The sequence below is a fragment of the Heteronotia binoei genome, chromosome 10 (assembly GCF_032191835.1).
Source record: "Heteronotia binoei isolate CCM8104 ecotype False Entrance Well chromosome 10, APGP_CSIRO_Hbin_v1, whole genome shotgun sequence".
NCBI lineage: Eukaryota > Metazoa > Chordata > Lepidosauria > Squamata > Gekkonidae > Heteronotia > Heteronotia binoei.
This window is the reverse complement of record NC_083232.1, coordinates 104,588,242-104,732,112: the sequence shown is the minus strand read 5'-3', so window position 1 is coordinate 104,732,112 and position 143,871 is coordinate 104,588,242. Positions and strand designations below refer to the sequence as shown.

General features: G+C 47.6%; 2 protein-coding genes across 4 annotated transcripts; both read right to left on the bottom strand.

Annotated features, from left to right (window-relative positions):
- Positions 1-74,854: 74,854 nt before the first annotated feature.
- Positions 74,855-102,595, bottom strand: THNSL2 (threonine synthase like 2). Of its 2 annotated transcripts, XM_060247864.1 has the most exons (10): positions 102,506-102,595; positions 102,050-102,209; positions 100,454-100,692; positions 95,754-95,948; positions 92,143-92,295; positions 90,141-90,371; positions 80,120-80,268; positions 78,401-78,526; positions 77,386-77,540; positions 74,855-75,382 (listed from the first exon to the last, which is right to left on the bottom strand). In XM_060247864.1, the coding sequence occupies exons 3-10, from the start codon at positions 100,674-100,676 to the stop codon at positions 75,178-75,180; spliced, it is 1,437 nt and encodes a 478-aa protein (XP_060103847.1). In that variant the 5' UTR covers positions 100,677-100,692; positions 102,050-102,209; positions 102,506-102,595; the 3' UTR covers positions 74,855-75,177. The 2 variants fall into 2 exon arrangements, with proteins under 2 accessions (XP_060103847.1, XP_060103846.1); XM_060247863.1 differs by lacking the exon at positions 102,050-102,209 and having other exon boundaries at positions 102,506-102,575.
- Positions 102,596-102,881: 286 nt separating this feature from the next.
- SMYD1 (SET and MYND domain containing 1) lies at positions 102,882-141,668 on the bottom strand. Of its 2 annotated transcripts, XM_060247861.1 has the most exons (10): positions 141,544-141,668; positions 121,875-122,051; positions 120,411-120,624; positions 119,161-119,291; positions 118,052-118,090; positions 112,144-112,336; positions 107,873-107,965; positions 105,376-105,539; positions 104,067-104,235; positions 102,882-103,040 (listed from the first exon to the last, which is right to left on the bottom strand). In XM_060247861.1, the coding sequence occupies exons 1-10, from the start codon at positions 141,663-141,665 to the stop codon at positions 102,882-102,884; spliced, it is 1,461 nt and encodes a 486-aa protein (XP_060103844.1). In that variant the 5' UTR covers positions 141,666-141,668. The 2 variants fall into 2 exon arrangements, with proteins under 2 accessions (XP_060103844.1, XP_060103845.1); XM_060247862.1 differs by lacking the exon at positions 118,052-118,090.
- Positions 141,669-143,871: the final 2,203 nt, after the last annotated feature.

The following is a 143,871-nucleotide window of genomic DNA, read 5'->3' as shown; positions in this document are numbered from 1 at the left end:
TTCTAATATTGTCTCTTATTTGTCATTTGGGAAGAAACCCTGCTTGATCTTCCTTTATAAAGTTTATCAAATGTTGTTTAAGCCGTTCTGCCAAGATTCTTGTAAATATTTTATAGTCATTATTTAATAGCAAAATTGGTCTATAATTTTTTACGTTCGTGACATCTCTATCTTCCTTAGGTATCAACGAAATAACAGCTTCTTTCCATGTGTTTGGTACTTTCCCTTTTATTCTTATCGTATTCATCAACTTCTGCAAGATCAATGCTAATCCAATCTGGACTGCCAGATTATATGTGGGGTAAAGTCGTAAATACTGCAGTTTATTTGCATAACAGAATTCCATCCAAAGTGACTAATAAATTGCCGTTTGAGATTTGGTATGGCAAATGACCCGGTTTGAAACATTTAAGACCTTTTGGTTGCAAAGCATATGAGTTTGTACCTAAGAAGAAAAAGGGAAAACTAGACCCCAGAGCAAAACTTGGTATACTTGTGGGCTATACTAATGGTGGAAGAGAATGCAGAATCCTAGACCCTAATGCACTACTGTAAAAGAATGCAATGTGGTATATATAGATGGCAACAGTGTTTTGCAAGCTCCTAAGCAAGCTGAATCCACAGTACAGAATCCTATAGAGGATGTTACTTTCAGTGAATATGCTATTTGGCAACCTGCAGAGACCACCTGTGAGCAGGCAGGTCCACCTTCACAAGAAAGCAATGAATCAGAAGGAGAAGCAGCGAGATCAAGAGAAGCAGAGACAACTACAGTTACTGTGAGAAAGTCAGCAAGGAGCAACAAATGTGTACTACCACCAAGACTTGGAATTTGTGCAACAGTACAACCTGTCAAAGAACCCTCAACTTGCAAAGAAATAAGTCAGCTACCTGATCCAGAAAGAAAGAAATGGATGGATGCAATGAATGATGAAATGAAGTCTTTACATGACAAGCAAGCTTGGATACATGCAAACTTACCTCCTGAAAGAACAGCCATTGGTTGTAAATGGATACTCAAAGTAAAATACAATCCTGATGGAAGTGTGCACGTTTAGTAGCAAAAGGATACAAGCAAGAACAAGGAATTGACTATACAGAGACTTTTGCACCTGTCATAAGTCATGTTGCATTCAGAATACTTCTAACAATTGCAGTCTCCAAACGCATGCAAGTTGAACATGTGGACATTAAAACAGCTTTCCTCAATGGAGACTTAACAGAGGAAATCTACATGGAACAACCTGAAGGATTCGAAGAAGTTGGAAAGGAAAAACTTGTGTGCAAACTTCAAAAAGGAATTTATGGATTAAAACAAGCCACAAGAGGTTGGTCAGATAAGCTGACAGAACTACTAAAAAAGCAAGGATTTCAACAAGGGAAATCAGAACCCTGTTTGTTTATAAGACTCAAAATTGGACAATACCAGTACATATTGACTTACATTGACGATCTGATTTTATGTTGCTACAACAAGAAGGACATCAAAGAAATTGCTGATGAGCTGAATAAAGATGTGAAAGTCAAACAACTGGGAGGCATAAAACATTACCTTGGAATACAAATTGAAAGAGCTGAAGATGGAAGTTTTCTGCTGAACCAAAAACACAAAATTATGGACTTTGTTGAATCCATGGGAATAAAGAAACATGGAAACATTAGTACACCACTTGATCCAGAATACTTAACTTTGAAAGAAGGAAAATTGCTTGAAAACAATCGTGAGTATAGAGAAGCAATTGGAAAACTACTGTACTTAAGCAGAATCTCGAGACCAGATATTTCTACTGCTGTTGAAATCTTGAGTAGAAAGACAAGTTTACCATATTATCATGATTAGAACACCATAAAGAGACTGGCAAGATACTTATCTAAAACTGCTGATTACAAATTACTAATTTCAGCATGTGACAACCCAAGACTAGTAGTCTACATGGACGCCAACTTTGGGAGAAATGAAGGAGATGGAAAATCAACAAGTGGAAATGTATTCTTCCATGGAGATAGTGTGATTGACTGGAATACTAAGGAACAAAAGATTGTAGCTCAGTCTACTGCTGAAGCTGAATAAGTTGCCAGACTTATTTCTCACAGGCATGCAATGAACTGGAATGGATTATTTTTCTTCTAAAGGAATTTGGAATAGAGGAACCTAAACCAGTACTTATGTATGAAGACAACCAAGCATGCATAAACATATGCAAAGCTGAGAACATAAAACTAGAGAACAAACATATTGTCAGCAAGTGTTTACTTGTGCAAAAGATGATTAAAGGACTGATTGAATTACAATATTGCCCTACTGAAGAAATGATCGCTGACATCATGACGAAGCCACTTGACAGACTGAAGTTTGAATGATTACGTGAAAGTATGAACTTGATTGAAATTGCTAATGACTGAAATGTTACATAACTTGAGAAGGGGTTTGTTGGAATACAAGCTATGCACATTTCGAACATTATAGAGTTAACTGTTTACCTGAAAGAGGAAATTATGTATTGTAACCTAAACCCAATTGTAAACCGAGTCTTCTAAACCCAGAAAGCATACAAACACAACATTGGTCAGAAAGGATGCTAGGTGTGAAATGCTTTGATCTTATATGCAAGCTGAATAGCCCGTCTTCCTGTTTGCAACTGCTTTCTGGGAACAAGAAGCTAGACAAAGGGTTGTATAATGTAGCCATGGAAAGGACAGACATAGTTAGACTAGCTGGTATGCTAAATTGTTTTTTTTTTAATCCCAAGTAGCCTATCCTGATGTTTTCTAGTAAACTTTATTTCTTTTGATAAGCTTAAGCCTCAACTCATTATTGCCACTCCACACCTCTGAATTTAATGTATATTTTCTAACAATAATTGAACTCCAAAGGGAGTTCTGGCCATCACATTTAAAGCGACTGCAAGCCTTTTAAATGCAAGCCTTCCATTTTGAAATAATGAAGGATAGGGGCACCTTCTTTTGGGGATCATAGAATTGGGCCCCCTGGTCCAAACTTTTTGAAACTTGGAAGGTCTTTTGAGGAGAGGTGTTGGATACTATGCTAAAAATTTGGTACCTCTACCTCAAAAAACAGCCCCCCCTCCCCCAGAGCCTGTGGATCAATTCTCCATTATTCCCTGTGGGAATCGGTCTCCATAGGGAATAATGAGTGCTCAGCAGACATCCCCCCACCCTTTCTGATGACCCTGAAGTGAGGGGGGAGGGCCTCCAAACTGGGGGATCCCCTGCCCCCCACCTGGGAATTGGCAACGCTAGGATGCCTTTAAAATTCAGGTGTGCATTCTGGTCGATGTGGATTTCAAAATATAATTGCTGGCAAACCTGGTTTCATTGGCCCTTTCTGCATTCAGTCTTTACTCTCAATTTTTCCAGAATGTGATCCAAATCATTTCCTTTCATTCTGCAGATGTAATTATTCTTTGACACTTTTGTGCGGGAAACTCAAGTTTGTGCGGATCATGCTTTCTGCACCCTTATGGAAGAAAATGTGTTTTGAGCCCCAGCTGCTCTTGTCCCTTGGAGAAGAAGGAGTAACCGGAGGGGGGGGGGCAGCAGGAGACCTCTCCCTTCACAGGGCAACGTTTGCAAACCGTTAGGTGATAGGAATAACCCAGGGATAATATACAGTTGTCAGCAGTTAGTATCAAATCAGAATGCAAACCATCAGTCCAGGCATCCATTTTTGTGTTGAGGGAAATGTTTGTGAGCAAAGTCTGTTGGGCTGACAAGTGCTTCTTTGGAGCTGTCCAGTTGCTCTCTCAGCCTCCAAACTGCTGCTGACTCTAAATGTCCAGCAACTGCTCAATGAGGAAACCTGTTATCATGTCAACTGGCAAACAAACAAGCCCTTCAACCCTGGAGTAATTCTGTCAGACGATTGAGCACACACTAGACTAGAGACCAGGAAAGCAAAGATCATTTCAATATTACTGTCTATTGCTAAGCCCCTTTTGGCTTATAACTGGAAAAATACTAAGACTCCTTTCATTGGAGGACAAAAAATTGGGATGACTTAATTCTCAGTAAATTATTCCACTCTTATTCCACTCTTAATGTTTCACCTCAATCATATGAAAAAAGTAATAGAATTATGGTATCCTGTAATTGTATATTTAACTGAACAAGCAATCATACCTACTAATCCTACATACTATAATTTGGCATACTTTTGAGACTATGTTGATAGATTTTATTTTAATTGTTATGTAAATGGTAATGTATCTTGATATAATCATAAACCTCTCATAATAAAAAAAAATATTTGGAAAAAAAACATGTAAATTGGCCACCTAACATAGACCAAAGAGAAAGAGGCTGAAACAGGGGAGGGCAGTGGGTGGCACTTAAATATTTGCAGAAACAATTCGACTTTGATGAGTGGTATTGATTTCAAAGCAGAGCAAAACAAAGGTTTGCGGTTAAAGCCCTGTTGGGAAGTGCTGGAAGGGCAGCAGTGTGCTGGAAGCGGTCTGAGTGCTGATCCCCCTAAAATAAATGCAGAACCAAGAAGCCCCAACACAAAGCATCAGTGAAATTGGGAGGGAATGCAACAACAACAACAAAATTTTATTTGTATCCCGCCCTCCCCGCCGGAGCAGGCTCAGGGCGGCTAACAGCATAATTCAAGTTTAGTTATACAGAAATAAAAAAAATTACATTTAAACATTATGAACATTTAATTAAAATACTGATTAAGTTTTTAAATTAAATTAAATTAGTAAAAGTGCTAATGCTATGTTTGCTTTTTATGATGGCGGTTTTCCTTAGCAGTTTCCTTTTTCATCAGCGAAAGCCAGTCGGAAGGTCTTGCAGGCCCTGCGGAACTGTTCAAGGTCCCGCAGGGCCGCATTTCCTCTGGAAGTTGGTTCCATAGGCTCGGGGCTATAGAGGAGAAGGCCCGGTTATGGGTACTTTGCAGCTTTACCTCTCTCGGTCCGGGAATAGTCAACAAATTTTTCCCGGCTGACCTCAGTGCTCTCTGGGGTTCATATGGGGTTCATATGCAGAATGGAAGATGGAGATGGGCTCAAAAACTGAGGGGAAAGACTGGTGTCCACCCCTCTCTCTCTCTCAGCTGTATCCTAAGGCTACCTGGACAGGTGTGGAGGGATCAGGAGACCTTTCCTACATATACTAGAATTATACCTGTCTTTACATTTCACAGACCAAGCATGGGCAGTTTCCTAAAAGACACTTCCAATGTTCTCTTTGCTCCCAACTTAAATGGCCCAAAGTTAACAACAAAGTTAACCGGACAAAGTTAATGACAACCCAGAAAGTGGGATGCTGTAAATTTCTAATCAAGCCAGTCTGACAGTCAGATTTCCACATTCAAATGTGACGATCAGACATGAGCTGACATCCAACGACTCACGGGCCAGCCATCATTTTTTTGATGAGTCTGCATCATTTTTTTCAAAACTATGCATGTGCCAAATGTTGCCAAAGCAAACAGATCAGCAGCCATTCATGGCATCAAGAAATACTCTCCCCCCACCCCCGTGCCACCAGAGGAGTTTTTGAAGGTTTTTTTTCTAATGGAAATTGCTATCATGGCTCTAGATTATCAGAATACTTGTGTAAAATAGCACAGTAGCAATTTCTATCTTTAAAAGATCTTCAAAAAGCCATTTGGGGGCTCTGCAAGTAAAATCACAGTCACAGCTGCATTAAAAGCCAATTGCCATGTTAGGGAGCAAAAAGTGAAACACTCTAACAGCCACAAAGTTGGAGACTCCTGGAAACCCTGGAAAGGAGGAAAAGGCTGTGGAGGGCTTCAAAGGGATTTCAGTCCAGGTGGATGGACTTTTGCTCTTCGCCTCTGCCATCCTGCGCAATCTCATGATGTTCACTTCAGAGCACAAACCTCTAACCTGCCAGGTGCTAGTAAACCTGGCAATTAATCCTCTGGTTATGGAATGTTTTTGATGTTAAAGCATGTTTAAAGCATGATTATTCTTATGCTTCTACATAAATGTGTATCAACGTTTTAACTGTGCTATTCTGCAAATGCGTAACATGTAGAGGCGGCCCAACAATTTGTGTTAATATACAGTGGGATACAGGCAAAGATTAAAAAGATCTGAAGCTGCCGTCTTCGGCAGGGGAAATTTCTCTTTTTAATTTGGGATTTTCCCTCCCAGGACTAGATCCAAAGCTCTGATCCAGCCAGCATCCCACAGCAAGGAGTTCTCATCGACCCAAAGGGCCTTTCCGTGGGAACTTCTCTCTGTGGAAATCCATACGGTTGAGGGCAGACTGTTCTCAGACAACTCGATTCAGGAAATCCTTTCTCACCTGGATGTAGTCATAAAGGAGCCCATCACCTTCTGCCACAGAGCTCTGCAATTTGTGGCAAATCCTGACGCATGATTGAGAGTACGCATGCTCTTTATGCAGGGACTGGCCAGGTTTGTGGCAAAGGACTGAACTAGGATCAAATTCCTATTTTTGCCATGACTTTTGGGGCTTTTTGTGAATATAAAAGATGGAAGGGAGCAGGGTTGGCTCTAGGGTGCATGGTGCCCTAGGCAAAGCCCCGCCCTGCCACCCTCCTCCATGGTGCCTGCCCCGCTGCCCACACCCTTCCCCCCGCCCCACACAGGCCATGGGCAAAGCTGGAGGAGGGCGGGGAAGGTGCCCAGCTAGCAGACCCCTGGATTGCACCCCTGAACTAAGGGACATCAGAGGCCACGTATTCCATCGTGGCAGTCACTAGCCACGATGGACACAGACTCAAGAGGCACCTGGTTGGCCGAACAGCAATAAGGTTCTTTTCAACATCAGCCTGAGGGAGCTGGCGAGGCAAGGTCATAGAATCATAGAGTTGGAAGGGACCTCTAGGGTCATCTAGTCCAAACCCCGGCACAATGCAGGAAATTCACAAACATTTCCCCCTAAATTCACAAGATCTTCATTGCTGTCAGATGGCCATCTAGTCTCTGTTTAAAAACCTCCAAGGAAGAAGAGCCCACCACTTAATGTTGAGCTGGAAACTCTTTTGATTTAATTTCAACCCATTGGTTCTGGTCCTACCTTCTGGGGCCACAGAAAACAATTCCGCACCATCCTCTATATGACAGCCCTTCAAGTACTTGAAGATGGTGATCATATCACCTCTCAGCCACCGCCTCTCCAGGCTAAACATCCCCAGCTCCTTAAACCTTTCCTCATAGGACTTGCTCTCCAGACCCCTCACCATCTTCGTCACCCTCCTCAGGACTCGTTCCAGCTTTTCTATATCCTTCTTGAACATATGAACATATGAAGCTGTCTTATACTGAATCAGACCTTTGGTCCATCAAAGTCAGTATTATCTTCTCAGACTGGCAGAGGCTCTCCAAAGTCTCAAGCTGAGGTTTTTCACACCTATTTGCCTGGACCGTTTTTTGGAGATGCCAGGGATTGAACCTGAGACCTTCAGCTTCCCAAGCAGATGCTCTACCACTGAGCCACCGTCCCTCCCCAAAATGTGGTGCCCAAAACTGAACACAATACTCCAGGTGAGGTCTTACTAGAGCAGAGTAAAGTGATACCATCACATCACATGATCAGGACACTATACTTCTGTTGATACAGTCCAAAATTGCATTTGCCTTTTTAGCCACTGCATCACACTGTTGACTCATGTTCAGCGTATAATCCACTAAGACCCCTAGACCCTTTTCACACATACTACTGCTAAGACAAGTCTCTCCCATTCTATAACCATGCATTGGATTTTTCCTACCTAAATGCAGAACTTTACATTTCTCCCTGTTAAATTTCATTTTATTGGTTTTAGCCCAGTTTTTCAGCCAGTCAAGGTCATCCTGTATCCTGTATGGCCGAGGACCAGCCTACCTAAGGGACCGTCTCTCCCCATATGAACCCCAGAGGGCACTGAGGTCAACGGGCAAAAATAAAATGACGATCCCTGGGCCGAGAGAGGTCAAACTCCAAAACACCAGAGTACGGGCCTTTTCAGTTGCGGCACCTGCACTGTGGAACCAGCTTACGGAGGAAGTGCGGGCCCTGCGGAACCTCGACCAGTTCCGCAGGGCCTGCAAGACCGCCCTTTTTAGACAAGCTTATAACGATATCGACTGCTGAGTTGCTAGGAACAAAGAACCGCCATCTTTAATATTATCTTAACTGGCAGAATCAGCGCCAGAACAGTTTTATTGCTGCCAGATATATATATAATATAACTAAATTATGTATTTTTAACTTAATTAACTGGTTTTTATATGTTTAATTTTAATTGTTAAATCTAATGTTTTATCATTTATGTTAATGTATGAATTGTTGTGAGCCGCCCTGAGCCGCCTAGGCGGGGAGGGCGGGGTAGAAATAAAATCTATTATTATTATTATTATTATTATTATTATTATTATTATTATTATTATTATTATTATTATTATTATTATTATTATTATTATTATTATTATTATTATTATTATTATCCTGTTTCTGTTTTCTTCTGTGTTTGCAACCCCTCCCAATTTCATATCATCTGCAAATTTAAAAAGCATTCCCTCTATTCCTTCATCCAAATAATTGATAAAGATGTTGAACAAAACAGGTCCCTGGACAGATCCTTGGGGCACTCCACTTGTCACTTCTCTCCAAGAGGATGAGAAACCATTCACAAGCACTCTTTGGGTGTGATCTGTCAACCAATTACAGATCCACCTAACAGTAACAGGATCCAAACCACATTTTACCAACTTCTCAACAAGGATAGTATGTGGAATAAACGATGTCTACAGCATTCCCCTGATCCAGCAAGGTAGTCACTTTCTCAAATAAAGAGATCAGGTTAGTCTAACATGACTTGTTCTTGAGAAAACCATGCTGACTCTTAGTAATCACATCCATTCTTTCTAAATGTTCCAGGACCAACTGTTTGAGGATTTCTTCTAAAACTTTTCCAGGTATAGATGTCAAGCTGACGTGTCGGTAGTTACCCGGATCATCTTTTTTCCCCTTCTTGAAGATGGGGACAACATTCGCCCGCCTCCAATCTTCCAGCACCTCTCCTGTTCTCCAAGAATTATCAAAAATAATAGCCAGAGGCTCAGAAATTACATTGACAAGCTCTTTCAGAACCCTTGGATGCAGTTCATCTGGCCCTGAGGACTTAGTTTCATTTTTAAAAACTAGTTGTTTATGTACTACCCCTATGCTGATCCTAGGTTGGAACTTCATACCCTCCTTATATGTTTTGTTTTTGCCATGTTGAGCACTATTTCCCTCAGAAAAGAAGACTGAGGAAAAGTAGGAATTGAGTAGTTCCGCCCTCTCTGCATTACCTGCTACAATTTCACTTTATTGCCCTTGCAATGGGCCTACCATGTCCTTGCTCTTTTTCTTACTCTGAACATAAGAAAAGAACCCTTTTTTGTTGTTTTTAGCATCTTTGGCCAGCCTAAGCTCATACTGAGCTTTAGCTTTTCTAACTTTTTCTCTACAAGCACTGGTGATTTGTTTATATTCATCCTTGGTTATAAGGCCCTCCTTCCAATTCCTAAAGGAGTCTTTTCTATTTCTCAAGTCTTTAGAGAGCTGTTTATGGAGCCACTTTAGGCTTTTTCCATTTTTTCTTCTCAAAGGAATCGTCTGTGATTACGCTTTCAGTATTTCGCTTTTAAGAAACGCCCACCCCTCCTGAACCCCCTTCCTCCTAAGTATTTCTGACCATGGGATTTTACCCAGCATAGTTTTAAGTTTATCGAAGTTTACCTTTCTGAAGTGCCCAGAGTGCCCACTATTTCCACTTCTTCAATCAATTCTTCCTTGTTGGTGAGAATCAAATCCAAGATAGCAGATCCCCTTGTTTCCTTCTTCACTTTCTGGAAAAGGAAGTTGTCAGCAAGACAAGTCAGGAATCTATTTGACTTTTCATTTTTAGCAGAGTTGGACTTCCGACAGATGTCTGGGTAACTGAAATCTCCCATGATCACTGTATCCCTTCTCTTGGAGAACTTTGCAAGCTGCTGTAGAAGTATCTCATCCAAGTCCTCTGACTGACTTGGTGGTCTATAGCAGACCCCCACAATAATATCACTGTTTTCTTACTCCTTTTATTTTACCCAGAGTCTCTCAGCTGCACTGCCATGCTCAGATTCACATATTTCCTCACAAATATATACCTCCTTCACATATACTGCTACGCCTTCGCCTTTTCTCATTTGCCTGTCCCTTTTAAATAAGTTGTACCCCTGAATCCTAATATTCCAATTGTGAGTGTCATCCCACCAAATTTTAGTAAGGCCTATTATGTCCTAGTCTCCTTCCTTTATTAGTGTCAAGTCAGCTGGATTCAATAACGAGTCTTTGGTTGAAACAAAGTTGCTAGTTTATTGAAAGCAGAACTGAAGACCATGATAGAGATTGAAGGACTGAGGTACATAGACATTAACCAAGCATTTAAGGTATAGATCAAAGGATTCCTACGGGGGGGGGGCAGAGCATCGCGATACTATGGCGGACGCAATTTGAGCTAGCTCCGATCGCCTCCTTCCCCAGGCCCTTCAAAAGCCAACATACTGAACTCTGATGTCCACAAAAACTAAAGGGAAAGCTGCCCGAACAAAGAAGCAGCAAGACTCTAAAAGAAAAAACGCGGTATCGGCATTCTTCACGCCAGAAAGAGCAACAAAGGTGGGTGACCCGATTTCCCGCTCTCCGAGTAACTCAAAAATGGCGCCCAGCCCAACTTCTCCTCAGTCCACTGAAGCTACCCACCTAGATAATGAAGCGGCGAGACCACTTAACATAAAAGACTTAGAGCTTTTAAAACTAGAAATACGCAACTATTTTGATGAGGCCATTAAAGACTATGTAAAACCCCTGAAGGAAAAGATCAGCGAGCTGTCAGAAGACATTAACACAACGGCGGGTATAGCCGAGCGTTCAGCGGAGTTAAGCTTAGCTCTTAAAGGGGAAGTAACCATTTTAAAAGAAAATGAGAGCAGGCTGCAAAACAGATTGACAATTCTAGAAAATAAATGGCGTGCCCTGAATATTAAATTACGCGGTTTTGAAGAGGGGGCGGAGGAAAAGAAAGAACTTTTGCCTTTTATTGCAGACTGGCTGCAAGAAACATTTTCACTGCCTGAAAACGTGGCTGCTAGCATAATCAAAGTTCAGAGATTGGGCGCCATTTCATTGCAGCGTCGCAATTTCACCAGGGATATACTAGTTCAGTTTTCCAATCCCCGAATAAAGGACCTCATACTTCAAAAAGCAAGACAACATAATGGGGTTACACACAATGGGAAGAAAATCCTGTTTCTGCTAGATCTCTCACCAGAAACGCTTGAAAAAAGAAAGAAACTAAAGATCGTCTCCAGTAAGCTCCATGAGAGCAATTTAAGATTCAGGTGGAGTCCGACTTCAGATCTCCTATTGTTTAAAAATGGTGCCTTTTATAAAATCCACGATGCGCAGTCAGGAATTACAGCGTTGAACACTCTTGCCATTAAGTATACAGAGGAAGAAGAGAAAGAGCTACGAAGAAACTTCAAGACCGTTGAAGACAACTTGCCACCTGAAGAAACGGTCTAAACTCTCACAATTGTGCACAAGCACTACTTTGGACAACTAAAGTTCAACTACTGGCAACAGCCCCGTTGGGTCTTCATCTTTAAGGAATTGTTAGGAAACTGTTAACCTGCAGGATTCAGCTTTGTATATCTTAATGGAAGTGCTTGCTATTAGGGAAAAGGATTTATATATACACCTCAGATACTCCAGGCTTACCTGCAATGTCTTTTTTGTTCAACTTAAGGAATTTCTGATTTATAATGTTTATAATTTTTCTTTATCAAATCCATAGACACTATTTATAATCTTACTCTTTTCAATGAAATTATTACAAATTTAAAAAGGATAATACTAATAATGACAACTTAATGAAATCATTTGCAAGGCTCCAATGTTGTTAATTTAATGGTATTCTGAGGAATTAATTATGTTTATGTTCAGAACTAATGAATTCTTTCTTTGAGTGCATTGATATAGTCTTTAGATCCATATAGGTTAAATGAAAGGGAGTGTGTTGCAAAAGGAGGGTTTACCCAACAGAGAAATAACTGGCAAGCAACTCCATTTGAGAAATTAATTTGAGTGACTTTGCAAGGAAAGTCTTATTACTATAACTTTGCATGACTATAAAAACATCCTTACTTCCTTATGTATATACTTGTGTATACTTGTGTAATGAAGTTTGTCCCACAGCAGGCTGTATTACTTTAATGGGATACCACTGCAATGCAAAAGCAGAATTCTTAGCTACTAGCTTCTTGCTTCTAAATTTTGCAGTAAGGAACTTGCTGTTGATAACTTTGCAGCAATTAGATGTATAAAGCATCAATAGCAGGTTGCAGGTTATTTTTTATAAAGTTTTAAAGTTATTACCTATAAGAAACCAAATGTTGGAGTTCTAAATGTTAAAATAGAATGGGGAAGGGGGGGTATTAGAGTTTATGTGTTCTAACTGAAGCTTTTGCCCTCCAAAGAGAGATACTAGTTTCAGTTAAGGGGAACCTAAGGTTTTTTCCCTAGTTTCCCAACTATTGGGAAGCTGTGAAACTTCACCCTAGGATTGGGTGTTAGCAAATAGTGTTTATTTGTCTATAAATAAATTACAGTAAATTATAAATAAATTGCAGTAAATTACAACACCCAATATTGGGATTGATCTAGTTTTTATTGAAAAAGCAGGTTGGGTTCTGTGGAACGTATTAAGTCTTATATTTAGTGATTGCAATGTCTAAAAGCCTAAAATTTTTGACTTGGAACTGCAGAGGGTTTCAACATCCAATTAAACGTGCTCGCATCTCTAATTTTCTAGTAAAGCAGCGCCCACATGTGGTTTGCCTACAGGAAACTCATGTGAAAAAACAATCCTCTTTTGGGCTACGCTCTAAATGGTTCAACCAGGTTTATCACGCACCAGGATCGTCTAAAGCAAGAGGGGTGGCAATCCTATTTTCTAAAACTACTGCCTTCAATTTGCAAGACGTTAAATCAGACCCTAGAGGAAGGTATATATTTGTTAAAGGTTCTTTGAATGGTAAACCTATAACGATTGTTTCTGTTTATACACCCAACAGCGGCCAACTATCTTTTTTGAAGGAGACATTCACTGAGCTAATGGACTTCAAGCACGGTGATCTCATTATTGGAGGCGACCTTAACTGCATTGCAGACCTGAATCTTGATAGGTCAGGGGGTAAGAGGCTTAAACCTCGACGTATGGAAAAGACAGGCCTAAGCGATCTTTTGCATTCTCTAAATTTAGCAGACACCTGGAGGGTATTGAATCAGAATGTGCATGATTACACATATTTCTCACACGTTCACAATTCATATTCTAGGATCGACTATATTTTAATTTCCCCAACCCTCCTAGCTTGCACCCATGATGTTAAAATCGGTTCTAGAACTATTTCAGACCACTCATGGGTATCAGCTGAATTTATGTTGCAAGAACTAGATAATAAAGGCCAAACCTGGACCCTGAATAAACTTCTTTTAACTAAGGACAGCATCTGTGATAGGGTAAATAAGCAGATACAAGAGTACTTTCAAATTAATGACAACTGTGACGTTCCACAGCATGTAGTCTGGGATGCCTTCAAGGCAGTAACTAGAGGCAACCTTATCTCTCTGGCTGCAGCTTGCCATAAAAATAGAAACAAGGACATTTTGGAACTTAAATCTAAAATCACTGAATTGGAGACAAAGCATAAGAAATTTGGTGGGAAAAAAATTCTTAAAAAACTAACTATGGAGAGAAATAAGCTGGAACTGATTGAGACCTCAGATATTAAAAAAAACTTACTTTATTTGAAACAGCGATACATTACCAAAACTGCAAAATCATTAAGGTTGCTAAAATTTAGACTCCAACAAAATAGAGCTAATTCATTAATCCATTCTATTAGGTCGCCCCAAGGCGCTTTGCATGTCACACCTCAAGAAATCATTAAAGTATTTCAGGATTACTACTCATCTCTGTATAAAACATCTATTGACACAAATTTGGATTTTAAAACATATTTGAGGGACATGAAATTTGACCAGAAATTATCAATTAGTGATGCGGAGTTCATGGATAGACCTATCTCGGAACTGGAAATTCGAGAAGCGCTATCCTCAATTAAAAATAATAAAGCAGTAGGTACTGATGGTTTTCCTATAGAATTTTATAAAAAATTTAGTCCCAATTTACTGTCCCCTCTAACGAAAACGTGTAATCTAGCAATGAAAGAAGGTATCATCCCCGAGACTTGGAAAGACTCCAAAATGATAGTGATCCACAAGGAGGGAAAGGACAAACAAGATCCCAAATCCTTTCGTCCAATCTCGCTGCTGAATCACGATTTCAAAATTTTCTCCACTGTATTGGCCCGCAGACTGAATAAAATTATTAGTTCATATGTTCATCCGGATCAGACGGGCTTCATTCCTGGCCGGTCCATTTCAGACAACATCAGGAGAACGCTTAACCTCATTCATTTTGGTAAATCAACTCAAACAACCTCCCTTATTGTCTCGTTAGACGCGGAGAAAGCGTTCGATAGATTGGAAATTAGCTACTTAAAAGCGGTGTTAGAGCAGATGGGTTTTGGTAAAAAAATTTTAAACTCAATAGCAGCCATTTACAACTCCCCGAAAACACAAATCAGTATTAATAACTTCAGATCCAATGCAATCACTTTATCTAGAGGCACGCGCCAGGGGTGCCCCCTATCCCCGATCTTATTTGCTCTCTCACTGGAACCCTTAGCGCACTTAGTGCGCACAGACCCCGAGATTGAAGGATTAGAGGTCGCTGGGAAAACCCATAAGATTAGTCTATTTGCAGATGACGCAGTTATATATTTAAACAATCCACTGAAATCATTAACTAAACTAATGCAGGTAATAACAACTTTTGGAAAATATTCTGGCTTTGCAATAAATGTATCTAAATCAGAAATTTTTCCGATTTGTGTCCCTCCTGATGTGCATCATGAAATTAAGCTCACCTTCCCTTTCAAATGGGTCGATAAAACATGGCGTCATCTGGGGATACAAATCCCTACAGATCTATCTAACTTGGTTGTGGCAAACTTTAAGCAACTCTTCAAATCAGTTAAAACAGATCTAATGTCCTGGTCAAAACTTCAACTTAACTTACTGGAGAGAATTGATCTTTTAAAAACTTTTGTTTTGCCCAAATTTCTTTTTTTATTTCAGAACATACCTATGGATATTCCAAGAGGTGACATGAAAATGTGGCAAAAGAGTTTTTCACAGTTTCTGTGGCAAAACAAAAAGCCAAGAATAGCATACCAACTGCTGGCCAAACCAAGTGCTAAAGGAGGGCTCGGAGCGCCAATTCTAGAGAAGTACCATCTAGCAGCCCAGCTGCGGAATGTTTTATTATATACTAGGAAAAGCTGTGATTTACCCTGGCTTCAAATAGAGGCAGCAAGTATTTTTCCTGTGATTCTCAATGAGTTTGTGTGGATTAGTGAGACGGACAGGAAAAAGAATGTGCTAACTAATCCCTTTCTACGCTATACATTACAACTTTGGGACAAAAACAGATCCTTAGTGGTCCAACCATCAACTCCGATTATGACTTTCTTGGGGCAACCCTGGTTCCCGCCGGGCATGCCTAAAGAAAACTTCAAAATCTGGAGGAAAGAAAAAATTATTAGAGTCTCAGATATTAGTGCGAAAGGTAAACGATATACACGCCCCCAACTTGAAGCTAAATTTAAAATCGAAATTCCTTGGTATGAGTACCATCAAATATATGATACTCTAAGTAAAGTGGTCCCGGTGATGCAGTCCATTGGCCAGTTGAATGCCTTTGAGAAACTAATACATGAGGAAAACACGAGAATGAGAGGTGTAATTGCAAAAGTATACTATTTATTAAACCAAAAAAAGTATACTATTTATTAAACCAAAAAAATTGGACGCAACCCACGTCACAGCAGAATGCGTGGGCCAAAGATTGTAAAACGCAACTGACAGAGGAGCAGTGGCACATAGTCTGGACATCATCTATATGCAAATCCAGATGTACTAACTTTAAACTGCAACAATATAAAATAATCTCGAGATGGTACTTAACTCCGCAAATTCTAAGCCATGCTCAAAAAAACACTAGCTCTCTTTGCTGGAAAGGCTGTGGGACTTTGTAAACAACAACACATCCAAGAAATGTACAATGCCAAAAAAATACCTAGACTTTGTTCTTTATTGAGTTTGATATAAACGAACTAGATCAATTGGTGACTGAATATGCAACTGCTTATAAGTAGGATTATACGTATATATATATTATTGTTTCTTATTATTGTGTATTTGTTTATTTATTTATTTATTTTTTCTTTCCTTTAAAACGTTTGTGCGTATCAACTCTAGAGATATATGCATAAGCAATTATGTTTGAGACAATTTCCTGTATTTGTATAAGACTTGTTGTTTGTTGTTTTTCATAAAATAAAAATTTTTAGTTTAAAAAAAAAAAAGGATTCCTACGGGCGGGGCACTCTATGCAGTATATTTTCGCACTAGGATGTTACTCCCTCATTCCCAAGCCGAGGCCTTGGCACTTCGCACTCCCACAGACACCCGGCCTGAGAAGGCTCCACAATCTTGTTCACATATCAGCATTTCAAAGCAGGCTACACAACAAAGGCATAACTACGAGGAGGGGGGGAGAGGAAAGTTAGCTAGCAGCATTCGGTGTTCAGTGTGAGCTACCCAGACTCCTTTAGTTCAGAACCAGAGTCAGAAAATAAATTGATCAAAATACAGCACACTTGACATACTGCCCCCCCTAAGCCCCTGCTACGGCGCGGGCTTGAGCAAGGGGTTGTTCATGCTTATGGTTCAGCATCTCGGGGCCCGAGAGGCTCCGGCACTCCCCGTTGACAGGGAGGGATGATTATTGAGGGTGCCAACCGGACGGTTCCAGACTTCGACGGAGCAGGCTGCAATGAAACACAGGGTGGATTTTACCAAGGGCAGGAGGCAAGTCCAATTCTACAGTCACTGGGTTAATTACTCGCTTGATCTTGAAAGGCCCCAAGAATTTAAAAGATAGTTTCCTAGAGGGCTGGGCGAGGGGTAGATTTTTCGTTGACAGGAACACTGAGTCCCCAACTTTTAGTTCCCAGACTGGCACATGAGACTTGTCGTATTGCCTCTTGTAAGCCTCTTTGGCTGTTTTTAAGTTCTCTTGAATGGACGGCCAGCATTGGCTGGGTCCCTGCCACCACTGCTTGAAGGCAGAACCTGTGCCCGGGTCTCCCCCCCCCCCCCCCCCCCGGCAGCATCGGGATCGGTTTTCCCTCATACCCAAACACTGTGAAAAGGGGGGAAGCCTTGGTGGAGCCGTGGGCACTGTTGTTATAGGCATACTCTGCAAAGGGGAGGAGGTCTACCCAGTCGGACTGGCGTTGGCTCACAAAGCACCGCAAATATTGTTCCAGCACCCCGTTCACTCTCTCTGTCTGTCCGTCTGTCTGGGGGTGGTACGCTGAGCTCAACCCCCGCTCCATCCCTAACAATTTGCAGAACTCCCGCCAGAAGGTGGCAACGAACTGAGGCCCACGGTCACTAATGACTTTGTCGGGGATTGAGTGGTGTTTGGCCACGTGGTCAAAAAATAGGGTCGCCAGTTTCTTGGCTGTGGGTAATTGGGCACAGGGGATGAAATGGGCTTGTTTTGAAAACGTGTCCACCACCACCAAAATGACTGTTTTCCCCCTTGCCGAAGGGAGTTCTACTATGAAATCCATGGACACAATGGACCAGGGCGTTTGGCTGTTTCTAGTGGCAGCAAGAGACCCGGGGGTTTCCCTCCCCTCTTCTTCGCCATTATGCACACCGGGCAACCGGTCACAAATTCTGACACGTCCTTTCGTAGAGACGGCCACCAAAACTGCCAGTTCACTAAGTGCAAGGTTTTTACATAGCCAAAGTGACCGGCCAGCTTAGACGAATGGCACAGTTGCAAGATTTCCCTTCTCAGTGACATCGGTACGTAGAGTTTCTCCCCCTTGTACCACAACCCGTCCTTTCCCTTCTGCACCCCCTCGGGCCGCCCACCTCCCTCCCTCTCGGTCTCCAAGGCGATGCGCTCGCGGCTGAGCCCGTCTAACTCCCTCCTTTTCTGTGAGCGGGTGGTGACTATGGCCGCCACTTGTGTGGGGGAAATTAGCGGGTCAACCACCTCTTCCCTCTGACTCTCGTGTTGCAGGAGCCTGGATAGGGCGTCGGCTAAGAAATTCTGGGTCCCCGGGATGTGTTTTAGGGTGAAATCGAACTTTGAAAAGAATCCTGCCCACCGGATTTGCTTTTCACTCAATTTTCTCTTTCCGGTGAGGGCTTCGAGATTTTTGTGATCAGTCCAGATCTCGAATGGCACCTTAGCTCCCTCCAACCACGATCTCCAGGTTTTTAGTGCAAACATGACTGTGAAAGCCTCCTTGTCCCACACTGACAAATTTCTCTGCTCGTCAGAGAACTTCCACGAGATGTAGGCACAGGGCCGTAGCCTCCCCTCCCCATCCCTCTGCATGAGAATGGCTCCTACGGCGACGTCGGAAGCGTCGCATTGGACCACAAAGCCCTTTTGCTCATCCGGGTGGCTCAGGACTGGCTCGCTAGTGAACAGTTGCTTGAGCCTGTCGAAAGCCGCTTGGCAAGCGGGCGTCCAGTTTAGCTTGGCCCCGGGGCGTTTCGCGTCCTCCCCCTTCCCCTTTGTCCTGAGGAGGTCAGTCAGGGGTAGGGCGATCTGGGCGAACCCCTCAATGAATCCTCTGTAAAAATTGGAGAATCTGAGAAATGATTGGAGCTGTCTACGTGTCCTCGGGGGAGCCCACTCTAAGACCGCCTGGACTTCCGCAGGGTCCATGGCTAGTCCGTCCCTGGACACTCGGAATCCGAGGTAGTCCAATTCAGTGCGGTGAAATTCACATTTAGACAGTTTGGCATACAGCTGGTGCTCTAGCAGGGTGGTCAGCACCTCCCTCACCAATTTTACATGGGACTGTTCATCCTGCGAGTAAATAATGATGTCATCCAGTTACACCACCACCCCCTTGTATAGAAATTTTCTCAACACATTATTTATAAAGTTCATGAATACCCCAGGCGCCCCCTGCAACCCAAACGGCATAACTAAATACTCAAATTGTCCCATTGGGGTGTTGAACGCCGCCTTCCACTCATCCCCCTCTTTGATGCGCACTCGGAAGTACGCGTCTCTCAAGTCGAGTTTGGTGAAGATTTCCCCCCCCCCCCGCCACCGTGTTCAATAAGTCTTTGATGAGGGGGATGGGGTAGGCATTGGACATTGATATCGCGTTTATCCCGCGAAAGTCAGTGCAAAGTCTAAGCATATTATCCTTCTTCTTTCTAAACAAAACTGGGGCCGCGTGGGGGGCCGTTGCGGGTCTGATTAAACCTCTCTTCAAGTTCAAGTCTAAGAATTTGCGCAGTTCCTTTTTCTCAGCCCACCCCATCTGGTAGAGTTTGGCCCGGGGTAGACTTTCCCCGGGGATTAGCTCTATAGCACAGTCTGTGTTCCGATGGGGGGGGGGTAATTGGTTGGCCTCCTGCTCGCTGAAAACCTCCATCAGGTCGCGATAGGCGCTCGGGACCTGGTGCACCGCCTCTACCAGGACGCACGCCCTCTTTCGGGCGGCGGGCACTCGCGGCCCCCATGCCGGGTTCCATAGGTGCCCGCTACAGTCTGGGTCGGGGAACCTGATGGTCTGTGACTTCCAGCAGATAAGGGGCTCATGTTTTTCCAGCCACCCCACTCCCAACACCATGGGATAGCCGCACGCTTGGGCAATGACAAAAGTCTCCAGGTCCCAATGGCCCTCAATCCCCAAGGGGCATGGCTCTGTTTCCTGCATACACGGTTCCCCCCCATCACCGACTCGTCCATCTGCTCAAACAACATGGGGTGGGGCAGTTGTGCGCGCTCTAGTCCCAGGGCCTCCACCACCTTGGGGGAGATTAGTTCTGGGTTGCACCCTGAGTCTATGAGGGCTCGAATCTGCAGGAATCTTTTCAATTTTGAGTTCAATAGTTTTACCATCACAAAGTACAGTCTTCCCGTGGTTTTTACCGTTAGTGGTGCCTTTTCCCGAGCGACCTGCTGGTTGGCACCGGTCAAAGCAGGTCGGAGTCGTTTCCCGCCGGCTCCTCTTCCCACGCGAGGTCGGCCAGTTCCGCGGACAGGCGGACCTCTTCTTCCTGCAGCTCCTCCTGCACCATCAACGCGCTGCTTTTCGCCGCATCCTTAGGGCGGCCAGGGGCCTTCTTGGGGGCCGGGGTGCTCTGCCTGATTGACCCCGGCGCCGGGGCGGTCCCAGAGGGAGGCTGAGGGGAGTTGGAGGCGAGGTGACTTGGGTCGTCGCACCGGAAGCAACGGCGGGGCCCCGCCGGAGCGACCGCTGGCGGTTTCTTGGCTTTAGGGGGGTCGACCTTCCCCGGGGTGGTCTTGGGTCCCCCCTTGCCTGCCGCCAGCACCTGGTGCAGCATGGCCACTCTTTTCAGGTTGGTTTCCACCTCTCCCGCGAGCTGGATCCACCCCACTAGCGTGTCTGGTTGGGCTTGGGTGAGAGCCCGATCCAGGATGCTGGGGTTCAGCCCGTTAGTGAAGTGCTCGATCTTCATCACTTCGTTCCAGTTCCGGGCTCGGGCGGCGTTCGCCTGGAAATCTGCCGCATATTCTCGGATGCATCGGGCCCCCTGCTTCATGTTCCACAGCGCTGAAAGCGCTCTGGCCTCTTGCAGGGGGTCCTCGTACTGGGTCAGTAGAGCTTGCATGAACGTGTTCACGAAGTGCAGGAGCGGGCTGTTGGTTTCACACAGGCTCACATACCACTTCTTAGCAGGACCCCGCAGCTTCGACCCCAAATAGTCCACTCGGCTCACCTCATCAGGGAACAGATCTCCCCAGTAATACATGTAGCTATTCGCTTGGATTACAAAATAGTTCACTTCCTCCGGGTCCCCGTCGAAAGTTGCATCCAGCTCTCGACCCCCCCCCCCCTAGGTCTCGCTGTCTGGCCGGGGCGGGGGCCGCCGGCGCTTGGGGCGCCGCCGGCGCTTGGGGGGCCGCTGGGGCGATGGGTGGAGGTTGGCTCGGCCGTCCTCGCGGCCCCGCTGGCACCGGCTGTTGCTGGCGGGTCCCGGTTACCCCCAACGCTCTCCCCAGCTGGGCGGTTAGGGTCTGCAGTTGTTCCTTGAGGTCCTTCACTGCCCTGTCGACCTCGCGGCGAACCATTGACTGGAACATCTGGTAGTCCTCGTCGTGCGGGTCCTTGGGTTTCGGCCCCCCGTCCTCCTCTTCACACTCCGCGCCTTCGCTCCCGCTGCCCGGGGCTTGTGTCACGGTCGCCTCGGCTCCTTCCTCCGGCTCACCCGGTTTGGTAGCCACGGCTTCGGCCAGCTGCACCCGCTTGGTGTGGCGGGTCATGATCGCCTCCCGGCGGATCGGGGCCTGGTCCATTAGCGTGGTCGAGGTCCTCGGCTGGTATTGCCGGGGAGTAACTACCAGCTGAAACTGGGGAGGGGAAGCCGCGGTCCTTCTGGCAGTGTGAATGTGCCAGGGTGTCTCGGCCCCCTCCGCTCTTGTGGGGAGGTCTCCGTTGTCCGGAGGCTGGTCGGACATTGCCTTTTCAGTTGCCGGAAAGGTTGAACTCCAAAATAGGGAGTCCTTCAAAATGTCAAGTCAGCTGGAATCAATAACGAGTCTTTGGTTGAAACAAAGTTGCTAGTTTATTGAAAACAGAACTGAAGACCATGATAGAGATCGAAGGACTGAGGTACATAGACATTATCCAAGCATTTAAGGTATAGATCAAAGGATTCCTACGGACGGGGCACTCTATGCAGTATATTTTCGCACTAGGATGTTACTCCCTCATTCCCAAGCCGAGGCCTTGGCGCTTTGCACTCCCACAGACACCCGGCCTGAGAAGGCTCCACAATCTTGTTCACATATCAGCATTTCAAAGCAGGCTACACAACAAAGGCATAACTACGAGGAGGGGGGGAGAGGAAAGTTAGCTAGCAGCATTCGGTGTTCAGTGTGAGCTACCCAGACTCCTTTAGTTCAGAACCAGAGTCAGAAAATAAATTGATCAAAATACAGCAGACTTGACAATTAGGACTTCCGATTCTTCCTGTTTGTTTCCCATACTCTGTGCATTAGTGTAGAGACATCGGAATCCATGTTTTATGCATCCCGAGGGTTTACAAGCCTGTTCGTTAACATTACCTAGCATATGCACCACTCTCTGCAAATCTTTAATGTTTCTGGCATCATACAAAGCTTTGAATTATTGTCTCACTCCGCCATACAATTTAGTTTAAAGCCCTCCTTATTAGGTGAGCAAGGCTGTTACCAAACACCATTTTCCCTACCACTGTAAGGTGCAAACCATTTCCCAATAGAAGACCACCATCTTGAAAGCATAAGCCATGGTCCAGAAATCCGAATCTTTCCTGATGATACCATCAACGTTGTCAGACACTGGAATATAACTGAAATATAAATGTATTAAATGCTTAGCCTGACTCCATTTTCTTAGCATTGATACTAACCATGAGAAAGCTTGCTGCATATCAAAGTAGAGGCCACAGAATGTTACTAACAGTTAAGTGTGAACATTCCTTTCCTTGCAAACTAACAAAAGATACTTTCCTTTGAAGATAAGTGCCTCAGGGCTAGCAATTTGGCCATTCCTGTAAAGCAGCAATAACAGATAAGAGGAAGTACCAGTGTGAAACCTAGCACCCTGACATAGCAATGTTTAGATGTGTGGGGTTTTGCATAGCAAGCTTTGATGTAGAATTCTTTAAGATATATGCTCATATGCAACATTGTATCAGTTCCAATCTTTCTTCGTTCAGATGTTATGGATTCTCTAATAAAGCCTAAACTTTGCATCAAATCAAAGTCTGGTTGATTTGAAGTTCCATTGTCTGACATTTTGGAATTGATCCACTTTTTTAAGAGTTTATCTGTGCCGGCTACTTTTAAGCCAGATGGCTGCAAAATTTCCGGATAACGGAGAACCTGCCGAACCAGCGGAGGAGCCAAAGACCCCCCCCCCACGTTACTGGGACTAGGGGCACAGGAGCGTCCTCGCTGCATTTCCAGACGATCTTCCTCACCCCAAAGCAGTGGAAGCCCCGCACCTCGACCACCCTAGTGGATGAGGCGCCGAGTCGATACGAGAAACTACTCGCGAGGCCAGACCAGGGCAAGAACCTGGGAGGTGACAATAACCCGAAACGAGGGGCAACTGAGGAAGGTCGAGGCCAAGGGGCCGACTCAGATGGAGAGGATGGGAACCCCCCGAAAGGAGAGGAGATCCTCGAACAGATACATAAGGAGATGAGAGGCTGGGCCAAAGACCTCCGGAACAAGATCCAGGCCAACACAGTGCACATCGCCAGAGAAGTGCAACGGCAGCTTGACCAGCTACGAGTGCACCCACCACCAGCACCCAGGCTGCCGGACGTGCCGCCAGGGTAACCGGCAGCACCTCCCGCACCCCCCACGCCGCCAGCGGGGCTGCCATCCCACGAACCGTGGGGCCTGGACCTTGGGACGGGGGGAGAGGCAGAGGGCTGGATATCACTTTTGATGGAGACCCAGAGGAAGTCGAATACTTCACAATCCAGGGCAATAGTTACATGCACTACTGGGGGAACACCTTCCCTGACGAACCCAGCCGGGTGGACTACCTTGTTTCAAAGCTGAAAGGGGCAGCCCGGAGATGGTATGGGAGCCTGTATGAGAGTCGAGCCCCCGAGCTGACCAGTGTGGAAGGGTTCCTTCAAGCGATGCTACGCCAGTACGAAGACCCTCTCCAAGAAACTTGGGCCCTGACCGCACTATGCGAAATGCAACAAAGGTCGAAAACGGTGAGAGAGTACACTGCAGATTTCAGGGCCCAATGCGCGAGGGTCCGAGGCTGGAGCGAATCGATAAAAATCGAAGCTTACCAGCGAGACCTCAATGCGAGCCTGCTGGACCGAGCTTTCCACCAAGCCCGCCTGACCATGCTGGTGGGGTGCATGCAGCTGGCTGAGGAAGTGGAGACCAATATGAAACACATAGCCCTGCAATGCCAACAGCAGCAAGGGGCAGAGGGGGGGAGAGAGACTCGGCTGGGGACGAAGCCAGAGGTGAAGAAGACCCAAACCCCAGGAGGGACCCCCAAACCACTAGGGGGCCAAAAGTGTTATCGCTGTGGGGTCCCGGGACACCTAGCTGTAAATTGCCCAGAAAAGCCTCGAGCCCCCCCCCCCCTGAACCCGAAGCCGACGGTGGTGCGTCCAAAGAAGATGCTGGGGAAGCCCAAGGAGCCCAGTCAGGGCAACGCTGCCATATCAATGGCACTTGACGAAGATAATATAATTGCTGGGGACCTGAGCGATGAGGTGTGGGAGCCCGAGCCAGCGGAAAACGAGAACGACCTGCACTAAACTGTGCCGGGCAGCAGGTCGTGGAACTAATGACACCATTACGGGTGAGGTCGTGGAACTAATGACACCATTACGGGTGAGAATAACCGTGAGTCATTCCCCTGACTCTATTAAATCTGAGACTTAAGAGGTTTATGCACGCCCGGGCCTTGGTCGATTCGGGGTGCACCCGAGAGATCATAACCCCGCGGTTGGCGGACGCCCTGGGATTGGCGTGGAACACCCTTCCCCACCCAATCCAATTTGAACAAATGGATGGGACAGCCATGAGGGGGGAGCCGTGCGCGGACGAGACCCAAGGGCTACCAGTGGGGATTGAGGGACATTGGGAGGTGGAAGTATTCGTCATCACTCCATCTTCCTCTTTCGACGTGTTGTTGGGGGTGGGCTGGCTTGAGAGGCACCAGCCAGACATACAGTGGGAGGCGCAGTCTATAGACTTAACAGATCGATGGTGCACGCACCACCACTGGCTGGGAAAGTGGGGGCCCACCCCACCCCCTAAGAATGAGACTATGTGTGTGTCAGTGGAAGCGATCAGGTTGATACCTAAAGAGTATTGGGACCTGCGGAGGGTGTTTAGCGAGGAGGAAGCCAACAAGCTGCCACCCCATCGCAATACCGACTGCAACTGAATCGATTCCGGGGCAGGAACTCCCAAAGGCAAAACTGTACTCCAGGGGTGGGCAGAGAAGGCGGAATGGAGAAAGTTTATTGACAAAAACCTCAAAAGAGGATTCATCAGAGCTGCTACGGCCCCCCACGCTGCCCCGGTCCTCATCCGGAAGAAGAAGGACGGGAGTCTTAGACTTTGCACGGACTTTCGCGGAATAAATGGGATTTCAATGTCAAACACCTATCCCATCCCCTTGATTAAGGACCTGCTAAGTACAGTGTCAGAAGGGTCCATTTTCACCAAACTGGACCTAAGGGATTCCTACTTCAGAGTAAGAATTAAGGAGGGGGACGAGTGGAAGACGGCATTCAATACACCGATGGGGCAGTTCGAATACTTGGTGATGCCGTTTGGCCTTCAAGGGGCCCCGGGGGTGTTTATGAACTTTATTAACGAAGTACTCAGAGAATACCTGTACAAGGGGGTGGTGGTGTACCTGGATTACATCGTTATCTATTCCAAAGATCTGCCCTCCCATGTGCAGCTGGTTAGAAAGGTGCTCTCTACACTGTATGAGCACAAACTGTACACAAAGTTATCAAAATGTGAATTTCACCAGGCGGAACTGGATTACCTGGGGTTCCGGGTGTCGGGGAAGGGACTGGCTATGGACCCAGGCAAAATACAAGCAGTGCTGGACTGGGAACCCCCGAGGACATGTAGACAGCTACAATCCTTCCTCGGCTTCACGAATTTTTATAGGGGGTTCATTCAAGGGTTCGATGTTGCCCCTGACCGACCTACTTAAGACTAAGGGAAGGGGGGCAGAGGCTAAGAAACCAGGGGCAAAACTCTGATGGTCCCCGGAGTGCCAGAGGGCGTTTGAAGAACTTAAGAGACTATTCACGAGTGAGCCCATTTTGGCCCACCCAAACGAACTCAAGCCCTTCGTGGTCCAGTGCGACGCCTCCGGTGTAGCCGTCGGAGCAATATTAATGCAGAAAGATGAGGAGGGGCGGTTAAGACCGTGCACCTACATCTCCCGGAAATTTTCCCCAGAGCAACGGAACTGGTCAGTCTGGGACAAAGAGGCATTTGCAGTAACGTTTGCTCTAAAGACTTGGTGGTCGTGGCTGGAGGGGGCGAGGGTCCCGTTTGAGATATGCACTGACCATAAAAACCTGGAGGCCCTGACTGGCCGGCAGAAGTTAACTGCCAAGCAGATCCAATGGGCTGGCTTCTTTGCCAAGTATGATTTCACCTTAAGGCACATCCCAGGGGCAAAGAACTTTCTGGCCAATGCGCTTTCCCAGCTCCCCCAGCATGAAAGTCAGAAAGAGGAGGTTATAGACTCTCTGATTCCTCCTTCGGCAGTGGTTGGAGCGGTGACCACTTGCTCCGGAAAAAATCCGAAGCCTCTAGAACCGGGGGGGGGGGGGGGCAGCAAACTGATTGAGGAAACAGAAAAAGAGGGCGAGCAAAGACCAGAGGGGATTGTGAAAGGAGAAGGGGGGTTCTGGGATCACGAGGGAAAACTGTACGTGCCCAAAACCCTCCGCTCCGAGGTTCTGCAACACTGCCACTGTAGCAAAATAGCAGGGCACTTTGGGTATGTGAAGACGCTGCATTTGGTAAATCGGCAATTTTGGTGGCCAAAAATGAAAAGAGACATTTCCAAATTTGTGAACTCCTGCCTGACTTGTATCATGGCAAAAAAGAGGGGAGGTAAAACACCTGGCCTCCTCCAACCGGCCCCCACGGCCATGCGACCGTGGTCAGTAGTGTCTATGGACTTTATAGTAGAGCTCCCAATGTCTCAGGGCAAAACTGTGATCTTGGTAGTGGTAGACACTTTTTCAAAGCAAGCGCATTTCATCCCTTGCAAACAACTCCCTACTTCCAAAAAATTAGCCTACTTATTTTTCCAATACGTTGTTAAACTACATTCATTCCTGGACAAGGTCATTAGCGACTGCGAGCCGCAGTTCGTTGCCAACTTCTGGTGGGAGTTTTGCAAGCTAGCGGGTATAGAACAGGGTTTGAGCTCTGCGTACCACCCACAGACGGACGGACAGACGGAACGCGTGAAGGGCCTTCTGGAGCAGTACCTAAAGTGCTACGTGAACTATCAACAAACTAATTGGGTCGAACTACTGCCCTTTGCCGAATATGGGTATAATAATAGCTTGCACAGCTCAACCAAAGCAACACCTTTCCAGATAGTCCATGGCTATGAAGGGAAACCATTCCCGCTGCTGCCCAGCCAAAAGGGAACAGCGCCACCTACCTCTTGTCAGCAATGGTGGGGAGAAATAAAAAAGGGGTGGGCAGTCATCCAAGAAAATCTAAAGGCAGCCAAAAAAGACTATAAAGCTCATTTTGACAGGAAGCACTCCCCAGAATGGAACTTTAAAGTAGGGGAGACGGTGTTTTTATCTACCAAAAACCTACCTTTGCCACAGACCTGTCGGAAGTTGACCTACAAATACCTGGGGCCCTTCAAGATCAAACGGGTGATCAATAAAGTGACTGTAGAATTGGAGCTCCCTAAAATATTTAGTAAAGTTCACCCTGTGTTTCATTGCAGCCTTCTTCGTCGGGACCCTGGCAGTTCGTCATGGCACCCCCGCCCTCCAGAGCCTCTACCTATTCAAGTGAAGGGCCAGAGTCACCATGAGGTGCAGGAGTTGTTAGATGCCAAAATAAAAAAAGGGATGTTGCACTACTTGTTGCGTTGGAAGTATTTTCCTCCCAGCTGCGATGAGTGGGTCAAGTCATCTGACCTGTGTGCTCCTATGCTTCTCAAGAAGTTTCACCTACTACACCCAGACAAACCCCGAGCAAGAGCTTAGGGAGGGCAGTATGTCAGGCACTGGAATATAACTGAACTATAAATGTATTAAATGCTTAGCCTAACTGACTCCATTTTCTTAGCATTGATACTAACCATGAGAAAGCTTGCTGCATATCAAAGTAGAGGCCACAGAATGTTACTAACAGTTAGTGTGAACATTCCTTTCCCTGCAAACTAACAAAAGATACTTTCCTTTGAAGATAAGCGCCTCAGGGCTGGCAATTTGGCCATTCCTGTGAAGCAGCAATAACAAAGAGATAAGAGGAAGTACCCGTGTGAAACCTAGCACCCTGACCTAGCAATGTTTAGATGTATGGGTTTTTGCATAGCAAGCTTTGATGTAGAATTCTTTAAGATATGTGCTCATATGCAACACTGTATCAGTTCCAATCTTTCTTCGTTCAGATGCCATGGATTCTCTAATAAAGCCTAAACTTTGTATCAAATCGAAGTCTGGTTGATTTGAAGTTCCATTGTCTGACAGACGTAGCCAGTCGTTTATTTGAAGTATTCTTCTTTCTCATCTGAAGCCACGGCCTTCAACAGGAAGCACTGATGAGAACACAACCTGTGTGCCCAGCTCCTTCACCTTCTGACCCAGAGCCACATAGTCTTTTCTAATACGTTCAGGGCTATGACGGGAAGTATAATTCGTTCCCTCATGGATCAGCAAGAAAGGATAGTAATCCGTGGGCTTGATAAATCTTCCAATCCTTTCTGTCACATGCTGGATGCGTGCACCTGGCAGACAGCAGACCTCTCGGAATGACAAGTCCGGTTGGCACACTTTGGGCTTCACCCCTTTGAGCAAGGAGTCTCCAATCACCACCACCTTCCTCTTCCTTTATTCGGCAGCAGAAGCTCCAGGCCTCTTATCCATAGGATCCTGAGAAACTTTCTTCACGCTTCGCAGAGGCTGGGGAAGTAGCTGTTATTCCAATGGTTCAGAATCAGTTACTGTGGGGAGATCCTGGAACCTGTTGCTGAGCAGCAGGGGCTCAGAACATCTCCTGATTTTCTTTCTTATTCGGGTTACATTTTTCCAGGAACCCTCCTCCTGTGTTGGGTTCTCTTCTAATTGCTGAGATACCATTTCCTCTCCCTCCTTTCAAGAGCACCTCATGCGTTTTGTCAAGAAAATCCTCAGCTTCCTTTATACACTGCAATGTGGACAATCATGCCTCCAGTCCCTGTATCTTCTCCTCCAGCAGGGCCACTGCTGCAAGTGTAATTTGTGCTACTCTCAGGTAGAAATACGAATTCCACAGTCTTTACATGTCACTGCCTCTGCTCCCTCACCAGCCATACTGCTGCAATCTATTTCAAAATTTTCTTTATCTTCACTTCTCTTTAAATCCCACTACCAACTGCCACTTGAAACTACTTGTGGGTAACGACCCACCTTTCTACAGAACCCCCAGGCTAGACCCCCTGGCTAAGAGCCACAGGCCAAGAGCCCTTTGGCTCGCGCCTCTGGCAAGGATGAGCCTTGCAAATTAAAGGCTCAAGCCCCCACCCACCTCTGACTCAACAGCCAGAGCAACAGCAGAGGGTGGAACCAGCAATTACCCCCAGGCAAACAAGCTCTCCTCACTCAGCAACAGCTACACAAAAGACACACAAAAGCAATCAGAAACCCCTCTCCAGCAGGCACCAAGCACTCACACAGTTCCCTCCCACAGCAATCCTAGGTAATGCTCCCCAGCAGTTCTAGAAAAGCAAATCAAGTCTCACTCACCTTACCAGCAGCACTATTCTAGATCCAAGCACCTTCTTCTACTGCAGCTGAGCCACAAGGTGACCACTTTTCTATCACCACAAATCCATCACCTTTGCTATTACCACAAGTGTCAAAAATTATCCATCAGAAATGCAGCACACTAGGCACTGGTAGTGTTTCAGGACAAGATTTGATTTATTTAAAACAGATTGGCAGGGAAGGAATGGGATTTGTACAGAGGTTTTTGCGGTTTAGAATCTGTGGGCAGACAGAACAAAAATGAATACAGAACTCTTCTCAGTAAGAGCAATAACTCTGGTCTTTGGTACCTTTGAGGGCCCTTCTCTGACACCTCAAAACCCTTGGCCAAGTCCTATTCTGCCAGACTACCAGTCTTGCCCTTGGGATATTTCATAAGACACAGAGTTTCCCTCAGATGGCTCAACACTCACTAAAAATAACCTTGATGTTAAAGGGTTATATTTTTATAATTATTCTAGATCTCTGAGGAACTTTCCCTCTTTCTAGTCACACAAGCTTGAGGGTATCTGCCTCATCCCTTGGGTCTCTCACTTCCAGACCTCTTTCCTCTGGCAAACTAGTTATTCTCTTCTCAGTAAGAGCAACAACTCTGGTCTTTGGTACATTTGAGGGCCCTTCTCTGACACCTCAAAACCCTTGGCCAAGTCCTATTCTGCCAGACTACCAGTCTTGCCCTTGGGATACGAGGCTTAATACAGGAATCTTTGTCCCTCTCAAGATGTAGATCTTTTTTGGGGTACACAGAGACTGCCCTTGATTTCTGGAATCAGTTTCCCACCAGAGTCTCCAGTATTCAGAGCTACACCACATTCACCCCGAAACTGACTGCTTCTGTGACACACTGTCACACACTCTAGAGCAGGGGTGTTGAACTCATGAGGGCCGGATCCGACATAAATGAGACCTTGTTGGGCTGGGCCATGTCAGGTTGGGCAGGACCATGTCGGGCTGGGCCATGTCAGACCAGGCCATATGTCTACCTATTTAAGATTAGGCAGCAGAGATTGATAAAGGACACAGACAAACACAATTAAAACATGCTTAAAACATTAGCACTCATTGGTCTTAAAGGTGCTTTCTTTGTATTTCTCCCATGGGTTCCAGGAAACTGGGCAAAGGAAGCTGTGACTCTTTCCTTCCTTCCCCAGCGGACTGGGTGGGGAGCCTCAGCCAATAGAAGGAAGAGAGGCTTGGCTCAGTAGCTCTGCTGTGTGATTGAGAGAGTCTGGAAGAAACAAGCTCTGCTCCCCCCCCCTTCCTCCCCAAGAGAGGAGCCTCAGCCAATGGAGAATCAAGAGTTTTTGCTCTGTATCTCCTGTGCAACTGAGCAAGCCTTGCAAAGCAACCTGTTATGCAGAAGGAAGCAAGAGAGAGGGAGAAGGAAGCAGATGACAGATAGTTGCTCGGGGGACTAATGAGAATTCCATCAAATGCACCGCCTCTCGCTCATGCATCAGCTTGCAGTCCCTCACAGTGAGATGGCCAAGGGGCCTAAAGTTCCCTTACTGTATCAACAGTGATGGGCAGGTCACAGAGGAGCAACAAGACTTTGTCCACAAGGAATCGAAAGAGTTCCTTGCTCAACATTAGGAAGAACTTCCTGACCATTAGAGCAGTTCCTCAGTGGAACAGGCTTCCTCAGGAGGTGGTGGGCTCTCCTTCCTTGGAGGTTTTTAAACAAAGGCTAGATGGCCATCTGACAGCAATGAGGATCCTGTGAATTTAGGGGGAGGTGTTCATGAGTTTCCTGCATTGTGCAGTGATGGACTAGATGACCATGGGTATCCCTTCCAACTCTATGATTTTGTGATTCTAAGCTCACCAATGCCTCACAGCTAAGGGCCAAATTGCTCATGTTTGGAGCTGTCCCTGAAAGGAGACCTAATCACCCTAAATAATTGCACCAGGAGAGAGCTAGTGGATGCAATGGAAGGTGCAAAAAAATCCCTCTCTGCACCCCTGAACAGGACGCCAGAGCTGCAGAGTTCATGGCACAAGGGTGCACATGGGCAGAGCCCTGCAGCAGCAGCTGGGAGGAAATGGGGGGGATGCTCAGGAGCAAGTTGAAGGGACGCACAACCGTGGCCCCAGAGGAGCTCACACTGATTCAGAGGGACCCCGTAGGAAGGCTGGCCTGGAGGAAGAAATGCTTTCCCACCAGCCCTGGGTACTGTTGCTGCCAGGTGGGAGCAGCAGCAACATGAGCTGAACTGAGCCACCACCTTAGCCTGGGATTGCCAGGTCCAGCTCAAAAAATACCTGGGGACTTTGGGGGTGGAGCCAGGAGACTTTCCCGTTCCCAAAAATAAATAAAAATACAGCAGTGCAGTTCCCCAGTTCATTTCTCATCCCCCCAGTAGCTGCAATTCCAGTAAATGAAAGTGAACACACACTGAGAAAGCAGCCAAAATAAACAGAGTTTGCAAGCACACACTGTTGTGATCTCACTGGGGCTTTACTCACAGGAGTGCTGTATTTCCACCAACTTCTTCAGACTAGCACAGGCATATAAAAAGAGAGGGAGGTGGAGTTTTCCTCCATCTATATTTTTTTGTTAAAAAATATATTGACATCGACCCTCTCCCCCCCCCCCCCTCAAAAAAAGGAGCTTTCTGGTCTCTGGCCTGCTTCAGGACTGTGGAGAGCCCATCTCTCAGGAGAAGCCTCTGTCTCAGGCTGCTCTTCTTCTCCCCCTCCCCCTGCATGAAACGCTGGCAGCCCCACACGAGGGGATACTCAGCTCTTTGCCCCCCTCCCTGGGAGCCAGGCTGCCGGGGGAATTGTTTCTGTTCCTTTGCCCAGGTAGCCGGGGCTGCTTTCTCCAGATAGACAAGGATCATCCCAATATCTAAAATCAGATTTGAAATCCCCCCCATACACACCTATTTTAATGTTTTAATGAGCCTCAAGGAGTGTACATACTAAGGGTGCATTCACACTGCACTGAATAATGCATTTTGCAACTGGATTTTTATTGCATAACAATAGCAAATATCCAGTTTCAAAATGCATTCATTAGTGTGAAAGCAACCCAAATCTCTCAGTTCTTGTTTGTACCCAGAATTGAACTTTATTTGGCCTGTAGGTACCACTGGACTCTAACCTCATTCCCACATCTGCTTGTTAACTCTTGCACGTCTGCTCATTAACTGCCATTTGCAGATCTCTCTTCCATCCAGTCTCAGCTGTATACCGCCCTCCCCCCTGTACTTCTGCATCTGGACACTAAATGGACCTTCTGGACAACCCCCACCCCACCCCCTATAAGTAAAGACTGAGGAAATTCCCTTCCATCTGGCTCTGAGGCAGGCGGCTGCACACAAAAGCTTCTTCCCTCGATAAAACTTTGCAGGTCTTAAAGGTGCCCGACTGGACTCAAACTCTGATCTGCTGCTTCAGAACATGCCCCCCCCCCACCTGAAAATATTTTGAATAGAACATTGCTCAGTGGATTTCAAACACTTCCAAATCCAAACTCCGCACCTCCCTTACCAGCACTTGGTTCAGTATTTTTTCATGGCCCTCTGGGTTTGTTGTAGCTCATTCCCCCACTGGCCGAAAGGGGGGGCTCCTGGCTTCCAGTTGCAACAAGCCAGTTAAGTGCAGTCCAGAGATCAGAACTATTCCAAACAAGGCAAAACCTGGGCTGCTCCGCCCTCTTGTGGAGGGAAGCCATTTAACATTCACATGACACCTATACGACACACAAATACTCTGTAGAAATCCCAGTTGTTACTTTTGCAAAAGTACTACACTAGTTGGCGTATTTCCCATGCATACTGGTAAATTATTCTACTTCGGTTAGAAAAAAACCCCAAGGATACAAGGACAGACACAGGGATTTGAACAGAATCTATAAATGTTCCCATCTTGGGAATCAAACGAATGACCAGACACACACACCTTCAGAGTCAACCCCAAATGTATGATCCCATGAAGCAATTTTAAGCTCTGAGTTCAGTGGAGAGAGGGACCAAAAAGTGCCTTGGGGCACCTTCAAGATTTATTGAAGCATCAACTTCTAGGGGGTGGGGCACACTTGGTCAGCTGCAGGAAATTACGGGGGAGGGGGGAATACTGTATATTCAGAGCAAAAGAGTGTGTGCATGCGTGTGCATGTGTGTTTGTGTGTGTAAGAGAGAAAACAGTGGTATTGAGAGGCCATGCAATACATATGGTCTGGTTTATAAGAACATAAGGGTGTGGTAACACATCACATTAAAAGTGGATGTGCAGCGTTCAAATTTTAACCGCTGAATATTGATTCAATGTGGGGCCAATCAGACGAGCATCCAAGAATGTGACTTGTTCCAATCTTGTCCTGTTGTTGAACGATCAGACGTAGTGAATGCTACCACACTCTTTTCTTGGAGCATGTGCAGAACTGATCAAGCAGATCCAAAGTCATCTCACTCTCATTCAGTTGCTTGGCAATCAGACAGTGATTTCTGCTGCGGGGTTTTCATTGAACGTGTGTCCAACCATCAAGAGGTGGAAAATCAAAAGTTGCTTCAGAGGTGAGGTGGGGGGGGTGGAGTTCTGGGAATTAACATTGCCAATTCAAACTAGGGGACTGCAAGGAACTACTTTCCTGGGACTGGGCTGTGACAATGATATCTGGAAATCCTCCACATTGAAAAAAGATAATTTTTTCCCCTCCTGTTCTTCTCCCATGGATCCTTTGTTGATCGGAGAAGCAGAAACCTCACCTCAGATTCCCGATGATCTGGTCCTGCGCACATCTGCTGGGGCTTTGTTTTTTAAAAAGGTGGGAGGGGTAGATGGCAGGCGCCAAACATCCCAAGGGGCAGTTTCACACATGAGCTGTCCAAACAGGAATAACCTGAATGTGTGCCGCTTCTGGGGGAAAGGGCCAGACTTTCTCCAGGGTCAAATAATGCTGACATCAAATCGAGGCAAGTCAGGATGCTGACAAGTTGCATTCGAGGGACAGATGCAGTTGTCTGGATGTGCTCATAAAATCTGAACAGGAGCTGTGGGTAAGATGGAACTAATGGAGCATATGATCACACCCAAAGAGAAGCCACATTGGATCAGACCAGTGGCCCATCCAGTCCAACACTCTGTGTCACACAGTGGCCAAAAAACCCAGGTGCCATCAGGAGGCCCACCAGTGGGGCCAGGACACCAGAAGCCCTCCCACTGTGCCCCCCACAGCACCAAGAATGCAGAGCATCTCTGCCCCAGACAGAGAGTTTCAACAATATGCTGTCACTAATAGCCACTGATGGACCTCTGCTCCATATGTTGATTCAATCCCCTCTTGAAGCTGTCTTTTCTTGTAGCTGCCACCTCCTGTGGCAATGAATTCCACATGTTAATCACCTTTTGGGTGAAGAAGTACTTCCTTTTATCTATTCTAGCTGCTCAGCAATTTCAGTGAGCGCCCAGGAGTTCTTGAATTGTGAGAAAGGGAAAAAAGTACTTCTTTCTCTGCCTTCTCTATCCCATGAAAAATCTTGTACACCTCTATCATGTCACCCCTCAGTTGACGTTTCTCCAAGCTAAAGAGCCCCAAGCATTTGAGCTTGGAGAAATGTCGACTGAGGGGTGACATGATCGAGGTTTACAAGATTATGCATGGGATAGAGAAGGCAGAGAAAGAAGTGCTTTATGATATTCTATGCAAAACTAAAAATACCCCAAATTTATTATTTATTTATTATTTTCTATTTATAACCCACCCTTCCCGCAATGTGCTCAGGGTGGAGAACAACAATTAATAAATATAGAGAGCTAAAATTTATTCATATAATAAAACAATATAATCTTTAAAACAGGTCAGATTCTGCAGATGGCAATATCAAACTGCCTCCACTCCTCCCACACACACCCCAGCTGGCATAAGACAGATGACATCACCTGAATGCAGTGGGTCAGTTCAGCAGGAGGATTTCAGGAGGGCCGCTGCAGCAGAGAGGCACCAGGTGGACAAGTGTCCACTGCCTCCATTTTCAAAAAGCCTGGTGGAATAGCTCTGTCTTGCAGGCCCTGCAGCAGCCACCCCAAAAGGGCCCTCATCTCCTGGAGGAGCTTGTTCCACCAGGTAGGGGCTGGGACAGAAAATGCCCTGGCCCAAGTGGAGGCTAAGTGGACTTCTTTTGGGCCAGGGATCACCAGCAAAAGTTCTCCAGGGGTATATGGGAAGAGGCGGTCCCATAGATATGCTGGTCCCAGGTTATTCAAGACTTTAAAGATCAAAATCAAAACCTTGAACCAGATCCGGTACTCAACTGGTAGCCAGTGCAGCTGGCAGAGCTCCGGCTGCATGCATGCCCATAGCAGCACAGCAGCAAGCAGGCACACCGCCGTGTTCTGCACCAGCTGGAGTTTCCAGGCCAGATTCGAGGGCAAGCCCGCAAAGAGCAAATTGCAGTAATCTGGTCTGGAAGTGAGCATTGCACGTATCACTGTGGTCAGATTCCAGACGGAGAGGTAGGGAGCTAGCTGTCTCACCTGCCAGAGATGATAAAAGGCAGACCTGGCTGTCTCACCTGCCAGAGATGATAAAAGGCAGACCTGGCCCCAAGGCTCCAGACCTTTGGCACCGGCAACAAGTTTGCCCCATCAATGGTCAGGAGCCTCATTCCCATCATGCCTCTCCTGCCCCTGGCCAGACACAGGGCCTCCACCTTTGATGGAGTTTCAGTCACCTCTATTGACCCCCCCCCCCCCGATCTCCAGTGCACAGCCCAGATTTTCCGAAGCAGAGGCTGGGTGGGTGGCCATCCCTCCGCAGATAGTGACAACGGTGACCATTCTCAGCAACTGTAATTGGTGATAACACAGTCGGCTGACTTACAGAACGTTTTGGAGGTCATCAGTTCATGTGGTGGCAATAAGTTGGAAGTAACATGACGGCACTTACACAAACACACACACACTATGGGATAGCAGAGTTTATTATTCTGTGAGCTTCTTAAACCTCCCGCCCCACACCAGTTTAGGAGCTAGTGAGCCACTGGCCTGATCCAACATTGTCAAGCAAGGTGAATATTTCTTTTAATAATATAATGCTAATAGTACAATGCTAACTGAATGTATCTGTAAAGCTCCATGAATGTTACTAACCATGAACTAAGCTGGGCACATCAAAGCAGGGAATAGCCAGAGTGTAGTTCGCACCTCTTTTGCCTCTCTCGCTTTCACTAACAAATGCAGGAATTTACTCTTTGAAGATAAGCGCCGCCAGGGACAGGTTCTCAGGCCTGGTCCCAGGAAAAGAAACCACAGGGGAGATAAGAAGTTGCCGTGTGAAGATTCACACGTGAATACAGCATTGTTTAGAGAATGTAGCTTTGTTTAGGAAACCTTTGATGTGTCACCTTTAAGTATGCCCTCCACTGTTACTATGTATCAGTTCCAATACCTAGCTCGATAGAAGCATCTTGGATTATCAATAAATCATACTTTGTTTCAAATCAATGACTGATTTCTTTGAGATCTAATTGCTTGACATTTTGGAACTGATCCATATTTGGAGTTTATCTGAACCGGCCACTTTTAAGCCAGATGGCTGAAAAAGTTCCAGATAACAGAGAACCCACTGAACCTTTTGGACTAGCAGGAGTAAAAAAAACCCTGGCACATCGTCGGGGCACGGAGAGTAGGGAGTCAGGATCTCCGCTGCACATCCAGGAGCTGTTTATCACCCAGCGGAAGTGGGAGCCGCAAACCTCCACCACCCTGATGGATGAGGCCCCGGTACACCACGAGACCCTCCTGACGAGGCCGAGCCAGGGGGGAAAGAGCGGTAACCCTTGCGAGAGGAGGGATGACTGCCTGATTCAGGAGGATGATGAACGGGAAGAGCCGAGGTCAGACAACGACCGCAGGCGCGGATCGGAGTCAGAGGAGGAGAACGGGAGCCGTCCCAAAGAAAGGAATATCCTGAAGAAAGTGAGGGGAGAGATGGCGACCATGGCCCGGGAGCTGCGGGATGAGATCCAAGCGAATGCCACATTCGTGGCCCGGGAGATGCAGAGGCAGATCGACCGGATGCTGCTATGGGATTTCGGGAGGCGCCCACCGGCTCCCACTGTGACAGCACCACCTGCACTGGCCCCGGCCAGCCCACCAGCCCCGGCCTCCCTGCCGGCGCGCCAGCAGCGCCAGCTCCCCCAGTGGCACCAGCAGTCCCAGTACCACTCGGAATTCCAGCGCCAGGGTTCCCGGGACCGTGAAATTTCGACCGAAGTCGGGAGCTGGATGCCACCTTCGATGGCGATCCTGAGTAGGTGGAATACTTCACCATACAAGCAAATAGCTACATGCACTACTGGGGGAACACCTTCCCCGATGACCCAAGTCGAGTGGACTATCTTGGGTCCAAGCTAAGAGGGGCAGCCAGGCACTGGTACATGAGTCTGTACGAAACCTGGGCCCCCGAACTGGACAGGTTCCTACAAGCCCTACTGCTCCAGTATAAAGACCCTCTCCAGGAGGACCGGGCCGTCACGGCCCTACAAGACATGCATCAGGGGTTGAAATCAGTGACGGAGTACACATCCGACTTCAGAGCACACTGCTCCAAAGTCTGGGGCTGGAGCGAAATGATGAAGATTGAGGCATACCAACGCAGCCTCAATGCCAGCCTCCTGGATCAGGCCCTCCAGCAAGACCGCCCCATGGCTCTCGTAGGATGGGTGCAACTGGCAGGAGTAGAAACCAACATGAAATGCGTGGCCCTCCAATGCCAACTGCAGCAAGGGGGAAAGGGGGAACGTGAGGCTCGGCCAGGAGGCAAAGCCGAGGGGAAGAAGGGAGCAACCTAAGGGGGGGACCCCCAAGCCCACCATGAGCCGCAAGTGCTTCCACTGCGTCGACCCAGGCCATCTGGCCGCCAACTGCCCAGAGAAGCCTTGAGCCCCCCCCCTTAACCCGAAACCGACCGCGGCGGGACTGAAGAAGACACCGGCCAAGCCGAAGGAATCGAGTCTCAGCAGCACCGTAACCTTGATGGTGCTTGATGAGGATATAATTCTAGACAAGCTGAGTGAGGAGTCGTGGGGAACCGAGCCAGCGGAAAACGAGAGCGACCTGCACTGAAAGGTGCCGGGAGGCAGGTCATGGATCTAACGGCACCATTACGGGTGAGAATAACTGGATCCTTATTCTTTGTCCCATTGACATTATTAAACCCAAAGTTTAAACGTTTCATGCATGCCCGGGCTCTGATTGATTCAGAGTGCACACGGGAAATTATCACCCCAAAACTAGTGGACACCCTCGGACTCTCCCGATCACCCCTACCCCACCCGATACAGTTTGAGCAAATGGACAGGTTGATAATGCGAGGGGAGCCCTGCATAGAGGAGACTCAAGGGCTACCAGTGGGGATAGATGTGGAGGTTTTCGTGATCACTCCCTCCTTGTCTTTTGATGTGGTGCTAGGGGTTGGTTGGCTGGCCAGGCACCAACTGGACATACAGTGGGGGGCGCAGACCGTAGACTTCACCAACAACCGGTGCAAACACCACCACTGGTTGGGGAAGTGGGGACCTAATCCGCCCCCCAGAAACGAAAAGATGTGCGTATCGGTGGAAGAGATCCAATCGATTCCCCGAGAATACCGAGATTTGCGTAGGGTGTTTAGCAAGGAGGAGGCGAACGAGTTGCCCCCGCATCGGAGCACCGACTGCGCCATTGAACTCATCCCTGGTCAGGAGCTGTCCAAAGCTAAGCTGTACTTCATGGGGTGAGCAGAGAAGGCCGAACTACGAAAGTTCATAGACAAAAACTTAAAGAGGGGCTTCATTAGGCCGGCCACCATGCCGCATGCCGTGCCAGTCCTATTCCGGAAAAAAAAGGACGGGAGCCTTAGACTTTGTACAGATTTTCGCGGGATAAACGAGATTTCAATGTCTAACACCTACCCCATCCCCCTAATCGACCTACTAAGCACCATGTTGGAAGGGTCCATCTTCACCAAATTGGACCTGAGAGACGTTTACTTTAGAGTGCGGATCAAGGAGGGGGATGAGTGGAAGACTGCCTTTAACACTCCAATGGGGCAGTTGGAGTACTTAGTAATGCCTTTCGGACTACAAGAGGCCCCAGGGGTGTTCATGAACTTTATCAACGAGGTCCTAAGGGAGCACCTGTACAAGGGGGTGGTGGTGTACCTGGATGACATCATTATTTATTCAAGGGACCTGCCCTCTCACATCCAATTAGTGAGAAAAGTGCTCACCACCCTGTACAAGCACAAGCTGTAGCTAAATTGTCAAAGTGCGAGTTTCACCAAACGGAACTCGACTACCTGGGGTTTTGTGTCTCAGGGAAGGGATTAGCGATGGATCCTGCGAAAATACAAGCAGTGCTGGATTGGGAACCCCCGAGGACACGTAGACAGCTACAATCCTTCCTCGGGTTCACAAATTTTTACAGGTGGTTCATTCAGGGGTTCGTCCAGATGATGCTGCCACTAACAGACATTAAAAACCAAAGGGAAGGGCCCCGAAGCAAAAAAAGCTGGGGGGGCCAAACTGAGGTGGTCCCCAACTTGCCAGGAAGCCTTTGACAAACTCAAGCGCTTGTTTATGAGTGAACCGGTCTTAGCCCACTCTGACGAGCTTAAGCCCTTTGTGGTTCAATGTAACGCCTCCGACGTGGCCATAGGAGCAATATTAATGCAGAAAGACTCAGAAGGGAGGCTGAGGCCATGCGCCTACATTTCCAAAAAGTTCTCACACAAGCAGCGCAATTGGTCGGTGTGGAACAAGGAAGCATTTGCAGTAACCTTCGCATTAAAAACATGGCGGTCTTGGCTAGAGCGGGCCAGAGTACCATTCGAGATTTGGACTGACCATAAAAACTTGGAAGTGCTCACTGGGTGTAGAAAACTAACTGAAAAACAAATCCGGTGGGCTGGGTTCTTTGCCAAGTTTGATTTTACTCTCAAACATATCCTGGGGTCGAAAAACTTCTTAGCAGATGCCCTGTCCAGGCTGCTGCAGCATGAGAGCCAAAGGGAGGAGGTGGGGACTCCATCATTCTTCCCTCAGGTGTGGCGGGAGCGGTGACCACACACTCCGGGGAAAAAAACCCAAGCGCCGGAACCGTGGGGGGGCAATAGACTGATCAAAGAAGCGGAGTGCGAGGGAAAAGGGAGACCGGAAGGGCTCATAAAAGGGACAGGCAGGTTTTGGTACTATGACGGAAAGCTATGTGTCCCGAAAGCCCTCCACAGAGAATTTTTACAGCACTGCCATAGCAGCAAATTATCTGGCCACTTTGGATACGTAAAAACGCTGCATTTGGTCAATAGACTGTTTTGGTGGCCACACATGAAAAAAGACATCTCCAAATTTGTGGCCACCTGCCCAGTCTGCATAATGGCCAAAAAATGGGGGGGGAGCCGCCCGGTCTCCTCCAGCCGACCCCTACGGCTGAACGACCTTAGTCAGTGGTGTCCATGGACTTCATAGGGGAGTTACCGGTCTCCCAGGGCCGGACTGTGATTCTAGTGGTGGTGGACACATTCTCAAAGCAAGCACATTTTATTCCTTGTAAAAAACTTCCCACACCAAAAAAGCCTGCATACTTGTTCTTTCAACACATGGTAAAAGTACACTCATTCCCGGCAAGGTCATTAGCGACCGTTGGCCACAGTTCGTTGCCAACTTCTGGCGGGAGTTTTGTAAATTGACAGGAATGGAGCAAGGGTTGAGCTCCGCCTATCACCCGCAGACGGACTGTCAGACGGAACAAGTGAACGCCTTTCTAGAACAGTATTTACGGTGCTATGTGAACTATCAACAGTCTAATTGGGTGGAGCTACTCCCATTAGCTGAATACGGGTATAACAACAGCCTCCATAGCTCCACCAAAACTACACCATTCAAAATTGTAAATGGCTATGAAGGGAAACCCTTCCCCCTGCTGCCCAGCAACAACGGTACTCCACCCACCACTTCTTGCCAGCAGTGGTGGGAGACTCTGGGAAAGGGGTGGGCAATTATCCAAGACAACCTAGAAATGGCAAAGAGGGATTACAAAGCCAAGTTTGACAAAAAGCATTCTCCGCAGTGGGAATTTAAAGTGGGGGAAACAGTGTTCCTGTCTACCAAGAACTTGGCCATTGCCACAGACGATTCGGAAACTAGCCTATAAATACTTGGGACCGTTCAAAATAAAGAGAGTAATAAACAAAGTGACGATGGAACTAGAACTGCCTAAACTGTTTAGTAAAATCCACCATTTTCCATTGTAGCCTTCTTTGCAAAGATCCGGGTGCCTACATCTTGGCACCCTCGCCTCCAGAGCCCAAACCTAATCAAATGAAGGGTCAGAGTCATCATGAGGTGCAGGAGGTGTTGGATGCCAAAAAGAAGAGGGGGGTGTTATACTATTTGGTGCGCTGGAAATACTTTCCTCCTAGCTGCGATGAGTGGGTGAAGTCCTCAGACCTCCGAGCCCCCCTCCTTTTCAAAAGATTTTACCTACTGCACCCAGACAAACCCCGAGCACGAGCTTAGGGGGGCAGTATGTCAAGCAATGTGAATCTTTCTTTTAATAATATAATGCTAATAGTACGATGCTAACTGAATGTATCTGTAAAGCTCCATGAATGTTACTAACCATGAACTAAGCTGGGCACATCAAAGCAGGGAATAGCCAGAGTGTAGTTCGCGCCTCTTTTGCCTCTCTTGCTTTCACTAACAAATGCAGGAATTTACTCTTTGAAGATAAGTGCCTCCAGGGACAGGTTCTCAGGCCTGGTCCCAGGAAAAGAAACCACAGGGGAGATAAGAAGTTGCCGTATGAAGATTCACACGTGAATACAGCATTATTTAGAGAATGTAGCTTTGTTTAGAAAACCTTTGATGTGCCACCTTTAAGTATGCCCTCCACTGTTACTATGTATCAGTTCCAATACCTAGCTCAATAGAAGCATCTTGGATTATCAATAAATCATATGTTTCAAATCAAGGACTGATTTCTTTGAGATCTAATTGCTTGACAAACATGGCTTCTCTTTGAGTGTGATCATATGCTCCTTTAGTTTCGTCTTACCCACGGTGAGCCCCAAACTCCAGGTGGTGCTGAGGGAGCAGCCCATCACAACCTGGCAACCCCTTTCAGAGCAGGTGTGCAGAGCTTGGATGGGGAAACTTTTCCCCTGTCGCCACTCCAAGCTGTAACTTGCCTGGCAGGGGGGAAAGGCCAAGGGCTCCTCCTGTGTTTTCCCTGGAAGAGGCGGGGTGGCGGGGGGTGAGGAGCTGAGAGCACACTCCTTCCACCCCCAGAGCAAGGGATGTTGCCACTGGGCCTTGTCCCTTTAATAGAGGCTTGGCATGGGGAAATGGGCCACTGAAGCTTTTTTGCACAGATGAAAGAACTTCACTGGGTAAACAACATTCCACTAGGCCTCTCTCAAAGGGACAGGAGACCCTTTTCTTCAGGTAGCTGGCAACCTGGGGGTGGGGGGCAGGGGTGTCTCCTCATGCGGAAGAGAAGGAGAGAGAGGCTGATAGGAAAGAGTTTTGCTGCTGTCCCATCCTGAGGAAGAGTGAATGTGTGTTTCCATGAATGAGGAAAGAGGAGAGAAGCAGCCATGGATGCTCTGAAGAGGTGGATGTGATCTTGAGAGCCAGCTTGGTGTAGTGGAGAAGTGTGCGGACTCTTATCTGTGAGAACGGGGTTTGATTCCCCACTCCTCCACTTGCACCTGCTGAAATGTCCTTGGGTCAGCCAGAGCTCTCACAGAGCTGTCCTTGAAATGGCAGCTTCCATCAGAGCTCTCTCAGCCCCCCCTACTTCACAGGGGGCCTCTTGTAGGGAGAGGAAGGGAAGGCGATTGTCAGCTGCTCTGAGATGCTGAGTGAAGGTCAGGGGATAAATCCAGCTCTTTTTCTTCTTCCTGTGGTAGAGGATGCTCGTCCTGGGAATTCCCTGCTCCTGCCTGGGGGCTCTGGGTTGCAATCCCACTTGAGGGGCTTATTAATTAAAACCACATTGGCCCGGGGGGGCACTAAAAACCCATTTTTAGAAACAGTGATGTAGATGCCAGCCCAAAGCACTTCTTTTTACCTGATGATTAACAAAGGGCTTCCAAACCTTTTGGACGTTTCAGAGTGTCTCCTGTTCTGAGGTCCCCTCAAGGGTGGTTTTGTGTTTTTGCTGTTTTTAACATCCAGTGTGTTTCTAGTGGCTTGGTTGTGTTTTTATTCCCAGTGCAGAATCTGTTAGTGATTTTGTGGGGGGGGGGGGGAGGTGGTTTCCACTGGTAAGCAGGACTCTCAAAATGTGGCACATAAATTTATGAGATTTATTTATTTATTATTTTATTTATTCCATTTGATTTGCTAGGCTGCCCATTCCCTGCAAGCAGGGCTCAGTTTACATCAGATACAAATATAAAGAAGCCCCGTGTGTGTGTGTGTGTGTAGTTATATATGATATATTTAAATATATAATAGGATTGAAATAATATCAACTACATTAAAGACAGAGAATGTTCCCTCCTGTCAAGCGCGCTCATTTCGGTACTGCATTTTTCTAGACAGAGAGCAGGTCACCAGCTCTCCATTCCCCCCCCCCCTCCTTATTTACAGCCAATGGGCAAGTAATAAATCCATCTGACCCTCGGATGTTTATGCTACAGCCTGGCTGATGTTACCTTCAAGTTGCCTCTCCCACAGTTTCACACAGACAACCCTTATCTCTTCCCAGAGTAGTGTGAGAATGTTTGATGTTTCCAATAGTCTAAAATTCCTTAATAATAAATAGTTGGTTAGTAACCTTTGAACCCGTGACTCAAGTTTGCATCTATATGGTATCCTTTGATGATATCCTATATAGGAACTGTGTAACTGTTTGTATGTCATTACTCCCAAGACTTTTGTCCTTGGTACAGCTCCTGAGTTTCTAATAATAAACCTACTTTTGATTTAAAACAAAGGACTGGTTATTAAGAAATATCGGCGCTTGACATTTTGGGAGTAATCCCACCTATGGACTTAACCAAATTGGAAACCTTCTACCACAATGGCGGAGAGAGCTCCAGATAACGGAGAAGCCCCCGACAACCCAGAACGGCCGGTTGGCGAGGATCAAGGACCCGACACAGCCCCAAGGCAACCTCCATGGCATGTGCTTGACACCAGGAGGCAAGCGGGGAGACGGTCTTTGCCGCACATACAGCAACTATTTATAACCCCAATGGATTGGGGCCCCAGAAGGTCCACTAGCCTGATGGATGAAGCACCCGCTTGCAGAGAGGTGATCTTAGCACTACCCCCCTATGCACACAAATGGGGGACGACAGCGACCAGGGCACCTCTGAGGTGAGCGGAGGGGATGGTTGAGAGGAACGAGGCCCCGATCCGATCCCAGATGAGGAGGAGGAGGAAGAACAAAATCCCGACCCCCGGGACTTCCTCCAAACGATGTGGTTGGAGATGGCCAGAGGTCTCAGAGAAGAAATGCAAGCAAAAAACGCATTCATGGCCCAAGAAATGAGGAGGCAGCTAGACCGGGCACTGCAACTGCCAGCGCCGAGAGTGGGGCAACCACATCAACCCCCTCTGCCACAGTTGCAACAACCCCAGCAACCACCGAGGGATTATGGCAGAGGCCATGAGGTGAATGCAACCTTCGACAGGGATCCCAAGGAGGTGGAATACTTTTCTATACAAGCTAACAGCTTCATGTTCTATTGGGGGCACACCTTCCCTGATGAGTTTAGCTGAGTGGGTTACTTAGGCTCCAAGTTAAAAGGGGCTGCCAATAGATGGTACGTGAGTCTATACAAAACCCAGAGCCCTGAACTAGACATAGTGGCAGCATTCCTGCGAGTCCTGCTAACGCAGTATGAAGAACCCTTACAGGAGACCCGAGCACTGACGACCCTGAGAAACCTACAGCAGGGACCCAAGGTGGTAAGAGAGTACGCAGCAGTGTTTCAAACCAACACAGTTAAAGTAAGGGGGTGGAACGAGCAGATGAAGATCGAGCAGTTCCAGAGGGGCCTGAATGCCAGTGTAATGGATCGAGCCCTCCAACAAGCTCGCCCTACCTCGCTGGTGGGGTGGGGGCAACGGGTGGAAGAAGCAGAAACCAACATGAACAGAATGGCTCACCAGCGTCAACAGCAGCAAGGGAGTAAAAGGGGACATGAGTCTTGGCCGGGGGTAAAAGCAGAAGGGCGGAAGGCAGGCCCATTTGGGGGGACAGCTAAACCAACCAACCCCCCGGCACTGTTTTCGGTGCGGAGACCCCAACCACATGGTGACAAATTGCCCCGAGCGGCCTCGAGGCCCCTCCCTCACTTCAAAAACCAGCGCACCCAAAGGGAAGAAGGCAGAGGGACAAACGAAAGAGCCAGCGAAGGGCAGTTCAGCGTCAGCAACCCCATGAGAAGAAGAGATCATCGTCGTTAATGAACTAGGAGAAGCAGCCTCGGAAGAAGAGCCAGCAGGAAACGAGAGTGACCTGCACTGAGAGGTGCCGAGCAGCAGGTCATGGAACTAATGGAGCCACTAAGGGTGAGAATTACAGGGACTTTGTTTTCCATCCCACTGACTTTACTGAACCCTAACCTTAGTATGCCCGAGCGCTACTAGATTCTGGGTGCACTAGAGACATAATCACACCCAAACTAGTGGAGGCTCTCGGACTCCCTCCGAGTCCCCTGCAGCACCCCATACAATTTGAACAGATGGATGGGACAGTAATGACGGGGGAACCCTGCACGGAACAAACCCAAGGGGTGCCAGTAGGGATAGAAAATCACTGGAACACGGAGATCTTTGTCATGGCCCCCTCATCGTCATTTGACATTGTCCTGGTTGGCCAAACATGAACCCAATATAAAGTGGGAGGACCAAATCATAGACTTAAGAGATGGAGGGTGCAAGCCTCACAAATGGAATGAGGAGTGGAACCCGGAACCTCTCCCATTGAAAGAAAAACTATGCCTCACAATAGAAGAAGTGAGATCGATCCTGAAAGAGTACAGAGACTTAAAACAAGTGTTTAGCGAAGAAGAAGCTAACGAGCTTCTGCCCCATTGGGATACTGACTGTGCCATAGAACTGATTCCGGGGCAGAGCCTCCCCAGAGCAAAATTATACTCCATGGGGTGGGCTGAAAAAGCAGAGCTTTGCAAGTTTTTAGACAAGAACCTAAAACGTGGGTTCATAAGGCCGGCAACTACTCCCCATGCTGCCCCAGTTCATTTTAGGAAAAAGGACGGGGGGCTTAGGCTATGTATGGATTTTAGGGGGATCAACGCGATTTCGACCCCATACCCCTCATAAAGGAGTGTCGGAGGGAAAGATTTTTACAGTGTCGGAGGGAAAGATTTTTACCAAACGCTTATTTCCAGGTATGCATAAAAGAGGGAGACGAATGGAAAATGGCGTTTAACACACCAATGGGACAATTTGAGTACTTAGTCATGCCATTCGAGTTGCAAGGGGCCCCCGGAGTCTTCATGAACTTCATAAACGAAGTGCTGCGAAAGTACTTGTATCGAGGGGTAGTGGTGTACCTGGATGATATAATTATTTATTCCAAAGACCTCCCCTCACATGTTAAATTGGTGAGGGAAGTTTTGGCAACCCTCTATGACAATCAACTGTATGCAAAATTATCCAAATGTGAGTTCCATAAAACGGAACTGGATTACTTGGGCTACCAAGTGTCACGGACGGGTTTGGCGATGGACCCTGCCAAAATACAAGCAGTGCTAGATTGAGAACCACCGAGGACATGCAGACAGCTCCAATCCTTTATCAGATTTGCAAATTTTTACCACAGTTTTATACATGGGTTCGCCCACACCATGCTCCCATTGACAGACCTCCTTAAAACAAAAGGGAGGGGTCCAGAGGCCAAGCAGCCAGGAGCAAAATTTAATTGGACGGAAAGCTGTCAGGAAGCGTTCAAATTAAAGAGACTGTTCACCAGTGAACCCATTCTGATTCACCCCAATGAATTAAAATCATTTGTGGTCTAATACAACGCCAGCGATGTCGCCGTAGGGGCAATTCTAATACAACCAGATGAGGGGGGCTCCCTAAAACCCTGCGCTTACATCTCCAGAAAATTCTTCCAAGATCAAAGGAACTGGTCGGTGTGGGATAAAGAAGCCTTCGCTGTAATGTTCATGTTAAAGACGTGGAGATCTTGGTTAGAAGGAGCGAGGGTCCCGTTTGACATATGGACAGACCAGAAAAACTTGGAAGCCCTGACAGAGCATAGAAAACTAACTGAGAAGCAGATCTGGTGGATGGGATTCTTCACCAAATTCGATTTTAGATCCCGAGGTCTAAGAATTTCTTAGCTGACACGCTATCTCGCCTCCTCCAGCACAACAGCCAAAGAGAGGAAGTGACAGATTCGTTAATCTTCCCCAGCCACTTGGGGGGAGCTGTGACCACCTGCTCACAGACAAAGTGCGCAAAACCTGAAGAGAAATGGGGGGGGGAGAAAAAGACTGATTAAAGAAGTGAAAAAGGAAGGAGATGCAGTACCCGAGGGGGTAAAAAAGGGAGAGGGGTACAAGGACAATAAACTGTACGTGCCAGAGAGCCTCTGGAAAGAAGTGCTACAGTTCTGTCATGACAACAAACTAGCCGTTTTGGATATGTCAGGACCCTGCACCTAGTGAAGAGGCAATTTTGGTGGCTGTTTATGAAAAGAAGAAGATGATATTGGATTTATATCCCGCCGTCCACTCCAAAGAGTCTCAGAGCAGCTCACAATCTCCTTTACCTTCCTCCCCCACAACAGACACCCTGTGAGGTGGGTGGGGCTGGAGAGGGCTCTTACAGCAGCTGCCCTTTTAAGAACAACCTGCCAGAGCTATGGCTGACCCAAGGCCATGCTAGCAGGTGCAAGTGGAGGAGTGGGGAATCAAACCCAGTTCTCCCAGATAAGAGTCCGCACACTTAACCACTACACCAAACTGGCTCTCCTAAAAGAGACATATCTGACTATGTGGCCTCTTGCCCAACTTGTTTAACGGCTAAAAGACGAGGGGGGAAACCACCGGGCTTATTACAACCACTGGAGACAGCAGCCAGACCGTGGTCAGTGGTATCATTGGATTTTATCATAGAACTCCCTCCTTCCCAGGGAAAATCCGTAATCCTTGTGGTAGTACGCATCTTTTTTAAGCAAGCGCACCTCATCCCCTGCTCGCAGATACCCACGGTTAAAAAACTAGCCCAGCTATTCTTCTAACACGTGGTGAAATTACACTCTTTTCCAAATAAATTAATTAGTGACAAGAGGAGTACAGTTCATTGCCAACTTCTGGCGGGAGTTCGGTAAGTTAACCAGGATTGAGCAGGAACTGACAGACAGATGGAGAGGATAAATGCGTTGCTGGAACAATATGATGCTTTGTGAACTATCAACAGTCGAATTGGGCAGAGTTGCTCCCATTTGCAGAGTACGGCTATAACAACAGCATACATAGCTCCACTAAATCCTCCCCATTTCTGGTAGTGAATGGCTATGAAGGGAAACCCTTTCCACTGTTGCCGGGAGGACCAATACCTGAAACTCCATCAACTTTTGAACAATGGTGGGGAAAGTAGGAGAACAACATCCAAGAAAATCTGGAATTGGTTAAAGAGACTTACAAAAAACATTACGACAAGCATCATTCTCCTGCTTGGGATTTTAAAGTAGGAGAAACAATATTTCTATCCACCAAAAACTTGCCATTACCACAAACCTCTAAAAAACTGGCATACAAGTTTTTGGGACCGTTCCATATAAAAGGTGTGATTAATAAAGTGACTGTCAAACTCGAATTACCAAAACTATTTAGTAAGATACACCCAATCTTTCATTGCAGTCTCCTTCGGAGAGATCCTGGAGCGACGCCCTGCCACCCAGACCCAAAACTCCAGAACCTATCCCGGTGGGAGATCAGAATCACCATGAAGTAAAAGAAATCTTAGATGCTAAACTGAAGCGGGGTGTATTTTCTGATTAGATGGAAGCATTTTTCAACAGCTCACGATGAATGGGTGATTAGTTCAAATGTGAAAGTCCCAATGTTGGTTAAACAATTCTATGCTAAATATCCTTCAAAGCCTAGAAGGGGGGCTTAGGGGGGGCAGTATGTCAAGCGCGCTTATTTCTGTACTGCATTTTTCTAGACAGAGAGCAGGTCACCAGTTCTCCATTTCTCTCCCCCCTTATTTACAGCCAGTGGGCAAGTAATAAATCCATCTGGTCCTAGGATATTTATGCTACAGCCTGGCTGATGTTACCTTCAAGTCGTCTCTCCCACAGTTTCACACAGACAACTCTTATCTCTTCCCATAGTGTGAGAATGTTTGATGTTTCCAATAATCTAAAATTCCTTAGTAATAAAGTAGATAGTTGGTTAGTAACCTTTGAACCTGTGACTCAAGTATGCATCTGTATGGTAACCTTTGATGATATGCTATACAGCAACTGTGTAACTGTACGTCATTAAATCCAAGGCTTGTGTCCTTGGTACAGCTCCTAAGTTTCTAATAATACACCTACTTTTGATTTAAAACAAAGGACTGGTTATTAAGAAATATTGGCGCTTGACACCGCCATCCTATTTTAAGAGGAGGACAATCTGAGTATCCACCAGCCCCCTGGGGGGAGGGAATGGGGAGAAGGGGGGGAGGACCTACGCATTGACCCATCAGTCTTTCCAAGAAGACTCCCAGAAGAACTGCTCTGAGCCTGCAGTGTTCCCATGAGGTTCTTGTATGATGCACCCCCCCACCCACAGATCTTCAAGATTTCCATCCCTGTTGAAGAAGCAGCAGCAGTATTTTGCCAGCCATTTAAATTCACTGGGTAACCTTAAGTTCGATTTTTGCGCCTTTTAAATGTTATTTAAAAACAAACAAATAACAGATTATACATAAATCCTGAATTACACAACATCCATTACCAATCTATACCCTCATAACTCCTGCCTCCGTGGGTATAGAAAACCCTTAATCAGAAACTGACTATTTTAATACTATTCCCACTTGGTTCCAATAGCTGGTAGCATGTATGCATGTCCACCACATGTAAAAGAAGTCTGCCTGATCTTTATAGAACCAAAACATGCTGTTACCAATCTTAGAGTTCTCTGCCAGCTTACAAGGAGTTGAATACCACCTGTAAACCCTTCTTCATAGGTTTTCTCTAAAGGAAAGGCAAACTATAAAGGCAATACCCAAGGTGAAGAGAAAGTTCCCTTTTTGAGTCAACTAAATTGTTACTGAAGCTTTTTTAGCCACCTATGCAGAAGTTTTCCGATTTCAAACAATTTTATTAGTAACATAAGGTAATAAATTTCAATTTCTTACTTCATTAATAATTACTTTTTTTTAATCTATCCCATATATTACTTTCTACCCATCCCTCCCCCTGTTACATCACCCCGCCGGTGTTATATACTTAAAATCTTAATATTAAAGGTACCCTTAATTAATAAGAACCAAAATTAATATCCTCCTCCCTCTTGTACTTAGTCATTATCAAAAATTGTCCAATGTCGACTACCGAGGGAGGAAAATGTTGAGCTGAGCTGCTTCTCACAACGGGAGCACGCTGGAACTTCTGTTTGGGGTAGTGGAAGGCAAATTAATGCCTACTGCCTACTTTTCTCAGTCAGAGATTAGTCCAAGATATGCACAGGAAACTTTGAGGAGATTTACCTTGGCTTAAAAGAAGTCCCGGGGGGGTGGCTTCTTTGAGGCTTTGAGGGGTCTCCGGGAAGAGTTGTATTTTCATCATCTGCAGAAGTTTTTCAGAGTCATTTATTTGACATAAGCGCGGCAGGATCCTAACCTTCTTGGACACTGCTAAACATCTAAAGCTTTGCAAGACCAGTGGAAACTTGGATAATTTGAAGAAAAGGTACAATGTCAGACTGTGCTTCATTGAAGTTACCTTTGCTTTTGAATTTATTAATTGCTGCCTACTAACCTGAATGTTTAATGAATTCCTATGCTACTAATCCAGGTGCCCTGCATAGTAAAGGGGGGTGGAAGGAAATGGATGTTACCAAGGTTCCAAAGGCCAGCACGGCCTTTGAAGTGCAGAGCGCTCAGCTAGCTTCCCAGGTGCCTCCTGAACAGAGCAAGGACATCACCAGGAGGAGGATGTAACCATCAACTGTGAAAGATAAGCGGGCATGCGAAAGTGTTACTTGCGGGGACAGTCTGTAGTTTTATTATGGGAATTAGTTTAAAGCACCAACCCTTTGAAGTGTATTCAAAGTGTATTTAAAGCCCTATATGGCTTGGGACCTGTCTACCTGAAGGACCGTCTTTCCCCACACGTTCCCCAGAGAGTACTGAGGTCGGGAACACAAAATCTCCTTACTATCCCTGGGCCGAAGGAAGCCCGTTTGAAATCCACCAGAGAAAGGGCTTTCTCTGTTATGGCCCCTACATGGTGGAATCAGCTGCCGGAAGAGGTGAGGGCCCTGCGGGACCTTGTACAGTTCCGCAGGGCCTGTAAGACGACCCTCTTCCGGCTAGCCTATACCTAGCTTGAGAATTTTAATGTAACTTGCCGGATTTCTTTTATATACAGTTGAAATATTTATTAATATTTATTGATAACCATGGTTTTATCTGTTTTTATTTGTTTTAAATGCTGATCCCTTTATATGTTTAAATACTGTAATTTTGTTGGATCTATCACTGGAAGCCGCCCTGAGCCACTTGTGGGAAGGGCGGGATATAAATCCCAAATAAATAAATAAATAAATAAAAATGCCCATGGTTCAAGCTGTTTGCTATCAGTTTCAATGACTCCATGCATAGAGTAACATTGTAGTTATCAATAAAGGCAACTTAGTTTTTCAACAAAGACAAGTCTGATCATTTTGAAACTTCAATGAACCCTTTGCTGACATTTTGGAACTGATCCCTGCGAGGGCTTATCAGTGCGAGTTACTTTGTAGCGGATGGCTGCAAAAGCACCCAACTACCAAGAGCCTTCAGAGCCCATTGATATACCCGGGACGCCAGCGGGGCACATCCCCGAGCCCCGGAAACCGCAGCGAGTGAGGCAAGAGTTGTTCCTCACCCCGAAAGCGTGGTACCCCCGCACCTCAACTACCCTGATGGATGAGGCAGTGCTCCAGCACGTAAACATCCTCAGCCAGCCGGGGGAGAAAGAGAACCCGGGGGACCGAGGAGATTCCCCCGTAGGGGAAGAGGACGGCCAGGGGGCCCCGAAGTCAGACGATGTGCTGTCGGAGGAGGGGGACAAGGCAAGATCTCCCCCCTGAAACACGATCAGGTGGAGGACCTGAGACAAGAGATGGCGGCATGAACCGCGACCTAAGGAGCGAGATGAAGGCGAACCTATCGCTGATGGTGCAAGAAATGCAGAAGCAGATAGACCGGGCGCTGGCTTGGGCCCCTAGGGGATTGCCTTAGGCGCAACCGCAAGTTCCTGTTCAACCGGCGGCTCCAGCCGCCCCAGCAGGACCTGCAGCCCCAGCGGCGCCGGGAAGGAGGGTGAAGACCCACAAACTAGACGCGACCTTCGACGGGAGCCCAGAGGGGGTAGAGTACTTCATCATCCAGGCCAACAGCTACATGCACTACTGGGGGAATTCCTTCCCCGACGACTATCTGGGGTCGAAGATGCGGGGGGAAGCCCAACGGTGGTACGTGAGCCTACACGAGACCTGAGGGCCTTAAGTGGCCACCGTGGCAGGTTTCCTGCAAGCCCTGCTTTCCCAATTTGAAGACCCACTGCAAGAGACCCGGGCCATCGCCACCCTGCAAAACCTCCGGCAGGGGAGCAAATCGATCCGGGAGTACACGACCAAATTCCGGACCCACTGCGCCAAAATACGGGGGTGGAACGAGGCAATGAAGACCCTGGCGTATCAGCAAGGGCTAAACGCCGGGCTGCTGGATTGGGGCCCTAGGGCAAGCGTGGCCGGCGACCCTGGTCGAGTGGATCCAGTTAGCGGGGGAGGTCAAAACCAACATGAAGACAGTGGCTCTCCAGCGTCAGCAACACCAGGGGGGCAAAACAAGCCACGAATCGAAGGCCGCCCCCAAGGCCGAGACGAGAAAGGCACTGGGGGGAGGGGGCGCCACCAGAACCTTCCCCTCCACCCGCAAGTGCTATCAATGTGGCGACCCAAATCACCTGGCAGCCAACTGCCCCAAGAGAACCCGAGCTGCCACGCCCACCCCAAAAGGGGTGCCATCAGGTCCCAAGAAACCGACCAAGCTGAAGGAATCGGGTCGGAGTAGCACCGCACTATTGATGGTGCTTGACAAGGATTCTATAATGCTGGAGGAGCTGGGGGAAGACCTGTGGGAGACCGAACCGGTGGGAAACGGGGATGACCTGCACTAATGGGTGCCCGGCCGCAGGTCGTGGACAAAGCAGCACCACTGAGGGTGAGAATATCGGGGAAATTGATGTTTGTCCCATTGACTTTATTAAATGTGAAGCTGAAGAGATTTGTGCACGCCAGGGCCCTCATAGACTCTGGGTGTACCCGGGAAATTATAACCCCCAGGCTAGTGGAAATGCTAGAGTTAAGTAAGGAGCCACTGCCCAGGCCAATCCAATTTGAACAGATGGATGGGACGTGGATGAAGGGGGAACCATGTGTAGATCAAACCCAGGAGGTCCCCATGGGCGTGGAGGACCACTGGGACTTGGAAGTGTTTGTGATCGCCCCTTCCTCCTCATTCAATATAGTCTTGGGTGTGGGGTGGCTGGCCCAGCACCAGCCAGACATACAGTGGGGGGAGCACACGATTGACTTTCTCGATACATGGTGCACCTCCCACCTTTGGAGGGAACTGTGGGGCCCCAAACCGCCACCAAGAAATGAAAAACTGTGCATCACGATAGAGGAAATTAGGACCATTCCCCCGGAGTACCGGGATCTGAAGGGGGCGTTTAGTGAAACCGAGGCAGATGAGCTACCCCCTCACCGGAACACAGACTGCGCCATAGAGCTCATTCCGGGCCAGTCCTTACCCAAAGCCAAGCTCTACTCAATGGGGTGGGCAGAGAAAGCGGAGCTGCGGAAATTCTTAGATAAGAACCTGCGTCAAGGCTTCATTCGCCCCGCCACAGCCCCACATGCAGCTCCGATGCTGTTTCGCAAGAAGGAGGACGGGAGCCTTAGACTTTGCACTGACTTTCGCGGGATTAATGGGATCTCCATGTCAAATGCCTACCCCATCCCCTTGATCAAAGACTTGCTTAGCGCAGTGTCGGAGGGGTCCATATTTACCAAACTCTATCTGCGCGACGCCTACTTTCGAGTTAGAATCAAAGAAGGGGACGAGTGGAAAACGGCGCTCAACACGCTGATGGGGCAGTTCGAATACCTAGTGATGCCGTTCGGGCTGCAGGGGGCCCCTGGGGTTTTCATGAACTTTATCAATGACGTGCTTAGAAAATACATGTACAGAGGAAGGGGGGTGTACCTGGATGACATCATTATTTATTCCAAGGACCTCCCCTCCCACGTAAAACTAGTGAGAGAGGTTCTGACCACCCTGTACAAAAACAAACTCTATGCTAAGTTGTCCAAGTGTGAGTTCCACAAGGAGGAATTGGACTACCTAGGGTTCAGGGTGTCAGGCAAGGGGTTGGCCATGGACCCAGCCAAGATCCAAGTGATGCTGGATTGGGAACCCCCGAGAACACGTAGACAGCTCCAATCATTTCTCGGGTTCGCAAATTTCTATAGGTCGTTCATACAGGGGTTTGCCAAGGTGGCCCTACCCCTAACGGACCTCCTCCAGACCAAGGGAAAGGGACCCGAAGCGGAAAAAACGGGGGCCAAACTGAAATGGACTAAAGAGTGCCAAGAGGCTTTTGACACCCTTAAACGTTTGTTCAACAGTGAACCTGTGCTGGTGCACCCCGATGAGCTCAAGCCCTTCGTGGTCCAGTGCGACGCCTCTGACACGGCGGTGGAGGCAATATTGATGCAAAAAGACGAGGGGGGCCAGCTCTCCTGAAAGATTCTCCTGAAAATTCTCAAATGAGCAGAGAAATTGGTCAGTGTGGGACAAAGAAGCATATGCCGTAACTTTTGCCCTAAAAACATGGAGGTCCTGGTTGGAGGGAGCCAGGGTGCCGTTCGAAATTTGGACAGATCACAAGAACCTAGAAGCGCTCACCGGGTGCCGCAAATTAACTGGGAAGCAAATCCGGTGGGCGGGATTCTTTGCCAAATTTGACTTCACTTTGCGTCATATCCCGGGGTCCAAAAACTTTTTGGCTGACGCCCTTTCCAGGCTGCCGCAGCACGAGACTGAATGGGAGGAGGTCATAGACTCCCTGATACCACCAGAAGCAGTGGCCGGGGTGGCGCAAACCCGATCCAAAACCGCCCCGCGAAAGAACGACCCCTGGGGTGGAAATAAACTGATAGCGGAAGGGGAGAAGGGAGGGAAGGACTGGCCAGAAGGTTTAGTAAAAGGGAAAGGAGGGTTTTGGTACCATGAAGGGAAACTCTACGTCCCAAAATCCCTAAGAGTAGAGGTGCTGCAGCACTGCCACACTAACAAGCTGGCTGGGCACTTCGGGTACAGCAAAACCCTCCACCTAGTGCACCGACAGTTCTGGTGGCCACAGATGAAAAAGGACATTTCTGAATTTGTGCAGACTTGCCCTACTTGCCTCATGGCCAAGTGGAGGGGGGGAAGGTGCCTGGTCTTTTACAACCCCTCCCCACCGCCGAGCAGCCCTGGTCAGTAGTCTCATTGGACTTTATAGTAGAACTACCGCCCTCTAGGGGACGGACAGTAATACTGGTGGTGGTGGACACCATTTCGAAACAAGCCCACTTCATCTCCTGCCGCAAACTCCCCACCGCTAAGGAACTGGCCTATTTGTTCTTCCTGCATGTGGTCCGGGTCCACTCGTTCCCAGACAAGGTCATGAGCGACTGCGGGCCACAGTTCATTGCCAACTTCTGGTGGGAGTTTTGCAAACTTACAGGAATGGAGCAAGGGTTGAGCTCAGCCTATCACCCGCAAACGGACAGCCAGAGTGAGCAGGTGAACGGACTTTTAGAACAATATTTGCGGTGCTACATAAACTTTCAGCAGTCCAATTGGATGGAACTTCTGCCCTCTGCCGAGTATGGATACAATAATAGCCTCCACAGCTCAACTAAAGTATCTCCATTCCAGGCAGTGCATGGCTACGAAGGAAAACCATTCCCCTCCCTCCCAGGAGGCGGGAACGACTCCCCCACAGACTGTCAGCAATGGTGAGGGAAACTTGAAAAATCCTGGAAGATTATACAAGAGAACCTAGAGGAGGCAAAGAAGGATTACAAAGCCCAATTCGACAAAAAGCACAGTCCGGGGTGGGATTTCAAAGAGGGAGAGACAGTATTTTTGTCCACTAAAAACCTCTCCGTTGCCCCAGACCTCATGAAAACTGGCTTACAAGTTCTTGGGGCCCTTCAAAATCAAACGAGTAATCAACAAAGTGACAGTGGAACTTGAACTGCCCAAACTGTTCAGTAAAATACACCCTGTTTTCCATTGCAGTCTTATCCATCGGGATCCGGGTGGTTCGAGGTGGCACCATCGGGGCCCGCAGCCAGAGCCTATTCTAGTGAAGGGTCAGAAACATCACAAAGTGAAGGAAATCCTCGATACTAGAATTCAAAAAGGGGTCCTGCACTACTTGGTCCGCTGGCGCTACTTCCCACCTAGCTGTGACGAATGGGTGACGTCCTCAGACCTCAAAGCTCCACAATTACTCAAGCAATTTTACCTACTGCACCCAGACAAACCCCGAGCAAGAGCTTAGGAGGGGCAGTATGTCAGACTGTGTTTCATTTAAGTTACCTCTTTTGAATTTATTAATTGCTGCCTACTAACCTGAATGTTTAATGAATTCCTATGCTACTAATCCAGGTGCCCTGCATAGTAAAGGGGGGTGGAAGGAAATGGATGTTACCAAGGTTCCAAAGACCAGCAAGGCCTTTGAAGTGCAGAGCGCTCAGCTAGCTTCCCAGGCGCCTCCTGAACAGAGCAAGGACATCACCAGGAGGGGGATGTAACCATCAACTGTGAAAGATAAGCAGGCATGCGAAAGTGTTACTTGCGGGGACAGTCTGTAGTTTTATTATGGGAATTAGTTTGAAGCACCAACCCTTTGAAGTGTATTCATAAATGCCCATGGTTCAAGCTGTTTGCTATCAGTTCCAATGACTCCATGCATAGAGTAACATTGTAGTTATCAATAAAGGCAACTTAGTTTTTCAACAAAGACAAGTCTGATCATTTTGAAACTTCAATGAACCCTTTGCTGACACTTTCATTCTGGAACTATTTATAGCTTAAAGAAACAAATTTAAAAGGTGGGAAAGGAAAATTTAGAGAGCTTGGAAGAAGAGGAGAGGAAGAGGTGAAATTTGGACTTTATAAATATAAAGGACAGTGTTAAAAACTGTTAAAAAGTGGAAAGGAATTTATTGTTTAGTCTACTTGCGGTTTTGGAAGAAAAAGCACCATCGTCATATCGGCACAGACCTGCAGTACATCTGAGCAAGACAGGAAATACGTCAAGTATTGTGAGATCTCCTTACCAGTGTGAATGAGACTTCGTGGCAACCAAAGCAGGAAGTAGTGGAAAGAAAACCTACTCTAGGAATATATACCATTGAGAAACATCGGCGGCCATTGCTGGGAGGCCAAAATAAAAATAATTTTTTTTAAAGAATTTGGAACATTAAAAATCGTTGGAATTAATTGAGAAGAGGGTAAGAAGATAAATACTATTAGTCATATTATTTGTGTGGTCCTCAGAAGTTTTTAAAAGGGAAATAAAATTGCAAGGAGTAGTAAAAAGTTGCGACCGCCATTTTGGAAGATTTAAAAACTTTAAAAATAAATATCTTGACTTTGGGAGCTCCGAGGACGGCGAAATTGGGCTTGTTATAAAGGGCAAGTCCTACTCTTTTGAACCTGATGGTTGAATTGGAAATTGGTGAGGTCCAAAATTTCATGTTTTTTTAAAGGGTTTAAAAGTTTTAAAAATTAATATCTTGGTCTAGGAAGCTCCGAGGATGGCAAAATTAGGCTTGTTATAAAAAGCAAGCTCTGATCTTTTGAATCTAATAGTTAAATTTGAAATTTGTGAGATTAAAATTTTTGGTGTTTTTAAATGTCTGAACAGAAGCACCACAAGTACCACAAATACAGTACAAGGGCTACTTCATTGGAAAAAATGCAGGACCAATTAGAACAGGGGTCCTCAAACTACGGCCCGCGTGCCAGATGCGGCCCGCTGAGGACGTTTATGCGGCCCGACGGGTTATGGCAAAATCAGACCAGAAGTGACATTCGACCTAAACTCGCGTTAACGCACACTTCCGGCACTGGGCTGAGGCGGCGGAGACAGAGTGTGAGGTGATACCGAGGTGAGGTGAGTTCCCAGGCTGGGGTGTGTGGTGTGAGGAAGGGAGAGAGATGCAGAAGATGGAGAACTGACGGCCCGCGGCCTTGTACAGTAATGGCAGTCTGGCCCTCCAACAGTCTGAGGGACAGTGAACTGGCCCCCTATTTAAAAAGTTTGAGGACCCCTGAATTAGCGGCAATGGAGGCCAGAATGATGAAACGGATGAGAGAGATGATAGATGAATCAAAAAAAGAAATTATTGCAGAGATTAGAAAAGACATGGAAGATCTCAGAAAGGAAACTGAGGAAACATCTAAGAAAGTACAGGAGGCAGAAGGCAAAATGAAAGTATATGATTCCACCTTGTTGAAAATGCAAGAAAAAGTGACAATCCATGACTGCAAATTGATGGAGACCCAGATACGTCTGAGAGGAGTACCTGAAGGGGAGGATGGTGATTTAAAAGGATACATAATAAAAATAATTGCAGAATTTTTAGATGAAGACCCTGAAGAGACTAAAAACATGCATGATTATATGTATAGAGTGAATTCACTTTTTGCCAAGAAAAATAACTTACCAAGAGATGTTGTTATAAGATATATGACAAAGGAAATGGTGGGAAGGATCATAAATAAAAACTTTGAAAAGACATTGATAGTGGGAGGCAGTAAAGTGAGAATCATGAAGGAGCTGCCAAGGTAAGTGATAAATGACAGAAGAACATATAAAAAGTTGACAGAAAAATTGAGAGACAATGGAATGAGGTTTAGATGGACAATACCTGAAGGTTTGAGCTTTGAACTCCAGAGGAAGAGAATCACAATTACAAATGCTCAGGAGCTGCATAGATTTTTTGAAGAAAATAAAAAATTTGCACCATAATGGATTACAAATTATTGTCTTGGAATGTTACACATTCTCTAGCTGGTTCGATACAGATTGTTTAGCCTGGAAACAAGAACTGAGAGCTCATTTTAAAGAGGCTTGTCACTCCAAAGACAAAACAAAAATTAAGGCCTACATTGCTTATAAGACAGCCTACCTGGAGCTTACTACATCCAAAAAGAAAGTTTTCTTTCAGAATAAATAGGACCAACTTTATCACTCGATAAAATCTAATGATAATAAGGCTTTCTGGAGAATCATTTCAGGTAATCTAAAAACAATTCTGTTACTGACCCAAATATTTCTGAGCAAACATGGGTTGATTACTTCTCTAACATTTTTGCTGCTCCATGTGTATCCCCTCCTATCTTAGCAAACCCCTCAGTTACTGATATGCCAGTCTGGCCTCCAGTAACTCTAGAGGAAATCAGTGAGTTATTGAAGGATTTAAAAGCGGGTAAAGCACCTGGCCCTGATGGCCTTCCCACTGAGGTATTCACAACGTTTGCCAATTGGTGGCTCTTGCCACTTGCAAAATTGTTTTCTTTCATCGATCTGCATGGCTCCATCCATGACTCTTGGCTTGATTCTATAATTATCCCAATATACAAAAAGGGGGGGTTGGAGTTATCAGAAAATTTCTGCCCCACTAGCTTATTATCTATAGTGGGCAATTAGAACGCCGATTAACTGACTGGATCCGCCTAGGCAACATCATTGGTCCTGAACAGATTGGCTTCTCCAAAGGCAAGTCTGCTATGGATCACTGCTGCACTCTGGCCTTCCTTGCTGAAAAATATATGCATACCGGGTCAAAAAAATTATACGCTGCCTTCATCGATTTGAAGGGTGCTTTTGATTCAATAGATAGAGCCCAACTAAGGATCAAGCTAGGTTACCTGGGAATGGACCCTTGTCTGCTGTTTCTTTTGAGGAAACATCATTCTAATACCTTTTGCCAAGTGAAATTTTCTTCTAGCGGTGAATTGACTAGTAAAATCCCAGTGTTAAAGGGGGTTAAACAAGGTTGCGTGCTGGCCCCGCATCTTTATAATTTATTTTTAACTGACCTGGCTCAATTTCTGAACCCTATTAATGGTCATCCGCCTAAACTTGCAGGCCGAGCGGTCCCCTTATTACTTTATGCCGATGACACTACCATCCTCTCTTGTACAAGAGTGGGCCTGCAAAGGTATCTGAATGCCTTTTACGACTACTGTAATTGTAATTCACTTTCTATCAATTATGCCAAATCTAAAGTAGTTGTTTTTTCAAATTGCTGGCGCCCACAGAGATGGTTTATTGGCAACTCAACAATTGATTGATTGATTGATTGAACAACTGAGCAAACAATTTTTTTTAAATACTTGGGGATCACTTTCAATCACAAGTTAAGCTGGGTTTCACATCGTAACAACACCGTCAACTTGGCTAAATGTTCAGCTGCTCAAATTAAACAGTTTTTCTTTGCAAGGGGCAACCAATTAGTTCCAGCAGCAATTAAAACGTTCAAAGCCAAAACGCTTGCCCAAATTCTCTATGGTATCCCTATATGGATCCCAGCTTTTACCAGGAATGTGGAGGGCATTTGTAGTGTATCGGCAGCCATACGCGCCATGCGCAGAGGTGACTGGGCTGTCCCAGGCGCCTTCAGCGCGGGGCGCGAAATCCCCCGCCAATCACCAGCACAACCAAAGAAGCCCTGAGCCGAATCGTGCAGGGCGACTGGGACCACAGGTTAGCCGCATTCCTTTTCGATAATAGGGTCACCCCCAACCCGGTCACAGGGGTCAGTCCCGCAGAGCTCCTCATGGGGCGCAAGCTCATAACCCGCCTAGACAGACTACACCCCGACAGGGCCCCAGACACCCGCGGAAGTCCCGAGGTCCGGGACGCAGCCAGGGGTTTCTTTGCGGGTGACCCGGTTTACGCCCGGAACTATGCCAGGGGGGCTGAATGGGTGGCGGGCCGGGTGCTACGAGTAACGGGGTCCCGCCACTACGATATATCAACCGAGGGGGGCCAGGTACTACGACAGCACATAGACCAGTTACGCCGCCGCACGCTACCAGAGGTACCTGCGGACATTGAAGAGGCGAGACCCAGGGAGGAGGCAACCGAGGGCCAACCTGAGGACACGGCCCCAACACCGGCTACACCGCCGCACGAAGCGCCGGGACCGTCAGAGCCCAAGGAACCGACGGAACCAGACCCGCAGCCTCCGGCCACATCACGGCCCCCCGACGCACCAGCAGCGGAAACCGCGCCGTCTCCACCGGACCTCCCCAGAAGGTCCACCAGGGAGCGCCGACCTCCCGCGTACCTTAAGGACTTTGTTCATTAACCAGGGGGGGAGGGGTGTAGTGTATCGGCAGCCATACGCACCATGCGCAGAGGTGACTGGGCTGTCCCAGGCGCCTCCAGCGCGGGGCGCGAAATCCCCCGCCAATCACCAGCAGCGGCGGGAAGTTTAACAGGTCAGGATTGGCCTGACCTGTCCAGTAGGCTGTACCGGGGATTGTACATAAGCAGGACCTGGCCCGCCTGTCCGCTCTCTTGCAACGTGCTCCCAATAAAGAATGTTGCCCTACTCGCGTCTCCAGACTGAGTACGTTACAGCATTCAAGCCTCATTCTTTAGACAGATTCTTGGTTTGCCAAAATGTGTGTCCTACTTTGCTCTTTGCTCTGAAGTGGGTCAGTCTTTGGTGGAGACAAAAGCCTGGATTGCAGTGTTTAAATTCTGGCTCAAAATTCACTTTAGAACAGATCCTAACAGCCTTTTTGATTGTATGAAAAGAGACCCATATATTTCATCCTGGACAGCAGTGCTTCTGTCTAAACTCAATCAATTGGGGTTAGAGGTAGATGATTTTTCTACCGCTGATGAGTCATATATCTTCAGATGTATTAAATTGAGACTGTGGGAATCGGAGGAAACAAAATTACGGCCAACTGACCCTTATATTTGCTCTCCAGCTTCCTTACGTTTCTATGCCTTCTGTGGCAAAATGCCCAATTATCTATCAGACTTAACCATTCCAAGTCATCGCAGGGCATTTATGTTGGCTAGACTAAATGCGTTTCCCTCCAAAGTTTTACAAGGGAGATATCAGCGAGTCCCTTTAGCCGACAGACTTTGCTCCTGTGGAGCGAATACTCCTGACTCAATCCAGCATATATTGCTTGATTGTTCTTTTTACCATAACCTCCGTACAGATTTATTTGGCAAGCTTTCTTTTTCCCCAGATTTGTCTATTCTGCCACCCTGTTATTATTTATTGAGTGATACTGAGGGGGTGGTTAGTGAGGCTGTGGTGAAATTTCTGGCTGACATCCTTAAATTTAATTCTGACCATGTTTGAATGCATCTGTAAGCTCGGTTTCATTTTGATTTTATCTCCAATGTTTAAATTTTTATATTCTGTGTATTTTTATTTGAATCTATTATGCCATTAAAGGTTTGGTATGGTATGGTCTTGGAATGTTAATGGACTAAATTCACCACAAAAAAGAAGGACAACATTTCATCAGATTAAGAAACAAAACTGTAATATAATTTGTTTGCAAGAAGTGCATATTAAACAAAAGGATTATAAATTTTTATGGAACAAACAATTGGGAGTAGAATTTTTTTCATTAGATGAACAGAAGAAAAGGGGAGTGGTTTTGTATATTAGACAAGAATTGGAGCAAAAATTAGTGTTTAAAGATAAAGATTGAAGATTTGTTGCAGTAGAGACAATATTAAATGGAAAAAAAACATTGTTATTGGGATTGTATGCACCTAATGGTGCAAAGGATGTTTTTTTAAAAGACATTACACAACAGCTTGATGAACTGACCTATGACCAAGTTTTGATAATGGGAGATTTTAATGGAACAGTTAAGAACTCATTGGATAGATCTGGAGGGAAGAAAAACAATTGTAAAGAAGGAAAATTGCCAAAGTCTTGTTTTGAATTGGTTAAACAAGAAAATTTGGAAGATATATGGAGAAAATTTAACCCTGAAGTTCGGGACTATACTTTTTTTTTAGCAAGACACAAAACTTTTTCTAGAATTGACATGTTGTGGGGATCCAAAGACTTAGGTCTTATAATAAGGAAGATAGAGATTTTACCTAAAATTGGGGCTGATCATAACCCAATAATGTGGATTACAAAATTTCCCAAGAAATTAAGAAAATGGGGATTGAATGAAGATTTGCTACAGAATAAAGAAACAGTGACATACCTAGAAAATGAAACTAAAGCTTTTTTCCAAGGAAATGATAAAGAGGATATTTATTTTCAGACGGTCTGGGATGCTTATAAAGCAGTAATGAGAGGAGTGTTGATTACTTTGAATAATAAAGATAAGAGAATGAAAGAAAAGCAGTTGTTGGACATTCAAAATGAAATAAAGAAAAAGGAATGGGGAGTTGAGAAAAAGACCAGGGAAAAAGAAATTTTTAAGGGAAATTACAATATTACAAACTCAGTTGAGACATTTGTTAAATAAAGAAGTGGAATGGAGTTTGAAAAGACTTCAGCAGAAATCCTTTGAAGGAGCAAATAAACCGGGAAAGTATTTGGCTTGGCAATTGAAGAAAAAGAGAGAAAATAGAATAATTAACAGAATTGTGGTAGATGGAAGAGAAGTGGTTACGCAAGAGGAAATAAAAAGAGAATTTTTTAAGTACTATGCCAAATTGTTTAAAGGTGTTAAAATAAAGAAAGAGAAGATGGATGAGTATTTACAATAGATAAAAATAGAGCCCTTAACTGAAAATATGCAAAAAGTTTTGAATGATCCAATTGAAAAAATAGAGGTTGAAGTAGCAATTAATGCAATGAAAAATGGAAAAGCACCTGGACCAGATGGATATACAGCTAAATATTTTAAAACTTTTTAAAGATGAACTAATACCAAAACTGCAGAAGTTGATGAACATGATAAGAATAAGAGGGAATGTACCAAAAACATGGAAGGAAGCTGTTATTTTGTTGATACCCAATGAAGATAGAGATAATAATAGATAATAATTAGAACTGTTGTAAATATTGTAGAATATTATGAAAGACATCCAGAAAAAGAAGTAGCATTGTTCTTTGCAGATGCAGAGAAAGCATTTGACAATTTAAATTGGGACTTTATGTTTGCAGTAATGGATAAAATGGAGCTGGGAGAAAGTTTTATAAGAATGATAAAAGCAATATACTCTGAACAAAGTGCAAGGTTGTGTATAAATGCTGACCTTATAGAAGGTATGAAAGTCAGCAAAGGTACCAGACAAGGCTGTCCGCTTTCACCATTGTTGTTTATAATGACTCTTGAAATATTACTGATGCAGATCCAAGAGGAAAAAGAGATAGAAGGTCTAAGAATAAAAGGATTTACTTACAAATACAGAGCTTTTGCTGATGATATAATGTTTATAAATGAAAACCCCATACAAGTTACACCTTTGTTGTTAGCCAAAATACAAGAATATGGGGAATTGGAGGGACTTTGTATTAATAGAGAAAAATCAAAAATTCTGTGTAAAAATATGCAGATGAATAAGCAACAAGAACTACAGAGACTAACGGGCTGTGAAGTCACTTCTAAGGTAAAGTACCTAGGGGTAGAGATTACAATGAAAAATATTGACTTGTTTAAAAATAACTATGAGAAGTTATGCCGTAAAATGGATGAAGACATGCTAAAATGGAACAAGCTTAAGTTGTCATTGCTGGGTAGAATAGCTGCAATTAAAATGAATATCTTACCAAGAATAATGTATTTGTTTCAAACTATTCCTATTGTGAAGGATGGCAAACAATTTGATAAATGGCGAAGGAAAATCTCAGAATTTCTGTGGGCTGGGAAGAAACCAAGGATTAAAATGAAAATTTTGACTGATGCAAAAGAGAGAGGTGGATTTCAGCTACCAGATTTAAAATTATATCAGGAAGCAGTTTGTTTAGTGTAGATGAAAAAATGGATAACGTTGTTAAATAAAAAACTTTTGGCGCTGGAAAGTCATAGAAATAAATTTGGCTGGCACGCGTATTTGTATTATGGAAAAAAGATGGACGGTTTTTTCTCTCACCATTATATAAGAAGTAATTTACTAAATACATGGATGAAATACAAGAAATATGGAGATGAGAGAAGACCGTTATAGATAGTGCAAGCTGAAGTAATAAAAATAACGGCTGAGACGGGTGAAGAAAGGTGGTTGTCATATAATCAATTATTAAAAATACAAAGTGGCAAAATAGAACTGAAAACTGCTGAAGAGTTGAATCATAAATATGATTGGTTTCAAAAGCAGTATAGTCTCTTAAGGTTCTTGTCAACTTGTCCATTTCACTCCTTGTCATAATTTTTACAATCCAATCCCATTTCTCTGGTATTTTTTCTTGCTTCCACAACTGCGTATACAATGTCCTATCAGCTGAGAGCAAGTACCAAATTAAAGTTCTATCTTCTTTTGGAAATTTTTCCATTTGTAATCCCAACAGAAAAGTCTCTGCAACTTTATTAAATTCGTATCCCAAGATCTTAGAAATCTCTTGTTGAATCATCTGCCAGTACTTTTTCGCTCTTTCACAAGTCCATCACATATGGTAGAAAGAACCTTCATGTTTTTTACATTTCCAACATCTATTTGGCATCTTATTGTTCATCTTTGTCAACTTTTTAGGAGTCATATACCATCTGTACATCATCTTAAAACAGTTTTCTTTAATACTCTGACATGTTGAGAGTTTCATAGAATTCTTCCACAAATATTCCCATGTGTCCATCTGTATTTATTTATTTACATTAATTTCCCACTTAATCATTTGAGATATCAATACTTCATCTTCCATAGACCATTTTAAAAGTAACATAGATTTTCGAAATTAATTTTTCATTATCTCCAAGCAGAACTTTTTCCATTTCTGTTTTCTCGTCTTATTTCTTCAGTTTTAACATCGCTTTCCACCAAACTTTTTATTTGTTGCATTTGAAACCAATCATATTTATTATTCAATTCTTCAGCAGTTTTCAATTCTATTTTACCGCTTTGTATTTTTAATAATTGATTATATGACTTCCCTTTTTCCTCTCCTGTCTCAGCTGTTGTTCTTATTACTTCTGCTGGCACTATCCATAGTGGTTTTCTCTCATCATCGTATTTCTTGTACTTCATCCAAATATTTAGCAAATAATTTCTTATATAATGGTGAGAAAAAAAACCATCCGACTTTTTCTTTCCATAGTACATATAAGTGTGCCAGCCAAATTTATTTCCATGACCTTCCAACGTTAAAAGTTTTTTATTCAACAGCATCACCCAATCTTTTCTCCACACTAGACAAACTGCTTCATGATATAATCTTAAATCTGGTAGTTGAAATCCTCCTCTTTCTTTAGCATCTGTTAAAACTTTCATTTTAATCCTTGGTTTTTTTCCCGGCCCATACAAATTCTGAAATCTTTCTTTGCCATTTATTAAATTGTTTACTGTCTTTTAGAATCGGAATAGTTTGAAACAAATACATTATTCTCGGCACAATGTTCATCTTAATTGCAGCTATTCTACCAAACAGTGACAGATTAAGCTTATTCCATTTTATCATATCTTCGTCCATTTTACGCCATAACTTTTCTTAATTGTTTTTAAACAAATCAATATTCTACATTGTTATTTCCATGCCCAAATATTTTACTTTAGGGGTAACTTCACATCCCGTTAATCTCTGTAATTCCTTTTGTTTACTTACTTTATTTATTTTATTTTTTATTTATTTGTGATTTATATCCCGCCCTTCCCACCAAAAATACTTGCATATTTTTACACAAAATTTTTGACTTTTCTTTATTAACATAAAGTCCCGCCAATTCTCCAAAGTCTTGTATTTTGGCTAACAACAAAGGTGTTACTTGCGTAGGATTTTCATTTATAGACATTATATCATCTGCAAATGCTCTATATTTATAGAAAAATCCTTTAATTCTCGCTCCTTCAATTTCTTCATCATCTTGTATTTGCATCAATAAAATTTCAAGTCATTATAAACAACAATGGTGAAAGCGGAAAACCTTGCCTTGTACCTTTGCTGATTATCATTTCTTCTGTAAGATCTGCATTTATACATAACCTTGCACGTTGTTCAGTATAAATCGCTTTTATCATTCTTATAAAGTTTTCCCAAAACTTTATTTTCTCCATTACTGCAAACATAAAGTCCCAATTCAAATTATCAAAAGCTTTCTCTGCATCCGCAAAGAATAATGCAACTTTCTTCTCTGGATGTCTTTCATAGTATTCTACAATATTTACAACAGTTCTAATATTATCTCTTATTTGCCTTTTAGGGAGAAAACCCGCTTGTTCTTCCTTTATAAAGTTTATTAAATATTGTTTAAGCCGTTCTGTTAAATTCTTGTGTATATCTTGTAGTCATTGTTTAATAATGAGACTGGTCTATAATTCTTTACATTAGTGACATCTCTATCTTCCTTTGGAATCAACAAAATTACTGCTTCCTTCCATGTATTTGGTATTTTCCCATTTATTCTTATCACATTCATTAATTTTTGAAGTTTCGGTATTAATACTTCTTTAAACATTTTAAAATTGCCGTAAATCCATCTGGTCCAGGAGCCTTTCCAATTTTCATTGCATTAATCTCTACTTCAATTTCTATTTTTTCAATTGGATCATTCAAAACTTTCCCCATATAATCAGTTAAGGGTGCTGTTTTAATCTTCTGCAAATACGCTTCCAACTTTTCCTTCTTTACTTTCACACCTTTAAATAGTTTAGCATAATATTTAAAAAATTCTCTCTTTACTCCTTCTTGATCTACCATCTCTCTTCCATCAGCCACAACTTTATTAATAATTTTACTTTCTCTCTTTTTCTTCAGTTGCCAGGCCAAATATTTTCCAGGTTTATTCGCTCCCTCAAATGATTTCTGTTTTAATTTTTTCAAATTCCATTCCAATTCTTTATTTAACAGATGTCTCATTTGTGCTTGCAATATTGTAATCTCCCCTATAATTTTCTTTTTTCCCTGGCCTTTTCCTTAATTCACCTTTTTTCTTAATTTCATTTTGAATGTCCAACATCTGTTTCTCTTTTGCTCTCTTGTCTTTATTATTCAATGTTATTAATAATCCTCTCATTACTGCCTTGTAGGCATCCCATACCGTCTGAAATTCTATATCCTCTCTGTCATTTACTTGGAAGTACACTTTGGTTTCATTAAATCTTCATTTAATCTCCATTTTCTTGACTTTTTCGACAGTTTTGTAATCCACATTATTGGATTATGATCAGCTCCTATTTTAGGTAATACCTCTATTTTCTTTGTTATAAGTCCCAAATCTTTAGTACCCCACAACATGTCAATTCTAGAGAAAGAGCTATGTCTGGCTGAAAAAAAGGTATAGTCCCGTACTTCAGGATTAAACTTCCTCCATATATCTTCCAAACTCTCCTGTTTAACCAATTAAAAAAAAAAGACTTTGGCAATTTCTCTTCTGTATCATTTTTTTTCTTCCCAGACCTATCTATCGTATTCTGAATTGTTCCATTAAAGTCCCCCATCAATAAAATTTGCTCATAGGTCACTTCATCAAGATGATGTGTAATATTTTTAAAGAAAATGTCTTTAGCACCATTTGGAGCATAAAGTCCCAACAACAACTTTTTTTGGCATTGAAAGTAATTTCTACCGCTATATATCTTCCATCTTTATCTTTAAATACCAATTTCGGGTCTAATTCTTGTTTAATATAAAAACTACTCCTCTCTTCTTCTGTTCAGCCAATGTAAAAAATTCTAGTCCCAATTGTTTTATTACATAAAAATTTGTAATCCTTTTGTCTAATATGCACTTTTTGCAAACATACTACATTACAATTTTGTTTTTTTATCCAATGAAACGTGGCCTTTCTTTTTTGTGGTGAATTTAGTCCATTTACATTCCAAAATATCAATTTGTAATCCATCATGGTGAAAATTCTTTATTTTCTTCATAAAATCTACGTAGTTCCTGTGTATTTGTGATTGTAATCCTTTTCTCTTGAAGTTCAAAGCTCAAACCCTCAGGTATTATCCATCTATACCTCATTCCATTGTCACGTAGTTTTTCTATCAAGTTTTTATATGCCTTTCTGTCAGATAACACTTGTCTTGGCAGTTCTTTCATAATTCTTACTCTACTGCCTCCCACTGTCAATGATTTTTCATTCATGATCTTTCCCACCATTTCTTTTGTCATAAATCTTATGACCACATCTCTTGGCAGATTATTCATTTTTGCATAGAGTGAATTTACTCTATACATATAGTCATACATATTTCTATCCCCTTCAGAATCTTCCTCCAAAAATTCTGCTATTATTTTTATGTATTCTTTCAAGTCTGATTCTTCATCTTCAGGTACACCTCTCAGATGGATCTGAGTTTCCATCGGTTTGCAGTCATGAATTGTCACTTTTTCTTGTAATTTTAACAAAGTGGAGTCATGTGTTTTCACTCTCTCTTCCACTTCTTGTACTTTCTTTGTTATTACCACAGTATCATTTCTGAGATTCTATTTCTTTTTTTAATTCTTTCTTTGAGTCCTCAATATCCTTTCTTATTTCTTTTTTAGAGGCAGTTATCATTTCTTTCACCCCCTTCATTATCCTAGCTTCCATTGCATCTAATTGGGCTTGCATTTTCTCTATTGAAGTAGACCTAGCACGAGTTTGCATCGGGTCTGACATGTAAAAAAAAAAATCAAAAATTTTGATCTCACCAAATTAAATTTGAACCATCAGGTTTGATAAAGTGAAGCTTGCTCTTTCCAATGCACCCAATTTTGCTGTCCTCTGAGCCTCCCAGGCTCAGATATTAATGTGTAAAGTTTTTATTTCTCCCAAAATGGCAGTCACAACTTTTGCTTCACTTTAAAAAAAAAAAAATTCCCTTTTACCAGTTCAATTTTTCTTATCTACTATCCAACAGCAATAATTTTTGAATTGCCAAATCTGTTAACTCCACCAATTTTTAATGTCCCAATCACTTTAAAAACAATATTAAAATTTAGTCCTCCCAACAACAATGACCACCGATGTTTCTCTCTGGTATTATAATCCTACAGTAGGCTGTTTGCTTCATTGACTTCCTTCTTCTTCCTCCAATACTTCCTGCTTTTCTTGCCTTCAAATCTTGTTTCACTGGTAGAGAAATCTCACGATATCTGACATGTTTCCTGTGTTGACTGTGGACATTGCAGATCTGTAACACTGGAGCTGCCTCCTCAACCACAGATAGACTAAACAATAAATTCCTTTCTTCTTTTAACACTGTCTTTTAAGTTTACAAAGTTCAAATTTAGCCCCTTATCTTCTTCTCCTTTCAGGCTTTCAGTATATCCAACTCCCACCTTTTACTTTTGTTTTGTTTAACTTTAATTAGTCCCGGAATGAAGAGATAGCAATCAGTACCTTTTTTCCGTAGTTTAACCAAATCAACACCAGTCCTTTGTAAATTAGATGCTCAAAATTGTAAAAGAAGGTTTGGATCCTGTTGAGCTTATGCCAAATTGATGACTCTGGAAACTTCTGCAGACGATGAATATGCAACTTCTCTCCAGAGATCCCTCAAAGCCTCAAAGGAGCGCCCCCCCCCCCCCCCCCGGGACTCCCTTTCAGCCAAGGTAAGTCTCCTCAAAGTATCTGTGCATATCTTGGACAATTCTCTAGCTGAAAAATGTAGGCAGAAGGCATTAATTTGCCTTTTACTACCCTGAACAGAAGTGCCAGCCTGCCCCCGTTAGGGAAAGCAACTCAGCTTGCCATTTTCCAACCCCGGAAGTACCACCTATGCAGAAGTTTTGATCAGGTTTCAGTGATGTTTTCAATAAGCTAGAATATATACCAGAACTAAAACTTTTATCATCTGCTAGTAACAGGGCTTTTTAGTCAAAAACACTTCTGATTTAATTTGAACCCATTTGTCCTGGTCTGACCTTCTGAGGCAACAGAAAACAACTCTGCACTATCCTTTAGATCAGGGTTTCCCAAACTTTTCTTTCCCATGACCCGGTTATTTTTACACTTCGTGGCCCACTAAAATTTGGAGGTAGCGCCAGGAGACTTTGGGGGTGGAGCCGGGAGACAGGAATTATGTCATTTCCTGTAGTGTCAAGGACCAAGTGATGTCACTTCCAGGGCACACTGAACCAAAACTCCACCTTTTCCTGTGATGTCACTTCCAGGGCACTCCCCCAAACCTACCTCTTCTTCTGAAGTAAATTCATTTTCAGAAAAATCTCTCTGAAACCCATACTGAGCCAAAATGGGGGTGGAAAGTGGGCGGTCCTCACTTTCCACCCCCACACCTGCATGCACCTATCTGTGTGTTCTTCTCCAGCTTGTAAGAACTCCTAATGCCCATGTTCAATTGCCTGCACCACCTACACATCCCTTCCTCAACAGCACTGGCCAGTGTATGCAGTTGGGAATGCTGTTGCCATTGCCATCAGGAATGACAGCACTGTGTACCACCCACACTAGGCCCTGGCAGCTACTTCAAAATATGCTGACACATTTAGTAGGCCCTTCCTTCAGCTGCTACTAATGAACCCTGCCTCAAGCCACAACCAAGCTTGCTTGGTTTCAAGAAAATATTTCAACAGCTATTTTCATACTTTTCTTTGATTGAAACACTGGGAAATTGCTGTGAAAGGTAACAGAGAATTGTACTGCAAATAATGAATTAATTTCAAGTTATATGAAGTTCATACAAGCTTTTTTGCAATTATCCCCAAAAGGATATTTATGAGGGCCTTGCAGCGTTTTACTGGCTGTGTTTCCCATGGCTTTAAAAGCAACCTGTTGTGCAGATACTTAGCCAGTGAACTTCTTTCATCCTTTTTAATATCTACAGGAGGAGTTTACTTTTGGTGTCAGACAGCTGTTAAAAGCAGGACCAGTAAAATGGTGCCAAGTTCATAGTACCATCACTCCCAGTGCAGTAATCTCCAATACTCTTTCTGCACCACACCTCTCACTCTCACTCACACAGAAATCTCATAGAGGCCAGCTAGTTACAGCTTGGGGTGCCAACTTTTCATTGGCAGAGCTCCTGTCTGCAACAACCGTATGATGAACAGAAAAGTTTCATCCAGTAAAAATGGAAGGAAAGAAAGAAATAGAAAGGAGAAGAAAGATAGGGAAAGAATGAAATGGAAGGAAAGGAAAGGAAAAGAAAGACATTGAAAGAAAGAACATAAACATAAGAGGAGCCATGTTAGGTCAGGCCAGTGAACTATCCAGTCCAAAATTCCCTCATACAATGCCCAAAAAGCACCAGAATGTCCATCAGTGAGGCCAGGGCACTAGAAGCCCTCCCATTGTTTCTTCCCGCCCCCTCCCAGCACCAAGAATACAAACAGAGCATCACTTGCAGGGAAAGAAAGAAAGAAGGGGAGGGCAAAGGGAAAAAAAGCCTTCCTCAGCAACAATTCTGCCCAGGGGTCATTTCGTAAAAAAAAAAAAAAAATAGCTACTGGAATGCCCACTCCCCGCCTCTCTCGGCTGAAAAACACACATACCCTTCTTTGACTCCCAGGCCTCCCGGGGAAATCTCCCCAAAAGAACATACTGCAAGACACATGAAAGCCCATACCTTGAAGAACACTTCATGGCTCTAAAGTGCCAGTGGATGCCAGCTTTTCTCTCAAACACTGGGAGCGGGCGAGAAGGAAGGAGAGGCAGCCCAGCTCCTCTCTGCACAACACAGATACGGGGCGGGGCTAGCTTTGCTGGGAGCAGGGCTAGCTTTGGCTTTTCTTGTGAACTGGTAGTAATGATAATAATGATGCTTTTTATTTATATCCCGCCCTCCCCGCCAAGGCAGGCTCAGGGCGGCTCACAACATAAAATACATTATACATCGACCGTTAGTGAGGCTTCTGTGGCCCAGTATCAGGTCACAACCCTGCAAATGGAAAACACTGCTCTAGATGACAGTCCTTCAAGTACTTGAAGATGGTGATCATATCACCTCTCAGTCATCTCCTCTCCAGGCTAAACATACCCAGCTCCTTCAGCCTTTCTTTATAGGACTTACTCTCCAGGCCTTTCACCATCTTTGACGCCCTCCTGGACTCATTCCAGCTTGTCTAGAATAGATTCTTCTTAAATTGTGGTGCCCAAAACTGAATGCAATACTCTGTGAGGTCTAACCAGAGCAGGGTAAAGTGATACCATCACTTTGTGTGATGTGGACATTATACTTCTGCTGAGACAGCCCAAAATTGCATTAGCCCTTTTAGCTGCTGCATCACACTGCTGACTCAAGATCAGTGTACAGTCCACTAAGACCCCCTAGATCCTTTTCTCACATAGTGCTGCCAAGACAAGTCTCCCCCATCCTATAATGATACAATGGATTTTTCCTACCTAAATGCAGAACTTTACACTTACCAGTTAAAATTCATTTTATTGGTTTTGGCCCAGTTTTCCAGCCTGTCAAGATCATCCTGTATCCTGACTCTGTCTTCTACTGTATTTGCTACCCCTCCCAATTTAGTATCATCTGCAAATTTAATAAGCATTCCCTCTATTCCTTCCTCCAAATCATTTAGAAAGATGTTGAACAAAGCAGGTCCCAGCACAGATTTTTGAGGCACTCCACTTGTCACTCCTCTCCAAGAGGATGAGGAACCATCAACATGCACGCTTTGGGTGCAATCAATCTGTCAACCAGTTACAGATATATACATCTTATAAATGGTTGAGGCTTATGACATTTTTCCATTCAAGTCAATGGAAATTCAAATATGAATTGTCACCAAATCATACTATAATATATAAAAATAAGGATTTATTTGGCTATAATCCATTTTGCCAGATGTATGAAGTTCAACCAGGCAATGAGCAAAGTATATTTTTTAAAATAACATGATTTGTACTTTGTGAAAGACTTGTTTCTCTTCAGGATCAAAGACTTACACTGAACTTCACTTTTAAACAATGTTTACTGTGAGTGAGAATTCTACCCAACAGTGAATTCTTGATTCATGAGCGAAAGAAAGATATCATAATGCCATCTGTGGAGGTGTGGGTCTTCCATAGGACTAACAGACTTTGATGAGGCAAATGCCCCCGTAATTCCTGCAAATATTCAGTTTAAGACAAGAGATCTTTGTCTGGTAACTGCCTCTATTTCTTGCCGCAACACGTCTGTCCAGTTTTCGTCTCGGCTCAGCGGCCTGGATCTGGTCTCCATCTTCTTCAAGGCGCTTATCTCCGGGGCAACTTCAGGGGTAAGACCAGCTTTGAGGACAGCGTCCTTGAACTTGACGGGAGAAGCAGGAGCCAAGCAGCACCTGTGAGGGGGCGGGGGGAAGCCAAGACATGAAACTCCTCTCTCGGATACAAGAGCTGACCTTAAGGAGTAAGCTGAGTTCTGGGGGGCAGCCATGGGGGTCTGATGGGGGTCCAGGGGCTGAGGGGGTGGGCCTGCTGCTGCACACAAAAGCTAGACCCTGAATAAGCCTTGGTGGGTATTAAAGGTGCCCAACTGGACTCAACAGCTGTTCTAGGAAGTTTAGTATTCAGGGGTGATCCCTGGCTTCAAGTGGTTCAGGCCCTACCCCTTTATTCTGCTGTGCGATGCCTGCTTTCCTAGGGCCAGTGCACACATCACAGAGCACCCGGGCAGGTAGAGAGGTGCACACATCACAGAGCCTGCCTTGGATTAGGACCATGGCATGTATAGAGAAAGGGCTCCCCAAGCAAAAGAGGGTGGGAGGGGAGACGGAAACTACTCCACCCACAGGCCCCACCGACACTCCCAATCCAAATCACACAGGCAGGAAATGAGGAGAACCTGCAACTCAATCTGTTGCACAAGCCGGGGACCTTTGACCGAAGTAATGTGTGAATGAAGAATCCTCACGTATCTATCATGCAGGTCAAGTTCTCTGACCCAGCTGAAGGCTTTTGGTCTGTCTGTTTAGCAATTTCCCTATTCCTGGAATGCCCTGGGGTTCTACTTTGGGGGTGAAATGTAGCCCCAGCAAAACAGAGGTGATACTGGGGGGGGGGGGGGGAGATCTGGCCCAGGAATTGGGATGTCTCCTGTTGTGGATGGAGGCTGCACAACCTGTCAAGGAGCAGCTGGACCCAGGCCTCCTGCCGAAGAGACAGGGGCCAGCAGGGCCTGGGGGCACCTTTCCCTTGCTTCAGCTGCACCCCTTCCTGGATAAAAACGCTCTTGCCACTGTGATGCATGACCTGGTAACATCTCAATCCAATTACTGCCCTGTGAAGAAGCTGCCTTTGCTGCAGAATGCTGCAGCTGGAGGGGTTGGCAGGGAGCATGGCCCTCTGGCCCTCTTCCACCCACACTGGCTCCCCATTTGCCACACGGGGCTGGTCTCCATCTCTCCTACTCCACATGGCTTGGGGCCCAGCACAGCTGAAGGGCTGCCGACTCCCGAAGGAACCAGGGGTTGGTTTGGCACTCCCTCCCTAACTCTCATTGGCCTTTCACCCCGTTTTATTATGTTTTAACCCTTTTATATATATTTTTATCTGCATTTTAACAACGTGTTGGTTTTCTGTCCCCTTGGGTACCCCCTGAGTTGGGTGGGATAAATAAAACAAAATCAATAAACCAGACCCGGATGTTGCCAAAGCACGGGTCACTCCAGAAAAGCCTTCTCTGTCCAAAAGGGGCCACAGCCGAGGCACAAGCTTCAAGGGGACACCACAGCCAAAGACTGAATCAGATCCCCACCCCCCCCCCCCACCCCGGTCCAGTCAAGTCAGCTGGGTCTACTCAGACGGGCAGGGAGGGAGATCTTTTCCATCACCTCCTTACGGCCTGATCCGGAACGGCAGATGCCGGGGGCTGAACATGCCATGCAGATGCTCTGCCACTGAGCCAATGGGCAGGCCAACATGGTGAGACCCTGTTCCTGAGGAAGAAGTGGCCTCCCAGTCAGAATGCCCGAAGACTCCTTTCTGGGGCCACGGAGCCACTTTTTCACGGGACCCCCTCCTGGCCCCGACTGTGTTTCAAGTCCATGCCCTGGCCATGATCCACTCCAAACACTTGGTTTATTAGCACCTCCCCCCCCTCCCCTGCTCCACTCCACCCTTCCGTTGAGAGGAGAACCAGAGCTGGGTAGAGAGGACATGGAGCAGCCCACTGGCTCAGCTGATCCAGGGCCAGGCCGAGTCCCCTGCAGAAAACTGCCAGTGATGCTCAGCCAATGGGACTCCCGTTTGCCCCAGAAGCTGCGGCCTCCTGTTGAAGGAGGGGCCAACCGAACATCTGACTTGCCTTCTCCATCTCAGAATCTGGCTTCTGCAAGGAACTTACCTGCTGAGCTGGGGGCTGGGGGGGTGCCTGTAATGGTAGCCCACAGCCACGGCTGAATGCGGACACAGGAGGTACCGGTTCTCTTCCCAGCAGCTCCTCATGGTCTGAAGAATGTCCTCATCAGAGAAGGAGCCTGTCCTCAGGGCCTCTGAGAGCTGCAATCAGAAGGAGAAATGAGACATCCTGTCCCCCCCCCCAGCAGAGCACACTTGCCCTACACGTCTTCTGAGCTCCTTCCCAGGAGATGGCAGGGGCGGGGAGCATCAGGTGCTCTCCTGCAGGTGCCCTGGGGATGCCTCCCCCCCCCCCGCCCCCAACTATAAGAATATTATTCGGTGGCCCTCTTTTCAAAAAAAGCCCTCTGAAAAAGTCCCGGGGGGGAGGGGGCTGGAAGTGGGGAAGCTGAGGCATGAGACTTGCCCCACCCAGGACAGGAGCACAACCCTGCAATGCCACCGCATGGCCTGTAGCCCAACCCCCAAGGGGACACGGGGTTGCAGCACCCTGGCAGTAACTGCCAGTGAGAGCAGTGGGACTTCCTTCTGAGTAGACACACATTAGACTAAGTTGCACGAGCATGATGGGCTGAGAAATGGACTCAAGCAGGTGCCACTGGGACTCATTTCTTCAGGGCAGTCTTCGCTTCCCAGCCCACCTCCCCCTGACAGCCTCAAGTGGGTTCTGCCTGGGTCCCAGAACCTGGCTGGGGGAGTCTGTCCTGGGGAACTCCGTGGTCCCGGCTGGCCTTAGAGCCCAAGTGCTGCAGGGCAAGCACAGGCAAGCCCCAGATCCTCTCCCCCTGCTGACTGGAGCCCAGAAGGGAAGCAGCTCCTCAAGGCAAGCCTGGCAGCAGCCACCCCACCCCACCCCCCGCAGGCCACTCTGGCCCTTCCCCCCTTCCCAGGACTGCAGCTCAGCTCCCTTCCCCCCCCCCCCCTCCTTCTGGGCCTCCTGGATGGCCCTGCAAGACTGAATGGCAGAGCTGGAGAGAGCCACCAAAGAGACACCAACTCACTGCCTTCTGCAGCTTCTCTGGAAGCTTGACTTTCTTTGTCGTATAAAACTCTTCCATCAAACGTTTCACTAAGCTGCTGTCGAAGCCGGAGAGTAGCCAAAAGATCCTCTCCATGTTGTAAGGTTCCTAAAAAAGACCACACACACAGCAGCCTCGGTCTCTTCCCTCTAAGCTGAGCTGGTGTGAGCTAGCTCACAGTTTTTTAGCCTTCAACTCACACATTTCTGCCTTGGCTCAGGAAGGAAGGATGGCCCCAGAGCAAACTCACTGATGCAGGAGCCAAATCACTTGCCCACCCCAGGAAGTAGGATTTTTGCCCCCAAGACCCCACAGCTGGAGGGAGAATCAATGACTGATACTTTTTAACTGAACCTGTTCTGCCCCAACTTTCTCCTTGGGTCAGGGCAGCTTTCCCAGGAGAGGCTTCCAAATTCAGAAGCAGAAGACAGCACTGATGCCTCAACTTCGTGGGTACCCCCCCCCCCCGCACTCTTTGCACGCCCCACCCACCGCACTGGTGACCTCCCTTTCCCTTCACAACAACCCTGTGGGGTGGATCGGGCAGAGAGCATATGACTGGCCTAAGCTCATCCCGCCAGCTTCTGAGCCAGCTCTGGATTCAACACTCTCCTTATCACCCTACCCCCACCCCCCAATTACAGGGGAAGCAGGCAGGCCCCACCCACGAGGACTGACAGCCCTAACATTTCCTACAAAGTGTGGCTCTCTCATCATGGCTGGCTGAGGCCTGCAAGGAATCTTGAGAGCAGATGAAAGGGGGCGGGAAACAGGAGATGGGGGAAGGGGTCTGCTGTAATTCGCAGAATCCTGGAGAAGCCAGTTCTGTGGGGAATTCCAAATTGTTCCCCTCTCCCACAATTCCCTGAGCCTGTGGAATCACATCAGAAAAAGTCAGCCAGTGAACTAACTTGCTTCTGGCAGCTCAATCCATAAGCAATGGCCCTTTTATGTGTTGCGGGGGAGGGAACCTGCTCAAGCCCCCACCCACCTCCCCCAGAGCTTGCAGAAGTCTGCAGGGGGGGGCCTAGTGGCAGGCAGTCTTCCCACATGGGTTCCTCTTTGCCATGACGCCTCACAAGCCTTTGCCTTGTTTATCTAGTATTCAGGTACTGCTGTGTATGTTACTGAGTTTTAAACGTCTTGTAAATTCTAGAGGTGTTTGATTGGAGTGAGCTCTCCCAGAGCCTGCTGCTGTTTTATTTTGTACAGCCCCCCACCGATACCCTCCAGGCACGCTGATGTGTTCCCATCAACCTCTTCACTGACACCAAGCGTGACCCTGCGTGGGGTTAGGAGGATGCAGCCGGGAGACACAGGCCCATCCCGCTGCGGGGCCAGGGGCGATCGCAGGGTTGTTGCTGGAAGGCTAGGGTGGAGGAGGGGATTTTCCATATCGTGCACTGCACTGGGGGGTCCCTGCTAGGGGAGTAAAGCAACCTTAAAATATCTAGATCAAGAAATGGCCAGGAAAGCCCCTTGCTGACTGGCTGGCTGGGGCCACCACAAATAAAGAAATGCATTTCTCTTGAGCCAAGAGGAAGGAAGGAAGGAAGGAAGGAAGGAAGGAAGGAAGGAAGGAAGGAAGGAAGGAAGGAAGGAAGGAAGGAAGGAAGGAAGGAAGGAAGGAAGGAAGGAAGGAAGGAAGGAAGGAAGGAAGGAAGGAAGGAAGGAAGGAAGGAAGGAAGGAAGGAAGCTTACCTGGATGTCCATTGCTGAGGCAAGAGTAGCCATCCTGCTCCTGGCCACGGAGAAATCCCCCTGCTGGACACTCCTGTGGACAATGTCATTGCTGTTGACCGCAGCCACCAGCTCAATGGGGAGCCCCATTTTTTTGGCAATCAATCCAGCTAAGCCAAAGAACAAAAACAGAAGCATCAGTTATTCTGATGGCAACCTGACAGCGCCACAACAAGTAACAAGTGACGCTAAAGCCCCACCTGCCCCCCTGAGACTCTGCTCCCGCAGAAGAAGGGCCGACTGCCTACCCAGAAGGCCTGCGGGGGCCTTCATGCTCATGACTCAGTGTGGGGATTCAGAACCCTCCACAACCAGCTCCCAGCAGGAGGGACTGGGGCCTGAATCCCTCAGCCAGTCAGGTGTCCCCGGCCAGGGGACGAAGGTCCTCAGCGTGCTGGGAGCCCCAATTCACATCCAGCACATGGCCGGGGGGGGGGGGGCAGTTCCCAGTGGGTATGCTGAGGGGCTGGCACAGGAGCTTGGCGCTTCGGAGGGCAACACCAGGCTCAGGGTCTCTTGGGGCAGGATCCTGCCAGCAGGCTGAGAATCCCGCAGCAGATGGATGTGCAGGCCTGGGGGTGTGTGGAGGACTGTGGGCAATAAGGCTGTCTCAGCCAGTGGGGTTTGGCTGGGATGCACCATTCATCTAGCACTCCCTGCCCATTTCCCTAGGGATCTGAGGAGGAGGAGCTGAGCTTCCATCCTGAGCACTGGGAAAGGAAAGCCTTGCCAAGAGAGCAACAGCTGATACCTCCCTGAACAAAAACTCAGGATTTGTGCAGACTGAAGAGGGGGAGAGAGCAGCACAGGAGGGAGCCTGATCTCGCCAGAAGCTCAGCAGGGCCAGTACTTGGAAGAGAGACCACCAAGGAAGACTCTGCAGAGGAAGGCCAGGGCAAACCACCTCCACTTCTCAAGGGCCTGAAAGCCCCTTGCTGGCTGGGGTCACCACAAGTCGACTGTAACTTGATGGCACTTGACACACACAAATTGCAGTGGTAAAGAGGCCTCCGTCTGTCCCAGCATGGAAGACGGCTTGCAGCCAAGTATTGGGTGAGGAAGTCTGCCCAAGGGCTGCCTTCTCTTGCCAATTGGGGCCAATCCTCCCACAGCCAGTTTGAGGCGATGAGTGCAGAGCTGCCTTGCTTCTTGATGCAGCACATGACAGCTACATTGTCTGTGGCTGCCTGGACTACCTTGCCCTTGAGTCTGGGAAGGAAACACGACAAGACCCACACGCAGCCAGAAGCTCCAGATGGTTGGCATGCAGCCCCCTTCCTTACAGGGTTAACTGACAGCACGTCTCCCGTAGTGGGCACCTGGCCCCACAGCGAATCACCCATCGTCGTGAGCATCGCCAAAGGAGGTAAGAATGAAAAAGGGACCCCTTGCCAAAGCTGCTGATTGTGAACCCATCACCAAAGGGGAGGGACGGTGGCTCAGTGGTAGAGCATCTGCTTGATAAGTAGAAGGTCCTAGGTTCAATACCCGGCATCTCCAACTAAAAGGGTCCAGGCAAATAGGTGTGAAAAACCTCAGCTTGAGACCCTGGAGAGCCGCTGCCAGTCTGAGTAGACAATACTGACTTTGATGGACCAAGGGTCTGATTCAGTATAAGGCAGCTTATACTGAATTTACCGAGTTTCGCGCGGTACAGATGGAAGGTGCCAGAACATCTCCTGAGAGTCCTGCTTGGGTTGGAAAATAGGCTGGAAGTCACATGGCCGGGGGGGGGGGGAGGCTTTTTGCTTGGTCATCTATAAAGCTTCATCTGCTAAACTTTATCAGGCACCTTATTGAGAACCAGGGAGATCCGCCCCCCCCCCCAAGGACATGCGGCTAGAGACCTTTGAAAAGGAGGCAGCACAGAAGCAGACCTTCCAGGCAACTAAGCCCACTCCTTGTTGCCTCTCTTCCAGTTGGGCGCTGAGCTCCATGCCCTGGCGAATGGGTGAAAACACTACAACTGGTTTGCAATGCTCTCAGAAACTGGGAGCGCTGAAGCAAGTTTCATCTACTTCTCCTTCACCCCTCTGAAGAGAGCCAGAAGCAGGTCAAGCTCCTGGATCTGGCGAGGGAGCACCAGGGTCTTCTGGACTGCGTAGAGCTGATGCTGATGCTCAGCCCCAGAGCAGCTGCCACTTGAAGGAGTTGCTCCAAGGACCTCTGCAGGTCCCCCAGAAAAGGGTCAGCAGTCAGCTGACTGGGAGAGGAGCCTCCTGCATTCCAGGATCCCCTCGCATCCGAGGCACCTTCTCCTTCCCCTCCTTTTCTGATTCACCACGAGAACAAGGGTAGCGGGGAGGGGGGACAAGAGGCTCCTGAGATCACACCCCCGAGCCAGTGACTGCAAGACTGATGTGGCAGGCAGTGCGAGAAGAGGCACATGGACAACCACAAGAGTTCAAGGTAATCCTGTTGGTTCCAGTGCTCACTTCTGAAGAGAGTCTGGGGACAGGAAAGAGCCGCTGACATCAGTGCCTGGTGTCGAGGCACAGCTCCCACCACAGAGGGAGTGGCCAAGGTGAGGCAGCTGAGCTCAATTTCACACCATATCACCAAGGGCAGCAGGAGACTTGGAAGAGCCCATGCAGCAGAAATGCAAGAGGATGGATGGTGGGAGAGAATGGTGAGGCTGGAAGGATGGAAAATCCTATAGTTGCCCTTCTTAGAAGAACCCCCTCCCCTGCCCGGAACTTCTGGGATCAGGGCCTGCCGCCCCAGTGGTGCTCCCCGTGCTGGGATGAGGCCCCCCTGCTGAGTTCCAAGAATGCTACCAGCTTGGCTCTGGAGGCTCCACCCTGATGCCTTTGGGAAGCCAGGACTGAAGAAGTCACCACCCCAGGCCCGGGCAGAGACAGGGATGGGGCAGCTCAGAAGCTGGGCCCATTTCTTAGTCTCAGGAGAAGAGGAGTGGCCCATCTGCCCAGCCCCAAGAGAGCCTCCGCCGGAGAGCACTGTCTGCCAAGGCAGGAGGGCTTCACAAAGACCCCAGCGTCAAGCATCAGTATTTCGAATAAACAACCAATTGTTTGATACAAAGACTCATTTTTTTGATAATCCGTTGTTGCTCAAGGTATGGTACCTTGAGAGTGATACAGAGTTGCTCATAGCATAACGTTTTAAGGACTACATCAAAGGATATAGAAAAGATAGCCTCAAGACATAACAAGCAATCTTAAGAAAAATAAATCGCCAGGACCAGATGGACTCCCAGCAGAATATTACATCGGATTGAAAGACCATCTAATAGGTCCTTTTAAAAAAATGATAGAGCAAATATGGTTAACGGCAAAGGTCCCAGAATCATGGAATCAAGCGAACATAACTCTTATTTTAAAAGAAAATGGTGACCCTGAAGAAGTTAAGAGCTATAGACCCATATCCCTCCTGAATGTGGACTATAAAATTTACGCAGCCATTCTTGCAAACAGATTGAAAAAGATTATGAAAGAGTTGATTCATCCGGACCAATCCGGTTTCCTCCCAAAAAGACAAATGAGGAATAATATCAGAATTGTTCTAGACGTTCTGGAATACTTTGAGGTTAATTCTGATAAACGATTGTCTTTGGTTTTACTAGACGCTGAAAAGACGTTCAATAATTTGAATTTGAATTTTATGTTTATGCAGCTTAAGTTAATGGATTTTGGAGACGAATTTATAGATACTATTCAGGCAATATATAAAAATCAGAAAGCCAAAATAATAGTCAACGGGGAAACAACAGAGGAAATTAGTTTATTTAAAGGTACCAGACAAAGATGCCCTTTATCACCGCTTCTTTTTATTTTATCGTTGGAGGTGTTGAATAACACAATAAGAGGAAACTCAGAAGTTAAAGGCCTTAAAGTGAGGGAAGAAAACTATAAGTTGTTAGCGTATGCAGATGACATTATACTGATTTTACAAAACCCATTGGAATCGATTGAACATGTGCTGAGAGATCTAAAAGAGTTTGGTGAGGTTGCTGGTTTGAAAATAAACGATAAGAAGTCAAAATTGTTAACCAAAAACATGTCAGAACAGGAGGTGAGGAGCTTGGGGAAAAAGGCTGGTTTTAAAAGAGAAAAGAAAGTGAAATATTTGGGGATAACTCTGACAGAAAAATGCAGTGATATTTATGAAAACAATTTTTTGACTCTGTTAAAGGAACTGGAGACTCTTTTTTAAAAATGGGAACGGTTGCAGTTATCACTAATGGGACGAATAGCGGTTATTAAGATGACCGTTCTGCCAAAATTAATGTTTTTGTTTCAGACAGTTCATTTAAGTTTAAGGAAAGATTTTTTTTACAAAATTGAATAAAATAGTAACGCACTTCGTTTGGGAGGGTAGGAAACCAAGGATTAAACAAAAAATTCTTTGGGATAAAAAAGAGAATGGGGGGCTTGCTCTGCCAGACTGGGAGACGTATTATGTCGCAAATGCAATTGTGTGGCTGAAAGATTGGGTAAATTTAGAAAATAAAAGAATTCTGGTATTAGAGGGAAATGATTTGAAGGCGGGCTGGCATGCTAACATGTGGTACATTCAAAAAGAGCAAAAATACTTTACAAACCACTTAGTCCGCAAATCAATCTATAACGCATGGTTAAAGATAAAGAAATTGATTTACCATAAGACTCCTAGGAGGATTTCTCCAAGTGAAGCTTCCATTCAACCTCAATTATTTGATTTTACAAATGTTATGACTTATCAAGACTTGCTGAAAGAGGATGATACTCTAAGATCGAAAGAGGAAATGGAATTACAAAAAGGGGGGGGGGAATGTTGGTTAAATGTACGTCAATGCAAAATTTAGTAAAGACAAAATTAAAGGTTTCACCAAAATTTTTTACAATTATTTGGTACAATTAAAGTTGGAGGATGAGGTAGTAAAAGTGGCAATGATAAAATGGGCACAAAATGTGGAGAAACCTATTGAGTTAGAGCAATGGTTAATAATGTGGCGAATAAACTAAAAGATTAGAGCGGTGAACTTCAGAGAAAATCTTTTTAAAATGTTTCACAGGTGGCATATAACACCAATTCAGTTATCGAGAATAGATCCTAGCCTACCTCCAATGTGTTGGAAATGTGGAAAAAAAACTGGTACTTTTTTCATTTATGGTGGATATGTAAAAAGGCAAAAAAATATTGGATTGAAATGTATGAATTTCTGAGGGAAATTGTTACAAATGGATGTCAGTTTAAACCAGAAGTAATGCTACTCTCAATGATAAATGCAGAGATCCCAAAAGATGATATGTATATGATAAGCTACATTCTCACAGCGGCAAGAATAGTGTATGCTAAGTACTGGAGACAAATGAAATATCCTAAATTAGAAGTGATTGATAAAATCTTCCTGGCAGCTGAGGCGGATATATTGACTGCAATTATTAATGGGAAATCTAAAATACAGGCGAGTAAGAAATGGGAAAAGTTTTACATGTGGATTGATAGTAAAGCAGGAAACGAGGGAGTAAAAGGGGTAATTATTAATTAAGGTGGCTATGAAGAATTTAAGTTTTGATGTGAAAGAGTGAGGTAATGATCAACTGGTTAATTTACAAAAATGTCTATATCTACCTATCTCTCTGTGGGGTTTTGGGTTTTTTTTTCCTTTTCCTTTTTTTTTTTCTTTGTTTATTCCTTGTAACTGGTTTCTGGTAATAACTTGGATAAAGATATATTTATGTATTATTGAATGGGTGTAATGAGACTGTAATATTGTAACACTGTAATATTGAATTTTTCTTTTTTGAATAAATTATTTTAAATTTAAAAAAAAAGGCATAACAAGCATATGTGAATTGTTACATCTATGCAAAAATACTACCCACTACTATCATGTGGTTGGAACTTCCCTCGTTCTCATACATTCCTGCTTCTTTTGATAAGCGGTGAATGGGAACTGTTCAGGGGAGGAGCCTCCTTTCTCTCTATCATCAACGTTACTGCATTCCTACATTTTCTACCCAGAGGTGGGAAAGAGAAAAGGAAGGTGAGAAAAGTACGAGGGGGGTTGAGCTTTGAAATGCAACTATGGGAAAGGAAAGATGTTAGAACAAAGGAGAGAGAAATTAGATTCCAATAAGTGTATTGATTTAATGCACAGAAATAGCATGCTTGACATACTGCCCCCCCTAAGATTTTTTCCGGGGTTTATTCGGGTTTATTTGGTAGAATTTCTTTATTAACCTTGAAGCTCTTACATTTGAAGCCTCTACCCACTCGTCGTGACTAAGTGGGAAGTGTTTCCATCTAATTAGAAAATACAGCACCCCTCTTTTTAATTTTGCATCCAGAATTTCTTGTACTTCATGACGACTCTGATTCCCAATCTGGATAGGTTATGGAGCTGGTGGTCGAGGGTGCAATGAAAGACATGATGAATTTTACTAAGCATTTTTGGCAGATCTAGCTCCACGGTGACTTTATTGATTACTCTCTTTATTTTGAATGGACCCAGGAACTTGTAAGCTAACTTCTTCGAAGGCTGGGACATTGGTTAGTTTTTAGTCGATAGGAAAACTGTCTCTCCTATTTTGAAATCCCACAGTGGAACATGATTCTTATCATAATGTCTTTTATAAGTGTCTTTAGCCGCTTCCAAGTTTTCCTGTATTACCTTCCATTCTTTTCCTAAAGTTCCCCACCATTGTTCAAACGATGAGGGTAATTCCATGGCATCCCCTCCTGGTAATAATGGGAAAGGTTTCCCTTCATAGCCATTTACTACTCTGAAGGTAGACGTCTTGGTGGAACTGTGGACACTGTTGTTATATCCATATTCTGCAAAGGGTAGCAAATCCACCCAATTGGATTGTTGGTGATTCACACAGCACTGTAAATATTGTTCTAGGAGCTCATTTACCCTTTCCATCTGTCCATCTGTCTGAGGATGGTACACTGAGCTCAGACCTTGTTCCATGCCTGTTAATTTGCAAAACTCCCGCCAGAAGTTGGCAACAAACTGTGGCCCCCTATCACTAACGATCTTATCAGGGAAGAAGTGTAATTTAACTACATGTCGGAAGAACAAGTAGGCTAACTTCTTCGCATTAGGCAGTTGCGGGCATGGGATGAAGTGTGCTTGCTTTGAGAAAGTGTCCACTACTACCAATATTACGGTTTTCCCTTGAGACATGGGGAGCTCTACAATAAAGTCCATTGAAACTACTGACCACGGCCTCCCGGCTGTCTCTAAGGGTTGTAGTAATCCAGGGGGTTTCCCTCCCCTTTTCTTGGCCATTATGCACGCTGGGCAGGTGGATACATAGCTTGAGATGTCTTTCTTCATATGTGGCCACCAAAATTGTCGATTGACCAGTTGTAAGGTTTTTACATAACCGAAGTGCGCTGAAATTTTACTATTATGGCAAAACTGTAGCACTTCTTTCCGGAGGCTCTCTGGCACATAGAGTTTCCCTTCCCAGTACCAAAACCCTCCTTCTCCCTTGATAACTCCTTCTGGTTTGGTATCTCCCTCTTTCTCCACCTCAGTGATTAGTCTTTCTCCTCCCCATTTTTCTTCTATGTTACCTTTTTTTGTTTTGGATCTGGTAGTGGCTACCTCGACTAGGTGATTGGGTGATATGATAGAGTCAAAAACTTCCTCTCTTTGACTGTTGTGTTGAGGAAGTCAAGATAATGCATCAGCCAAGAAATTTTTTGATCCAGGAATATGCTTTAAAGTAAAATCGAATTTGGCAAAAAATCCCACCCACCGAATTTGTTTTTCAGTTAGTTTCCGACACCCCGTAAGGGCCTCTACGTTTTTATGATCTGTCCAATTTTCAAACGGGACTTGGGCTCCCTCTAGCCAAGACCTCCAGGTTTTTAACGCAAAAGTCATGGCAAATGCCTCTTTGTCCCACACGGACCAATTCTGCTGTTCTTGGGAAAATTTCTTAGAGATGTATGCACAGGGTCGTAGCCTCCCTTCATCATCTGCCTGCATTAATATTGCTCCCACCGCGACGTCGGAGGCGTCACATTGGACCACGAAAGGTCGCAATTCATCTGGGTGACTAAGGATAGGTTCACTGGTGAACAATCTTTTCAGTTTATTAAACGCCTCCTGGCACTTGGCTGTCCATGCTAGTTTAGCGCTTGGCCTTTTTGCTTCTGGACCCTTCCCTTTTGTTTTAAGAAGGTCCATCAGCGGCAACATAGTGTGTGCAAAGCCCTGAATGAAATTATGGTAAAAATTGGTGAATCTGAGGAAAGATTGGAGCTGTCTACATGTCCTCGGGGGTTCCCAATCTAATACTGCTTGTATCTTTGCGGGGTCCATAGCTAGTCCCTTTCCAGACACTCTATATCCCAAATAGTCCAGTTCTGTCTTGTGGAACTCGCACTTAGACAATTTAGTTTATGTTCGTACAGAGTGCTGAGTACTTCCCGCACTAATTTCACATGAGACTTTAAATCCTTGGAATAGATAATTATATCATCCAGGTACACCTCGACCCCTTTATATAAATACTCCCTTAGTACTTCATTGATGAAAGTCATGAAAACTCCGGGCGCCCCTTGTAATCCAAATGGCATTACTAGGTACTCAAACTGACCCATGGGAGTATTGAAGGCGGTTTTCCACTCGTCCCCTTCTTTTATGCGCACTCTAAAGTAAGCATCCCTTAAGTCCAATTTTGTGAAGATTTTCCCTTCCGACACCGCACTCAATAGGTCCTTAATCAATGGGATGGGGTAGGCATTCGAGGTGGAAGTCCCATTGATCCCTCGAAAATCTGTGCAAAGTCTAAGCCCCCCCGTCCTTCTTTCTAAACAATACTGAGGCGGCATGTGGTTCTGTTGCCAGTCTAATGAAACCCCTCTTTAGGTTTTTGTCTAAGAATTTCCCCAGTTCAGCCTTCTCTGCTCACCCCATGGAGTACAGTTTTGCCTTGGAGAGTTCTTGCCTGGGGATTAGCTCTATGGCACAGTGGGTATTCCGGTGTGGGGGAAGTTCATTCGCTTCCTCTTCGCTAAACACCCCTCTTAAATCCTTATATTCCTTGGGGATGGAGCGCACTTCTTCTACTATTAAGCATAGTCTTTCATTCCTGGGGGGGAGGTTCCATGCCCCAAGTTTTATCCCATTGGTGGCGATTGCACTTACTGTCAGTAAAGTCTATGATTTGGTCTCCCCATTTAATGTCTGGTTCATGCTTCACCAACCAACTTACTCCTAAAACCACGTCGAAAGATGCAGAAGGAGCAATTACAAAGAGTTCGGTATCCCAGTGATTATCTATGCCTACTGGAGAAAAGGAAGGTGAGAAAAGTACGAGGGGGGTTGAGCTTTGAAATGTAACTATGGGAAAGGAAAGATGTTAGAACAAAGCAGAGAGAAATTAAATTCCAATAAGTGTATTGATTTAATGCACAGAAATAGCATGCTTGGCACCCAGACAGGGTCAGCATGGCGCCCTCAGGACGACACACGTGTTGCGACTCAACAGATGCACAGGACGGGTATACAGCATTCTAGGGAATCCCAGCTGTTGCTCTCAGAACAACCCAAGTGCCTGCTTGGCGCCATTTCCCAAAGCAAACGATGTGCTCTGTACAGATTCCCACAGCGAGATACGAGGTTTCGCTTTCCTGTGGAGCAGCCCCTTCCGATCCCACCGACAAGCAGAAGAGGAATAAATTGTGGGAAACTAAAACTTACACACAAGTGGCAGAATGCATTTTTGGCCGCAGAATTTAGTAACCTCGGCAGTAATTTTTAATGCTTAGAAATAATATGCTGAAATGAAAACGATGGTTAGTTCCAGCTGTGTCTCAATGACCAAAACCAGAGTTTTGTTTGTTTTAAGTAGGAATATCTGGTGAGAGCAAGAAAGATCAGCTGCCCCCAGAGCACCAACACAGAAAGTTCTTTGAGGCAGACACTTGAAGGCAGAGCCCAACTCCCACAGCAGCCACAGCGCCCCGCCCCCAGCTATCTCTAGGCCCAAGACATGCTGTGCTGGATTTCACCCACCTGTGAGATTCCCTCCTCCCCCAGTTGGAACAACAATTTCCACCACGGGCAGTGGAGCAGCATCTATGGGTGGGGCACACTGGAAGTAGGCGTAGAAATGATGAGCCATCTGCACCAGGATTCTGGACCAGTTGACCGAATTCAGGCTCATCAGATGGTGTCTTCTGGCAAAAGCCTCATCTGCAAACAATTCTTTGATGGGCTCATCAATGTCATCGCTGTTTCCATCAGCTGAAGGCAGGAGGAGAGAGCGAGAAAGGTGGGCAAGGAGCCCGCAGGTGATCCAAACACAGTGCTGCACCAAGCAACTGGGGCACGGCAAGCACACCCCCTCCTCCCGCCTGCCTCTGAGCCTGCTCGCTAGGTCTTCCCCTCCCCTCGTGGGAGAGCACCCCAAGACATACCGTGTGGGTCAAGGTCACAGCCTGTGGGAGGAGAGATCGGGTGGTACCCCCTGCCTCTGCTCCCTCCGCCCACCTAGGAGGGGCAAGTCTGAAACCTGCCCCAGCCTGAAGCATCACCCTGTATATGGCTTGCCTACTTCTTTAAAATGAAGTTTTACATTCATTTTAAAATTTTTCATTTAAATCTTCAGGTGTGGGAAAAAAGAGGGTTTCCAAATTGTTCCCTGTATAAATTAAGAAACTGGCCCTCCTTTGCCATGATGCTGCAGCCTCCACAACACACAACCTGCCCTGCTCCCCACTCCCCCAGGGCTTGCAGGCAGTGCCAGGAATGGGGCCTCCGGGCTGGAGGGGACACACCCGATGAGGCATGTCTCAAGCACTCACAGATAAAGCAGGGAGGGACGGCCATAAACACGATTTTCAGCATTTGCAAATCGCTGGCAGTATCAAGCAAACTCTGAACATTATGAAATATTGCACTTCTTTTCATAGCCTTGCTCTGGATATCGAAAGGGTGGAACCTTCATTTTGTCTAACTGTGCTGCAAGAAATGGGTTTGGAACTCAAGCAACACAAACACTCCACTGTTTAGTGAACTGGTAATTTATTCAGTTACTGATGATACTGGTAGCAAAATTAGTTTTGCTGGCAGGCTATGCAGTTGACCCCCTTATACGTGCTTAGGTTAATGGTTACGTTTTCCAAGTGAAAGTGGGAAGTGAAGGGCGGTTGAAATTGACCCCTCCCCCACTGCGCAGTCTCTTCTCGAAACTGGTGTTGCACTATCAGTAGTCTGGCCTTGGGAAAGGAGTCTTGGTGCTTGTTACCAAGGTAAGGAAATGGAGGTGGCAGCACAAAAGCACAGCATAGCAAGCAAACTGATACTGGAGCATAATTCATGGCAAGGCCCTTGACAGGCAGCAGCTCTCCCGAGGCTGGCCGGGTGGGGGCCTCCTGGGTGGTTGTGCAGGAGGGTGCTCAGGAGCAGCTGCTATCCTTCCTGCACCACCCATCAGCTGATCGGCAGGGACTGGCAGCTACTCCTGGGCACTCTGCCCATCATGCAGGGGCTGGGCTGGCCCCCCCCTCCATTTGAGCCGCCGGAAGGGTGGGGGCAGCCTCCAAGCACCTCCCAATTCAACAGCTGCCCTCCTCCCTGCACACTTTAAAGACTCTGCTGAGCAGCTGGCTGGCAGCTCTTGAAATGGCGACGGAGGGGCCAGCTCAGCTGCCCATGGGATCAGGAGAGCACCCAGGAGCAGGCACCAGCCTCCCGGGTGATTTGGGACCTTTCCCTGCATGGGAAGGGCAGTGGTGCCTAAGATCACCTAACGGGTGCACTGAGCCTGTCTCCAGGGTCCTTGGAGAGGCCTTTCATGCCACCTGCTTCCTGACCCCTTGCAGTGGAGATGGCCACGTTTGGGCCTGGGACCTTCTGCGTGCCAAACGGACCCTCTGCTGCTGCACCCCAGCCCCTTTCTTACTCGGAAGGGTCTTGGGAACACAGCTAGACACACCAGACTCCACCTTCGCTACAATTCAGAACATGAGAAAACAAGAGAGGAAACACACCAAGGTCCCCCAACGTAACTCACCGAGAAACACATGGACGTTCTCTTCCGTGACTGTAGTCATCTGCAGCTCCTGTTCTTGGCTACAGAGACCGTGCGGCAGCAGAACAAATATGTCCATGTTCCTTTCACCTCTGACACTTTCAATTGCGGAGCTGCCAGTGTCTCCGGACGTCCCTGGCCAAAGAGAGGACCCAGGGAATGCTTAGCTGGCACAACTCTGGCAGACCAGCGTGACTCAGGGGCTCCCCATCAGTGGCACTCAATGTCTGGATCTCTTCCCCCCCCCCTTTTTAATTTCACTCACTTTTTAGTTTAGCACACTTGATATCTCTCCTCTTTTTTCTTTTTCCTTCCTCTTATCCTTTTTCCTAATCCCCACCCACTGCAACACAACAGTCCTTCCAGAGGGCAGGCTGTGGGGGGGAGGGGGGTCTGCAGCAGAGGAGCCAGATTCGAGTCCAGCGGCACCAGAGCAACCACAAAGATTTCCAAGGCAGAAGATCCCAAGGTTCCTTCCAAGGCCCCCCCCTCCTCCGGCCTGAGAGAAGGGAGACCTGGGACTGTCAAAGCTTCTGCCCTGGAAAGCGGCCTCTGCACTCTGGCAATGGGCGGGCCTCGAAAACCTTCTGCACTCCAACACTGCAAGAACAATCTACAATGGTTTGAACTATTTCAGTAGTGGAAAAATACTTACAAATTCATAGAATCATAAAGTTGGAAGGGACCTCTGGGGTTATCTAGTCCAACCCTCTGCACAATGCAGGAAACTCACAAACACTTCCCCCTAAATTCACAGGAAATTCATTGCTGTCAGATGGCCATCTAGCCTCTGTTTAAAAACCTCCGAGGAAGGAGAGCCCACCACCTCCCGAGGAAGCCTGTTCCACTGAAGAATCACTCTAACGGTCAGGAAGTTCTTCCTAATGTTGAGCCAGAAACTCTTTTGATTTAATTTCAACCCATTAGTTCTGGGGCCACAGAAAACAATTCCACATCATCCTCTATATGATAGCCCTTCAAGTACTTGAAGATGGTGATCCTATCACCTCTCAGTCGCCTCCTCTCCAGGCTAAACATCCCCAGCTCCTTCAACCTTTCCTCATAGGACTCGGTCTCCAGACCCCTCACCATCTTTGTCACCCTCCTCTGGACCTGTTCCAGCTTGTCTATATCCTTCTTAAAATGTGGTGCCCAAAACTGAACACAATACTCCAGGTGAGGTCTTACCAGAGCAGAGTAAAGCGATACCATCACATCACATGATTTGGACACTATACTTCCTGTTGATACAGCCCAAAATTGCATTTGCCTTTTTAGCCACCACATCACACTGTTGACTCATGTTCAGCATATGAATGTTGTAATGATTGCAATAACCATTTCTCAATAACTGCATTTATCATATTTCATAAGCTGCTTTATAACAAAGGTTGAATCTAGCCCATTTCCCCAACCTATCCCATTCCCCTCCATACTACAATCCATGTCTCACATGGTTTTGGTGTGATGTAGAGACCATCACGCTTGGCTGCATGACCACCACCTCCTTCCTTTCTCAGCAGCAGAAAAGTGAACGGGATCCAACCCTACATCTGTTCCGTTCACCCGGCAGTCCTAAACAGAACTGCACCCTTCTAAGCCGACTCCCTTCAATGGACTGCAGTGCCAATCACTGTAGGAACCGACCATTTTCAACATATCAGTCTGAAATTGGAGCAGTAGCCAGTTTTCTCCAGATCCAATTCCATTTCTCCACAAAATACTTTAAAATTTAGCATTATCAATTGATTATCAGAGTGACAGAGTGTGGAGCATCCTGTCAAATAAATAATTAATAAACGTATATGTCTATCAAAGTTTTTAAATCAGAGAGCAAGTCCAGAAAGTTTACTGTCTTCTACTGCCAATGTGGGCCTGCCGGACTCAACAGGTATGCTGCTTTGTGAGATATATAGTTTTATATTTATATATATATAGTTATATATAGTCTTCCCCAATTAAAAGAATGTGTTAGGGCTTGTATCTGGATCTGACCTAGTCCAGGCGCACGGACTGATGAGGGCCAGGGAAATGGATCAAGATCATCACTTTTTAAAATTCTGCTTTTGTTCTAATTTCTTTGCCATTTCTTCTTAACAGGATGTGTCTTATCAAGAGTCGTGGAAATCCTATGCTCTGTAGCTAAAAATGAGATTGAGACACTGTCACCAAAGTGCACAGCGCAACCTCCTTCCTCTCTGGAGGCAGCGTTCCCGTCTTCCCTGGATCTGGTCTCATAACTCACACAGAAGTGAGGCGTGACTCCCACAAGCTCTTCCCCTGCGGCCACCAATCTGGCCAGTCTTGAAGGTGTGGCTGGTCTTTGGCTCTTTGCTGCTGCTGCAGACAGACTAACGTGATGACGACTCACAAGATCACTGCAGGACTCCAGGCAAAGACCCCAGCTAATGTGGTCTCCTGCTTCCAGCAGTAGTCAGCCAGATCCTCCCCCCCACACACACACACACAGACAGGGCATGATGGTGACAGCCATTCCACCTGTCCAGAAATCCACTGCCCACCAAAGGCCACTAGGCAGGGCTGGCATGTGGGAGTAGGCAACCTAGGCAATTGCTTCCCAAAGGGGTGGAGGACAGGCGCCCCCTCCCCACTCGCACTGTCCCTGAGCCTCCGACTCGACACTGAGGGGTCAGAGGAACTCCCCCAGCCCTTCAGTGCCCAGGAACAACGGCGTTTTCATTCCTTGGAGAGCGCTGAGGACTGAAAGCATTGTGTGTTCTTTCTGGGCACCGAGGGGTCAGAGAAACTCCCCTGGCCCCTCAGTGCCCAGAAACAATGGTGCTTCAGTGACTGACATGATGACATCACCTGGTGACGTTATCACGCCCCAGGCACTTAGTGTGCATGCCAACACTTTCCCCTGGTGGGAGGGGAGATGGGTGCACGTCAGCGTTCTGCCTCAGGCAGGTGTGGGGAAAATTTCAGAAATATGTTGAAAAACAATGGAAGGTTAAAGGACATTTGGTGATCTTTGACAATAGCTGAAAGCTAGGGGAATAGTAAATGGACTACAGTTAAAAAATGACACTATGTGATCAGACCTTTTTTTTCCGGGCTCTCAGACAGCGCCTGCTGAAGTGGCAGGATCCCGGCAGCAGTCAGTGGCTGCCCATTCACACTGCTAGCCCGGCTCAACCACGGACCCAGCACGGAAAGGGTTCCTTTTTAAGAAGGCCCCCGTGTGTGTGCTCAATTAGAGAAGCACACAAGCGCACCTCAGAGAGGGGTTAGGGGGAAAAAACACCCAAGCTTGCGGGAAACAACTTGGCGCAATCACAAAGCTTTTCCACTTATGTGTCGCCCCAGCGCATCCGGACAGCAGCCAATTATGCGACCTACATCCGATTTAGGGGGATGCTACTGGAAAAATCCAGGTAGCTTTTTGATGTGGATAGGAGGCATCTGGAGACGGGGTGAGAGCGGGTGCAGCAGACGTGCTTGTGTGATCTGAATGGGAGGTGGAGCTAGGTTGGGGCCCCCTTCGTAACTCAGCCCTTTTCTTGGCCACAAGCAACAGAAATATTAAAAACAAGATGAAAATCCACACAAAGTTAATTCCAGGGCAAACATACCCACAAGAATTGTGACGTGCTTCTTCCTCTTCTTCAGAAAGTATTGTAGAAACTGCCCCGTGCAGGACAAGGCCAAATCCTTAAAAGCAAAGGTGGCACCATGCCAGAGTTCCAAAATGTTTAAGTCCTTCTTCAGTCTTGACAGAGGAACAACCTCCTTGTGTCTGAACCTTCTGAACGCCCCGTCAATCAGGCCTAGAAAGAGGCAAAGTCAAAGCACCTGAGCAACCTGGGAACAGCCTGGAAAGGCTTCATTCTTCAGCTATCAGGAAATCCCTCCAATGGGAGACAGGCATTTTAAGCTTAAAACAGTCATCCCAGGCAATTTCAACTGCAACCGGGCTTCCCCTGCTTCAAACTAAATACTCAGCTGTGAAACCTGCACTGTGCCTTTTAATCCTTCCCATTTCTCCCAGCTGTTGACTTTAAAGTGACTGAGCCCTTCCATTCCCAGCAGCTGCACAGCCTTTCACTGTTGCCAGAAACAGACAGACCTTTCAAAAGAGGAATACTGTTGTACAAGAGCACATTCACCCTCCTGGAATGGCAAGCAGGCATCTTGTCCAGCAGACAGATCGCAGGCTTTGTAGCAGAGGACAGCATGGCTACCCTTGAATGCTCACAGGCCATTCAGGATTGTCCCAAGCAAAAGGGCCGGTTTAGAAGCACCCCAGGATTGCATGGCTCCTCATACAGTCTCAATCCCCAGGAAGGCAGTCTCCCCTCCCTCCCTCCCACCTGCCACAGCAATCTCCCAGAAGCTCCACGAGCCATCTGCTTTGCTGCTCACACGGGGAGAAGGCACTACACGGGCTCAAGGTGCACAGCCCTGCCTACCAAATACCCGTCAACAGCAAAAAGGTGCTCCAACTGGGAAGAGTTCCCAGCAGCTTCTACAATTGGGGAGGGGAGGGGGGTGGATTGCTTCCCCACTCCCTGAGGCTGCTCTCGCTGCCACCTCTATGGCTCTTCAAAGATTCAGAAGCAGCAGCTCCGGCCTCGGCCAACCCACCGCCCCAGCGGCAGACAGGTACCTGCTGGCTCAGCCCAGGCCTCTCCTGCTCCTCGTGGGGCCTCAACCTGCACCCCAAGCCCTGGAAGGCAGGCTCCAGTGTTGCTGCGGCTCAGAGGGGGCTCCAAAGCAGGTCACAGCCTCAACAGGACCCCAGTCATTCTTCCGGCCTTTTAGCCTGTCTTATTTTTAAAGGCCAAGTCATTTTTTTCAGCATAACCAAATAATTCAAGAGCTCCATCCAACCTCTCAGTGAACCTGTTCTGAGCCAAAGCTGACATTCCAGGTGACGTGAACTGGGCCACTAGAGTCTCTCTGCCACCCCCCAGTGCTGCCCGCCTCCTGTGCGGGAGATGAGGGGCTTCCCTATGATGTCGTTCCCACCCACCTGCGGGCAGAAACAATGACGAGGCCAGGAAGTGAGAAGCCACAGAGCCCTCCCAAGGCTAGTTCCCCACCAGGCCTTCCCATGGGGCAGTCCCAGCTGGGGTCACACACAATGACTAGGTTGGCGCTCATGGCTTTACTCCTATCAGTGAGGCTCTCTGTGCTTTGGAAATTTAACAGTCCCTCATGTAAAGGAGAATATCCCGCGATTTGGACTAGAGACATGGGAGTGCTGGGACAGGAGTCCGCAGAGTAGCCTTGCAATGGCTGACTTCCTTCCTCCTCCAGGGTCAGGGACAGCGAGGGGTGTTAGGAGAGAGGCTGTCAGCCTGCGTCCATCTGGTGGGGTCCCCCAGGGGCCATCCTCTCTTCTCTGCTGACATCTTCATGCACCTCCCCCTCTCACCCAGCTGGTGCAGAGGTTCAGTAAAGAAAGAATAAGCACCTAAGGGCAACTTCCAATAAGGAGAGCTAAAGTGTAAAACACGACTGAATTGCATATATCACATTTGTAAGTACAATCCTGTAACTCCGTGATTTGGTACTCTCCCCTTAAAAGTATCGCTGCCCAAATCTGTAGAAGAGGAGTCTTCCTTGTGTCTCTTTCGCCTTGCAGTGTTCTGATGGGTGTAAAGTCTCCAACTGCTTCTTGAAGTGCAAAGTGACTTTATATAGAGCAATGGAAATGGTCCTGTCAAGGCAATCCACAGCATGAAAGAAATCCCAAAGGGAGAGGAGAACCATCTTTCCTGCACTTCTAATGGTTCTGTATATCTTTCTTAGCTCAGTCCCTCTTAATAATAGTCAGTTTCTTCTTGGGGTCACAGAAAAGAACATTCATACATGGATCAAGGCACAAAGTTCCAATCTCTGCACAAAGACTCCAGCAAGACTCCTCTGGGCAATTATACTCTTAAAGGGAGAGCACCAAATGGAGTTACAGGATCACAGTTGTTGTGATAGTATTGTTTGTATGAATGCGATATATGAAATTCAATACTTTATAATAATAATAATAATAGTAATAATAGATTTTATTTCTACCCCGCCCTCCCCGCCTAGGCGGCTCAGGGCGGCTCACAACAATTCATACATTAACATAAATGATAAAACATTAGATTTAACAATTAAAATTAAACATATAAAAACCAGTTAATTAAGTTAAAAATACATAATTTAGTTATATTATATATATATATATCTGGCAGCAATAAAACTGATCTGGCGCTGATTCTGCCAGTTAAGATAATATTAAAGATGGTGGTTCTTTGTTCCTAACAACTCAGCAGTCGATATCGTTATAAGCTTGTCTAAAAAGGGCGGTCTTGCAGGCCCTGCGGAACTGGTCGAGGTTCCGCAGGGCCCACACTTCCTCCGGAAGCTGGTTCCACAGTGCAGGTGCCGCAACTGAAAAGGCCCGTACTCTGGTGTTTTGGAGTTTGACCTCTCTCGGCCCAGGGATCGTCATTTTATTTTTGCCCGTTGACCTCAGTGCCCTCTGGGGTTCATATGGGGAGAGACGGTCCCTTAGGTAGGCTGGTCCTCGGCCATATAGGGCTTTAAAGGTAATAACCAACACTTTGTACTGGACTCGGTAGGTAATTGGCAGCCAGTGCAGTCCGCGCAGCCCTGGCCGTATGTGCTCCCACTTCGAGAGCCCCAATAATAGCCTGGCCGACGCGTTCTGCACCAGCTGCAGCTTCCGGGTCCGGCACAGAGGTAGCCCCAAGTAGAGGGCATTACAGTAGTCCAATCTTGAGGTGACCGTTGCATGGATCACTGTTGCGAGGTCACGGCGTTCCAGGAAGGGGGCCAACTGCCTTGCCCGCTTCAGATGGAAGAATGCTGACTTGGCAGTGGCTGCTATCTGGGCCTCCATGGATAATGAAGGCTCCAGTAAAACACCCAAACTCTTTACCTGGCGCGCTGATTTCAATGGTGCGCCATCGAAAGTTGGGAGAGCTATTTCCCCTCCCAGGGCACCGCGACCCACACAAAGGACCTCAGTCTTCGCTGGGTTCAACTTCAACCCACTCAATCTGAGCCACGTCGCTACAGCCTGCAAGGCCCGATCTAGGTTCCCTGGGGCGGAGCCAGGCCGGCCGTCCATTAGTAGATAGAGCTGGGTGTCATCTGCATATTGATGGCAACCCAGCCCAAACATCCGGGCAATCTGGGCAAGGGGGCGCATATAAATGTTAAACAGCATTGGGGAGAGAACTGCTCCCTGAGGCACCCCACAATCAAGTGTGTGCCTCTGGGATCGTTCACTCCCAATAGCCACCCTTTGTCCCTGATCAGAGAGGAAGGAGGAGAGCCATTGCAAGGCCAACCCCCCAACCCCTATGTCGGCGAGGCAGCGCTTTAGCAACTGATGGTCGACTGTGTCAAATGCCGCCGACAGATCTAATAACATCAGTACCGCAGCGCCGCCCCGATCCAGGTGCCACTGGAGGTCATCCACCAAGGCGACCAGCACTGTCTCCGTCCCATGGCCCAGTCGAAATCCAGACTGGCACGGGTCAAGAACGGAAGCGTCATCTAGGAACCTCTGTAGCTGCAACGCCACTGCCCTCTCAATGATTTTACCTAAAAATGGTAAATTAGACACCGGACGGTAATTCGCCAATTCGGCCGGGTCTGCTGTACTTTTTTTTAAGAGAGGGCGAACCAACGCCTCTTTCAAAGGCGTTGGGAAATGCCCCTCTGCAAGGGATCTATTTATGATGTCCCGTAGAGGACATCTAAGCTCCTTCTGTAAAGTAAACACTTTAGTAAATAGTTGCAATAGAGCCCCGTGGCGCAGAGTGGTAAAGCTGCAGTCCTGCAGTCCGAGCTCTCTGCTCATGACCTGAGTTTGATCCTCGGCGGAAGCTGGGTTTTCAACTAGCCGGCTTGAGGTTGATTCAACCTCCCATCCTTCCAAGGTCGGTAAAATGAGTACCCACCTTGCTGGGGGAAAAGTGTAGATGACTGGGGAAGGCAATGGCAAACCACCCCATAAAAAGTCTGCCGTGAAAACATCGTAATGCGACATCACCCCAGAGTCAGAAATGACTGGTGCTTGCACAAGGGACTACCTTTACCTTTTTTAAATAGTTGCACTCACTGGGAGTTGCCCTTTGGTGGTTATTCTCTCTTTACTAAGTCCTCACAAAAGGCAACAGTACGAGTGACTTGTTTACCGGAAAACAAACAATGTTTAAAGTAATTTAGAATTTTCAGCTAGATCCAAGTATTTAATAATTTCTGAAGCCTCAAGGTTTTTGGCTTTCAAATATTGATAACTGATTAAATGTACCATTCAGATCCGCTCTGGGAATAAGTTCAGCTGGAATGAAGATGGAGCTCAGCTGTTTCACCAGTTCCGGGTAGGAGAAGCTGCTCCATTTCTGAAGTGTGACGTGGTCCAGAGCTGGGATTGTCTCAGGCATGAGGAGACCACCATCTGTAGCATACCCCGAAAACAGAGCGTCTTCAAAATCCAGGCTCCCGGCTCCTCCTCGCGTGCTGATGTACTGCATCGTTGGCTCCTTGCCACTGCAACGAACAGCCGTCTGCATGAGCTGGGACTCCACCATGATGGGGTGGCTCAGGACAGATAGCTTGGCCCTTCACTGACTAATCCCTCCAGCAACTCTAAAGGAAGCCAGCTTCAACCAGCTCTGTAGAGTCCCTGTGTGAACCTCCAGCCCACTGAAGGGAGAAGGAGGGAACCAGTTTACTCTTAGGGAAAGGCTTTCCGTAACACTGAATGAAAGAAGCTGCCATGGTGCCTTCTCTCAGGCACTTAATTACTCATCTTTGGAGTGTAGAAGATGAAGGCATTGGATTTATACCCCACCCTCCACTCTGAATCTCAGAGCAGCTCACAATCTCCTTTACCTTCCTTCCCCACAACAGACACCCTGTGAGGTAGATGGGGCTGAGAGAGCTCTTACAGCAGCTGCCCTTTCAAGGACAACTCCTGCAAGAGCTGTTGCTGACCCCAGGCCATTCCAGCAGCTGCAAGTGGAGGAGTGGGGAATCAAACCCGGTTCTCCCAGATAAGAGTCCACATACTTAGCCACTACACCAAACTGGCTGCTACTGCTTCATTTCTCTTTCCTTTTATTTTATTGTCAACAGTGTTAGCTGAAAGATTTGCTGGCTTTTGGATGGGAGTTGAGTAGGGTCGCGAGGGCTAGAGGACAGCTCTGTCTTACCTCTTGCTGTTCATAAGTAGAGAACTGAGTAGGTTTGATATAGTTATTAGTTTCTGGGTAGTGCAGTTTTTATGTATGAAGACATAATACAACTCTCTTCTTCCTCTTTACAAGTATTTTAGTATGTTTCAAATGTTTTTGAATTGTATTAAGTGGTTTTAAGTTGTCTTAATTTAGAGCACACTGATTAGAGGGAACAGATTTATATCAGAGATTGCTGCAACGGGTAAAAAGCAGGCCCCACTTTTAAATGAAACTAAAGTAAAGCAGACTAGAGGACTTTTAAACTAGTTTCTCCAGTTTCCCTAATAGCACTGGTTCGACCCTTTAAGGCAGCTGGAGGTGGAGGAGCTTGACAGATGCCCTCTGAACCAAAACAAATCATTTATCTTGAAGGGGAAAGAGGATGTGGCAATTCCTGAGAGGGGTCTCAAGCTCTCAGTCTGCTGGCCAGGCGAGCTGCACTGCTGGCAGACACACTCCAATTTATCTGTAAGAGGTTTGTGTTTATCACAAGGTATTGTCAAGGTAAAGAAGCCGCTGATTGAGGAAGATCCCCTACCAACTGTCTCTTGGAAGCGTCTGTTTCTGTTCTCATTTTGTAGGGCACCTGGAGTGAGCCAGGTGGGCTCTAAAGGTGTTGGAAAGCAAGCTATGCACATTTCAGGTTATAGAGTTAACTGTTTGTTTACCTGATAGAGGAAATGATGTATTGTAGCTTAAACCCAATTAGGGACTGACACTCCTAAGCTTTGCAATGGTCAGACAGCAGGTTAGATGTGAAAAGCTCTGATCTTGTTTGCAAGCGGAATAGCCTGTCTTCCTGTCCCAAATGCTTTCTGGGGACAAGGACTGGAAGACAAAGTGATATAAAACCTTAGCCATGAAGGGACCAGCCATATTTAGTCAAGCTGGTAAGCGAAGTTGTATTTCTTTTCCGGATGTTCTTCTAGTACATTTTATTTCTTTTGCTAAGCTTAAGCCTCATGTCCATTTGTTGCCGCTCCACACCTCTGCATTTGATGGCATTTCCCAACAGGAGGCGAAGGGTCCTTGTGAGATCTGCTCCCGCCCCCTCCCCCTCCCCAGGCCCAGCCTGGTTCCTGCGGCCCCCTCCCCTCCCCCCCCCCCCGAGGCCGCGCGCGCACCTGCCCGCCTCCTCCTCGCTGCCGCCGCCCGGCCCGGCCCGGCCTCCTCCGGCTGCTGTAGCGGGGGGGGGGGGGAGGGGAGGGGCCTCTGGGGCGTTTCCGGGGCCGGGCTCCGGTGGCCCCGCCCCCCAGCCGAAAGGGGCCGAGCAGAGGTCGCAGGAGGCGGGGCCAGGAATGGACAGGACTGGCTGGCAGAGGGGTCAGTCAGCAGAAGGGCACTCGGGCCTCCCCCTCCCCTCCCCGCCCCGCCCGCCCGCCCCAGGAGGCAGCAAAGACACCGGCGCTTGTGAGGACCGCTTTATTGTGGTTGGCAATCCAGAGGTTGGCAGCTGCTTCTGGGCGAGACCTCCAAGTAATTGGAAGGGCCTGGCAGCACTTACTGCTTCTTCTGGAAGAGGCCCGGGGGGACCTCCTGCTGGGGCTCAGGCAGGACCTGGATGGTTTGGTTCTGCAAAGCAGCTTCTCTCATTTTGTAATACATAAATTCATTCTGCTGGAACAGGCGCAGCTCCATCTCCGACTGGACACGCATGGCCTGCAGAGGGGGACACAAGGGAAGGAGCCTCACTCACAGGAAGTGGGGCTGCCATTGATTTCTTTGCTGCCGCCCAAGGTAGCTCACAAAGTACAACAGGAGAACATCACAGTCACAACAAAATGACCAGCCAGGACATAAAAACGGCACTATTTGTTTAGCAGCCAAAAATGATCATCATAAAACAGGACACCCCACACAATCAATCAATCATTGTAAAAGATGGAACCTCTCAGTTAAAAACCTGGTAAAAAGATATTTTTGTTGAGGAGCTTAAAAGAGAGCTAAGTAGGTGCCAGGTGGGGGAGACATTCAACAGGTGGGGTGCCACCACTGAAAAAGCCCTGTCCCTGGGCCTCACACCCCTCACCTCTGCCGGTGGGGGCTCAGAGAGCAGGGCTGGCTGGGAGGCTGGAAAGATGGAGGAGGAGAGGCGCTCCCTTGAGTACCCTGGCCTCAAGCCACGGAGGGCCTTTGAGTCCAGAACCAGGCCTTTGGACTATGCCCAGAAACAGCACTTTCAGCCCTCACCTCAAATCTTCAGGTTGCTGCCCATCCACACACCCCTCCCCCAGGTCTGTATTGTCTGTGTGTCAGAAGTGCACCAGGTCCTTGAGCTATCAGTCTGTCAGTCACTGCCTGATTTATCCTCCTGCTCAGGGTCCATCAGCCTTTGCCCTTCCAACTTCAAATCTTCTTCAATCCCCCCCACCCCCCAGTATGCTCTCACAGTTGCAGGCATTGATCTGCAGCTCCTGGGCTGGGGAACTGCAAAGGAAAAGAAAGGCTGAGATCTGTCCAGTCATGAAATCCAGGGAATGCACTGACTGAGTCCTGGGTCGCTTCAGTCATCTTGGCTGTGGCTGGTGCTTATACCAGCTTCAGCCAAGCTGGTGCTGCAAGCCAAAAGTTCGAATTGTGGAAGAGGTGCCCTGCGTTGTAGATGCAGCTTGCTCTGGACGTGAGCAGTCCCCGAGTATGTCAAAACCCAGGCAGCTGGAGCATTTGGGCATCGTCATCACCTACCTCCAGGTCTTTGGTGATGGGGTGGGAGGGGCCGTGGGTCACCAGGAGGATGGCGTAGGCCTTGCAGAGCATCTCATGCCCCACCTCAATGAGGCCGGCGTGCCAATGCGTCACTCCTGCTCTCATCAGGGCCATCCCCAGCTGCGCATTGTTGGGGTGATAAAGTTTCCTGAGGTACAAAAGAATAAGCTGCTTGACTTGCCCACATTTCCAAAATTGTTTTGTCGCGTTTGGGGAGGTCTGGGTTTGAGGAGAGCCGCCTGCCACCCACCTGGTCCCTAAGCGCAGAGGAGGAGGGGTCCTCCCTGGCTACCGGCGGGGGGGAGGGGGGGTTGCCAGTTCCAGCAGGGGAAACCCCTGGACATCTGGGGGTGGAGCCTGGGGAAGGGGCAGGACCTCCGTGGGGTACAGTGCCCAAGAGTCCACCTTCCAGAGCACCCCTTTTCTCCAGGGGGAAACTGATCTCTGTTGCCTGGCAAGGAGCTGTAATTCCAGGGGGTCGCCAGGTTCCCCCCCCCCCCCCCGGCAGGTGCACCAAACGCCTGCCTTTTGAATCCCCCTAGGTGGACCCTGTGGGGAGGAGACTTTCCTTCTTCTGGTCTCTTCTGCTCTGGAGAGGAGGGGCCAGCAAGCAGGAGGCCAGAGAGGTGTGAAATGGGCAGCCCCAGAGCTCAGGCCAAGGGGAAATGTCACTCTCTGTGCGGCCAGTGCAAGCTGCATTCCTTCCTTAGCTCTTTCTGTGGAGTACAAACTTCCAGGGGGATGGAGAATTCATAGAGTTAAAGTTGTTTTCTTTCCACCTCTCTCTCCCCCGTTCATCTTCCTGCCTGCCTACACCTGCTCTCAAACATCTGATGCTCAAGTCTTGCAGCTCTCAGACATCTTGACGTTTATTCTCTGTGGCTCTTATGTTAAGCAGCTTTGGCCACCCTTGCTCTGGAACGATGGCAGGCAGTTGGTGGCATGGGGAGAGTTCATGCGGGCTCATGCAGCAGGAATGTCCCAGAACGGGACCCCTGGCATTAGTCCCACTGAAGGAGCGGTTGACGTTTACCCCAAGAAGAAGGGATGTTGCTGGTCTTGGAGGTGACTTTGCCACACACACACACACACACACCCCATGCTGGGTAGACCAGCCTGTGTCAGCAGGGCAAAGGGGTTGTGCCGGGGGGGGGGGTGCAGAATGTGCCTGTGCAGAGGTTCCAGTAACACTGCAGCAACATACAATGAGGACAGGTGAGTAGTAGAAAAAGAGTGATCAGATACGCTGGCTGCAGAGCAGATGGGAAGGGCCGCTTGGCTCACGTACAGGTAGCCGTCCACCATCCGCTTGGCATAGCCAGCCGCTTCGTTGATGAGCTGGAGGTAAGAGAGGACTTCAGACAAGATGCTGAGGATGCGAAGCAGGTAGATGTTGGTGTCTCCCAGAATGGACTCCTGCTTGGCCAGACACTCCCGGCACAACTTCACCACCTGGGCAAACCAGAGGAAGCAACGTGAACAAACACACAAGAACAGGACAGAACATTCGGCCTCCTCCAAGCACACCTGCAGCAACAGCAGCCCAGGCCTTCAGAGACATCCCTGGTTTGTTTAAAAGGTCTATTTATTTATGGTGGAGAACCAGTTTGGTGTAGTGGTTAAGTGCGCGTACTCTTATCTGGGAGAACTGGGTTGGATTCCCCACTCCTCCACTTGCACCTGCTGGAATGGCCTTGGGTCAGCCATAGCTCTGGCAGAGGTTGTCCTTGAAAGGGCAGCTGCAGTGAGAGCCCTCTCAGCCCCACCCACCTCACAGGGTGTCTGTAGTGGGGGAGGAAGGGAAAGGAGATTGTGAGCCGTTCTGAGACTCTTCGGAGTGGAGGGCGGGATATAAATCCAGTCTCTTCATCTACCTCACAAGGTGTCTGTTGTGGGGGAGGAAGGTAAAGGAGATTGTGAGCCGCTCTGAGACTCTTTGGAGTGGAGGGCGGGATATAAATCCAATATCATCATCATATTTTATTAGATTTATATCCTGCTCTCCCCTATCGGGCTCAGGGCAGCTTGCAACAAGTTAAAGTACATAATGTTAAAATAAATTACAGTAGAATCATTAAAATTTATTGTATACATACAATACATTTACAGTTTCAGTCCTAAAATCCAAGATGGCATCAGTATTATTAATTCATATTTGGCGCTGCATTCAGTGCTGTGGTCCAGTGGCCGCATTCCCCGTTAGTTGTGAGAAGCTAATTTAAACAGTTCTGTTTTGCAGGCCCTGCGGAATTATGGCAAGTCCCGCAGGACCCGGCTCTATTTGGGGAGGGCAGGGGCTGCTACCGAAAAAGCTCTTGTTCTGGTGGTACCAGCCGAGCGTCTGTTGGCCCAGGGATAACAAAGAGATTTTGGGTACTTGATCTCAGTGCTCTCTGGGGCTCATATGGGGAAGGCAGTCCCAGAGGTCCCTGGCCCTATAGGGCTTTAAAGGTCATAACCAGCACCTGGAAGCGAACGCGGAATGCTACAGGCAACCAGTGCAGCATCCCCAGCGCAGGTTGAATGTGCTCCCATAGAGGTAGCTCCAATAACAACCTGGCTGCTGCATTTTGCACCAGTTGCAGCTTCTGAGTTTACGTCAGGGGCAGCCCTATGTAGAGGGTGTTACAGTAGTCTAATCTTGAGGTGACTGTCACATGGATCACTGTTGCCAAATTGCTGCGCTCCAGGTATGGAACCAGCTGCCTTATCTGCCTAAGATAATAAAATGCAGATTTGGCAGTGGCTGCTGCCTGGGCCTCCCTTGTCTATACACTGCCTCTTTCAGATCCCTGCCAGTGGAGGCCCACAGCCTAAGATCAGAAAACAGAAAGCCATCTAAACTGACTCATAAAATACCAGTCAATAACTATAGAATCACAGGTTTGAAGGGGCCATAGAGGCCATCTAGTCCCACCCCCTGCTGAATGCAGGATCAGCCTTGAGCATCCCTGACCAGGGTTTGTCCAGCCGCTGCTTAAAGACTGCCAATGGCGGGGGGGGGAGCTCCCCACCTCCCTCAGAACCTGATTCCTCTGACTGTTAAAACATGTTTCCTAAATCCAGCTGGTCCCTTCCCACCCCTTGTGAGTCTTCTCCTCAGCTGCCACCAGGGACAGCTCCCTGCCCTTTGGGGAAGGCCTGCTTGAGGTAGCCAGGAGGGGGGAAGTGCAGTCCTTGTATTGCGCCTCTGCATTTCCCTTCCCAGGGAGGCCATTTGTGGCTGGGAAGGAAAACTGCCCACCCGGAGCCCTCACCTGCCTTGCCCCCACCTTCCCATTTGCACGGGGTGGGGGGATTGGATTCAGAGCCCCCACAGCCAGTGTCCAGCCCCAGCCCCTAAGCCAGAAACTGATTCACTCTGTTGGAAGTTTCAGAGGACAGAATTTATGGGGGAGGGGGGTCAACTGATTGATGACATTTTAGTCCATTCTGATCTTTCGCTCCCTCTCTGATACCAGTGGGTCACACAACCACAGGCTCAGGACCCAGAGCTCCCCCCACCCTGCTGCAGATGCCCCATCAAAGCTCTGCTTGTGGCCGCAGGAGGGGTGACCGGGAAAAGCACTCTCACCCCCCCCCCCCCCAGTGTCCTCAGGGGCTGAGAAGAGCAACCACCCCACTTCTGCAAAGTAGACCTTTTGCTTACAAGACTCTGCAGCTTAGAGGGAACATTGGAGTCAATATGTCACCCCCTCCCCCCACCACACAGAATAACATGAGGGCCCCTCCCCCTCTCAAGCTTTCCGGAGAAGGTCTGCATGAGCAGGCCCCCTCCCACTCACTTCATGGTAAATCCCCTCCGACCGAGCTCTCTCAATCTTCTCCAGGGTCTCCTTGGAGAACTGGATGATTTCCTTCACTCTCTCCTGGGAAGGCTGCAAAAAAACCAGGGGAAAGACACCACTGAAGGCTGGCCAGATTCCGCCCCCCCCCCCGCCCCCCAGAGACCCAGCTGGCCAGCCACCTTATCAAATTGAGGAGTAAAACCTCAGGAGAAACAAACAGGATCAGCCCCAAGAGTAGAGGGAATCAAGGATGTTCCCCATGAGGACACGGTTCCATTTGCTTCCCAGGTACAGCCAGAGTTTTTGTGCTGAGTTTTACCTGAACATGCTCTGTGTGGCATTCAAGCCAAGCCTCACATTCTTTTTCCCTTCCTTCTTATATGAAGCCAGTGGCAGCCAGTGCCCAGTGGGGCAGGCAGGAGAGAGTTCTGATATTTTTATGTCAAGAAAGGCTAACTTGAAGTTGAACTTGAGAGGGCTGGGCAGCAACACAGAGGGCAAAGGCAGAACCACACAGTGGGCAGAGCCGGATCAAACCAGCTCTGACTCTCTCCCCAACCTGATCTTTGCAAAGAGAAGGATGCTTAGGTTCTCATGTCACGTGACATTCCACGCATGTGCAGCCAAACCCCACACTGCTCCGGGTACTGGCCCCTGGCTTCATTTGTACCGTGAAGATGCCCTGGATCTTTCTTCCACACATGGGTAGGAGAGTGATGTGTTCGCTGTAACATGGGAATGGGGCTCACGAACACGCCTTCACAATACTCTGCTGCTGAAGGAACTTCAGGAGAGTCTCTTGCTTCTTGGTTCAAGAGGCCGCTCTGTTGCCAAACTTGATTCTCATAAGGGGGAAAGGGCATGTCTTCCAGCGCCCCTCTCCACACCCAGCCCGCCCACCAACCCAGGGAGGCTTTCGTGTACTCTCTAAGCACACTTCATCAGACGAGGAATCCGGTACAGTGAGCAAAGCCCCACGTAGCTGGTAGTCAGTGGCTCAAAATGCAAACTGGAACAAATTTAAGAACCCTCCACCAAAGGATAAATAGACACAAATCTGACATCAGGAATTACATAACTGAGAAACCTGTGGGGGAACACTTTAACCTTCCAAAGCATTCAACGGGTGACCTCAAAGCAGCTGTTTTACTGCAAAGGAACTTCATGAACTGAATGGAGAGAGAAATTGCTGAATTACAAATTATTCTGAAACTTGGAACAAACACCTCCCCAGGACTGAACAGGGATATTGGTTTTTTATCTCATTACAGATGCTAAACCCACTCTCACTGAGTAAGCCATACATCCACAGTATTCCAATGTATTTCTCTTTTAGAACAGTGTATCAGAATGATTTTTTGTATTGACATCCTCAAAATAGGGACATTGGCTGTTTGTCTCATTGCATATACTTAACCCATTTTCATTATATTTTATTGTATTCTTTTTTTTCTATGGCAAACTAGAATGATGTTTAAAAAAGTAAATTAGGTGGACAAGAACATCACTATCCAATGCATTTCTCTTTTAGCTGTATTGACATACTCAAACAGAGATATTGGCTGTTTATCCCATTACATACACTGAACCCATCTCCCACTAATTTTAATGTAATTTTCTCCTATGGCAAACTATATGTACGTTACATGTTAAAAGGTAAATTAGTTGGATGGGAAATCTTCTGAGATATAAATACTTCTTTTTGACCCAGGCTTAATACAATATAGTCATTAAAAGACACTCTCACATTTTGACATATTACTGTTTTATTGCTTTTGCATGCTCATGCTACTCAGATCAAAGGTTTGCTCAATTTGTTAATTTTACTATTCTGTCATTGAATCTTAATTTTTTTTTTTTACCATTTTGCATTCTAAACCACTCCCTACCAGATATTTTACTATACTGTCATTGGTTCTTAAATTTGTACCAGTTTGCATTCTGAGCCACTGACTACCAGCTACGTGTGGCTTTGCTCACTGTACTGGATTCCTCATCTGATGAAGTGTGCATAGAGAGTACACAAAAGCTTACGTTCTGAATTGCATATACTTGCATATACTTTAAGTTGGTCTTAAAGATGCAACTTGACTCCTATTTTGTTCTACTACTTCAGACCAACACGGCTGACTACTTGGATCTACCCAGGGAGGGTTCTGTGGATTTTTTATCTGTGCTTAGTAGTGAGAAGCTCCATTAATAAAAAGCTGCAGGCTGCAATTCTGTGCACGTGTTCTTAAGAACAAAACCTGCTGATCTTGGTTTTCTTTCAGGTAAATCAGCATGCGACTGGCTTGGCAAGTCGAAAAGAGGCTGGAGGAGAGGGAACTCTTCTTGACTGGTGCAATCCTACGCAGAGTTACTCCAGTCTAAGCACATGATATTCAGTGTGTGTAGACTGAAGCCACTCTGTGTAGGGATGCGCTGTAAGAATCTTGTACCTTCCTCCAGCAATGTCCAAACCACTGCCAGCCCCAGGACAGATGAGGATTGGGCCACTGGGGAAACTGCTAGGCAGTAGCTGTTGCTAGGCAAACCAAGTTTGCTTCTGTCAGTAAAATGCAACCAACCTTGGTTCTCTCGCTAAAAGTTGGGGGGGAGGCCCTTTCTAGACTCTTTTGGCCTTTGAGGGAGAACTCACTGGGCACAGTCCTGACTAGGGCTGCCAGCTTCAGGTTGATGGAAAATTTCTAGAGATTTTGTGATGAAGTTTGAGGAAGGCAGGGCTTGGGGAGGGGAGAGGCCTCAGCTGGATAGAATGCCACAGAGTCTGCCATCAAAAGCAGTTATTTTCTCCAGGAGAGAAATCAGTTATCTAGAGTTCGTGATCCCTGGCGATCTTCAGGCTCCACCTGGAGGTTGGCTACACTAGGCCTGATTGCTTGCTACTGCTGCTGGGAAGAAGATAGAGTTGCCAACTCTAGGTTGGGAAATTCCTGGAGGTTTGAGGGGTGGAGCCTGAAGAGGCTGGGGTTTCAGGAGGGGTGGGATCTCAGACAGTGCCATAGACTTCACCCTCCAAAGCAGCCATTCCCTCCCGAATTGCTGCCAATTTCCAGGTGAGGGCTCCAGATCATTCCGAATTGCAACTGCTCTCCAGATGGCAGATATCAGGTCCCCTGGAGAAAATCTGCTTTGCGGGGTGGGTTCTGTGCCATTATACCCTGCTTCAGTCCATGCTATGATTTTGAATTTTATAACTGATTGTAGCAATTTTACCTCTGTTTTCCCAGCACAATTTATATGGGTTACTGTAACTGACATTGGTTTTATCTCTATTGCTTTTGCTGCCTTTTGCCTTGAATAAACTTGATAAAAGCAGTGGCAGCTGGCCAAGATATGCCTCCCTGGTCCTCTCTGGCAAGGCTTCTCCCTCCTGCTGCCCTGAGGGGCAGCCTCAGCTACCCAAGCCATGGCCTGTAACGCCCAAGGATGTGGCCGGTGCCTCCTTCCTGTTGGCCAGAGCAGCAGCAGCCCCAGCCAGCCTGGAGTCCAGAGCACCTTCACCCAAGCCCAGCCTTACAGGAGGAACCTCCTCACGTGGAAAGACAGATTGCAGGGCGAGCAAGAAGGCCAATCTTCTGAGCTGCTCCAGGTTCAAAGATTAGCTTGGGTTGTGAATGCTGGTCAGCCAACTAGATCAGCTGCCCATTCTCATGTGCGGCTGGGCACCGCCCTCCAGCTTCCCTGGCAGCAACATGGCCGCCGGCCTTGACTCAATGCCTGAGACCTGCCACTGTGAACACATCCTCCGTTCTCTCTCCCCATGTCAAGAGCTGCTTTGCCCCTGCCCAGGCACAGGTAAGGTACTGCCAGGGGAGGAGTGGGATGCGGAACCGCCCAGTAGGAGAATCACACCTCAGAGCCCTTTACTGCCCCCTGCCTCTTCCCAGCCCCACCTGTCAGAGCCCCCCCCCCATCAGGTGCCTTCTCAGTGCATGCCAGGCAGCCCTGAACTCAGCACTGCCCCACCCAGGATCTGTGGGGAAAGGCCTGGTGAGTGGGTCCCACTCTTCCCCACGGGTTCTGAGGGCAGAGCCCTGCTGGTCTGCAGCAGAAGGGCTGGATTCCAGCCCATGGGGGGGAGACCCACAGGAGTTTGGAGGGGGGGGATAAACACCAAGAGCTCCCCCCCCCCGGCTGCTCCCTTCCTCTGGGGACACTGGATCTGTGCCCCCCAGTGCTCTGAGAGGTTTCTGCAGAGACTGGCCAGCTGGTTTGTTCTCGATGGCCTTTGGCCTTGACCTCTCCTCAGCCCTTGACCTTACCTTCTCCTCTCCCTCCTTCACAGCCAGCATCAGGTCGTCTTTGGTTCCTTTCTGGCAGTGCTGGCAGGTGCAGTCAAAATAGTACTGCTTCTTCAGCTGCTGCCTTCTGTCTTCACTGACGTTGAGGAAGTCAACATAGGAAACGGTCAGTTCTTCTCCCGGGGAGATCTTTCCCAGGGCCCGGAGCTCTATCCTGGTTATTCAGACAACCAAGAGAAAGGAACAAAAGATGGAAACCGCCCACCTTGGGCCAAGAGTTGCAGCCCTGAGTGATCAGTATCTATCCAGAAAGAGCGACTATCTAGAACTCATTAAAAAACCCTTAAATTCGTTGCTATGAATTCTGCAATCCTGTAAATTTTGCAACAAGAAAATGAATTCTGCAACAAGAAAAGCCAGTCCTGCAACCTGTAAAATTGTACAAATGAAAGCGATGTTTATGGTTTATCTTATTTTGCATAACTTCTCTGCAGGGTTCTGCATCCCCCCCCTGCTCCCACTAGCATTGTGGAGGAGGAAGGAGTTCTGGAGGGCACTGTGCTCTGGCCACCGGGTAGCTTCTTCAGGGGCCTCTGAGACCTTGGCCCGTGCCTTTCCCAGTCAGTCTTCAGAACCGCCATGCCTTCTTCACTACTTGCTGAATTGTGCCACTGTCTAGAATGGTTCTCAGCTTCTGCAGAGCTGCAGCAAACACACCACCCTGCTGAGAGCACTCACTCCATCCACCAGCTTCCTGGTGAGGCCTGGAGGTCTCCTGAGGTTGCAAAATCACAGGGATCTATTCGCCTGGAGAAAATGGCAGACTTTGTGGCATAAGCCCCACCCCAGGTCCTTCCCCCAGGCTCCACCATTCCCCCTCTCCACAAAACCCCCCAGCCTCCTCCTGGCCCCCTCAAAGCCAGTGTCCTCTGCTGCCCGCCCTCCCTCGCCAAGCCCTTCCCCTCTTCTTGCTTTGAGCAGGGAGCCCTGGGCGGGCAGGGCTCTGTTGAACAAGACCTCCTTGAGGTCAGAATGCCACCAACAGCTCTTGTCGGTTTCTTCCCTCCAACAAATAAAGTCCATCACACAATCACTAGCATGTCCAGAACCTCGTGTCCGTATGAGAAGTTATTGAAATCAGAATCCATTTAACAGTCTGACAACTGAAGAAGAACAGAATTGAAATGTCTTGGAATCTAGAAGGGGCATCTTATGAAGTCTGTAAAGATTTCCTGGTCCCTCTGTTGGAAAGACTTTCTGGACACACTACTGATTGTGTGATGGACTTTATTTGGTGGAGGGAAGAAACAGACAAGTGCGGTTGTACACACTGGCTTGAGATTGGAGACAATGTTGTAGAATATTATACGTTTGTTTGAAAATTGATTGCATAATATAAGATTGTTATTTAGTAGTTTTCCATCTGACTATTTTAACACTAAGACCCCCTATTTTGTGCAATCTATACTGAAGAGCAGCAGCACTGGGATCCGCTTCCAGTGGAGGTTGGGGACTTCTCAGCGGGGCAAATGGCTCCGCCACAGGGCAGCCTCTTGGGCAAAGAGACAAACTGCCGGCTGTTTGGGAAGCTCCAGGGCAGGGCCTCCTTGGGGCAGCGGCGGCAGCAGCAGGCGGCACACTGACTGGGGGTGGGATGCCAGTTATGAAGTCCTCCCAGGAGCTCAAAGCCACTTGCATGCGGCTCCCAAAAGGTCCGGGGGCATCCGAGGGCCTTCAGACCATCCTCTAGGCCTATTCAGGGAGCAGGGAGCCTTCGGGGTTCTCGTTCTTCCAGGGATGTGCTGACATCGCTTGTGGCAGGACCGGAAGTGATGTCCTCACGTTGCCAGTATAGCGTTCAGCCCGATGGTCTTGACTGAATAACCATAGAGTCTTGACTAAATGCTAGAGGTTTACCGGTGACATGGCGATGTCCCATTCAGTTGTGCTGGAGGTGATGTCAGGCCTGCTCTGTGAGGAGCCCCAAAGTGCCTAGAGCTCCAAGAGCTAGAACGCCCGAGGGGAGCAGAGCCTTTTCAGGAGCCCGGGGGGGGGGGCAGGGGCTTAGCCATTCTCCTGGGTGGGCGAAGTCCTGCCCAGATGCTTCTGCGTCAACCTGAAGGTATTCTGATGATTGCCCAAGGGAAATATCTCTGTGCCCAGCCCTTCACTAGGCGGCTGCAATGCACCATGGGAAATGCCACCTGAACCTTCTCCTCTCCGGCCTTAAAAGGTCTCGGAGGTTTTCTCAGGCCTGCAGAAGGATGTCAAACAAACCTGCATGCTGTATTTTTGAGCATAAACATTTTCAGCAGCTGTCCAGCTAAGCTGATGAAATCCCAGCTTTGTTGTAACAACGCCACCCTCAAGACCTTTCCCTGAGCCCTAAGACAGTGGCTGAGGACCAGGCCGGGACAGTTCCAGAATTATGTCAGTTTACAGGGAAAGGATCACACACACACAGAGGTGTGCCAGCAGACATGGTCCCGCTTCCTCGCCCAGGGGTCCCCAATGGGGTGCCAGGTGGGCCTTTTGCCCTGAAAGGTTTCTGATTGGCCACCAGAGTTTTGATTGCTTGTGCAGATGTTTAAAAACATTGTTTTGCAGTAGCTGCCCCCGCAGTGCAAGCATTGTCCCTGTGCGACTGGAGGCCACAGATAGCTTGTGGCCGGTGTGACCTCCTGTGGCAGCCATTTTGTAGCAGCCATTTTGTGACTTCTGCCCACCACACTCTGTCAGGATCGCAAAGGCACCTGCAGGCTCAAAAGGATTGGGGGACCCTCTTCTGGAGTGGGGCCTGTTTCCTTTCCATGTAACACTGATCATCGTCCCTGTCAGGAAAACTGACTAAAAGACATCTGTGAAGATTCCTGGTTTCCACCATGCCACAACGTCTGCTCCCAGGCACTGCTTCTGGCTGGCAGAACGGAGGCAAAGATGTCTCGGCCAGCTGCAGGGAAAGGCCTCCCTTGCGGGGAGAGGAGGAGACTTTCGTGTCCAGAGGCCTGGGCTGCATCCTGCCCCTTTGCAGACATGGGAGGTCTGAAGGGCTTAAAAGGAGGAGGAGACAGAAGTGCTCTTGCAGAGGAGCCCTCAGCCCAGCCCTGCAGAGGGTCAGCCCTGCCGATTTCCATCAGAGCTCCTGCAGACATGATGCACAGCATCCAGGCCGGGGGGAACTGACAACTCACTCCTCTCGGCTGGCAGTCCTGGCAGCCCAGCATTTGTCCATGGAAATCCAAAACAATCAGGGCTCCTGAATCTCCTTTTTTGTAGCAGCAACTCCTTTGCATGTTCCTCCACACACCCCTGATGTAGCCAATCCTCCCTGTAAGAAGAGCCATGTAAGCTCCAGGAGGATTGGTGACATCAGGCGCAGGCCCATAGCTAACCAGGGGCCCATGGGGCCTGGCCCCCCAACAGGTTTTGTGGGCCGCTGACCCCCTTCCCATGACCACCCCTCCTATGTGATTTAAATTGCGTGACTGCCCCTCCCATGCCATTCAAAGGGCCCGCCAATCAGCTGATCAGCAGGCTCTTTAAATCACTGGAAGGGAGAGGGATAGCCCCCCATGGCCCCCTCCCCCGTGGCCCCTAGCTACGGGGCTGCATCCAGGAAGTGTGGCCTAAGATGCAAAGGAGTTCCTGCCACAAAAAAAGCCCAGAAGCCAATCATCTCACTTTGCTTCATATCTAGCAATACAAGGCAGAAAGACATGGCATTACTGGGAGTCACACACGTTCTTGAGGTGAAAGGATTTCCATCCAAGATGCTTGATTCTCCCTGCCACCCCAGAAAACCTCCCTTAAGACTTGAATGAATAAAGTGTTCACTTACAAAGAACAAACAAACAGACGGGGAGCTTGCATGCAATTCAAAGCAGAGAAAGAATGAATCTGACAAAGTATTGCTGTTTTTTAAGGGCTTAAAAGGAGGGGGAGGAGGAGGAGCAAACACTGTGGTATTTCAACTTTTAAAATCAGAAGTGTGGGGGTTTGGGGGTTTTCTTGTTTGTTTGTTTGTTTTTTGGGGGGAAGAGCTTGTTTCGAAGACTTCCTAGACACCTGGTTGTTTTAATTTTGGCTATCATAGTTTTTGTAAGCTAGTGCAGATCAGAAGCAGTGAGCCAGATGGGGATGCCAGGAGCTTCCAGGTGGGACCTGGAGATCCCTTGGAATGACAGCTGCTCTCCAGACGACAGAAGTCAGGTCCCCCTGAAGAAGAGGGGTATTCTGGAAGAGGGGTGGCCTCGAGGGCACTGGACTCTGTGGAAGATGCTCCGCTCCTGCCCAGCCTCTGACTCCAGATCTCCAGGGCTTCCCAGCCTGGATATGGCAACCCTAGCGCCCCCATTCCCCTACTGGTGACTGGGAGGACCTGCCCCCCCGACTCCCTGCACTAGGAAGGGCATGGGGGAGGGGGCCTGGCCCTGTGGGTGGAACAGCCAGAGTCCAACGGGGAAATGGCGGCAGTGTCCAGGGTTAGAGCCATGCTTGCAATATTCTAAAGAGCAAAGTATTATTGCTGTTATATTTCATCTCTACTATTTTTCAGAGCCACAAAATTCACTTTTATGAAGACCAACCAGCAATGACACAAAACAGTATCTGAACTTTTGAATTCTCCAGAACTCTTGATCAGGGTGGGGGGTGGGGGAGATGCTGTGTGCAATGTGGAGCAGGGCAGGCAGCACCAGTGTTGGCACTGGGGCAAGGTGATGGTGCCCTGGCCATCCAGAAGCAAGAAGCCCCCAGAAACATCTCCACTCCCCACCCCACCCCACCCCTGCCTCTGGTTTCTTTTGAATGGCAAGGCTGATCAAGAGTTCTGGACAACTCTGAAGCTTGCACGGCTTGTGGCTGTTTTGGTTGGTCGAAATCAAAAGCATGAGGCATGGCTTTGGGAACTGGATTTTGCTGTGAACTAATGCCTCTGCTGCTCCCAGCCGTCCAAGGACAGAAGGGATTAGTTCATGACCAGGCACACCCCACAGCAGGGGCTTCGACCTTCCCCACCACGCGGCAGTTAGTCATGCTGATTCCTTTCCATCGTAAAGCACACCGGAAACAGGTCCTGCAGCGGGAAGCAGAAGCCATGATCTGGGCACAGAGTGAGTGATGAGGCCCTTGCCCAGGAGCAGTTTGGGGCCTTCAGAAATGACACAAGTCAGGGGCACAGAAGCATACAACTGGCACATTTGCTCAGCCCTCGCTTCAATCTCTTCCACAGAAATCAGTTGGATTTGAAAGCATGTGTATTTTAGAAGTGATTTGTTTTTGTCTTGTTATATACAAATTAAAGAAAGATATTGGCCCGAACAAGTGCTTGCCCCCCTTGGAATCTTTCAATCAGCCCTGATCCCCCAAACCCTTTAAGGCACTTCTGAACAGGGGCTGCGGGAGACGGCCAGCCGGGCGCTCAAGGGGGCAGGCCCCTGTGGCCCCCCCTTAGCACATGACGGCATTCTCCGCCTACTGGAAGACAAGCACTTTTTGCACTCTGCTGGAGATATTATACAACCTTACATATTCTATCCAATGTTACAGACAAATAAATTTGACAGCTTGGACATCTGGATTTCTCAAGGAATTTATTCTCCTTTTCTAACGTTGCTTTTATATGATTGTATAGAACATGCTCCTTTTGTCTTTTAAACTTTTTTTTAAAATGAACATGCTCCTTTTGTCTTGTAAACTACATATTTAAAAAAAATATCAATCCACTCCAAAAACTGGGGGGAGGGAGGCAAATAGAAGGGCTGGGTTCAGTGAGACTTTGTATAAAGGAAAGGAATGTACATTCAGAGGTTAAGAACAGTCACTGGCTACTCTAATAGACATCACTAATTAGCTTGTTATAATTGACTGTTGGAGTTTGGTGCCAAGACAGGATGTGAGGGGGAATGTTATGCTAAGGAGACCAACCAACCTCATCTGGGTGTGGAACAGGGATCGGACAGCCTCATGACTGAAAGAAAAAACAGACAACTGCAATTTGACGTGGCACAAACAGGAGAAAAGCAAACAGAATCTGCACATTGATCCTAGCAGACAGTCAGAAGGGCACACACAAACAGAAGCCCTCTTCAGTCACTACAGTTTGGGTACTCAAGGGAGACAGTGTTGCCCTCCCACCCCCAACCCTGTTTGGTAGACTAGGCAGTTGGCGTCTTTCCAGCGGACGCCCTCAACAATGCATGTAGCAAAACGGAGACAGCCGTGTTTCCTTGTTCACACCAAAGGATGTCCACAGGAACGGAAAGGACCAGACCACAAGTGAGGGGATCACCCCCGAGGCAGCAGCACCAACACTGCTGTGACTGAGAAGGAAGGGCTAAAGGCAATGGTGAAAGATGCTGCAGGAACAAAGGCCTGCAAAACAAGGTCATCCAGACACACTGAATAGTCCAATGCAATGGAATTTGGAGTGGTAGATTTGAATATGCTCCTCTGGCCCGGGGGCAGGGGAGAGACCTCCACACAGCCAATTGCTTTCAGAGAAGAGGATACTACAAGGCCACCTTGAGAGGAGACAGTTGGGGTGCAACGGCCAGCAGGGCCTCCGTTAATCCTTTCCTCTCCGCACCCCACCTGCCCATCAGTCTTCAATTTTGACATATTTATTTCCTTCACTATGTTTTCCCTCAGAATTAAACCCAAACAAATGGTGACCGGATCGGCTAAGCTTGTTATTCCATGACTCTGTCAAGCACCTTTATTATGCTGTGGGCTGCCTGCCTGGGTGTCTGGACTGGTGACTTCCATTCCCCCCACCCCACCCCCCCCGCTCTGGGGAAGGGGCCTGCTCGCCAAAGCTCCTGCCTTGAATCATTTGGGGGAATGCCCCCCTTGGTTCTCTTCTTCAAGCCCCAGAAGTCAACAGAAGCTGGCCTGCCCGAGGCCCTGAGCTCCCCCCCATCCCCTCCTCAAGGTATGTCCTGCAAATGTATCTCCCCCTGCAGCCCCAGGGGATGTGGCTCTCTCTGAGGGACTGCTTGCCTTGTCTCCCATCTCTCCCCGTATCAGTGATGGACTTACTTGCCGTTGTTAAAGATGACGGAGCAGTTGGGCCAGCAGTCGTGGTTGACCATGCAGAGGTTGGGGAAGATGGCCACGCCCACTGCCTGCAGCCCCCGCTGGTCACTCAGGGTGAACCCATTGCAGTTGATCTGCTCCACAAACACACAAGGGCAAAAAGGCGTTAGCGGGGAAGGGGGCTGAGGGTCAGGGCTGCCACCTCCTACTTGGGGGCCTCCCTGAACCAGCTCCTTGGAGGGAACAAGCAAACCTCCCTCATCTGGCCAAAGCAACCCGGGGACAAAGACTCTGACTTACAAAGTCCCCAAATAAGTATAATAGTAAAGCATGGAATATCTAATGTCACCATTTTTGAAAATGATTTTTCCCTCCTTCACAGTTAGATTGGAGGCTCTTGCTACTTGCGGGGTGGGGGGGTCAGCATGTGGTCCTCTGTCTGTGGCTCTCAGGCCGCCACTACTCGCTGCTTGCTGGGCAGTTTCCAAGGAACAGACCGTCAGGTGCTCCTGGACTCCAGCTTTGTTCGACTGCCCACCTGGGTCTCAGAATGGCTGCAGGCAGCTTTACAGAGGGGAGGTTGTCTCCATTCGGCTTTCGTAGAGCAGGTTGTGGGGGGGGGAGGGGTGCTTCCCATCCCAGCCATGTGGCGTGAAGAGCAGGCTGGCCTGGGGCGGAGCTGCACTTGCTCCTCTGGGTCTCCTCTCAGAGACTCGTCCAGGCCAGCCACGCGGATCCACCCTCCAGCAGCTGGATTACTGTCACATGCTGTAGGTTGGGCTGCCCTTGAGGGCAACCTATTTGAAAGCAGCCATGTTGGGGCTGACAGTCTCCTCCCGCCCTTCCACACGTTCTGGCTGTTTATCCCCCTGAAGGCCTCCGGCCCAGCCCTGACCAGAGCCGAGCAGGCTCCCGAAAGAGGGGAGTGGGAGCCTCTTGCTAGAAACCACCGGGTCATGCTGTAGAGTCATCTTATTGGTAGGCAGCCTGTGGGCACTTTAGTGGAGGGGGGCATGGGGGGCGGTTATTGTATGCTCTACATGCTTAAGTTAAGATTGTAAGCTGCCTTGAGCCACAAGGAAAGATGTTTTCAGGAATGACCACAGCCTAGAGCAAGGGTCGCAGCCAGCCCCACCCAGGGCTTTCCAGTGGGCAGGCCAAGCCCCACCTCGACTGCTGCCAGCAGGGGAAGGGGAGGGCCCCTTGGGGGAGCTTGCCTCAGCAGAACCCTCCCCCCAGGCAGGCCAACCTACCACCCCCAGGATGTGGGAAATGTACTGCATGCCAAACTGCTTGCTGTTGGGGGGCCAGAACTCCAGGAAGCACTCCAGGTCGACCCGCAGCTCCGTCTTCTCCTCCGCTCCAAAATGCTCCACGTGGTTCTGCAGCTCATCGATGGAGACCAAGCTGCCCTCCGTCAGCCCCCCGCCTTCGCGCTCAATGCGCCACAGGATCTGGGCAGCCAGCCTAGGGGAGACCCAGAAGCACAAGAGAAGGAGGAGGCCTTGAGCACAGCCATGGCCACTCTCAACCGCCTTCAGAGGGGCCTAGTTTAACTTTATGGGACCACTTGTAGAAATGCTTTGTGATTCTAATAGATTTCCACAGTATTGGGTTCAAAATAATAATAATAATAATAATAATACATTTTATTTGTATCCCGCCCTCCCCGCCGAGGCAGGCTCAGGGCGGCTAACAACATCCATTAATAAAACAAGTTATACAGTAGTTTAAAACAACAAGTAACGAATTGATTAAAATTCTAAAACAGTAAAACAATAAAAAAAAGAAAAGAAAATATTATTTCTTTGCGACGCTGCCCTTCCCTGAAGCGGCTCAGGGCCACTGACATCAAAGTCAAATACAGTATATAGTAAGGTTGTTTTAATTGCATTAAAATGCATTAAGCCAATTCACAGAAAACAGGATTCTGTCCAAGATTATGGATCATTTCAGCCTCCTGGGCGGAGCAGATTTGGAGACCGGCCTGAGGCACCCCTGGGGCCCACCCAGCCTCCTAGTGGATTTATTTTATTTTATTTATATCCCGCCCTCCCCACCAAAGGCAGGCTCAGGGCGGCTCACAAACTGAGGGTGGACACAAGCACATTAGTGTGACCAGTAAAATAAACAACAATAACAACAATAGGTACAGGTATTCATTTAACCAGGCATCTTTCCTAGTTATGGGCCCTTCCCCAAGCCTTGGCTCCCCCTCGGGACCCCCCCCCCATCGCCTCGGCACATGAAGCAGCTAGTGGCTCCAGCAAGCTCTCCTCTGAAGCACTCGGAGCAGAGGTGGGTGGGCGGGCAGATGCCGAAAGTTGGGTGCAGCTTTCCAGGAAACCTGTTCTTTCTGGGCTTTCAGGGATCAGGGGAGCTCCCCCGATCCCTGAAAGCCCAGAAAGAACACCCGCCGCCTTCCCTGCCAAGTGTGCTCCGAGTTCGGAGTGCGCTGGGCAGGGAAGCCGCGTTCTTCCTCGGCTCTGAGGGATCGGGGCAGCTCCTCCAACCCCTCAGAGCCAAGAAAGGCTCAGAGACGGCGCGAACGGGGACGGGCTGCCCACCTAGTTTGCCAACTCTCACAAGCCAGCCCTGTGCGTAGCTTTCCAGGAGTGTGATGGGAGGGAGGGAGGGGGCAGTCCTTGGGCAAGAGAAGGCCTTCTGCAGAGCATGCCTAGAGGTGTCTGCGTGCCCATCCCCAGCATGTCTCTCACCGGATGTTTTCATTGGGTGCCTTCCCCTGCTTCTTGATGGCAAAGCACTCACTCTTGTGGTTTGCCCAGCCATCCCTCTGGCAGGTCCGGTCACAGTAATGGGCAAACTTGCACTGGCCGCAGCGGTGGAGTTTCTCATGCCGCTTGAAGCACGTGTGGCAGACCAGGTGAGTCAGGCTGGAATGAGGAAGAGAGAAACAGCAGCTGGGTGAGCAGCACAGGGGGGGGGGGAGTCTTGTCTGGAGGAGGTCACTCAGAACCACCCCCAGATCTGGCCAGTAGCCAACCTGCCCAGTCAGGGCAGAACTCAACCAGGCTTCCCTCATGGGCCCAGCCATTTCAGGACCTCTGAGGCAGCGGAGTCTTTCTCTCTCTCTCTCTCTCTCTCTCTCTCTCTCTCTCTCTGTCTCATAAGAACATAAGAGAAGCCATGTTGGATCAGGCCAGTGGCCCATCCAGTCCAACACTCTGTGTCACAGAAGAACATAAGAGAAGCCATGTTGGATCAGGCCAATGGCCCATCCAGTCCAACACTCTGTGTCACAGAAGAACAAAAGAGAAGCCATGTTGGATCAGGCCAATGGCCCATCCAGTCCAACACTCTGTGCCACGGAAGAACATAAGAGAAGCCATATTGGATCAGGCCAGTGGCCCATCCAGTTCAGCACTGTGTTGCATAAGAACAGAAAAGAAGCCATGTTGGGTCAGGCCAATGGCCCATTCAGTCCAACACTCTATGTCACAGAAGAACATAAGAAAAACCATGTTAGATCAGGCCAGTGGCCCATCCAGTCCAACACTCTGTGTCACATAAGAACATAAGAGAAGCCATGTTAGATCAGGCCAGTGGCCCATCCAGTCCAACACTCTGTGTCACATAAGAACATAAGAGAAGCCATGTTGGATCAGGTCAGCCATGTTGGATCAGGCCAGGTCAGCCATGTTGGATCAGGCCATCAGGAGGTCCACCAGTGGGCCCAGGACACTAGAAGCCCTCCCACTGTTGCCACCCCAACAAGCACAAAGAATGCAGAGCATCACTGCCCCAGACAGAGAGTTCCATCTATACCCTGTGGCTAAGAGCCACTGATGGACCTCTGCTCCATATGTTTATCCAATCCCCTCTTGAAGCTGTCTATGCTTGCAGCTGCCGCCACCTCCTGTGGCAGTGGATTCCATGTGTTCATCATCCTTTGGGTGAAGAAGGACTTCCTTTTATCTGTTCTAACCCAACCGCTCGGCAATTTCATGCGCACACCACCACCTTCCCTGCACAGGTGTGAAACTCAAAGCTCCAGCCAACTAAGAGAGGGGGAGGGTTTCTTTGTCCCTCTGCCCAACACAGAGCCCTACGTGGCCACCAGGCAAATGAGGTAATTGCCTAGATGTAACCTACCTTTAGATAACTAGCAAAACTTATGGACGTCACATACTTTTTCAGCTCTAAACAGGACTCAGCTATTTAAAACAGTCTCTAGGTGGTATGTTACACCTATTAAACTCCACCATATGCATAGTTCTTTCTCCAAAAATTGCAACTTGATTGGGAACCAGCTTCACTGCTGGTGGCAGTGCCACCAAGTTCAAAAGTTTTGGAAATCTATTCAAAGCAAACTGCATACTATTCTACATGTTCATATCCCTCTGAAATGTGAATATTTTATTTTAAATATTTGGACATGCCATCTGGAAAACTTTCACGGTTACAAACTTCTAGAAAAGTTATGTGCAGAGGCATGTTTGGAAATAGCATCTAAATGGAAATCTTCAAAACAACTATCAACAAACAATTGGCAAATAAAAGTTTAGGAAATGTGTGTGCTTGATAAAATTACTGACTCATTAAAGCAACAGGACTCTGAGTTTTATAAGTCCATCTTTTTTACAACTTGGTCCCCATATCTAGATTATCTTGCATCGGACAAACTTTATGTTAGTCAACTGGAAGTGACTAACAATATTTATTAAACATATGTTTTTAATTTATGTTGGAAATGTAAGGTTTAACTCGAATAAGGTTCACAGCTGCTTTTATGTCTTATAAGTGGTATAACTGATATTTGTACATTCTTGCCTAAGCCTTAATACTATCAAGATTCATCTCAACTTTGGAAAAGTTTCATTTATATATATGTAAGATGACACTCAATTTTCGTTTGTAATTTTTTTAATTTTTAATAAAGATTTATATTATTTAAAAAAAAAAACAAAGCCCACCAAATAAAATCACATTTTAAAAGGACCCCCCTCCAAACATCGATGATTAAAACAATTTAAACTATTTGAAAATGAAAACAATTAAAGTTGGTTCCGGAAGGATTAGTCAGGAGCACCAAGGGAATGCCTCATGAAACAGAAGAGGCTCCACCCGCTGGCAGAAGACAGCCACAGGAGGGGACAATAGCTCTTCTGGGGCGGGGGGCAGGGTGAGAGTCCCTGGGCCCTGGCTGCTCCCTGCCTCAGGCCTTCTGGTGCCCCACAGGGGCCAAGCCCGGCTGCTTTCTGGAAGCTGTCAGGATGGAAGCCAGTGGGGCTCTCCTGATATGGCCACGGAGAACAACAGGCCCTGCTGAGGGGAGGGGCAGGGCAGCCCAGGGAGCCCAGCAAGCTCCCGTCTTTTTTCGGAGGGGGGCAAAGGAACACAAGTGGCTGTTTTCCCACTGAGCTTACCTCGGAGCGACGTCCCTCTTCACCGCGCAGCGTCTGCGTGGATTTCCCACCAACTGCTCCGAGGCTGCTCTGAGTAACCAAGTAGAGTCGCGGCTTTTGCGTCGCTAACGTAAACTGGTTTTTAGCGGTTTCCATTTGCGACGCAAAAGGTCGGGAACTTCCTGGTTCCTCGGAGCAGCCTCAGAGCAGTTGGTGGGAAATCCGCGCAGACGCTGCGCGGTGAAGAGGGACGTCGCTCCGAGGTAAGCTCAGTGGGAAAAGTCCAATTCAAGACATATCTGGGGACTTTGGGGGTAGAGCCAGGAGCAAGGTTGTGACAAGCAGAATTGAATTCCAAAGGGAGTTCTGGTCATCACATTTGAATGCCTTCCCTCTATTGGAAATAATAAAGGCTAGGGGCACCTTTTTGGGGGGCTCATAGAATTGGTCCAATCCTTTTGAAATTTGGAGGGTATTTTGGGGCGAGGCACTGGATGCTATGCTGCAAATGTGTTCAAAAAACAGGCCCCCAGAGCCCCAGATACCCGCATATCGATGCTTTATAATACCCTATGAGAATCAGTCTCCATGAGGAATAATGGAGGGCTGGTAATGAGACAGGAAACCCAGGTCTCTATTCCATGCAGGAGGATTCAGTCCAGGAGGAGGCAAAGAATAAATGGGCAGAAGGCTGACATTAGAAACCAGGCCCTTCAGTTGCTGGCCTAAGTGGCAGGGCTCTCACCAAGGAGTGCCCAAGGGGGTTGAGAATGAGAGCCTGCTGAACTGCAACTAGTCCTGAAGCTCAAGGCAAGGCCTTCTCCCGGACTGGGCGGAGGGCTCGTTTCCCTGTCTCCTTACCCAATGTGCCCTGGTATCATTTGGCATCTGAAATACTCCACTCTCCAAGATAGAAGGACCAATCCATGTGTTCTGATTCCTAATTAGGGTCTTTTTGAAAGAAATTAAAGTACAGAAAGGAGCAGAGAAATCCAACTTTTCTGAATAAAATTGTGCTTGTCAGAAGAACCCACTGTCCCTCCCTCCCTCCCTCTGTCCAAAGAACAGAGGCTTGCTTGCACACAGAGGCTTATACCTGGAATAAAACACTGTTGGTCTTGAAGCTGCCATGGGTCTCTCTTTCCTCCCCCTCCCTTCCTCCCCAAAACAGGAGCAGCAGCCCCCAAAGGAGGAAGCAGAAGGAGGGGTGTCCGTGAGAGAGGGGGGGCTTGAATCAGAAAGCAGCCAGAGAGCTCTCTGTGTGCCTGGATGTGTGAGAGAGGGAGGGGGTGAGAGAGGGAAGGCAAGAGGCAGGAAGCAAAGAGCCACTAGGGAAGGGGGAGTTAGGGTGGGGGAGCAAGGTTGTTAGCCAAAATGCCCTCAAAACAAGGTTGGGGAATTAGTTAGGTGGGCACCTGGCTCACTAGGAATCTTTTTACCTTTGTACACAAGGTTGACCAGCCAGAGAGTGATGCTCAATAACAGGACCCTAATTTAGTAAAACCAATTGTAATTTATTAAGAAAAATATAGTCTTCCATACAAGATTAAAAATACAATCACACATTCACACAGTCCTAGGAAAGATGATAGATAGATGATAGATAGATGATAGATAGATAGATAGATAGATAGATAGATAGATAGATAGATAGATAGATAGATAGATAGATAGATAGATAGATAGATAGATAGATAGATAGATAGATAGATAGATAGAGGAACATATAAGAGTAGACACACAGGGCAATATTTACCTATCGCAGTCTTCGAGGAAGGCTCCAATGGCGACACATAAGAACATAAGAAAAGCCATGTTGGATCAGGCCAATGGCCCATCCAGTCCAACACTCTGTGTCACACAGTGGCAAAAAAAATTATATATACACACACACTGTGGCTAATAGCCACTGATGGACCTCTGCTCCATATTTTTATCTAAACCCCTCTTGAAGGTGGCTATGCTTGTGGCCGCCACCACCTCCTGTGGCAGTGAATTCCACATGTTAATCACCCTTTGGGTGAAGAAGTACTTCCTTTTATCCGTTTTAACCTGTCTGCTCAGCAATTTCATCGAATGCCCACGAGTTCTTGTATTGTGAGAAAGGGGGAAAAGGACTTCTTTCTCTACTTTCTCCATCCCATGCATTATCTTGTAAACCTCTATCATGTCACCCCGCAGTCGACGTTTCTCCAAGCTAAAGAGTCCCAAGCGTTTCAACCTTTCTTCATAGGGAAAGTGTTCCAGCCCTTTAATAATTCTAGTTGCCCTTTTCTGGACTTTCTCCAATGCTATAATATCCTTTTTGAGGTGCGGCGACCAGAACTGCACACAGTACTCCAAATGAGACCGCACCATCTATTTATACAGGGGCATTATGATACTGGCTGATTTGTTTTCAATTCCCTTCCTAATAATTCCCAGCATGGCGTTGGCCTTTTTTATTGCAAACGCACACTGTCTTGACATTTTCAGTGAGTTATCTACCACGACCCCGAGATCTCTCTCTTGGTCAGTCTCTGCCAGTTCACACCCCATCAACTTGTATTGGTAGTTGGGATTCTTGGCCCCAATGTGCATTACTTTGCACTTGGCCACATTGAACCGCATCTGCCACGTTGACGCCCACTCACCCAGCCTCAACCGATCCCTTTGGAGTTCCTCACAATCCTCTCTGGTTCTCACCACCCTGAACAATTTAGTGTCATCCGCAAACTTGGCCACTTCACTGCTCACTCCCAATTCTAAATCATTTATGAACAAGTTAAAGAGCATAGGACCCAGTACCGAGCCCTGCGGCACCCCACTGCTTACCGTCCTCCACTGCGAAGACTGCCCATTTATACTCACTCTCTGCTTCCTATTACTCAGCCAGTTTTTGATCCACAAGAGGACCTGTCCTTTTACTCCATGACTCTCAAGCTTTCTAAGGAGCCTTTGATGAGGAACTTTATCAAAAGCTTTCTGGAAGTCAAGGTAAACAACATCTATCGGGTCCCCTTTGTCCACATGTTTGTTTACCCCCTCAAAGAACTGTAACAGGTTAGTGAGGCAAGATCTTCCCTTGCAGAACCCATGCTGAGTCTTCCTCAATAACCCGTGTTCATCAATGTGCCTACTCATTCTGTCCTTAATAATGGTTTCTACCAACTTTCCCGGTATTGAAGTCAGACTGACAGGCCTGTAATTTCCCGGATCTCCTCTGGAACCCTTTTTAAAGATGGGGGTGACATTTGCTACCTTCCAGTCCTCAGGAACAGAGGCAGATTTCAATGAAAGATTACAGATCTTTGTTAGAAGATCCACAAGTTCAACTTTGAGTTCTTTCAGAACTCTCGGATGTATGCCATCCGGACCTGGTGACTTATTAGTTTTTAATTTATCTATCAGTTGTAGGACCTCCTATTTTGTCACCTCAATCTGATTCAGGCCTTTAAACACCTCTTCCAAAATTTGTGGTTCTGGGGCGGGCAAAAGTTCTCGTCTTTCACAGTGAAGACGGAGGCAAAAAATTCATTTAGCTTCTCAGCCATTTCCCTATCCTCCTTCAGTAATCCTTTTACCCCATGGTCATCCAAGGGCCCCACTGCCTCCCTGGCTGGTTTCCTACTTCTAATATATTTGAAGAAATTTTTATTGTTGGTCTTTATGTTTTTTGCAATATGCTCCTCATAGTCCCTTTTTGCCTGCCTGATCACAGTCTTGCATTTGATTTGACACAGCCTGTGTTCCCTTTTACTAATCTCACTTGGACTGGTTTTCCACCGCTTAAAGGAGTCCTTCTTACCTTTTACAGCTTCCATTACTTTGTTTGTTAACCATGCAGGCCTTTTCTTATGCCTGTTTGTGCCTTTCCTAACTTGTGGTATGTATTTTATCTGAGCTTCTAGGATTATAGTTTTAAATAGTGTCCAAGCTTCCCCAAGGGTTTTGACCGTATTTACCTTTCCTTTCAGTTTCCTCCTCACATGCCTCCTCATCTCAGTGAATTTACCCCTTTTAAAGTTAAACGTGGTTGTGGCGGTCTTTATGGGCAACTCCCTATTTATACAAACGGTGAAATCAATAACATTATGGTCACTGCTCCCAAGCGGCGCAATCACTTTTACATCTCTCACCAAGTCTTGGGCATTACTTAGGACCAAATCCAGGATCTTCTCACCCCTGGTAGGTTCTGAAACCATCTGCTCCATAGCACAGTCATTGAGAGCATCAAGAACCTCAACCTGAGCCATTCGTGGGAAGGGCGGGATATAAATCTCAAATAAATAAAAAAAAATCTCTTTCTCTCTACCGGAACACATATTGACCCAATCAATCTGTGGGTAGTTAAAATCACCTATTACGACACAGTTTTTACGTTTAGCCGCTATCTTTAAGCCTTCCATCATATTATAATCGTCCTCTCTCTTTTGATTTGGTGGGCGATAACAAACTCCCATAGCTAAATTTCCTTTTGGGCCCTCTATTTCAACCCAAAGCATTTCTAAAAGTGAATCTAATTCTCTGACCTCAGTCTTACTGGACCGTATATCCTCTCTGACATACAGAGCCACCCCACCTCCAACTCTTCCCTCCCTATCCTTCCGATATAACTTATATCCAGGAATCACCGTGTCCCACTGATTCTCCTCATTCCACCAAGTTTCTGAAATTCCCACAATGTCTATGTTTTCTCCCAACACTAAACATTCCAATTCACCAATTTTACTTCGAACACTTCTAGCATTTGCATACAAACATCTATAATTTCCCAGGCAAGCTAGGCCCGCCACCTTCCTCCTGCCGCCTCGAGACTCAGGCAGACAGTCCATACTGTTTGTCGCCATCACAGTGGACAACTCTGGTCCATTACCCGGTAGAAAAATAGCAGCCAACACTTCATCTCTTTGAGACGAGTCCGCCCGAACCAGAGACATTTCATCTCCTGTCGGCTTTCCCCCAAGTTTTAGTTTAAAAACTGCTCTGCCACCTTTTTGATTTTAAGCGCCAGCAGCCTGGTTCCATCCGGGAACAAGTGGAGACCGTCTCTTTTGTACAGCTCCCTCTTGTTCCAGAAAGCATCCCAGTGCCTAACAAACTTAAACCCTTCCTCCTTACACCATCGTCTCATCCACACATTGAGACTTCTAATTTGTGCCTGTCTCTCCTGCCCTGCACGTGGAACAGGTAGCACTGCTGAGAAGGCTACCTTGGAGGTCCTGGCCTTAAGTCTCCTGCCTAGCAGCCTAAATTTTCCCTCCAGGACCTCACGACTGCATTTCCCCACATCGTTGGTGCCAACATGCACCACGACCACAGGCTCCTCCCCAGCACTGTCTATCAGCCTATCTACTACACGCGTAATGTCCGCTACCTTCGCACCAGGCAGGCAAGTCACCATACAGTCAGTACGCGGTTTCGCCACCCAGCTGTCTGCTTGCCTAAGGATCGAATCACCAACTACCAAAACTCCCCCTCTCCCCTTGCTCAGGGATGGTTCCTTGGCACGAAAGGATTCCTGCTCACCAACCGAAGAAGAGGTCCCTTCTGAGGGCGCATTCCCCTTATCCTCAGCACGGTGCCCTGTTCCCTCTCGACCCTCACACTCACTGGCAGCAACGGGGCTGCTACGTTCAGAGTGGGGCTTATCTAATACGCCCCCGAGATTCTTCCCCGAGTGCCTAACTGACCGTCTCTGCTTCTCCAGGGCTGTCACCTCGGCCTCAAGGGTACGAACCCGTTCCCTGAGGACCAGGAGCTCCTTGCATCGAGTACACACCCAAGACTTCTGTCCTTTGTGCAGATAGTCGTACATGTGACACTCAGTGCAAAACACTGGAAAGCCCCCAACACCCTGCTGGCATTCTATCTTCATGATATAAATATACAGTCCTCTTTAAATGCTGTCTGTTTAAGTGGCTCCCCTTCTGGAGGGTCAACTTACCTTACCTTAACTTACCTTATGGGGAGAACAAGGAAATCAGGGATCTGGGTTCTTGGTCCTTAGGGAGCCCCCAGGCGAAGAGCCCTTTAGCTCTCATCCTTCGGCTCGCGCCAAAGGCTCGCGCCTTTGGCAAGGCTTGGCTTAAAATGCAAAGAGGGTGGGGCAGAGTCACTCCTCAGCAATCAGCAGCAATCACTCTTAATCTCTTTCTCCTTTAGCCCACTCAACCAAACAAGAGCAAACAAGAGCAAACAAACAGCAGTCCCCCTGCTATCACACCTCAGAATTTTAGGCAGCCCCACAAGCTCAGAATGAAGTCTTCCAACACTCAGAAATTCCCAGCAACTTCTCCAGCTGCTCTGCACTGTTGTGCTCCTCTCAGACCTCTGTGAGATGTGAGGAAGTGGGTAAGGGACCCGAAACTGATCAGGAATCGGGGCTGGATCTATGCAGTGGAAGGTGGGATACTGATAGATACACACCTGTGGGTAGCTAGTCCACAGGTTATAAGGACTCTATTGAGCCCTCAGGGGATGGGAGGTATCAGGGAGGAGAAAGGGGAGGCTCTGCGATGACCATGAAGGCTGGACATTCGCAGAGCCAATGGCAGGTCCATGGGTGGCATCTAATTGGGTGCCTGCTTTTGACCAATGAACTTTGCCTTGGTCCTATGTACCTGGAAATTTCCAGGTTGCAACAGGGCCTGAGGCGGCTCCAAGGTGTCAGACTGGGAGAAGAATAGGAATGGCTAGATACTTAAGATTAAATGGGCTTATCTGGGAAGGTGACAATAGGGAATCAAATATGGACCTAGGTATCCCCGGTGTAGACAAAAGACTTGGTTGAGACAGGAGATGTTCTTCCTCTTATCCCATCATCTTCTGGGCAGGAACCATTGTCTAGGGTTTTGCCAGACAATCAGGAACAACAGTTGAGCTGTTAATCCATTCATGGGGCAGATGGGTTGCTTGCGGGCTAAGGGTGACATAGGGTGTGTACGTGAGCTTTCCACTATGAAGGAATGAAGTCCAGCCTGGCAGGAAGATGGCTACGAGTGGTGTTAGCGTTACACGGTGGATTCCATGTTCAGCACTTCACAACCGGTCGCCTGGATAGCTCCTTGGCGGCGCAGCTTCTTCCGTTCCATGGCAGGCCCATTTGGTGACGGGGAAACGTCCGTGTGTGTGTTAGCAAGCACTCTGTACCGGGTTAGAATGCCTGCAAACTTGGGGCTGCTTGTACACATAAGTCCCTTTAGGTTCCTGGATAGCTTTGCCTACACTCTCTGGCCAGACGTGTGCGAGCTCACTTCTCCAGGCGCCCTGGCAACCATACTGGTGACTATGATGTTCGGGGAAAAGGGGGCTTTTCCTCACAAGGTAAGGTGCCTGCTGGAAAGGGAAGCAGGAGAAGGAAGTTGCTCAGGGGACAGATCTGAGCCCTGTGTGGGCCAGATACATCCTGCAGGTTGCATGTTTGACACCCTGTTCGAGATTAATAACTAAACAAAGCCCTGGGCTCTTTCCACCAGGCTTTCAATGACTTTCACTCTACCCTCAACCTGACAATGAACCCATGCGGGGCTTTTTTTGTGGCAGGAACTCCTTTGCATATTAGGCCACGCCCCCCTGATTCAGCCAATCCTTCAAGAGCTTACAGTAGGCCCTGTAAGAATAGCCCTGGAAGCTCTTGGAGGATTGGCTACATTGGGGGTGTGGCCTAATATGCAAAGGAGTTCCTGCTACCAAAAAAAAGCCTGAAACCATGTATGCAAGAAATACATTTTCTGGGCACTACTATAAAAATACACAATGGATGCATAGATACCACCTTATACCAGAAACCTACTGACTGACAAACATACCTGCATGCCTCCAGCTACCACCCTAAACGTCCCAAACGATCCATTGTATACAGCCAGGCTCTATGCTGCAGCCACATTTGCTTCTCACCTGAGGGATCTACAACAAACCTTTTTGGAACTAAAGTACTACCTGATGAAGCCAGGAAACAGATTAACAAAGCCAGAATGATAGCCAGAGAAAACCTGTTACAAGACAGGCCCAAAAAAGACAATAACAGAACACCACTAGTGGTCACACACAACTCTCAATTCAAAACAGTTCAACACATCATAAACAATTTGCAATCTCTATTGGACAGTGACAGCTCTCTTTCAAAGGTACTGGGGGGGCAAACCTTTTCTTGCACACAGACAACCCCCCAATTTCAAAAAAAAGCTCCTCACACACAACAATACAAAATCTCATTTGAGCATGGACCAGAGCTTGCAATAAACCCAAGTGCACCCAGACAACACAATCCCTGGGCCTAACAGCATTAACTACACCATCTCAGGCTCTTTCACTTGCTCATCTGCCGACATTATATATGCCATTAAATGCCAACAATGCCCTTCAGTTCTCTACATAGTGTCAGAACTTGTAATTATTGAACTCTATGATAGTAATGCCTGCTTAGCTTAGCTGAATCTATATTGTAACTGTTAGGAAATAGCTAGCTCTGTATCTGACAGTGTGCACAAATGCTTCGCATTCCAAGCAAACGGGAGGGTGACGGGGAGTTCTTGGGAAACATCTGCCAGTAACCTTTGAAGCTGCCTCCCCCTCTCCTCTCTCACCGATAAGAAGCCTTGGAAACCCAGCAGGGCCTCTTGACGGGTGGGAACCAGTTTGTTATTGTAACTAGAATAGCTTAAAGAATGTAACCGCTGCTGAGCTCGTCATCAGAATCAACTCGTCTTCTACCTGTATAGTTCTCAATAAACGCTTAGACTTTAACCAGAGTCATGGGCCTCGTTTGACGTTCTTCAAGTTCTGACATTTTGATTCTGATCATATTTTGGAGCTTATCCGAACTGGGAACCTTGGCTGGATGGCTAAAAGGGCACCAGATAACGGAGAGCCCACCAACAAACCCATGGAGGCGGATCTCTGGGCCTTGATGGAGGAGATCCAGGCCAGCCATGTCCAGATCACCCGAGAAATCCGGGAACAGCTGGACGCGATCCGGAGGCAGACCGGAGCCCGAGAGGGACCGCGGGGCGCGCCGGCCCCGCTACCCCCGCCGGCGCCGCCACCGCCCGCCGGCCCCGCAGCACCGGGACCCCCCACAGCGCCAGCTGCCCCAGCAGCCCCAGCCCCCGCGAGACCGCCACCAGCAGTGCCGGTCGCCCCGGCGGGAACGGGATGGGGGGGGCCGAGAATTGAAGATCACGTTCGATGGGGACGGAGACGAAGTGGACTACTTCACCATCCAGTGCAACAATTTCTTCACGCACTGGGGAGCAGGCTACCCCACGGAGGCGAGTCGGGTGGACCACATCGCTTCCAGATTGAAGGGGGCCGCGCGGAAATGGTACGTGGGGTTGTACGCTGGACGCAAACCCGAGTTAGCCACGGTGGCCGACTTCCTCCAAGCCATGCTGCGCCAGTACGGGGACCCCCTACGAGAGGAGAAAGCCGCCGAGGCCCTGCAGAGGATCGAGCAAGGGAACCGCACGACCCTTGAATACGCCACCGAGTTCACGGAGCACTGCGCGGCAACGAGGGGATGGAGCGAGGTGATGAAGTACACAGCGTTCAAGAATGGGCTGAACGCGAACATCCTCGACCGGTGCTACAAACGAGGGCGACCCGACACCCTAGTGGGATGGATCCAGCTGGCGGGAGAAGTGGAGACCGACTTGCAGCATGTCGGGAGGCGCCGCCAGCAACAGCTGAGCAAGAAAGGGGAGAAATCGGGCCTCGCCACTGGCAAGACCGAAGGGAAGAGGCCCCCCACCCCTGTTGCAGCCAGCAGGAAGGGCCCCAGGTGCGGCGACCCCGGCCACCTAGCCGCCAACTGTCCGGTGAGACAGACACCAACCCCAACTCAACCCAAACCGGCGACCACCGCGCAGAAGAAGAAAGGCAGCCGCTCCAAGGAGCCCAGTCGGGGCGCCGTCGCAACATCCTTGGCGATTGACGAGGATGTTACCACCATAGAGGAGTCCAGCGAGGAGTCCTGGGACCAGGAGTCGGCGGGAAACGACAGCGACCTGCTTTAATCAGTGCCGCAAAGCAGGTCCAGGAAACGCCGGCACTACTGACGGTGAGAGTTACCGGGGGGCTATTGTTCATGGCGGTCACCCTCCTGAACCCCAACCTTAAGCGGTTTATGCACACCCGCACCCTGATTGATTCAGGGTGCACTCGAGACATTATTACCCCGCGCCTAGTAGAGGCGTTAGGACTGGCCACGTCCCCCCTACCCCACCCCATCCAATTTGAACAGATGGACGGGTCCACCATGAGGGGGGAGCCCTGCACCTTGGAGACCCAGGCGACCCCCGTAGGGACGGAAGATCACTGGGGGATAGAGACTTTCGTTATAGCCCCTTCGTCTTCCTTTGACGTGGTGGTGGGGGCAGGGTGGCTCGCCCGGCACCAACCAGACATTCGATGGGCTGAACAGATTGTGCGATTCCCTGACTGGCGGTGTGAGCACCACCACTGGAGAACTGAGTGGGGCCCTAAAGCCCCTCCCCAGAACGAAAGACTCTGTCTCACTCTTGAGGAGATAGGGGCGATCCCCAAGGAGTACAGAGACTTAAGGAAAGCTTTTAGTGAGCGGGAGGCAGACGAACTTCCTCCGCACCACCCTACCGACTGCGCCATCGAGCTAATACCAGGGCAGGAACTGCCAAAAGCTAAACTCTACTCGATGGGCTGGGCGGAGAAGGAGGAACTGAAAAAGTTTATTGACAAAAACTTGAAGCGGGAGTTCATCAGGCCGGCCACGGCCCCCCACGCTGCCCCAGTCCTATTCCGCAAGAAGAAGGATGGCAGTTTGAGACTTTGCACAGATTTTCGCGGGATAAACGGGATTTCTATGTCCAACGCCTACCCGATCCCCCTGATAAAGGACCTGCTGAGCACCATGGCCGAGGGCAAGGTGTTTACCAAACTCGACCTCCGCGACGCGTACTTCCACGTGCGGATCAAGAAGGGGGACGAATGGAAGACGGCGTTCAACACGCCCATGGGACAGTTTGAGTACTTAGTAATGCCTTTCGGACTGCAGGGAGCGCCGGGGGTGTTTATGAACGTTATAAATGAAGTGTTAAGAGAATACCTGTACAAGGGGGTGGTGGTGTACCTGGATGACATCATTATTTACTCGAAAGATCTTGAGTCGCATGTACCGTTAGTGAGAAAAGTGCTGACCACCCTGTACCAAAACAAACTGTATGCTAAATTATCCAAATGTGAGTTCCACAAAACGGAACTGGATTACCTGGGATTCAGGGTGTCAGGGGAGGGACTGGCCATGGACCCCGCAAAGATCCAGGCGGTGCTGGACTGGGAACCGCCCCGAACCCGACGGCAGCTCCAATCTTTCATTGGGTTCGCAAATTTCTACCGCGGGTTCATTAAGGGGTTCGCTCAAGTCATGCTCCCGCTCACAGAGCTTCTCAAGACAAAAGGGAGGGGGGAGGAGGCAAAGAAACCTGGTGCACGCCTAACTTGGTCACCCGAGTGCCAACGAGCTTTCAACGAGCTCAAGAGGTTATTTACATCCGAACCCGTTCTAGCCCACCCCAATGAGTTGAAACCCTTCGTGGTGCAATGTGACGCCTCCGACGTCGCGGTGGGGGCCATATTGATGCAGAAGGACGGGGGGGGGCTCCGACCGTGCGCTTACATCTCGCGCAAATTTTCAAATGAACAAAGAAACTGGTCAGTGTGGGACAAGGAAGCATTTGCAGTCATGTTTGCCCTGAAAACATGGCGGTTGTGGCTAGAGGGAGCCCGCGTCCCTTTCGAAATTTGGACCGATCACAAAAACCTAGAAGCCCTGACCGGCCGCCGCAAACTGACTGCAAAGCAAATTCGCTGGGCGGGCTTTTTCGCAAAGTTCGACTTCGTGCTGAAACACATCCCCGGCACTAAGAATTTTCTCGCAGACGCGCTCTCGCGTATGCCCCAGCACGACAGTCAAAGAGAGGAGGTGATAGATTCCCTGATCCCCCCAGACCAAGTAGCGGGAGGAGTCACCACTCAATCAGGGAAAACAACCGGGGCCCCGGAACTGAAAGGGAAAGATCGGTTCGTGGCCGAGACGGAAGCAGAGGGAGGGGACCGGCCCGAACGGATAGAAAAGGGAGAAGGGGGGCTTTGGTATCACAATGGGAAGGTCTACGTGCCCAGAACCCTGCGCAAAGAAGTACTGGAAAACTGCCACTCAGGCAGGCTAGCAGGGCACTTTGGTTACGTGAAGACCCTGAACCTAGTCACGAGACAGTTCTGGTGGCCCCAATTGAAAAGAGATGTGTCAGAATTCGTGAGTTCATGCCCCACATGCATCATGGCAAAACGGGGGGGGGGGACCACCTGGCCACCTTATTCCCCTGCCGACAGCCACACGGCCATGGGCAGTGGTCTTGATGGATTTCATAGTCGAGCTACCTCCCTCCCAAGGGAAAACGGTGATATTGGTGGTGGTAGATACTTTTTCCAAGCAAGCCCACTTCATTCCATGCAAGCAGCTCCCCACTGCTAAGAAATTGGCGCACCTTTTCTTTAATCACGTGGTCCGCCTCCACTCCTTCCCAGATAAGGTAATTAGCGACCGCGGGCCTCAGTTCGTTGCCAACTTCTGGCGGGAGTTTTGCAAACTCACAGGCATAGAGCAGGGGCTAAGCTCTGCCTACCACCCCCAGACAGACGGACAGACGGAGAGGATGAACGGCCTGCTGGAACAGTACCTTAGGTGCTACGTCAACTACCAGCAGACCAATTGGGTAGAGCTACTGCCATTTGCAGAATACGGGTACAACAACAGCTTACACAGCTCCACCAAAACTTCCCCCTTCCTTGTCGTCAACGGCTACGAAGGGAAGCCCGTCCCTCTCCTTTCCCCAACTGGAAACGCCACTGAGCCCACCTCGTGTCAGAAATGGTGGGAGGGGATCCAGAAGGGCTGGAAGGTAATACAAGAGAATCTGGAAAGAGCTAAAGAAAATTATAAAAAGCATTTCGACCGTAAGCACTCCCCCCAGTGGGAGTTCAAAGAAGGGGACTCGGTATTTCTCTCCACCAAAAACCTTCCCCTTCCCCAAAAGTGTCGGAAACTGACTTACAAATACCTGGGTCCCTTCAGAATAAAACGCGTGATCAATAAGGTCACCGTGGAACTGGAGTTGCCCAAAATGTTTAGCAAGATCCACCCGGTGTTTCATTGCAGCCTTCTTCGGAAAGACCCGGGGGCCACGCCCTGGCACCCGCGCCCCCCGAACCACCCCCTACCCGCGTGAGGGGCCAGAGCCACCATGAGGTGCAGGAAATCCTAGATTCCAGGGTCCAACGTGGAGTGTTGCACTATCTGATACGGTGGAAACACTTCCCCCCGAGCTGCGATGAGTGGGTCAAAGCCCGTGATGTGTCTGCCCCACAACTGCTTAAGAGATTCCACCAACTGTACCCGCATAAGCCCCGGGCGGGGCGGGGCCTAGGGGGGGCAGTATGTCAGAACTTCTAATTATTGAACCCTATGATAGTAATGCCTGCTTAGCTTAGCTGAATCTATATTGTAACTGTTAGGAAATAGCTAGCTCTGTATCTGACAGTGTGCACAAATGCTTCGCATTCCAAGCAAACGGGAGGGTGACGGGGAGTTCTTGGGAAACATCTGCCAGTAACCTTTGAAGCTGCCTCCCCCTCTCCTCTCTCACCAATAAGAAGCCTTGGAAACCCAGCAGGGCCTCTTGAGGGGTGGGAACCAGTTTGTTATTGTAACTAGAATAGCTTAAAGAATGTAACCACTGCTGAGCTCGTCATCAGAATCAACTCGTCTTCTACCTGTATAGTTCTCAATAAACGCTTAGACTTTAACCAGAGTCATGGGCCTCGTTTGACGTTCTTCAAGTTCTGACACATAGGGCAACATGCCAAAGGATAAGCGGACACAAATTTGACATTAGGAATTACAGAACTGAGAAACTTGTGGGAGAACACTTCAACCGTCAAGAACATTCAATGGGTGACCTCAAAGCAGCTGTTTTGCTGCAAAAGGACTTCAAGATCAGAATGGAGAAGGAAATTGCTGAATTACAAGTTATTATGAAACTAGGAACAAACACCTCCCCAGGACTGAACAGAGTTATTGATTTCTTATCTCATTACATAGGCTAAACCCATTCTCACCAAGTAGAGCCATACATTCGCTTTATTCCTATGTATTTCTGTTTTAGAATAGTGTATCAGAATAATGTCTTTTTTGTATTGACAAATTGAAATAAGAGATATTGGTTGTTGATCTCGTTACATATGCTAAATCCATCTTCCACTGTATTCTAATGTAGTCTTTTTTATATGGGCAAAGTGGGATGATATTTATAATGCTATTCTACATGTTAAAAAGTATATTTGGTGGATAGAAACACATCTGAGAAAAAGATGATCTCAGTTTAGCCCAGGATTGAGGAGAAACAGTGTAATTAACATTGACGGCCATTCACACCAGCATCCTCCAGTTCCGACATGGTTGTTGCCTTTTGCTGCTTTCCCAGGCAACTTATACTATCCAGACCAACTTTGTTCTAAACATCTGTCAATCCTTGAATGTGTTTGGTGTCTGTCAGAAAAGAAAGTATAGTCACTAGTATTAGGATTTTTGGTCATTTTGGGGGAATTTGCCTCCTTTTTCCACCTATTTTTTTATCCATTATCCAATTCATATCTCCAAGGATCATTCTCTCCCCTTCTTGAAAATTCAAAATAGATTGCAAAACATTTCCATAATTTTTTCTATTGCATTGTTGGGGGCATATATTTTTGCTAGTGAATAAATCTTGCCTTCTGAGAATCTGTTTTTCAAAACCATCTCTCTTCCTTCAGAGTCTCGTAATTCTTCATTTAACATTATTGGTAAATTGTATATATTAATGGTGACTCCTTTTTTTCATTATAATTGTTTTTAAAAGCACCCATGCATCCTGGCAAACAGGAGCAAAGCCCCAAAGGCTCATGGGAATTGCAGTCTGGCACAACAGGGAGGGAGGGACGGCAGGCAGGCCTGGCCTTCAGCTGCCATACCCACTGCCGCAGAGCCCCTCCTGCCAGGAGTTCCTCAATATTGCCTGGCACTGGTTGCCCGGGGCAGGCTTCCGAGGTCAGTAAAATGAGTCCCCAGCTTGCTGGGGGGGAAGCGTAGATGACAGGGGAAGGCAGTGGCAAACCGCCCCGTAAAAAGTCTGCCATGAAAACATCGTGATGTGATGTCACCCCAGAGTCGGGGGACAGGGGACCTTTCCTTTTCCTATATATTACTTCAGCAATGGATAAGAAATTCTCATAACCATTCATCCAATACACATAAGCACCTAAGTATTGACAGTAATACACCCTGTGAAGGCTCCTGTTCGTGCTTGTAGGAGTTTCTGTACACTTCTGTAATGTAAAAAGGTGTGGAAGCACTTCAGAGAGACACCCCCCCCCCTTTGACAAAGAGATTTGAAATGGTGCAGCAAACCATCAGTTGGCACCGAGCTCCGTCAGAGGCAGTTTTGGTGGAGTCTTCTGTTAAAAGAACAATGGAATGAACTCTGGATATGAAATCTTCTTTGGATACAAGCCCCCTTCTGCACTTTGCACTTTATTGAAAGTAAACTTCTTATGTGTGCTTAGGTGTATTGGATAAATTGTTGAGAATTTCTTACCCATTTCTGAAGTAATATATAAGTTGTGTGTTAATATCACTTTATTTAAAATTTACAAATTTGGTAGAAGTTGTTATTAGTGGCTTCATTATTGAATCAGGATATTTCCCCCGTTCTCCTCCCCTCTAGTCTTAACTTCCAGGTGGAGGCTGGAGATCTCCTGGGACTACAGGAGAAAATGGCTGCTGGCGGGGGGTCTGGAGCACTTTGTCCCCTTGGAGCCCCTCCCTGGGTTTTAGTTTAGTTTAGTTTATTTGTAATTTGTATCCCGCCCTTCCCACCAGGTGGCTCAGGGCGGCTTACAGCATATAAAATCTAACATAAGAGTATAAAAATTTAAACATTTCACACAGTTTACATAGTTAAAACATTAAAAACATACAGCAATCTTATAAAAACTACACTCAGTTTCAAGTTTCAAGTGCCGGTTAGTTGTAAGCCAGCCGGAAGAGGATCCACTCGCTGTATCTCCAAGATGGTCCCAAGCCTCAGCTTTGGGGCTCTTTTGCCCTCCTCTCTCCCCCGCCTTGTGAAGGAATGAAGAGGAGGCCCTCTTTTCTCAGGAAGCGGAGAGTGGCGGATGGCATCACACTAAGCAGCCACACCTCAGGCCGGGCACCCCCAGGAGAGCCAGAGCGCACGCCCCTCCCTTGGCTCTGCTTGGCCATGCACGTCAGCACAGCAGAGACGAGGCTTTGGCAACGGGGCCGGATCTAGGGGGGAGCAGAGGGGGTGCTCGCTCTGGGCACCGCTGGAGGGGGAGATGCCAAATTGGGCATGGAATCCATTCTATTCTATGGGCCCATAAGGGGGGGGTGTCATTTTTTAATTCCCCCCCTCCTCAGGGGCTGATGGGCCTGTCTCTGCAAAGCAGCAGGCAGGCTGGGAGAGGCCTTCTCTTGAGGACCAGGGCTGGGGGACAAGCACTCCTCCTTTCCAAATCACGACCCTGCAGAGGCAGCCCAGAGACCCCAGCACTGGCAGCTGCTGCAAGATCCCCTTCAGGCCATTGGCAATTCCTCCAAGCAATCCGACTGAGTCCAGCTGCTGGAAACAAATCCCTTCTTAGGGATTCTGCTTGCCCACCCAAGGCTTTCTCAGAGAGGGTTGTTGACAGTCCGTGGCGACCCCATTAGGCAGATACGAGAGTGGGCAGGGAGGGCAGGAGGCAAACAGCACTCAGCCTTTTGACCTCAGTGGGCTCTGCTTGGGGTGCTCCAGTCGGTCCTGTTGGGAGGGCTGCTCTCCCCTCCTGCAGCACCTGCCTTCTTGGGAGCCACTGAGAGCAGGCCCAGTCTTCTCCCACTGGGCCTTCCCTGCCTGAAGCCAGGTCGAGCACTCCCTCTGTGCTTAGGCCGCCCTTGTCGGCTTACCTGTCGAAGACCACTGCTGCGTAGGCTCGCTCGGCGAAGATGATGTCTCCCGTCCACAGCTCCTTCCCAGTCTTCAAGCCCCGGCCTTTGCCCTCTGAGCTGAAGAGCTCCACCGTCTCCATGCTTCCCTCGAAGGTTTCAGTCCCACCCTGGCTTCCCACACCGATGGCTCCAAGCGGGTCACACCTCTTATCACTCCTGCTATTTGAATCTCTTCCAGGTCCCAGAGGGCCAATCCCAAAATGGGCTCTCCCCCCCCACACACACACACACCCACTCCTGTCGCAGCCAGGACAATGTTTCCCCAGGGCAGGCCAGAGGGTGGGCTATGCTCTCAGGGGTCGCTTCCTCAGGACAAGGATTCAAAGCACAGCTTTCCAGAATGAAGACTGTTGTGGATGAAGCACCATGGCATTTCTTTTCCACTCACTCCCCCATCAGGAAGAGAAGGGTGGGTTCTGGAAAAGGGTATTTTTAGAAGGCAAATGCTTCTGTCTGTCAGGGGCGACAGCTGAGCCAGAGCTGAAGTGGCCTGGGAGATATGCAGCCTGGGGCTATCTGGTTGCCTTAAAAAGAAACCAAACAATGCCACCTTTGTTGGACATGCCATGGATGCGGGGCGCCTTTTCTGGAAAAAGAGGTGCTGGAACTGAAGGAGAAACACACGGGATGGCATTTTTTTCAGAATTTTGTTTCCACAAAGAGGTTCCAGAACTCTGTTCCACTGCATTCCTCCAGGGAAAAAGCCTGAGTGTAAGTCATGTGGGGCAGCCGCCATTCAAAGACCTCGGACTGAAAGCACAAATGCAGTAGAGGATAGAAAAGTTGCTCCCAGGACAGAAGCCGAGCTATTGGGCAAGGCCTGGGAGTCTTCCTGCAGCAGACGTGGGGGCAGCTGCGCCCTTCCCGGGAGCATCGAGAATAATGGGGATGGCAAGGGAGTTCAGAGACAGGCTGAACCCTCCCTGATTCCCACACCATCACCTCAGGTTTCCCTCCTCACCCCCTGTTCCATAAGCCTTTTGTCCACCCACTTCCCTGGATCTCCACTGTAGCCCTTCTACTGATCAAGAGGCACTAAGTTTCACCAGTAGAAAAGCCTACGTTTTGGAGGTGGGGGGAATTAATAGCCATCTGGTAGTAGTGACCCTCCCCCTATAAAGAAGCCATCTACTGGTTTTTCTTCCTCCTCTTTCCACGGGCCAAAGCCCTTCCACATCCACTTTGTGGAGCATCCCCCATCACAGACATGTCAAGAGGGGAGAATTCCAGCTAAACGCTGGTCTCTGGGTCCAGCTCAATCAGAGAGTCGCTGGGAGGTGAAGAGCTGACCTTGGGAGGAGGGGAGGGGGAGCTTGAGTGACAGGCTGCTCCTCTTCTCAGATTGGCCAGTGCCAGCAGAGGAGGAGCACTGAGAGGAACCCTTGTCTGTTGTTCCTTTGGAGTCAGGGGCAGACAGGGTCACCTCAAGGGGGAGGGGGTGCACCGGAGACTCCTTGCCTTGATTGTGTTCTGTCTCTAACCTGAGGAGGAATTCAGTATGGTGGGCAAGCCTCCTTATATATTTAATTCCTTTATAGCCTGCCTTTCTCCAAAGCAACTTACATTGTTTGCCTCCATTTTACCCTTACAACAACCCTGTGAGGTAGGTTAGGCAGGAAAAGTGTGACTGGCCAAATATGACCCAAAGAATTTCCATGGCACTGGAGGATTCAAACTTGGGTCTCCAAAATCCTAGTTCAACACGCTTAACCACTACACCACGCTGGCTTTCAGGGCAGGGTTGTAGCACTCTTATCTTGTACTCTCTGTTGACACTACAACAGAATCAGTAAAGAGACCCTGCAATAGGAGACCATCAGACACCTGCTCGGTCAGACCAGTGAGGGTCCATCTAGTCCAGCCTCCTGTCTCACACAGTGGCTGCCCAGTTCCTCTGAAGGGCCAACAGCAGGGCAGAGAGGCTGAGGCCTTCCCCTGAGAAGAACATCAGAAGAGCCCTGCTGGATCAGACCAGTGAAAATCCATCTAGTCCAGCCTCCTGTCTCACACAGTGGCCACCCAGTTCCTCTGGAGGGACAACAACAGGGCAGAGGCTGAGGCCTTCCCCTGAAAAGAACATCAGAAGAGCCCTGCTGGATCAGACCAGTGAGGGTCCATCTAGGCCAGCACCCTGTCTCACACAGTGGCCACCCAGTTCCTCTGGAGGGCCAACAACAGGGCAGAGAGGCTTAGGCCTTCCCCTGAGAAGAACATCAGAAGAGCCCTGCTGGATCAGACCAGTGAGGCTCCATCTAGTCCAGCACCCTGCCTCACACAGTGGCCAAT

Bases quoted from the DNA above. Each gene is read 5' to 3' on its own strand.
- SMYD1 (XM_060247861.1), bottom strand. From the start codon at position 141,665: ATGGAGACGGTGGAGCTCTTCAGCTCAGAGGGCAAAGGCCGGGGCTTG. The intron at 119,292-120,410 runs GTAGGTTGGCCT...TTTGTGGAGCAG, and splicing joins TTTCCCACATCCTGGGGGTG to ATCAACTGCAATGGGTTCAC. The intron at 107,966-112,143 runs GTAAGGTCAAGG...GTTTTTTTGCAG, and splicing joins TGAAGGAGGGAGAGGAGAAG to CCTTCCCAGGAGAGAGTGAA.
- THNSL2 (XM_060247864.1), bottom strand. From the start codon at position 100,676: ATGCAGTACATCAGCACGCGAGGAGGAGCCGGGAGCCTGGATTTTGAA. The intron at 92,296-95,753 runs GTATGTTTGCCC...CTCTTTGGCCAG, and splicing joins GCACGTCACAATTCTTGTGG to GGACGTCCGGAGACACTGGC. The intron at 77,541-78,400 runs GTGAGTTGGTGT...TTCTGATTGCAG, and splicing joins CAGAGAAGCTGCAGAAGGCA to CTCTCAGAGGCCCTGAGGAC.